This window comes from Oncorhynchus clarkii, chromosome 14 (genome assembly GCF_045791955.1).
Source record: "Oncorhynchus clarkii lewisi isolate Uvic-CL-2024 chromosome 14, UVic_Ocla_1.0, whole genome shotgun sequence".
Classification (NCBI taxonomy): Eukaryota; Metazoa; Chordata; class Actinopteri; order Salmoniformes; family Salmonidae; genus Oncorhynchus; species Oncorhynchus clarkii.
Genome location: NC_092160.1, coordinates 36,508,645 through 36,610,699, shown reverse-complemented (window position 1 = coordinate 36,610,699; position 102,055 = coordinate 36,508,645). Strand labels below are relative to the sequence as shown.

General features: G+C 42.9%; 2 protein-coding genes across 23 annotated transcripts in view; both read left to right on the top strand.

Moving 5' to 3' along the window:
* The first annotated feature begins 36,657 nt into the window (after positions 1 to 36,657).
* Positions 36,658 to 79,022, top strand: LOC139366579 (neuroblast differentiation-associated protein AHNAK-like). Of its 18 annotated transcripts, none has more exons than XM_071104242.1 (9): positions 36,658 to 36,985; positions 52,280 to 52,331; positions 59,131 to 59,190; positions 59,393 to 59,550; positions 59,773 to 60,002; positions 60,565 to 62,850; positions 63,187 to 68,439; positions 68,926 to 69,313; positions 69,968 to 79,022. In XM_071104242.1, exons 4-9 carry the CDS (start codon positions 59,394 to 59,396, stop codon positions 78,169 to 78,171), a joined length of 16,518 nt encoding a protein of 5,505 aa, XP_070960343.1. In that variant the 5' UTR covers positions 36,658 to 36,985; positions 52,280 to 52,331; positions 59,131 to 59,190; position 59,393; the 3' UTR covers positions 78,172 to 79,022. The 18 variants fall into 18 exon arrangements, with proteins under 18 accessions (XP_070960343.1, XP_070960342.1, XP_070960348.1 ...); XM_071104241.1 differs by having other exon boundaries at positions 60,565 to 64,026; positions 64,363 to 68,439; XM_071104247.1 differs by having other exon boundaries at positions 60,565 to 68,439; positions 69,968 to 71,494; positions 71,834 to 79,022.
* Positions 79,023 to 91,673: 12,651 nt separating this feature from the next.
* The window catches only part of LOC139366094 (kelch-like protein 4), a 49,087-nt gene continuing 38,705 nt past the window's right edge, over positions 91,674 to 102,055 (top strand). Inside the window, exon 1 of one of the 5 annotated variants that reach the window (XM_071103190.1) lies at positions 91,674 to 91,792. Coding sequence is in view for 3 of the 5 variants with exons in the window: in XM_071103192.1 (XP_070959293.1) it covers positions 96,879 to 97,329 (451 nt within the window). In the remaining 2 variants the exon portion in view is untranslated. Of the gene's footprint in view, positions 91,793 to 96,216; positions 97,330 to 102,055 lie in introns of those variants that run through there. The other 4 variants (XM_071103191.1, XM_071103189.1, XM_071103188.1 and 1 more) reach the window with 4 other exon arrangements.

Here is a 102,055-nt window from a genome sequence, read left to right as displayed (position 1 = left end):
ATTAGTCAAATAAAGTCTGGAGCTAGTTTCAACAGGCTACAAAATGGCAGCTTTGGTATTTAAATGAGCAATACTTTTTTGGGGGGGCGGGGTCAAAATGACGATGCAGTATTTTCGTTTGTCCGCCAGGGGGCGTAAAACCCCTTGCATTAGATGCACTACATGACTAAAAGTCATTCCAAAGTCATGGGCATTAATAAGCAGTTGGTCCACCCTTTTCCTGCTACACTATATACAAAAGTATGTGGACACCCCTTCAAATTAGTGGATTTGGCTATTTCAGCCACACCTGTTGCTGACAGTTGTATAAAATCTAGAACACAGCCATGCAATCTACATAGACAAACATTGGCAGTAGAATGGCCTTACTGAAGAGCTCTGATTTTCAACGTGGCACCGTCATAGGATGCCACCTTTCCAACAAGTCAGTTTGTAAAATTTCTGCCCAGACAGAGCTGCCCTGGTTAACTGTAAGTGCTGTTATTGTGAAGTGGAAACATCTAGGAGCAACAAGGGCCACACAAGCTCACAGCATGGGTGCTGTAGCACATAAAAATCTGTCCTCGGTTGCAACACTCACTACCGAGTTCCAAACTGCCTCTGGAAGCAACAGCACAAGAACTGTTTGTTGGGAGCTTCATGAAATGGGTTTCAATGGTCGAGCAGCCGCACACAAGCCTCGCCGCCATTGGACTCTGGAGAAGTGGAAACACGTTCTCTGGAGTGATGAATCATGCGTCACCACCTGACAGACAAATCTGGGTTTTGGTGGATGATGGGAAAACGCTACCTGCCCCAAAATATAGTGCCACCTGTTAAGTTTGGTGGAGGAGGAATAATGGTCTTAGGCTGTTTGTCATGGTTTGGGCCCCTTAGTTCCAGTGAAGGGAAATCTTAACACGACAGCATACAATGACATTCTAGATGATTCTGTGTTTCCAACTTTGTGGCAACAGTTTGAGGAAGGCCCTTTTCTGTTTCACTATAACAATGCCCTCGTGCACAAAGCGAGATCCATACAGAAATGTATTGTCGAGATCAGTGTGGAAGAACTTGACTGGCCTGCACAGAGCCCTGGCCTCAACCCCTTCGAACTCCTTTGGGATGAATTGGAACACCGACTGTGAGCAAGGTATAATCGACCAACATCAGTTACCCAATCTCACTAATGCTCTTGAGGCTGAATGGAATCAAGTCCCCCACAGCAATATTCCAACATCTAGTGGAAATCCTTCCCAGAAGAGTGAAGACTGTTATAGCAGCAAAGGGGGGGACCAACTCCATATTAATGTCCATGATTTTTGGAATGAGATGTTCGACGAGCAGGTGTCCACATACTTTTGGTTTGTCCTCAAGTGGAAGTACAAAGAAAATAAACCATCACCAAAATTGCCCTTTTCGTTTTAACAGTCAACATTCAGGTCTTACCACTCCACAGCCAGACCACTCACTGGTTAGTGAACCAGCTCCCTATAGCATGGTTATAAAGAGGAACACGGAACAGATCCTTTGCATACGTTGCATATTGTCAAGGCCTCAGGCTTCACTTACATCTCCATGCACCAAGTGGCAGTGCAGGGAGTGTTTTTCAATTCATCTCACCAGTCCAACGACATGCATGTCAGTCTTTTTTCTTTTTGACGGTTGACGAGATGAACTGCTCCTCTTCCACTTTCCATCAGACATATTACTGTAATGAATATTCCACATTTCTGCATAATCAAATAGCATTCATTTTCAGACACCTTGTCACGTACCCCACAAGACATGCCACCAGGGGTCTCTTCACAGTCCCCAAGTCCCAGTATTATTACAGGGAATGAAACTCTTTCATCTCCCACTACTCCGGAAAACAAAATCACCAAGAAAAAAAGACAACCACATCTCCTGAAATGGTGGTGACTGAGGGGACACACTGTTATGGGACACAAACGTAGACATTAATTTTTGTTGTACCATTTAAAAAATAAAAAAAATATCGTATTTTAAATTTGTGTGACTGGCAAATTGTCAGATTAATATTTTAAAATCTGCATAAAATAATATAGGCATTTTCCCATCAGAGATGTGTTTCCATCAAACTAATTTATTGCGGATAAAAGGTTGTAGGTGATGACATACAAATAACTTTTTTTTGCGGTTAAATTCCAATGTGTCGAATGAAAAAAATACAAGTTAAATGAGTTTCCTTCACATTTTCAACTCTACTGATGGTTTAGTCACAAAAACTGTTGCGTTATATAGCGAATGTACCCACCCTGGTCTTGGGACATACGCTCTAGTCAACAGCTCGCACATACAGCGCGGGTAGCCAGCCTACATTATGAGATTATTATGGATAAGAGTGATATTATTTTATATGTCAAACGGCAGCCAAGCATCGATCATCATGTCACCAGAATAAGACCCTCTATATTTATTGGAAAAGAGGATCCAGCTCATCACCTTGCTCTTTTCACCACCCCGTGAAGTTCATCATTTATTTAATCTGTAGACTAACAAACTGTATGCTTTGACGGTGAGTCGTAGCGGGAGGACCACACAACATGTCATAGCGTGACTCCCAAGTTTACTTCGATATGATGGTTATTATATCAACATTTGCCCATAAAGGCGTTTCCGATGTAATTTCTCGTATAATTAATTTTAATTCATGTCAAATATTGTCTAGGCATTTATAAAACTACCGGTATATCCTGTTTACATCAGCCTGGTTGTGACATTCAATCGTTACTTTTTTTCTTTCTCAATTTAACTCGTCAAGTCAGTTAAGAACACATTTTTATTTTCAATAACGGCCTACCGGGGAAAAGTGCCTTGTTCAGGGGCAGAACGACAGATTGTCAGCTCAGGGATTTGCTCTAACAACCTTTCAGTTACTAGTCCAACGCTCTGACCACTAGGCTACCTGCTGCTATAACCTGGCTACTAACCAGGTCTCCATCCAACCTTTTAATGGGAGTAAATCAAGTAGGCCTACATGTCGGATAAAACATGACCTGATGGAAACACAACAGTTTCCCGTAAACTTCCAAAATGTCGACAAAAACTAAATACGCTAGACAAGGTGGGATCATTTTGTGTTATTAAAATGAATTATGCGAGAAATGGCAGTGGAAACGCATTTGAGTGAAAATATTGATATAGTAACCATATCGAAGTAAACTTGGGAGTCGCGCGATGACTCGGTAATCATGCCGTTTTTTGGTCTACAGATTACTGGGTGGTGAAAGAGTACGGTGATGAGCTTGATCCTCCTTTCCAATAAATATTGAGGGTCTTATTCTAGTGAAATGATGGATGTTTAGCTGCCGTTTGACAAAATAATTTCGCTCTTTTGTCCATAATAATGTCATAATGTAGACGCACGTGCCAATAACAAAGCGGGCACACTCGCTATATAAGTAGAGTTGAAAACGCGATGGAAACTAATTTAACTTCAATATCCATGGGAAATTACCTGCAAAATGTATCTATGCGTACAACGTCATCACGCACAGCCTTTTATCTGCAAGAAATCAATTTGATGGAAATACATCTTTGGTGGGAAAAATGTGCATATTGTTTTAATGCGGATTTTAGAATATTAGCATGAAAATCTGTTGACAGTTAGATGAAAACCTAATTAGTGTACCAGTGTTTTGTTACTTGTCATGTTTTGTGTTTTTGTGGACCCCAGGAAGAGTAGCAGCTGCCTCTACAAAAGCTCATGGGAATCCTAATATACAAATATGTCATACCAGTAGGCCACAAGATCTCTGCCCTGACCTGGGTTGTATACATTAGCGCACTGTAAACGTCTTGCAACAAAAACTAGTGTTTCTTATTGGACAAGTTAATCTTAGACCCTCCCTGTTTGTCTGTTTTCTTCTGTTTGGTGCCTAATGACAATTACCCAGGTTGAATACATGAACGATAACCTGGCCCCTATACTACCGCTGCAGGCGGTACTACTACCACCCTAACCTGGCCTCTATACTACCGCTGCAGGCGGTACTACTACCACCCTAACCTGGCCCCTATACTACCGCTGCAGGCGGTACTACTACCGCCCTAACCTGGCCTCTATACTACTGCTGCAGGCGGTACTACTACCACCCTAACCTGGCCCCTATACTACCGCTGCAGGCGGTACTACTACCGCTGAAGGCGGTACTACTACCACCCTAACCTGGCCCCTATACTACCGCTGCAGGCGGTACTACTACCGCCCTAACCTGGCCCCTATACTACCGCTGCAGGCGGTACTACTACCGCCCTAACCTGGCCCCTATACTACCGCTGCAGGCGGTACTACTACCGCCCTAACCTGGCCCCTATACTACCGCTGCAGGCGGTACTACTATCGCCCTAACCTGGCCCTTATACTACCGCTGCAGGCGGTACGACTACCGCCCTAACCTGGCCCCTATACTACCGCTGCAGGCGGTACTACTACCACCCTAACCTGGCCCCTATACTACCGCTGCAGGCGGTACTACTACCACCCTAACCTGGCCCCTATACTACCGCTGCAGGCGGTACTACTACCGCCCTAACCTGGCTCCTATACTACCGCTGCAGGCGGTACTACTACCGCCCTAACCTGGCCCCTATACTACCGCTGCAGGCGGTACTACTACCGCCCTAACCTGGCCCCTATACTACCGCTGCAGGCGGTACTACTACCGCCCTAACCTGTCCCCTATACTACCACTGCAGGCGGTACTACTACCGCCCTAACCTGGCCCCTATACTACCGCTGCAGGCGGTACTACTACCGCCCTAACCTGGCCCCTATACTACCGCTGCAGGCGGTACTACTACCGCCCTATCCTGGCCCCACCACGCCTTAACCTGCTTTTGCTTTGCTTTGCCTTTGCTCCAACCTTAACTCTATTCTGTTTCACTCTGCCCTGTGTGCCAACCTCAGCCCAATGAAGTTTCCTCCCAATAAACATCTACGTCTCGATGGCACCATCAAATCAAGTTTTATTTCACACCCTTTATTAATTCACTACTTTCTCCTACACTCTTTATAGTGCGCTACTTTGACCAGAGCTTATTGATCCACTGTAGTTCTTCCTTTCATTACAACATGCTGGTGACTGTTGGAGCCGAGTTCAAACCATTTTTTTCCCCACTAACTTGTCCCGTTGACATTATTGTATTCCCAATGGACCGTGAAGAATGAACTGATCTTATATTGAGAACGGTAAATCTGTCTTGGTAACGGACAACTGGCTGACTCTTTACGCCTGGTTTCTTTTGCCGGTGTAGTGGGTCATGCCTGGTTTCTTTTGCCAGTGTAGTGGGTCATGCCTGGTTTCTTTTGCCAGTGTAATGGGTCATGCCTGGTTTATTTTGCCAGTGTAGTGGGTCATGCCTGGTTTCTTTTGCCAGTGTAATGGGTCATGCCTGGTTTCTTTTGCCGGTGTAGTGGGTCATGCCTGGTTTCTTTTGCCAGTGTAGTGGGTCATGCCTGGTTTCTTTTGCCAGTGTAATGGGTCATGCCTGGTTTCTTTTGCCAGTGTAGTGGGTCATGCCTGGTTTCTTTTGCCAGTGTAGTGGGTCATGCCTGGTTTATTTTGCCAGTGTAGTGGGTCATGCCTGGTTTCTTTTGCCAGTGTAGTGGGTCATGCCTGGTTTCATTTGCCAGTGTAGTGGGTCATGCCTGGTTTCTTTTGCCAGTGTAGTGGGTCATGCCTGGTTTCTTTTGCCAGTGTAGTGGGTCATGCCTGGTTTCTTTTGCCAGTGTAATGGGTCATGCCTGGTTTCTTTTGCCAGTGTAATGGGTCATGCCTGGTTTCTTTTGACAGTGTAGTGGGTCATGCCTGGTTTCTTTTGCCAGTGTAGTGGGTCATGCCTGGTTTATTTTGCCAGTGTAGTGGGTCATGCCTGGTTTCTTTTGCCAGTGTAGTGGGTCATGCCTGGTTTATTTTGCCAGTGTAGTGGGTCATGCCTGGTTTCTTATGCCAGTGTAGTGGGTCATGCCTGGTTTATTTTGCCAGTGTAGTGGGTCATGCCTGGTTTCTTTTGCCAGTGTAGTGGGTCATGCCTGGTTTATTTTGCCAGTGTAGTGGGTCATGCCTGGTTTCTTTTGCCAGTGTAGTGGGTCATGCCTGGTTTATTTTGCCAGTGTAGTGGGTCATGCCTGGTTTATTTTGCCAGTGTAGTGGGTCATGCCTGGTTTCTTTTGCCAGTGTAGTGGGTCATGCCTGGTTTCTTTTGCCAGTGTAATGGGTCATGCCTGGGTTCCTTTGCCGGTGTATTGGGTCATGCCTGGGTTCCTTTGCCGGTGTATTGGGTCATGCCTGGTTTCTTTTGCCGGTGTATTGGGTCATGCCTGGTTTCTTTTGCCAGTGTAGTGGGTCATGCCCGGTTCCTCTTGCCGATTTCTTGAATGCTATGCAAAGAGTGCTGTACAAATATGTTTAGATTTAAATTGATTGAACGTCTTTATTCCCTGAAGAGGATTCATAATCACACAAATGAATGTCAATAAGACAGAACTGTACTGTAGGCTATCAGTACAGCCTGGATAAAGGGATGATATGCTCATCAAATCATTTGCTATGTGCTCCTATTTTATATAAAGAGGGAACAGCCATCATAGAAGTAGAAATATAACCACTAGTATTATACTGTATATCTATGGCAGTCACATAACCACTCTAGTATTATACTGTATATCTATGCAGTCACATAACCACTCTAGTATTATACTGTATATCTATGGCAGTCACATAACCACTCTAGTATTATTACTGTATATTTATGCAGTCACATAACCACTAGTATTATTACTGTATATCTATGGCAGTCACATAACCACTCTAGTATTATACTGTATATCTATGCAGTCACATAACCACTCTAGTATTATACTGTATATCTATGCAGTCACATAACCACTCTAGTATTATACTGTATATCTATGGCACTCACATAACCACTCTAGTATTATTACTGTATATCTATGGCAGTCACATAACCACTTCTAGTATTATTACTGTATATCTATGCAGTCACATAACCACTCTAGTATTATTACTGTATATCTATGGCAGTCACATTATCATACTGCTGAACATACACTCAGTCTGTATTTGGACAGTGAAGCTAACATTTGTAAATTAGGCCCTATAGTCCAGCATTTTGGATTTGACATGAAATGTTTCATATTACACGACATTACTTAATGTCACTTTTTATTTGAGGGTATTTCCATGCATCCAGTGCCTTGCAAAAGTTTTCATCCCCCTTGGCATTTTTCCTATTTTGTTGCGTTGCAACCTGTAATTTAAATATATTTTTATTTTGGATTTCATGTAATGGACATACACAAAATAGTCCAAATTGGTGAAGTGAAATGAAAAAAAACGACTTGTTTCCAAAAATTAGAAAATAATTAAATATGTAAAAGTGGTGTGTGTATATGTATTCACCCCTTTGCTATGAAGCCCCTAAATAAGAGGTACTCTGGTCAGATTAAACTAAAATTGAGCTTTTTGGCCATCAAGGAAAACGCTATGTCTGGTGCAACACCTCTCATCCCCCCGAGAACACCATCCCCAAAATAAGAGGTACTCTGGTCAGATGAAACTAAAATTTAGCTTTTTGGCCATCAAGGAAAACGCTATGTCTGGTGCAACACCTCTCATCACCCTGAGAACACCATCCCCAAAGTGAAGCATGGTGATGGCAGCATCATGCTGTGGAGATGTTTTTCATCGGCAGGGACTGGGAAACTGGTCAGAATTGAAGGAATAATGGATGGTGCTAAATACAGGGACATTCTTGAAGGAAACCTGTTTGTCTTCCAGAGATTTGAGACTGGGACGGAGGTTCACCTTCCAGCAGGACAATGACCCTAAGCATACTGCTAATGCAACACTCGATTGGTTTAAGGGGAAACATTTAAATGTCTTGGAATGGCCTAGTCAAACCCCAGACCTGAATCCAATTGAGAATCTGTGGTATGACTTAAAGATTGTTGCACACCAGCGGAACCCATCCAACTTGAAGGAGCTGGAGCAGTTTTGCCTTGAAGAATGGGCAACAATCCCAGTGGCTAAATGTGCCAAGCTTATAGAGACATGAGACTTGCAGCTGTATTTGCTGCAAAAGGTGGCTTTGGGGGGGTGAATAGTTATTATTCAAGTTTTCTTTTTCTTTTTTATTATTATTTCTTGTTTGTTTCACAAGAAAAAATATTTTGCATCTTCAAAGTGGTAGGCATGTTGCGTAAGTCAAATGATACAACCCCCCCCCAAAATCCCTTTTAATTCCAGGTTATTAGGCAACAAAATAGGAAAAATGCCAAGGGGGGGTGAATACTTTCGCAAGCCACTGTATCTAGAAATGAAGGCACTTTATGTATCTTGTCCCTTAATTTAAAGAAGTGTATTTTTTTAACAAATTCACTTATATTGTATTGACATAGTTGAAAAGTTTAGTATTTACTTTGTGAAGTGATTTGTTGGACAATCAGATGACAACATCATGACTGGTTGTGTTCATGCCACATTAAAAGGAAATACATGGTTACCATTTGAATATGTATTTCTGTCACTTACAGTGCCACGTGAATTTGTCCAAATATTTATGACATATTCAAATGGGGGGACTAGATTCATGGATTGCTTTCAGTTCTGAAGGGTGAAACAGAAATGCATGAAAATACCCTCAAATAAAATGTGACGTTCTGTACTGTTGCATCATATGAAACCTTTGATCCCAAATTCAAAATGCTGGAGTATAGAGCCAAATTAATCGTTTCACTGTCCAAACACATACATTGCCTTGCGAAAGTATTCGGCCCCCTTGAACTTTGCGACCTTTTGCCACATTTCACGCCCAATTTTTCAGTTTTTGATTTGTTAAAAAAGTTTGAAATATCCAATAAATGTCGTTCCACTTCATGATTGTGTCCCACTTGTTGTTGATTCTTCACAAAAAAATACAGTTTTATATCTTTATGTTTGAAGCCTGAAATGTGGCAAAAGGTCGCAAAGTTCAAGGGGGCCAAATACTTTCGCAAGGCACTGTACATAGGGGAGTGTAGATGCACACTCAAGGACAATATCCCAAAGTTAAGTCTTGTCTTGTGTGCTAAGACCCACGTGATGTGTGGCTGGTGACTATCTGAGACTATATCCAGATATTTCTTATGAGTAACACTAGTTATGAGTTATACAATCTGACCGGCATTTTAGTTTGTTCTGTGGTCCCATGGAAATCACACACACACACACACACACACACACACACACACACACACACACACACACACACACACACACACACACACACACACACACACACACACACACACACACACACACACACGCACACACACACACACACACACACAAACACACACACACACACACACACACAAACACAAACACACACACACACACACAAACACACACACACACACAAACACACACACACACACACTATGGAAATGTTCCCACAACACAAGACAGTGGTGCCAGACCTGAGTCCTACAGCGGTTGAATGACTCACTCGTCCTGTGGATCACGGCTAAAGCCTACCCTAACATAATAATTTGTTTACACACACCAAATTCATTATGATAGTCACCATAGCAACAATACTTTGGGTGCTACCAACATAGACAACATCTATGGTTCCCTATTCCTTTGATCCCATTCCTACAATAAGGACTGGTATTGTTGAACTGAACTCTACGTGTGTCTAAAGCATATTGGTATGTAGAGCATAGACCTACAGGGATATATGGCGTTAATAAAAGTGTACAGGCTGTACAGCGACCAGAACCTAGTCTCTAAAGGCTGTACAAAGACCAGAACAAGTCTAGTATCTGAAAGCTGTACAGTGACCAGAACCTAGTCTCTAAAGGCTGTACAGCAACCAGAACAAGCCTAGTATCTAAAGGCTGTACAGCGACCAGAACCTAGTCTCTAAAGGCTGTACAGCGACCAGAACCTAGTCTCTAAAGGCTGTACAGCGACCAGAACAAGCCTAGTATCTGAAGGCTGTACAGCAACCAGAACAAGCCTAGTATCTAAAGGCTGTACAACGTCTAGAACAAGCCTAGTCTCTAAAGGCTGTACAGCAACCAGAACAAGCCTAGTATCTAAAGGCTGTACAACGTCTAGAACAAGCCTAGTCTCTAAAGGCTGTACAGCGACCAGAACAAGCCTAGTCTCTAAAGGCTGTACAACGACCAGAACAAGCCTAGTCTCTAAAGGCTGTACAGCGACCAGAACAAGCCTAGTCTCTAAAGGCTGTACAACGACTAGAACAAGCCTAGTCTCTAAAGGCTGTACAACGACCAGAACAAGCCTAGTCTCTAAAGGCTGTACAGCGACCAGAACAAGCCTAGTCTCTAAAGGCTGTACAGCGACTAGAACAAGCCTAGTCTCTAAAGGCTGTACAACGACCAGAACCTAGTCTCTAAAGGCTGTACAGCGACCAGAACCTAGTCTCTAAAGGCTGTACAACGACCAGAACCAGCCTAGTCTCTAAAGGCTGTACAACGACCAGAACAAGCCTAGTCTCTAAAGGCTGTACAACGACCAGAACAAGCCTAGTCTCTAAAGGCTGTACAACGACCAGAACAAGCCTAGTCTCTAAAGGCTGTACAGGGACCAGAACAAGCCTAGTCTCTAAAGGCTGTACAGCGACCGGAACAAGCCTAATCTCTAAAGGCTGTACAGCGACCAGAACAAGCCTAGTCTCTAAAGGCTGTACAACGACCAGAACAAGTCTAGTCTCTAAAGGCTTTACAGCGACCAGAACAAGCCTAGTCTCTAAAGGCTGTACAGCGACTAGAACAAGCCTAGTCTCTAAAGGCTGTACAACGACCAGAACCTAGTCTCTAAAGGCTGTACAGCGACCAGAACCTAGTCTCTAAAGGCTGTACAACGACCAGAACCAGCCTAGTCTCTAAAGGCTGTACAACGACCAGAACAAGCCTAGTCTCTAAAGGCTGTACAACGACCAGAACAAGCCTAGTCTCTAAAGGCTGTACAACGACCAGAACAAGCCTAGTCTCTAAAGGCTGTACAGGGACCAGAACAAGCCTAGTCTCTAAAGGCTGTACAACGACCAGAACAAGCCTAGTCTCTAAAGGCTGTACAGCGAGCATAACAAGCCTAGTCTCTAAAGCCTGTACAACGACCAGAACAAGCCTAGTCTCTAAAGCCTGTACAACGACCAGAACAAGCCTAGTCTCTAAAGGCTGTACAACGACCAGAACAAGCCTAGTTTCTAAAGGCTGTACAACGACCAGAACAAGCCTAGTCTCTAAAGGCTGTACAGCGACCAGAACAAGCCTAGTTTCTAAAGGCTGTACAATGACCAGAACAAGCCTAGTCTCTAAAGGCTGTACAACGACCAGAACAAGCCTAGTCTCTAAAGGCTGTACAGCGAACAGAACAAGCGTAGTCTCTAAAGGCTGTACAGTCTAGAGTTTGGCCAGTAACTTTTAAGTTACAAAGTCCAACCCAAGCAGCTACAATCCATCAGCAATGTTAGCTTATTCCACAAAGAAATCCTAAAATGGCCCCGGCAATGTTATTGGCACCTTCTAGAAGTAGCAGGTAATTCTCATTTACTTTGGAACTGAACTCACCTGTGGTGAGTTGCAGGTGCCTGCAATATAAAAATCCCTCATTCAACCAGTATTGAATAGAGAAAAGGACTCATTCTCCTGTTTTGTGTCACTGTTTGTATCGCAACGAAGAAACGGAAACGGAGAAAATAAAGAGAACCAGAGAATTATCTGAGGAGGTCAGACACAACATTGTAGCCGAGCCTGGACAATCTCAAGGCTACAAGTCCACCTCCAGAGACCTTGATGTCTCCTGTTTCCACCGTACCTAATGTTATCAACACGTTTAAGGCCCGTGCCACTGTAGCCAGCCTCCCTGGACGTGGGCGCAAGAGAGAACCTGAAGGAAGATTGTAGCGATGGATTGTTATAATGGTGGAGAAAGCACCTCGGTGAACTTGCCCCTCTCCCACCCCCACCCTCCGCTTTATTTCTTACTTTGACTTCCTCTCTCATTGCTCAACTTTACAATAATTGATCTTCTTCTGTATTTTATGGGATCTTTTTGAAAATTCGAGCAAAGCAGTTGCAAAAGAAGCGTGTTTGGCCAATTTGAAAAAAAAATAACATAAGCTATGTATTGTTCATTTACTTTCTTTCTTTCTGTTTGTTAATCCCTTGTGAATGTCTAGGCATGGTAAGCATGAGCTTGGCATCTGTTTCTGTCCACACATCTGGAGAGAGTGGGATGGTTGTAGTCAAGGTTTGGTTTGGGTCTGAAGAGAACAAACACAGCAGAAGTAGAAACCAACCTCACCCCAATCCCTACTTCCCTGTTCTCTAAATATTTCACTTCAACTCACGCACTTTATTTCACTGTCATACTTGTCCTATGGTAGAGTGACAGTTACTTTACTCTAGTTTTGGTTGTCATTGGTTGAACCGATGTGTCAGAATCTTTAGAGGAAGTGGGTTTAGACAACATTGTGTCTAAATTGGGATCTTCTCCGTCTTGACATATTCATACCAGAAATAGTGGTTTAATTGTCAATACCAGACAGTTTTAGAAATGTTAATGAATTAGACAACAGACTACAACCCAGTAACATTTTTCATATATAGCTTTGTTAACATCCGGCAAATGTTACAATTTATTATGGGAGACAGAAGATACAATTTATTATGGGAGACAGAAGATACAATTTATTATGGGAGACAGAAGATACTATTTCATATGGTATACCGTGGTAAGGATATACTAACATATTGGCATTCTTCTATAATCATTCATATTTTTCTAAAAGATGTAAGACCATATTGATCAACATTAATATTCTTATTTTGCTCTATAACAACAACAAACAAACAAAAAATTAGCAAAATTACAAACTTTTATTTTAAGTATTCCACCCGGCCCACCGTAGGATATGACTATAACGTTTAAAATTCCATTTTACAAAAGATTTATTTTTTTACAAAACAATCCTGGCTGGTTTGAGTGTGGGTGTGGTTGTCTCCCTCCCCTCTGCCCTGTTTCCTCCCCTCTGCGCTGTCTCCCTCCGCTCCCTGCCAGCCTCCAGTCAGTTGGTACACACACTTAAAGGGGTCATGAGGCTGTGTTTTGCAGTGGCACTAAAACACAACAGCAGAGTCATTTTGCATTGGAATGGAATGGTGAGGGTCAGAGGGCAAGGGTTATGACTGTGGCAAGGGTGAAATAGCTGAATGGGGCTGTGGAAGAAGAACAGTTCCCTTGTCCCAAATGGCACCCTATTCCTTATGTAGTGCACTACTTTTGACCAGGGCAATAGAGCATGTTCATTGTTCTCTGGTTAAAAGTAGAGCACTACATAGAGAATAGGGTACCATTTGGGATGCATTACACTGTCTTCCAGAAAACTGTTGAAATGTTTTAAATCCTTTAGTATCCACATATGTATGTCTTTGTTTTGCAACAAAACAAAACAAAATCAGATTAATTTACTAAATGATTGATTATTTCATAAATACGTAAATAGAAGTAGCAGGTAATTCTCGTTTACTTTGGAATTGAACTCACCTGTGGTGAGTTGAAGGTGCCTGCAATATAAAAATCCCTCATTCAACCAGTATTGAATAGAGAAAAGGACTCATTCTCCTGTTTTGTGTCACTGTTTGTACCGCAACGAAGAAACTGAGAAAATAAAGAGAACCAGAGAATTATCTGAGGAGGTCAGACACAACATTGTAGCCGAGCCTGGACAATCTCAAGGCTACAAGTCCACCTCCAGAGACCTTGATGTTTCCTGTTTCCACCGTACCTAATGTTATCAAGACGTTTAAGGCCCGTGCCACTGTAGCCAGCCTCCCTGGACGTGGGCGCAAGAGAAAACCTGAAGGAAGATTGCAGCGATGGATTGTTATAATGGTGGAGAACGCACCTCGATGAACTGCCACACAGTTTCAAGTTGACCTTCACACACAAGGTATGACAGTTTCAAGTTGACCTTCACACACAAGGTATGACAGTTTCAAGTTGACCTTCACACACAAGGTATGACAGTTTCAAGTTGACCTTCACACACAAGGTATGACAGTTTCAAGTTGACCTTCACACACAAGGTATGACAGTTTCAAGTTGACCTTCACACACAAGGTATGACAGTTTCAAGTTGACCTTCACACACAAGGTATGACAGTTTCAAGTTGACCTTCACACACAAGGTATGACAGTTTCAAGTTGACCTTCACACACAAGGTATGACAGTTTCAAGTTGACCTTCACACACAAGGTATGACAGTTTCAATTTGAACTTCACACACAAGGTATGACAGTTTCAAGTTGACCTTCACACACAAGGTATGACAGTTTCAAGTTGACCTTCACACACAAGGTATGACAGTTTCAACTCGCACCATCCGTCGCCAAACTCAATGAAAGGGGGTTATGTGGTAGGAGACCCAGAAGGACCCCACTGCTGAGAGAGAGAGAAAAAAGAAAGCCAGACTGCAATTTACCAAAACACACCTGAACATGCCCAAATCCTTTCTGGGAGAATGTCCCGTTGACAGATGAGACCAAATTAGAGCTTTTTGGTAAAGCACACCATCTCTATATTTACAGAAAACAAAATGAAGCTTTCAAAGAAAAGAACATCTTCCCTAGAGTCCAACATGGTGGAGATTCAGTGATGTTTTGGGGTTGCTACGTCTGGCACTTGGTGCCTTGAACTTGTACCTGGCGTTATGAAATCAGGAGAATACCAAGGCATTTTCTGGAGCGCAATGTCGGATCCAGTGTCAGACAGCTGGGTCTCCGTCAAAGGTAACGGGTATTCCAACAGGACAATGACCCCCAAAAACACACTTCAAAACAGCGCGAGGAATGGTTCATCACAAAAACGCTGGACGGTTCTGAAGTGGCCAGCAATGAGTTCAGATCTAAGTATAATTGAACATTTTACGGAGGGATCTGAAATCAGAAGTTGGGAGAAGGCATCCTTCAAAACGGGGAGAACTAGAGCAGTTTGCACAAGAGGAGCGGACCAAACTGCCAGTACAGAGGTGCAAGAAGCTCATTGATGGTTATAGGAAGCTCATCGATGGTTATAGGAAGCTCATCAATGGTTATTTGGAAGCTCATCGATGGTTATAGGAAGCTCATTGATGTTTATAGGAAGCTCATTGATGGTTATAGGAAGCTCATCGATGGTTATAGGAAGCTCATTCGATGGTTATAGGAAGCTCATTGATGGTTATAGGAAGCTCATTAATGTTTATAGGAAGCTCATTGATGTTTATTGGAAGCTCATTGATGGTTATAGGAAGCTCATTGATGGTTATAGGAAGCTCATTCGATGGTTATAGGAAGCTCATTGATGTTTATAGGAAGCTCTTCGATGGTTATAGGAAGCTCTTCGATGTTTATAGGAAGCTCATTGATGGTTATAGGAAGCTCATTCGATGGTTATAGGAAGCTCATTGATGTTTATAGGAAGCTCTTCGATGTTTATAGGAAGCTCTTGATTGCAGTTATTTTGACCAAAGGTCCAGGGTGTGGATAATTTTGTCAATGCCATTTCTGTTTAATTTCTGATTTAAATTGATATATTAAGTTCTGAATCCAAAACAAACATTCTTTAATATAATACTTTGGTCAATTTCAACTTATTTTTAGGGAAAATTGTGAGTTACTAGAAAAAAGGGTGACAATATTTTTGGCCACGACTGTATATCATTCCAGCTGCTCTGTAGGACTGTGTGTGTGTGTGTGAGAGAGAGAGGGGGGGGGGGAGAGAGAGAACACTATGTCATTGCTACATACCAGAGAGCGGGAGAGAAGAGATAGAGAGAGAGGGAAGAGAGAACACTATGTCATTGCTACATACCAGAGAGAGAGAGGGAGAGAAGAGAGAGAGAGAGCGAGAGAGAGAGAGAGAGAGAGAAAGAGAGAGACAGAGAGAGCGAGAGACAGAGAGAGAGACAGAGAGAGCGAGAGAGACAGAGAGAGAGAGAGACAGAGAGAGAGAGACAGAGAGAGAAAGACATACAGAGAGAGAGAGAGAGAGAGACAGAGAGAGAGAGAGAGACAGAGAGAGAGAGAGAGAACACTGTCAATGCTACATACCAAAGAGAGAAGAGGGAGAGAAGAGAGAGAGAGAAGAGGGGGACGGAGAAGGAAAACAGACAGGCAGCCCCTGCATTTTTGGATATGAGACCCCTTAGTTCCTCAGGCTCATATTTCCAAAGTTGGGAGGTGGGGCGTTGAAATTGATGTCGTCTACCAAAGCACAACTGCAATACTCACTAAAGTCACAGGCTCAGCCGAGAACTATTGATCATTGTTTTGCCAAAAAATCTACAAGATATCTCGGATTTGATATTGATCAAACAAAGAGCAAAAGTGAATGTGACGTGTGTAAATAGCACGTGCGTCTCAGTGTCTGTTTTTGAAATAGATAAATGCCATAGCTTACATTCTGCAGAGATATAGATCCATTTAAATACTTCTCAATATAGGTTTCTCGGGCGAGGCCTGCGGGATGGCGGAGGGTAGTGGTAAGTGAGCACACTATTTGGACCTAAATACACTCAAGACACTCAGGTGAAACCAGGGTATTGGTGTATTTGGGACTTGGTTTGTTTAAGGTCTAGCTACCACAGGTGGTGTCCAAAATGAGTCCTTCGGGATACGTTTGAGTCACATAGATAAAGACGGCTTAGACTGGTTTAGTTCACTCCCTCAACAGATATAATTACAACAACACCTACTTTTAACAGGACTCGTTGCCATTCGTTGCCACACTGCAGTGTTGGGTTTCTGGAACACGGCCAACTAAGAGAGGAATGCGGAGCTCACGGGATGGTATCTGTCTGAGTAAAGACCTAAAGGAGCGTTGACGAAGGCTACACCAAACTGTTGCAAAGTGTTGTTGTTTTTTTATCACCCACTGGGTCCATAGTAAAAATAAATTTAAAAAACTGACTCGAAGAACAACGGCTCGGGGAGAGGGGAGGAGGGCATCCACATTGAGAAACGGTTTATCTGTGAATAGAATGAACTACTGATGTGACGCGTCAGATAAAACTCAAACTATCATTGCCTTTAGCCTTAAAGTAGCTAAATAAAAGGGTGTAGCAACTTTTCCGCCTGGCTGTTGAAATTCTAGGTGGAGTGTTACGCACCTTGAGCAAAGTGCTGAGGCAACTGTGTTCCCTAAGTGGAGGGTGGTTGATTGTTCAGTCCTGTGGTCGGCTATAACAAGACGTAACATGCCAGCGCTGCTAGCTATGAGAGGGTAATCCCGGAAAAGCTCAAAGTACCGGGACATATTCTCAGTCCTATAGACAAACTATCTATTCACCACGCAATAATAGTATAAAGAAAAGTTTCTTTTTTTTTGACTGCACTTCATTTCTGCATAGTTTGTCACAGCACTTACAACCTCTTCTTTTGGCATCCGATATTTATATACACACACAGGGCATTGCTATGGAAACATCCCTGCCCCCCTTGCTTATTATGTTGCTATAGCAGCCAACCATCCCAGAATAGTATTTTTTTTCAGCCTCCTCTCTGTCCCTCCCTCGTGTCCGTGACTCACAACTTCGCAGTGGAAACCACAATTCAATCTGTCTCTCATTCCCTGCTTTTTTTCCCCTTCTTCATTATCTTCTCTGTAGCCTATCAGAAGACAGGATAGGGGTGGGGAGGCTCTGGGGAAGGCTTTCCTGACTTTCTGAATCATGTGAGTGTGGTGGGGGAAATCCCGAAAACATCCCATCATCAAATGACAAAGTAACTATGACAACAACATAACAATAGTGTGTTGCAAGATGGTTAGACATTGGTAGCTGTCATTGCTGGTTCGTCTGTTTTTTTTAGTTTAAACCCTACATGTTCAGTGGAGAGATTTTGGTGTATGATAACTCTGCCTTCCTGACCTTCAGTAGCTGTAGGAACTCCATTGGAGGGATGAGACACCATTCTTCCACCAGAAATTCCATAATTTGATAGTGGTGGAAAACACTGTCTCTGGCGCCGCTGTAGAATCTAAGTTCAATTGGGTTTTAGATCTGGTGACTGAGACGGCCATGGCATATGGTTTACATCGTTTTCATGCTCATCAAACCATTCAAAAACCACTCGTGCCATGTGGATGGGGGCATTGCCATCCTATGTGGGGCATAGCCATGGTAGCCAAAATAATGTCCTGCCCAGCATTTTCATACATGACCCTAAGCATGATGGGATGTTAATAGCTTAATTAAAAAAACTTTTTTTTAAAGTTTTATTTACCCATGATGCATCATCTAGAGTTGTAAGTCCTTAGATGAGCACAAGTTCATGTGTTGTCTTGTTCAGAATGAGGTTCTTATTCTCCAACAACCCCTTAACCCCACTTGGCCTTCTCAGTACTGAAGCGGCAACAACAAAAAGCTCAAATCAGGTCAAGGTAAGAGAACGATTACCTTACCAATATGGACGCATGAATGGGCTTCAGTGATATGGTCCATTGTTTGCTGACTCACAATGGCTCTATTCTATTATTTGCAGATTGAGCTTAAGGGCCTATCATTACCGAAAGACACAGTTCTCATTACAACGTCATTTTTAGGTCAGTTTCGGTAACGAGGACCTTCGTTTAGGTAATGATAATAAGCTAATCCAAATGTGTTGTCAATGGGTGTGTTGTGCTAATAACTTTTTATTTCCTGGGACCACTCTTTAAACCCAATGTATAGATTTTTTTTAGTTGTTGTTGTAGTGTTTGTCAAGATGTATGGAGTTTAAAACCATTTAGCTTACTTTTAAGCCACAATCAGCAGTTTGTGTTTCAGCAAAGAGCAACCCCACCACCCAAATGAGGATATCCCCAATTTTGACATGTGTATCTGTTTTTAAATGTACCTATACTGTTAATATCCCAAACTGAGCAATCGAGGGAGAAGGGCCTTGGTCAGGGAGGTGACCAAGAACCCGATGGTCACACTGACAGAGCTCCAGAGTTCCTCTGTGGAGATGGGAGAACCTTCCAGAAGTACAACCGTCTCTGCAGCACTCCACCAATCAGGCCTTTATGGTAGTGTGGCCAGACGGAAGCATCTCCTCAGTAAAAGGCACATGACAGCCTGCTTGGAGTTTGCCAAAGGGCCCCCAAAGGACTCAGACCATGAGAAACAAGATTCTCTGGTCTGATGAAACAAAGATTTGGCCTGAATGCCAAGCGTCATGTCTGGAGGAAACCTGGCACCATCCCTACGGTGAAGCATAGTGGTGGCAGCATCATGCTGTGGGGACGCTTTTCAGCGGCAAGGACTGGGAAACTAGTCAGGAAAGATGAAAGGAGCAAAGTACAGAGCGATCCTTGATGAAAACCTGCTCCGGAGGGCTCATGACCTCAGACTGGGGCGAAGGTTCACCTTCCAACAGGACAACAACCCTAAGTACACAGCCAAGACAACACAGGAGTGGCTTTGGGACAAGTCTCTAAATGTCTTTGAGTGGCCCAGCCAGAGCCCGGACTTGTAGCTGTCCAGCGACGCTCCCCATCCAACCTGACAGAGCTTGAGATGATCTGCAGAGAAGAATGGGAGAAGCTCCCCAAATACAGGTGTGCCAACCTTGTAGCATCATACCCAAGAAGACTCGAGGCTGTACTTGCTGCCAAATGTGCTTCAACAAAGTACTGAGTAAAGGGTCTGAATAGTTATGTAAATGCGATATTTCAATGTATTATTTGTAATAAATTTGTAACAACTAAAAAAAAAAAACATTTTTGCTTTGTCATTATGGGATTTTGAGTGTAGATTTGATGTGGGGGAAAAAAACAACTTAGTCCGTTTTTATAAAAAGGCTGTAACATAGCAACATTTTGAAAAAGGCAAGGGGTCTGAATACTTTCGGAATGCCCTGTACATCTAAAATACCTTTACAACCCCAAATATCCACATCCTAATAGCTGTCAAGACCTTGGATAATTCTTTATTTGTTTAAGTCACTTGGTTAAGTTTAAGTCCTTTCGACTTTTGAAAAATACATTCATTTAATTACAGTACTTGTACTTAAACTGAAATAAAGGGGTATTTTAGTAAATTGCAGTAAGATCAGTGATTTTAGTACTATGCAAGTAATTGGGGATTAATACGTGATACATTCGGATGATGTATTGGGTTACTGAGTCTCGGATAGAGATCAGTACAGGTTTTAAATGGTAAGTTATACAACACTCATTACCGGAAAAATTCAATCTCATCTCTGAAACCTGCTCATCATTACCGTAATGCACCAACATTTAGGAAATGTCAGGACAAATACAATGTATACTTTAGCAATTTTGGCTTAATCTGATAGTGTGACCTTTGTTCTTTATCCAAATATGTGTAAGTAAAGATTAATAACATGCATGCACAAGTGGGAAAAATTATGCCACGGTAATGAGATACATTATAAAATACATTTGAAAGAATAAAAATAAATATCAGTGTTATGTTTAACTCAGGCTAACGTAACGTAGCAGGCGTAAGAGAAGCTAGGTTTAAAGGAAATGAAAGCTAGGTTGCAAATAGCTTTATCCCTGAAAACCGGAACATCCAGTTATTGGGGACTCTGCTGAGGGCTAAACTCAGGCCTTCTGACTCAGGCTCAGACTCAGGCCTTCTGACTCTGCTGAGGGCTAAACTCAGGCCTTCTGACTCAGGCTCAGACTCAGGCCTTCTGACTCTGCTGAGGGCTAAACTCAGGCCTTCTGACTCTACTGAGGGCTAAACTCAGGCCTTCTCATTGGAGGAGCAATGTAAAACTTGAAATTGATTTGTTAATATCTGATTTTCTTAGGAAATAGATAAGTTCAGATCCTGATCTCAGTGATCCTAGAGGACATTTTGTAAAAAATTGCACTTCTGAATTTTCGTGTCAAATGTCAGTTTCATGAGAATGACCTACCTGCTTTCAACATACTTTGTATCTCTCATTTACTCAAGTATTTCCATTATTTTGGCAGTTACCTCCGATTGTACTCCAGAAAACGATCAGAATGACATTTCCAAGCTAACACAGAAGAGGTCCAGAAAACGATCAGAATGACATTTCCAAGCTAACACAGAAGAGGCAGACATTTAGAACTCCGTTTCAATGAAAGCAAGATGTCTCAAAAGTTTAAAAGAAGACTATAGTAGCTCCGATATGTACAAGTGAGTCAACACTTTTCTTTATTTGATTAACCTTAAGTTTGACATCAACATAGAGATCCAAGTCTCTTTCACAAGGGAGTCCTGGATACAAAGAAAGCTCTATATACAATATACAGAAATATACATACAATGGTCTATTAATGTCTTAAACGGACTGTAGGGCAGGGGACGACATGTACCTACTTGAAGTCTATCTTGGAGTTCATTCCATATCGGGGGGGGGGGGGGGGGGGGATAACAACACATTAAGGTTACACTGAGGACAACAACACAACATCCTATGGTTACAGACAACAACACAACATACTAAGGTTATAGACAACAACACAACATCCTAAGGTTACAGACAACAACACAACATCCTAAGGTTACACTGAGGACAACAACACAACATCCTATGGTTACAGACAACAACACAACATCCTATGGTTACAGACAACAACACAACATACTAAGGTTATAGACAACAACACAACATCCTAAGGTTATAGACAACTACACAACATACTAAGGTTACAGACAACAACATACTATGTTACAGACAACAACACAACATCCTAAGGTTACAGACAACACAACATCCTATGGTTACAGACAACAACACAACATCCTAAGGTTATAGACAACAACACAACATCCTATGGTTACAGACAACAACACAACATCCTAAGGTTACAGACAACAACACAACATCCTAAGGTTACAGACAACAACACAACATCCTAAGGTTACAGACAACACAACATCCTATGGTTACAGACAACAACACAACATCCTAAGGTTATAGACAACAACACAACATCCTAAGGTTACAGACAACAACACAACATCCTAAGGTTACAGACAACAACACAACATCCTAAGGTTACAGACAACACAACATCCTAAGGTTTCACTGAGGACAACAACACAACATCCTATGGTTACAGACAACAACACAACATCCTAAGGTTATAGACAACAACACAACATCCTAAGGTTACAGACAACAACACAACATCCTAAGGTTACAGACAACAACACAACATCCTAAGGTTACAGACAACAACACAACATCCTAAGGTTACAGACAACAACACAACATCCTAAGGTTACAGACAACAACACAACATCCTAAGGTTACACTGAGGACAACAACACAACATCCTAAGGTTACAGACAACAACACAACATCTTACGGTTACCCTGAAGACAACAACACAACATCCTAAGGTTTCACTGAGGACAACAACACAACATCCTAAGGTTACACTGAGGACAACAACACAACATCCTAAGGTTACAGACAACAACACATCCTAAGGTTACAGACAACAACACAACATCCTAAGGTTACACTGAGGACAACAACACAACATCCTAAGGTTACAGACAACAACACAACATCCTAAGGTTACAGACAACAACACAACATCCTAAGGTTACACTGAGGACAACAACACAACATCCTAAGGTTTCACTGAGGACAACAACACAACATCCTAAGGTTACAGACAACAACACAACATCCTAAGGTTACAGACAACAACACAACATCCTAAGGTTACAGACAACAACACAACATCCTATGGTTACAGACAACAACACAACATCCTAAGGTTACAGACAACAACACAACATCCTAAGGTTACAGACAACAACACAACATCCTAAGGTTACAGACAACAACACAACATCCTAAGGTTACACTGAGGACAACAACACAACATCCTAAGGTTACAGACAACAACACAACATCCTAAGGTTACAGACAACAACACAACATCCTAAGGTTACACTGAGGACAACAACACAACATCCTAAGGTTTCACTGAGGACAACAACACAACATCCTAAGGTTACAGACAACAACACAACATCCTAAGGTTACAGACAACAACACAACATCCTAAGGTTACAGACAACAACACAACATCCTATGGTTACAGACAACAACACAACATCCTAAGGTTACAGACAACAACACAACATCCTAAGGTTACAGACAACAACACAACATCCTAAGGTTATAGACAACAACACAACATCCTAAGGTTACAGACAACAACACAACATCCTAAGGTTACAGACAACAACACAACATCTTACGGTTACCCTGAAGACAACAACACAACATCCTAAGGTTACAGACAACAACACAACATCCTAAGGTTACACTGAGGAGCATGCCTGACATATCACAAATACTACCCCATGATCTATCAACTGATCTCATGAAAAAAATGAAACAGACAAGAGGCTGGCTATTCTCTACTAAACACACTGCTTGTATTGTCCAATCGGAGGATTGGAATTCCAGTTGATTATCATCATTTGGGTTTTGGTGTTTTACTATTGGCATGTGGACCTTCTCGTTTAAACGGATGGAAAACATCTGGATGAAGACGTTACAGATGTTTATCTGTTTTATCGTATTTGGCTGCTCCAGGGATGTTTGTAAATGTGTTTGTAGATCTGTCCAATGGACACGCACGCACATACACTCGCACATACACATACAGTCTTGTACAGCTAAGCTTGTGGGGACACACAATTCAGTCCCATTCAAAATCCATTTTACCCTAACCCCTAAACCTAGTACTCTTACTCTTACCCTTACCTTGACCTTAACCCAAAAACCTAACCTAACCTTGACCCTAAACCTATCTCCTATGCCTAATTGTAACCCCTAAACCCTCTAGAAATAGCATTTAACCTTGTGGGGACTAACAAAATGTCCCCAGTTAGTCAAATTTCTGTTCGTTTACTATTCTTGTGGGGACTTCTGTTTTTCTGGGACTTCCGGTCCAGAATAGTTAAACATGTCCCACACATTCATCCCTCTCTTCTAATTCCAAAATACTTTCCATCTTCTCTGCCATCAATGCTACGGTGGCTGTGTATGTATTGTAGTCATGCGGGGCTCTGCATGCTTCCCAAATGACACCTTATTCACTATACGGCGCACTACTTTTGAACAGAGCCCAATAGGATCAAAGCAGTGCACTAAATAAGGAATAGGGTGCCATTTGGGACAATCTCTCTGACTCACGGTGACTGTAGCCCCAGCTATTTGCTCTGGTTCTCATAGGCAGACACACCTACAACTACAGTACACTCATCAGGAAACACACCCGTGCTTCCTACATATCCTACCATTCAACCACTGACACATTCCTTACGTTTTTTTGTTGTTGGTGTTGCAAATAAAAAATAACAATGAGCTGTTGGAGAAAATGAAAAGTAGACGCATTATAGGAACGGCATTTAGAAACGTAGAGTGTTTAGCTGTAATTTTTTAAAATATTTTTCATTAAATACAATTTGTGGCTTTGTGAGTCACTGAGCATGACAAAGTGTTAGTCAGACACAGCAGACTGTGAGAAAAGCAACACATGCAACTGGTCTTCAAAATGGACCACGCCCAAGTGGAAGTGAAGCAACCAGGTACTCAGGCACACAGGTGCAGTTTGCAGCAGACATTTGGTCGTTTTCTAAAGTACAAACCACATATTGTATCTGCTACTGGAGTTTTCTTTGTGACTTGATTATGATGATATGATTGTGTGATTTAACTAAATGTTCAACAAAGTTTAACACAATGTTAGTTGAAAGGAGAAAGTTTATAGTCATTTCATACAAAGCATGTTTCTAAATTTGCTTAACAAACTGTGTGAGCATGACATACACAACCCCATACAGAAAAGTGCCTACTTTCAAACGTCATGTATTTTCTTAAAGTGACAGACACATCTCAAACATCTCAGAGGAGATTGCATGAATCAATTTCAATTTAAGGGCTTTGTTGTCATGTGTTTACATTTCCAAAGCAAGTGAAATAGATAATAAACAAAAGTGAAATAAACAATAAAAAAATAACACTAAACATTACACTCACAAAAGTTCCAAAAGAATAAAGACGTTTCAAATGTCATATTATGTCTATATACAGTGTTGTAATGATGTGCAAATAGTTAATTTACAAAAGGGAAAATAAATAAACATAGGTTGTGTTTACAATGGTGTCTCACTCACTCTCTCTTTCTCTTTCACTCACTCTCTCCAACCTCTCTCTCTCTCTCTTCATCTGATTGTTTGCTGTTTCACCTCAGTCAATATGGGTGTGACATGGCCTGGGATATGACAGCATCGACAAGCACACGCACCTACACGGGCACGCCCGCATACACACACCTACGTGCAAGGACCCATGCTCTGCACACACAAACACAAACACACCCACACCCACACACACACAAAGACACCTACCTGCAAGTATTCACACACACACACACACACACACACACACACACACACACACACACACACACACACACACACACACCCACACACACACAAAGACACCTACCTGCAAGTATTCACAAACACACACACACACACACACACACACACACACACACACACACACACACACACACACACACACACACACACACACACACACACACACACACACACACACACACACACACACACACAGAGATGTCTTTCTTTGGTAGAATCTATGGACCTTAGCAGAACTTTTCTGGGAGCAGTTCATCAATCAATTGATCAATTGTCTCATTTATCAGTGATCTATCACACTGCTGATTGACTTTTAAGGAAAGACTGGAAAGACATCCAGTTTATTTCAGTGCGACTTGCGGGTTCAAGGCACAAACAAGGCCAATATCTGAATAGCATAAACTCTCAGATGTTAATTCTGTTGGATTGTCATATTGTTCTAACTGAGCTATTCGCTCACAGTGGGAATAGAAAGCCACCACCCCCTTTCAAAATGTTCAGCTTTTTTTTGCCTTTCGGGCCTGAAATGAAAACACATAAAAGTGATTTATTTACACAGTAACCCAAAACACCCAAGTGAAAAAAAACACAAAAAAAAAAATGAAAATGAATTATAAGATAAACAGTAAAATACACTATTTCTATAAGTGAACCCCCCCCCCCCCCCCTTAGAATTGCAATCCCAAACATGCTGAGGTATAACCAACCACCTTCCAGATCACAAATCAAGCTACTTGACTTCCATCTGTGATCAATTGGCCATGATTTCCAAGATGGCGTAGCAGTCTGTTTTGTTTGTCTTGTCCCATCCCGTTTATATATTGTTTTTCTAGTATATATTTCGTATTTATATTTTTATATTTTTAATCTCAATTTCCATCTACGGGCTGAATATACTTTCCTGCAACCCGCCTCACCCAATGTGGTACGGATCTGCTATTTTTATACTTCAGAACTGGAAGCTAACTAGCTACAAGCTAGTAGTCACCGTTAACTCGGACATCAGCCAGCCTCAACCCAGTCAATTCCTGTCAGTCTTCACAGCGCGATATCAACCCAGAGCATATCGGACTGCTTTTTCTCTACCACATCTCCGTATTCCTACCACAAGCTCTGAACCAATCACCGACCATTTCGAATCCCACCGTACCTTCTCCACTATGCAATCTGGTTTCCGAGCTGGTCATGGGTGCACCTCAGCCACGGTCAAGGTCCTAATGAATATCGTAACCGCCATCGATAAAAGACAGTGCTGTGCAGCCGTCTTCGTCGACCTGGCCAAGGCTTTCGACTCTGTCAATCACCGCATTCTTATCGGCAGAATCAATAGCCTTGGTTTCTCAAATGACTGCCTCGCCTGGTTCACCAACAACTTCTCAGATAGAGTTCAGTGTGTCAAATCGGAGGGCCTGTTGTCCGGGCTTCTGGCAGTCTCTAAGGGGGTGCCACAGGGTTCAATTCTCAGGTCGACTCTTTTCTCTGTATATATCAATGATGTCGCTCTTGCTGCTGGTGATTCTCTGATCCACCTCTACGCAGACGACACCATTCTGTATACATCTGGTCCTTCTTTTGGACACTGTGCTAACAAACCTCCAAACGAGCTTCAACGCCATACAACACTCCTTCCGTGGCCTCCAACTGCTTTTAAATGCTAGTAAAACTAAGCACATGCTCTTCAACCGATCGCTGCCCGCACCCTGCCGCCCGACTAGCATCACTACTCTGGACGGTTCTGACCTAGAATATGTGTACAACTACAAATACCTAGGTGTCTGGGTAGACTGTAAACTCTCCTCTCCAGTATTTACGCTGCAGTAGTTTATGTGTCGGGGGGGGGGGGGGGGCTAGGGTCAGTTTGTTATATCTGCAGTACTTCTCCTGTCCTATTCGGTGTCCTGTGTGAATTTAAGTGTGCTCTCTCTAATTCTCTCTTTCTCTCTTTCTCTCTCTTGGAGGACCTGAGCCCTAGGACCATGCCTCCGGCACAGCCAGAAGAGGACTGGCCACCCCACATAGCCTGGTTCCTCTCTAGGTTTCTTCCTAGGTTTTGGCCTTTCTAGGGAGTTTTTCCTAGCCACCGTGCTTCTACACCTGCATTGCTTGCTGTTTGGGGTTTTAGGCTGGGTTTCTGTACAGCACTTTGAGATATCAGCTGATGTACGAAGGGCTATATAAATAAATTTGATTTGATCCTTCCAGCCTCACATTAAGCATCTCCAATCCAAAATTATGTCTAGAATCGGATTCCTATTTCGCAACAAAGCCTCCTTCACTCATGCTGCCAAACATACCCTCGTAAAACTGACCATCCTACCGACCCTTGACTTCGGCAATGTCATTTACAAAATAGCCTCCAACACTCTACTCAGCAAACTGGATGTAGTCTATCACAGTGCCATCCGTTTTGTCACCAAAGCCCCATATACTACCCACCACTGCGACCTGTATGCTCTCGTTGGTTTGCCCTCACTACATATTCGTCGCCAAACCCACTGGCTGCAGGTCATCTATAAGTCTTTGCTCGGTAAAGCTCCGCCTTATCACAGTTCAATGGTCACCATAGCAGCACCCACTCGTAGCACGCTCTCCAGCAGGTTTATATATATATATATATGGTCATCCCCAAAGCAAACACAACACTTGCTTTGGCCACCTTTCTTTCCAATTCTCTGCTGCCAATGACTTGAACGAATTGCAAAAATCACTGAAGCTGGAGTATATCTCCCTCTTTAACTTTAAGCGTCAGCTGTCAGAGCAGCTTACCGATCGATCACTGTACCTGTACACAGCCAATCTGTAAATAGCACTACCCAACTACCTCATCCCCATATTATTACTTACCCTCTTGCTCTTTTGCACCAGAGTATCTCCACTTGCACATCATCATCTGCACATCTATCACTCTGTATTAATGCTAAATTGTAATTATTTTCACCTCTATGGCCTATTTATTGCCTACCTCCCCACTCTTCTACATTTGCACACGCTGTACATAGATTTTTCTTTTTTTTTCCTATTGTGTTATTGACTGTACATTTGTTTATGTGTAACTCTGTGTTGTTGTTTTTGTCGCAGTGCTTTGCTTTATCTTGGCCAGGTCGCAGTTGTAAATGAGAACATGTTCTCAACTGGCCTACCTGGTGAAAAAAAACAAACAAACAAAAAAACAATTGTAATGACTTTGATTAGTTCAGAACAAAACAGCTGTTCATAGCGGACTCCACTGCTCAAGAAAAAAAACTCTCCTTTGACCTTTGCCAAAATAAGCACATTGTAGATTCTGAGGCCAAGTGGCAAAAAGTGCTGTGGTCAGATGAGACCAAAATATAACTATTTCTGGTGAAAACCCAATACATCTTTCCACCCAAAGAACACCACATCTACAGTACAGAACACCATGCCTACAGTAGAGAACACCACACCTACAGTAGAGAACACCACGCCTACAGTAGAGAACACCAAGCCTACAGTAAAGAACAGTAAAGAACACCACACCTACAGTAGAGAACACCACACCTACAGTAGAGAACACCACACCTACAGTAGAGAACACCACACCTTTTGTCAGATGAGACCAAAATATAACTCGGTATTTCTGGTGAAAACCCAATACATCTTTCCACCCAAAGAACACCACATCTACAGTAAAGAACACCACACGTACAGTACAGAACACCATGCCTACAGTAGAGAACACCAAGCCTACAGTAAAGAACAGTAAAGAACACCAAGCCTACAGTAAAAACACCACACCTACAGTAAAGAACAGTAAAGAACACCACACCTACAGTAAAGAACACCACACCTACAGTAAAGAACACCACACCTACAGTAAAGAACACCACACCTACAGTAGAGAACACCACACCTACCGTAAAGAACACCACACCTACAGTAAAGAACAGTAAAGAACACCACACCTACAGTAAAGAACACCACACCTACAGTAAAGAACACCATGTCTACAGTAAAGAACACCACACCTACAGTAAAGAACACCACACCTACAGTAAAGAACACCACACCTACAGTAAAGAACACCACACCTACAGTAAAGAACACCAGGCCTACAGTAAAGAACACCATGCTTACAGTAAAGAACACCACATCTACAGTAAAGAACACCACACCTACAGTAAAGAACACCACACCTACAGTAAAGAACACCACACCTACAGTAAAGAACACCAGGCCTACAGTAAAGAACAGTAAAGAACACCAAGCCTACAGTAAAGAACAGTAAAGAACACCAAGCCTACAGTAAAGAACACCACACCTACAGTAAAGAACACCACACCTACAGTAAAGAACACCAAGCCTACAGTAAAGAACACCACACCTACAGTAGAGAACACCACACCTACAGTAGAGAACAGTAAAGAACACCAAGCCTACAGTAAAGAACAGTAAAGAACACCAAGCCTACAGTAAAGAACACCACGCCTACAGTAAAGAACACCACGCCTACAGTAAAGAACACCACACCTACAGTAAAGAACACCAAGCCTACAGTAAAGAACACCACACCTACAGTAAAGAACAGTAGAGAACACCACACCTACAGTAAAGAACACCAAGCCTACAGTAAAGAACACCACACCTACAGTAGAGAACACCACACCTACAGTAGAGAACACCAAGCCTACAGTTAAGAACAGTAAAGAACACCACACCTACAGTAGAGAACACCACACCTACAGTAGAGAACACCACACCTACAGTAAAGAACACCACACCTACAGTAGAGAACACCACACCTACAGTAGAGAACACCACACCTACAGTAAAGAACACCATGCTTACAGTAAAGAACACCACATCTACAGTAAAGAACACCATGCTTACAGTAAAGAACACCACACCTACAGTAAAGAACACCACACCTACAGTAAAGAACACCACACCTACAGTAAAGAACACCACACCTACAGTAGAGAACACCAAGCCTACAGTAAAGAACAGTAAAGAACACCACACCTACAGTAGAGAACACCACACCTACAGTAAAGAACACCACACCTACAGTAAAGAACACCACACCTACAGTAGAGAACACCACGCCTACAGTAGAGAACACCACGCCTACAGTAAAGAACACCACACCTACAGTAGAGAACACAACGCCTACAGTAGAGAACACCACGCCTACAGTAGAGAACACCACGCCTACAGTAGAGAACACCACGCCTACAGTAAAGAACACCACGCCGACAGTAGACAACACCAACGCGACCCTGCTGACGTGAGTAACTACAGGCCCATTAGTATAATACCTGTGGTGTCAAAGGTTGTTGAAAAGTGTGTAGCAGAACAACTGATTGCCCACCTCAACAACAGCCCCTTCACATTACATTCCATGCAGTTTGGCTTCAGAGCGAAACACTCCACAGAAACGGTCAACTGCTTTCTTCTGGAAAATGCGAAGTCCAAGCTGGACAAAGGGGGCGTTGTTGGGACTGTGTCTCTGGACCTAAGGAAGGCTTTTGATACTGTTAACCAAGAGATTCTCATCACAAAATTGTCCAAGTTCAACTTTTCCTGTGATGCCTTGAGATGGATGAAATCATACCTGAAAGGCAGAACTCAGTGTGTCAGAGTGAGCAGTGAGCTGTCGCCCACTCTTAGCTATGATGTGGGCGTCACTCTTAGCTATGATGTGGGCGTGCCCCAAGGGTCAATACTGGGGCCCCTCCTGTTCAGCCTGTACATTAATGATCTGCCTTCTGTCTGTACTGGGTCTGAAGTTCAAATGTATGCAGATGATACAGTGATATATGTGCATGCAAAGAGCAAACAACAAGCTGCACAAGAACGCACTACTGTAATGGTTCAGGTTACAAAGTGACTCAGTGACTCATGTTTGCATCTCAATGTGAAAAAAACAGTTTGCATGTTCTTCACAAAGAGGGCAACAGATGCTACTGAGCCAGATGTCTTTGTGTCAGGGGAGAAGCTGCAGGTGGTATCTGATTTTAAGTACCTTGGCATCATACTTGATTCCAACCTCTCTTTTAAAAAGCATGTGAAAAAGGTAATTCAAATAACCAAATTCAACCTAGCTAATTTCCGATTTATACGAAATTGTTTGACTACAGAGGTAACAAAACTGTACTTCAAATCTATGATACTCCCCCACTTAACATACTGCTTGACTAGTTGGGCCCAAGCTTGCTGTACATTAAGACCTATTCAGTCTGTCTACAAACAGCCTCTCAAAGTGCTTGATAGGAAGCCCAATAGCCATCATCACTGTTACATCCTCAGAAAGCATGAGCTCCTGAGTTGGGAAAATCTTGTGCATTACACAGATGCATGTCTTGTATTCAAGATTCTAAATGGCCTGGCTCCCCCTCCATTCAGTATTTTTGTTAAACAGAAAACCCAAACCTATGGCAGCAGATCCACAAGGTCTGCCATGAGAGGTGACTGTATAGTTCCCTTAAAGAAAAGCACCTTTAGTAAATCTGTTTTCTCTGTGAGAGCTTCCCATGTCTGGAATACACTGCGATCAGACACACATAACTGCACCACATATCACACTTTCACAAAATGCTTGAAGACATGGCTAAAGGTCAATCAGATGTGTGAACAAGGTCCCTAGCTGTGTGTTGCCGCTTTCCATGACTGTTGTCTGTAACTTGTGAGGTGTGGAAACACTTTGTTGCTTTTATGAATTTTGTCTTGCTGCTTTTTGTTCTATGTTGCTCTGTCTGTATGCTACGTCTTGCTTGTCCTATGTTGCTCTGTCTGTATGCTACGTCTTGCTTGTCCTATGTTGCTCTGTCTGTATGCCATGTCTTGCTTGTCCTATGTTGCTCTGTCTGTATGCCATGTCTTGCTTGTCCTATGTTGCTATTGTCTATATTGTAATTGTTTTTAATAACCTGCCCAGGGACTGCTGCTGAAAATTAGCCGGCTGGCTAAAACCGGCACTTTTACTGAAACGTTGATTAATGTCCCTGTAAAAATAAAATTAACTCAAACTCAAGAATGGGCAAATATTGCATAGTCTAGGAGTGCAAAGTTAGTAGAGACGTATTCGAAGAGACTCATTGAAGCAAAAAGGGGGTTCCACCAAGTATTAGCTCAGGGGGGTGTCCACTTTTCCAAATAGGGTATTTAATTTTTACCCCTTTTTCTCCCCAATTGTTTTTAGTAGCTACTATCTTGTCTCATCGCTACAACTCCCCTACGGGCTCAGGAGAGACAAAGGTTGAAAGTCATGCATCCTCCAAAACACAACCCAACCAAGCCGCACTGCTTCTTAACACAGCGCTCATCCAACCCAGAAGCACCAATGTGTGGAGGAAACACCGTGCGACCTTGGTTAGCGTGCACTGCGCCCGGCCCACTACAGGAGTCGCTGGTGCGCGATGAGACAAGGATATCCCTACCAGCCAAACCCTCCCAAACCTGGACAATGCCAGGCCAGTTGTGCGTCGCGAACCCAGAGTCTCTGGTGGCACAGCTGGTGCTGCAGTACAGCACCCTTAACCACTGCGCCACCCGGGAGTCCTTACTGTTTTACTTTTAATTAATTTTCTGTTTTTTTTTCTCTTCTCACTTGGATATTGTGGGTTACTGTGTGTAAGTAAAGCTGGAAGAAGTCCAATTTCATGTGTTTTCATTTCCGGTTGTGTAAGGTAACATAAGACGAACATTTTGAAAGGGGACTTTCTATACTCACTGGACATATTCTGCCTCACGTGAAAAACAAAATATAACCTTTTTTGATAGAACAACCTTCTCACCGTGTCTACTTCTCCTGTGTATTCAGGTCAGGACAATAACTGCTGAAAGAGTAGCCTACCTGGAACCAAGTTAGACAACGCCCTGCATGTCTATGTCCCAAATGCCACCCTAATGCCTATGTATTTGGGCCTCTGGTCAAAAGTTGTGCACTATATAGGGAATAGGGTGCCATTTGAGAAGTTTTCCCCTATTTAACTTAATTGCTGTTAACAAAGATGACGATGTATAATGCTTTGTCTTGTTGCCGTGAGACTAGCACTGAAAATGAGCAAGCGGTGCGGGCGACCACAATGAGAGTGAAATTATACAGTGTAGCATTTGCTCTGGTATGAATAACAGTATTGGGTGACACAGCTGGAATGCAGAGTCAGGTTCGAGTGCCTTGCCCAAGGACAGATTTTTCACCTACTGTATGTCAGCTGAGGTACTCAAACCAGCGACCTACCGGTTACTGGCCCCAACACGCTAACCGCTAGGCCAACTGCAACCCTATGGTTCTAAGTGGCACCCTGTTCCCTTTATAGGGCACTGCTCTTGACCAGGACTGGTGCAGTATATGGGTCTCAATCTGGGTCACTTATGACACATAATAACAAAGACATCTTGACATCCAACTTTCTAAAACATTCAAGAGATCAATACAAAACTTGAAACAACTCCTTTGTTATATCATCAGGGTTGGATAGGCTATGTAATCCGTTACAGTTACTAGTTACCTGTCCAAAACTGTATATCAATAACGTTTTATGGCCAGCTGTGTCAACTTTAACATTGATTTGTCCTGCAATAGATGTCATTCAATTGGTAACATTGATGTTTTGTCTTGTTCCTGAGTGGTGCAGTGGTTAAAGGCTACAGTTTGTCGGTGCTTGAGGCATCATTACAGACCCTGGTTCGAATCCTGGCTGTGTGACAACCAGAACTTATTGTGAGTCCCGTAGGGCGGTGCACAGTTACCTGTGTTTTGGCTGGTGTACGATGTCATTGTAAATAAAATAAAATAGTTCTTAACTGACTTACCTGGTTAAATTATAATGCCTCTTAAGGGTAACGGGATGTAATCAGTTTGTGAAATCCGAAAGTTTTGTTATTGATTACAATTTTGGACAGGTAACTAGTAACGGTTTACATTTAGAAAGTCACCTACCCAGCCCTGATCATAACAAAGGGTTGTTTGAAGTTTTGAATGGATCTCTTGAATCTGAGAGCGCAAAGTTGGACAATCATTCAAAGCAATGCAAATGTCCCTGCTGACTTTCAACCAAAGCTCCCAACACAAAATGAGAACGTTTCAACTGTATGTGTTGTTAATAAATAGGTTAGGACTATATTGTTTGACTTTAGTGGGGAGGCAGGTAGCCTAGTGGTTAGAGTGTTGGACTAGTAACCGGAAAGTTGCAAGATGAGATCCCCTGAGCTGACAAGGTAAAAATCTGTCATTCCACCCCTGAACAAGGCAGTTAAACCACTGTTCCTAGGCCGTCATTGAAAATATGAATGTATACTTAACTGACTTGCCAAGTTAAATAAAGTTTTTTTTTTTAAATGCAATTTTCCTATTGCTTCAAACAAAAACTACTTAAAAAGTTTATACAGAAACAAGAGAGATTGTTTCTCCGAAAGAAAAAGAGACAAGAGTTATGATAAAAAGTTATATTTGAATGATAAAAAGTTATATTTGAATGATAAAAAGTTATATTTGAAACACATGAGTTTATCTGCTCTCTAGAACTCTGTTACAAATGTATTATGTTGGAGAACTGGACCATGAAGGACTGCCCCTTTAACCACATATTCTGGTTGTAGAAAAGTTTTCTATTTCGTGTCATTGGAGCAGTGTATGACTGTTGCATTGGGCAACCTGGTCTCATAGACTAGACGTAACATAATACACCAAAATCCGGCGATTCAAATTAGTAGGATATGTTACATTTTGTATGGTTACATAAGACAGAAGGTTACTTATGGGTGGGCGTAAAACGTGAATGTCTAACAACTGAAATGTTGCGTAATCAAATCTCATCAAAACAACTTCAGCGTTTTCGCTAACTAGCAACTTTGCAACAACCTACTAGTTTTTAGATACTGTTCTACTTCTTAGCGTGTTAGCTAACCCTTCCCCTAAACTTAACCCTTTAATCTAACTCATAACCCCAACCTTAACTCTAACTTTAACCCTAACCTTAACCCTGACTTTAACCCTAACCTTAACCCTAACTTTAACCCTAATATTAACCCCTAACCCTTAACCCCTAACCCTAACCTAGCTAACATTAGCAACAAAACATTTGAATTTGTAACACATCATAGGTATTCAAAATTTGTAACATATTGTACGAATTGCAATTCGTAACATATTATACAAATTGTATTTCATAACATCTCATACAAAATGGATGATGGACAGCCACAAATGAAATACATACCATACCAAAGTAACATTACATACTATACTGGACAAAAATATAAATAAAACATGTAAAGTGTTGGTCCCATGTTTCACGAGCTGAAATAAAATATCCCAAGAATGTTCCATATGAGCAAAAAGCTTATTTTTCTAAAATGTTGATCAACAAATTTGTTTCCATCCTTGTTAGTGAGCCTTTCTCCTTTGCCAAGATAATCCATCCACCTGACAGGTGTGGCATATCAAGAAGCTGATTAAACAGCATTATCATTACACAGGTGCACCTTGTGCTTGGACAATAAAAGGCCACTCTAAAATCTGCAGTTTTGTCACACACCACAATGCAACAGATATCAAACGTGTTGAGGGAGTGTGCAGTTGGCATGCTGACTGCAGGACTGTCCACCAAAGCTGTTGCCAGATCATTTATTGTTAATTTCTCTACCATAAGCCACCTCCAACATAGTTTTAGAGAATTTGGCAGTACGTACAACTGGCCTCAAAACCGTAGACCAAGTGTAACCATGCCAGCCCAGGACCTCCACATCCAGCTTCTTCACCTGCAGGATCGTCTGAGACCAGTCACCAGGACAGCTGAGGAAACTGAGGAATATTAATGTCTGTAATAAAGCCCTTTTGTGGGGAAAAACAAATTCTTATTGGCTGGGCCTTGCTCCCCAGTAGGTGAGCCTGGCTCCCAAGTGGGTGGGCCTATGTTCTCCCAGGCCCACCCATGGCTACACCCCTGCCCAGTTCTGAAATCCATAGAATAGGGCCTAATTAATTAATGTAAATGTACTTATTTCCTTAAATTAACTGTAACTCAGTAAGGTATTTGAAATTGTTGCATGTTGCCTTTATATTTTTGTTCAGCATAATTAGTCTCCCGGAATGTATTTACTATATTATGTCTACCCCTGATTCCAGGTTGCATTGGATGGGCAGAGCCAGAAAAGGAGACTACGGCCACTCCCTTCTACACCTCCCTCCCTATATCCCTCCTTCCCGCCCTCTATCCACGACCAGTAGCCCTACCCGTTCGCATGTCCAACCATTCTGCATCGCCCGGAGTAACAGCCACGCAGACTAGAAAAAAGGTAAAACGCACTTTCTAAGGGGAGAGAGTGAGAAGGGAGGGGAGAGAGAAAAACGCCCTGGACACGGAGGGAGACTCGGGTTGATAAAGCAAGAAAAGTTTTTTTTTATGAGAGAAATAAGGTTTGATTGGGAAGAAGAATACGTGCTTTTATCGACTGCTGGGACCGTAGGAGGAGAAGAGAACACTGCCGAAGATGCTCAAGCTGCTGTGTTAAAGTTGTTGCAACTCAGACTGCTCATAGGTAAAACAACCATTTCTGTCATCACAATTCTTATTTGGGTTATTTTAAAAGTGTATTATGGGGATGGTATCCTATCTGGTAAACTCACAAAGTTTGTAAGGCATTTGTTAAATGACGTGGCAATCGTGTTGTTTGAGGTTCGTTTTACATTACGGTTTTTGAAAATAAGAATAACGGTCTTTCACCCACTAAGTGAGAGGAAGGGTGGTGGTCCGCGGTGTTACTTTGTTTTCTCGTTTAAAGTTCTGTAATGTAGAACACGAGACGAAGTGGGTGTGTGTCACCACCCACATTAACGGAGACTTTGGTCGTACTTCTTATTTCACTCTCTTTTACTGCGCACAAAATAAAGGCTGACTGGGGTATATGGAGCGACGCCAGTCACATAAAGGAGGGGTTATGTTCCTTTGTGCTTAATGCTTATCTATCCAATTTTAAAGTACCCCCCCCCCCCCCCCCCCAATGATGATGTGTAGCCTCGTCCAGTTGTAACTTCATATCAGCAACGTGGATATTGATCATTCTAACATCGCCCTGCACGCAAAGAAAACTCCCAAGTAAAAAAATGTTGATGAAAAAACTGTCAAGCTAAGTAATGTTATTTTTTTCCTCCCCTATTTGATTCTAATCTACCAAGTCGAGTGTTTGTGTTTGTGTGAGTATGAGTAAGAGTAATTGTTTGTTAAGAAATGGCTATCAGTACAGCCAGTTCACAAAAAAAGCCTTTTAAGATAGGCTACAGGCTTTGGGTGTGGGTTCTACTTTGTTACTATTACCCTCTTACTCCCTCACTCCCTCCCTCTCTTACTCCCTGTTTCAGGGAGGCACACCCACGGGAGAGAGAAAATAATGACACACACTCTGCAATCTTAGAACACCATCTTCTAACCCATCTTCACCAAAAAAACAACGCTTTTCAGAGTATAATATAGTAACGGTTTTAATATAGTGTATAAGTATACAGTGTGTGTGATAAATCAAACTGTACTTTCCAATTTAGCTAAAACTTTTAAAAAAAAAACCTGTTTTCATCTGTTTTACGTGTGTGTTTTAACGTGTTCACATGAATGGAGTTTTAGCGACTTTCTCCTCACTTGCAGTTTTAACTCGATTCGTTTTATCCTGAGATTCTAGCCAGGGTGGAGAGAGAGAGAGAGAGGGAGAGAGGGAGAGAGAGAGGGAGAGAGAGAGAGAGAGAGAGAGAGAGAGAGAGAGAGAGAGAGAGAGGGAGAGAGAGAGGGAGAGGGAGAGGGAGAGAGAGAGAGAGAGAGAGAGAGAGAGAGAGGGAGAGAGGGGGGTGGGGTATGGTAATGGGATGTAGTGGTTTGGAAATACTTACTAATTGAAACCAGGCTTGAGGAAATGAGGGGAACAATAATCAAGACTCTTGCATCTCAGAGTGAAATAGGTGTTTTATTCGAGCTCAGAACATTAAGTAACAAAGATAAAGAATGTATTTGAATACCAGAAACAGCTACGTTGTTATAACTTCAGGCGTGTATTTAACCTTGAAGATTTACAATAAAACCAAACAGCAAACCTTTTGTGTGTTTCTCCATCCCAATAGACATAGATAGAGTTATAGACGGAGAGACTTAGATCCCTCAGACATTATGCGTTGTATAGTTGGGTGGAAAATTCAAATGTTTTAATCGCTCCCTTCCCCATTTCTGCCACACCCTGGCCCGACGTTCTTCAGTAGACTAGCAGGGAAAGGAAAGTCTCTCTCCCAGAGAACACTAGCCACAGGCTGACACCAGAGCCAGCGAGCTCACAGAAAATGTCTTAAAACTGTAAAAGTGTAATGGTTCTACCCAGTCGTTCCTGTCGGAAGTGATGGATAATGACAGCGGCTATGAGCAAAAGGGTTGTACGGCCAGTCGAGTCGTGCTTAAAGGTCCAATACAGACTCTTAGAAATGTTCATCTCAATATCAAATCATTTCTGGGTAAATATTAAGTACCTTACAGTGATTGTTTCAAATTAAAATGATCAAAAATAAACAAAAATAGCTTCTTAGCAGAGAGCAATTTCTCAAGCAAGAATTTTAGCTAGGACTGTCTGGGAGTGGTCTGAGTGGGGAGGGGAAAACTTAAAACTAGTTGTTATTGGCTGAGAGGTTTGTAACTCTCATTCTTATTGGTCTATAAACTAATTCACCACCCGGTGATGTCACCAGACAGACAGGGAAAACTCCATCCCACCAAAACAGGCTGAAATTTCAGGCTATATTTTCAAACATTTCTTACACATCTCTTACACTAAAAGGGCATTATCATAACTTTCACAATTTCCCAGTATTATTCCAACCTCAGTGTGACACTATATAAAACACAGGAAATCACATTTTTTGACTGTACTGGACCTTTAAATGTTCACTTTTTTAAAAATTGTGATGTTATGTAAAAGTATAGCCTATGTCTGCATGCTCAGTGTTTTGAACAGTTCATTTGACATGGTAGTACTTGTTGAAAACAGAGAATATAGTAAGTGTCAAATTTTAACTGGAACAAAGTAAACGATAAGTTACTACACAGCCAACTTCAGATTCAGAACCGTTCTTGACAACCCCCTGACAAACCCAGACCTGGTTTTGTTATTGATGAACTTAATCTGTCAATTCAGTGGACATGGAATTCATTGAACACTCATCTTTGTACTCCACCAAACCTGCCGCCATACCGTTCCCCCTGCTAACTGTTGATAGCAGAGGAGAGGAGTGGCATTCTCACTGTGCCAGTGTGAAACGGAAAGAGCCCAGACTCTCGCACACTTCCTTTTGTAATTTCCTCCTCACGGTCCCATTCAGGGGCGTTTAGGACCTTCCCCTTTAGAGAGAGGGAGAGCGTACGGGAGAGAGTACGGGAGAGAGAGGGAGAGAGAGAGATTTCATAACTGGTGCACTAAAGCAGCAACAGTTGTCCATCCGTCAGAAGTAGGACAATAGTACGTTATCGATCCCGACTTGTGAAATTGTTGGCTGGAGCTCCACTAGTGTGGTGGGTTCTCCTCCCCCTCTGTGTAACTGTAAGCAAATCTCAACAAATATCTCTTGACTCATGGACTTATTTTGCCATAATGAAATGTAGCAATTTTCATGATAATAATTATTGCAAAATACCTCTTTCAGAGAGAGCCACTCCCTACACCCTCCTTCCTACTATTCTGTCTATGCATTTAGAGACACACTTTCCCTGCCTGTAAAAAAAAATAAATAAATCTGGCAGTGTTTTTTTAGAGCACAATTCATACAGGCCTATTTTTGTATTTTTCTTAAATTCTTGCCGCGATATTTATATCTCTCGTGGACACGGCGGCACGTTTATGAGTGGAAGTACATGTGTAGAGTAGATGTGGGTGGACGTCTATTTAAAAAAAAAACATCTATTGAATATACACCATCACTAAGAAATGCATTGCTCATTTGTTTTAGGAAACATTAAAATACTAACATAATGTATTTTCAGAATAGTAGAATGGGAAAATGTTTGAGTTGTATTATGTTACTGGTCTGTGCAGTCTATACGCTACAGTACATGGCCATGCACATGAAATCAATAGTTATTATGTTACTGGTCTGTGCAGTCTATACGCTACAGTACATGGCCATGCACATGAAATCAATAGTTATTATGTTACTGGTCTGTGCATTCTATACGCTACAGTACATGGCCATGCACATGAAATCAATAGTTATTATGTTACTGGTCTGTGCAGTCTATACGCTACAGTACATGGCCATGCACATGAAATCAATAGTTATTATGTTACTGGTCTGTGCATTCTATACGCTACAGTACATGGCCATGCACATGAAATCAATAGTTATTATGTTACTGGTCTGTGCATTCTATACGCTACAGTACATGGCCATGCACATGAAATCAATAGTTATTATGTTACTGGTCTGTGCAGTCTATACGCTACAGTACATGGCCATGCACATTAAATCAATAGTTATTATGTTCATTAAACAGACACGACACACTTAGGCCTCCCTAATCACAGTCAACACACTTATATTTTATAGCAGGCTATGAATATAATGAAATATAACAGAATAAAATATAAAAAATAATATTTTTTCCCCCCCAACACTACTTGCGTCGTCACGGCAACGTGTGGAACCGCTGTCATAGTGGGGGAAAAAAGGTGATATTTTGAAACAGAGCCCAGGACAAGCCCATGCTTTTTTCTTCATCCATGTTTTCATCTCTTTCCTACCCTCACTCCACTTTGTTAGGGAGCAGACATATGGTTTTACATTGACAGTATCTTCATCATGATACTGATAGAAAATAATAGCAATCTATATTTACAAGAGTCTCGTGTTCATATTTCAGTTCCTCAGCGGGCTTTTTTTGAGTTGTATTTACGTGATCAAGCAAAATAATAGATCTACATTTGGTTTAGGCTACATTATAAACTGGGTGGTTCGAGCCCTGAATGCTGATTGGCTGACAGCCATGGTATATCAGACCGTATACCACTTGTATGTCAAAACAGTTATTTTTGCTGCTCTAATTACGTTGGTAACCAGTTTTTTAATAGCAATAAGGCAATGCTGGGGTTCCTGATATATGGCCAATATACCACGGCTAAGGGCTGTGTCCAGGCACTCTGTGTTTGCTTGTGCCTAAGAACAGCCCTCAGCTGTGGTATATTGGCCACATACCACACCCCCTCGTGGCTTATTGCTTAATTATAACATGCTAAATGTTTCTGATTAGTGATAGATGAGAAAATGAATTGATGAGCTAAACCACCTCCACTTATTAGCCCAGTCAGAGAATTAACCAACTATACAGATGGAGATTCAGTGAAACAAAATCACATTGATTGATTAAAACAAGTCACAGTCTTTTGGTCGGGAGACGGGCCTAGGCTACTAAGTGGCTGCGAGTGAAGAGTAAACTAATCCACTTGTTAAAGCTACACAACATTGCTGGCAAAATGTTCTGATCAGTGATAATGAACGAGCCAACTAGACAAGAGGATCTTGAGCAGCACTCACCTCAACTAAGCTAACGTTTCTAATTCTAGCATAAACACTATCCAAACAAAGATTTAGTTTAAAAAATGCAATGCAGCTGAAAAAGTAGAACATACTAACAATTTGATGCCTTCAATTTCATTAGCATACTTTATTCCAATATGTTCATCGTTCAGTGATTTTTATTTCCACAGCAGTTCTTTATGGATCCATCCAGTTATAATTAAGATTATATATATACATTTTTTCATGGGTGAAGTGACATGCGTTGCAAAGTTTAGAACTGCCAGGATGATAGTAGTAACGGGCGCTGCCTAGCAACCATCAAGAACTTAAGAGCGTAGTGAGTGCCAAAGCCACCTCAGCATTATGGCTACATTTAATACTAAGGCAAAACTCTGCCCATAACTTTTGGACTATAGGATTCCCAGATGGCGTGTATTATTGAGTCATTGTTAGTTTTACACTTAAGGCATGACTCTGCCATTGTGCTGTAGAATTTGTGAATTTTTGTCTCTTGTGTAATAAATTATATACATGAGTTTATAATGAATTATGTGTACATTTTTGTTAACTCTTAGTTATGTTCCAACATTCCCTCTATCTTGTGCCAATATCAGTTATTTTTAAGTCTTGTTTTCAATAGTTGTTTATATTTTTTCAAAGAGATTGTCAGTTGGATAGGCTCTCTGCAAGGTTTTGTATAGCTTATCTATCATATGAACATCCTTTTTCAGATTCAAATATGTTTCCTCAAGATCGAAATGTCTTGATATGAAACTTTCAAGTTGCATGTATTTGAAGATATCTACATTGGTCCAAAATTGCTTTTTAATTCTGTCATGGAAATAATTTCCTATTACCAAGTCATTTATGATTTCTATGCCTTTACATTTTTATTTTTATTTTACCAGGTAAGTTGACTGAGAACACATTTTCATTTACAGCAACGACCTGGGGAATAGTTACAGGGGAGAGGAGGGGGGAGGAGTGGGGGGGGATGAATGAGCCACTTGGAAGGCTTTAGTTTACCATGTGGAATAGTTTATGGATGATCAGTTGATGTTCAGATGTGTCTGTTACTTGAACACTGTGAAGCATTTATTTGGGCTGCAATCTGAGGTGCAGGTAACGCTAATGAACTTACCCTCTGGGTCTTCTTTTCCTGTGGAGGGCCTCATGAGTGCCAGTTTCATCATAGCGCTTGATGGTTTTTGCGACTGCACTTGAATAAACTTGAAAAGTTCTTGACATTTTCCGCATTGACTGACCTTCATGTCTTAAAGTAATGATGGACTGTTGTTTCTCTTTGCTTATTTGAGCTGTTCTTGCCATAATATGGACTTGGTCTTTTATCAAATAGGGCTATATTCTCTATACCACCCCTACCCTGTCAGAACACAACTGATTGCCTCAAATGCATTAAGAAGGAAAGAAATTCCACAAATTAACTTTTCATAAGGCACACCTGTTAATTGAAATGCATTCCTTGTGACTACCGCATGAAGCTGGTTGAGAGAATGCCAAGAGTGTACAAAGATGTCATCAAGACAAAGGCTACTTTGCTTCTACTTTGAAGAATCTGAAATATAAAATATATTTGATTTGTTTACTTTGAAGAATCTGAAATATAAAATATATTTTGATTTGTGTAACACTTTTTTTGGTTACTACATGATTCCATATGTGTTATTTCATAGTTTTGATGTCTTCACTATTATTCTACAACGTAGAAAATAGTGAATATAAAGAAAAATCCTTGAATGAGTAGGAGTGTCCACATATTTTGACTGGTACTGTATGTCAATTAAGGTTACTTTAAATTACATACCCAAATCTAACTGCCTGTAGCTCTCAGGCCCTGAAGCAAGGATAAGCATATTCTTGGTAACATTTGAAAGGAAAAACGTTGACTGGTACTGGAAATGTTGTAAGTAAAAGCCCTGGGTGGGAAGTTGATACAAATCCAAATCAGGAAGGTTAAAATCACCCCCTGACTTAAGAAGATAAAAGCTTTCCTCTTTATTCTGTAAGTTTTATTTGACAACTTAAAGTCTGTTATGACCGAGTATAGTTATTTAAAGAATGTCTTCGGTAGGTTAATTGGTATTACCGAGAATAAATCTAAAAACTTTGGGAGCCATGACGACGCCATTCTGAAGATTCTACCTGTAAGATATATGGGAGGTTTGTTCCATTTCGTCAGATCTGCTTTCATATTGTTGAATAATGGGATAAAGTTATCCTTATATATTTGTTGTTTGTTGTCACTTATTAACCGTCTAAGTATTTCATATTTTTTCTGGTCCACTTAAAGGATTGCTGTAGATCATGTGTTATTCCTAATTTTTTTTTCTGATAATAGTTTTTAGCAAGGGAGGCATTGAGTTTTCATTATTGGTCTGGTATATCAGGATATCATGAGCAAATAAGTTTAGTTTATATTCATGTTTAACAATACTGATGCCTGTTACGTTTGGGTCTTGTCTAATTCCTTCTGCAAGCGGTTTAATTGCAAGTGCAAACAGGAGGGGGGAGAGGGGACATCCCTGGCATGTGCCCCTTTCTAAAGCAATTGAATCAGATAATGTTTTATTTGTGTATATCTTTGATTTAGGACATTTTATATATATTTTTTTATTAAATGTATTATTTCAGCTGCAAAGTTGGTTTGAAAGGTGTGTAATTGTCACTCAGTACAAATGGTGCCTTAATTTAGTATGTGTTAACGGACACCTATCCTAGGTGATAGTGGTTTCACTATCACAAAGATAACAACTAAGAAACACAGAAAAACTTGACAGTATTCACGCTGTAACCTTACACAACCTTGCATATGTACATATGTGCAACCCCCCCACCTTTCAACTCCCTTTATACAGCTCTGACTAGAGTTGACATGTGGTGAACAGATATAGGATCTTGATTTGATCACCCTTAATTTGATCACCCTGTTGATCACCCTACAAACTGGTAGTGTATTCAAGGTTTAAAAATTATTATAAAGTTTGTAATTTCCACAAAGTCAGACTTGATTTGCCCTAACTAAACAAAACATTTATCAACCCCTACAAAAATGTCAATTTAATTATAATCCACACAATCATTCACATTTCCCGTTGCTGCAGGATTATTTTCCTGCTGTGCGTAACTGGTCAAATTAAGATCCTACATCTGTACGTACATGTTGTTTGGAATGGAATGCCTAAATATCATTGTGGCAGTGCGAGGAATGTTAATTTAGACTAGACTAATTTAATTTAGACTTTGTTGAGGTTGTTATCTTGCTGGCAACAGATTCTGGCTCACATATGTTTTTTAAACTGTAATTTGTTTACCTCCTTCTTAGCACTTGTTTCCAATCACAGTTGTTCTTGTACTCTGAAATAAAACCGCTAGCCCGTAGAACGTGCAGAAAGTTGCAAAAGTCAAAAGGTTACAGTTAAACACTATGTATCAATATGTCATGTCACTGGAAGACGTTATAATGATTAATGTCAACAATAACTATAGAATGTAATAGAATTTCAGGTATTAAATGGAGATTTGCAAAGCTCCATCACTTTAAGATTAAAAATGGAGGTGTGCTATAAGCCTGTAAATACCATTAGTCACTGGTGACATTCACACAAGCAATAAACAGTGTTCCTGCCACTTTGGGTCAGACAACAACAGCCTACAATATAAATAACAATACTTATTTTTTTCTTTTGAAACAATACTTGTATACCATCCTTAGTTGTTGGTGCATTTTGATGCGTGTTGGAAACAAAATGTAAATTATTTCTATAAAAGGATATATTCCACTTGCAAATCAGTGTAATAAATAATTTCAAGTTCAGTTATTGAACAATGTTATGTTGTTTGATTTTGAGGTTTTACGTACCATGTACTGAAGAATAATCACATTTTCCTCTGCCAAATTAAAAATGTTTCACTTTGCTTATGTAAAACCTCTCTCTCTCTCTCCATTTCTCTCTCTGGTCTGTAAACTAGTCAGGCCAGTTAGTAGTAACAAATGTTGCTTTGTCAGCTGATCAGTCCACCCCTTCGATTGCAACTACTCCCCACAATAAAGGAAGGAGGAAAACATTGAGACAATTCTGTTTGATAACATTGGAATAATTCCGCGACTAAGGATGCATCCCAAATGGCACCCTATTCCCTTCATAGTGCACTACTTTTAACCAGGGCCCATAGATCCTTAACCAAATATTGCCACTCACTCACCAGGGTTTCACACTTCATTGTTTTATTAGTGTTCTTATCACAGTCACCATTCAATCTATTTTTTATTGTTGTCTTGACTGACAGATCCTTTGCTCTCTGGTTTCATTCACTTTCACTGCCTCTTTCAGAGACAAGACTAACTCACTAGGTATTTACTAAACTGGAGTGTCTCTATGGCTCCTTGGCACAATCATGTACAGAGATCCATTCAGTGATGATGATTGTAGTTGCACAACCCAACAGAATAAAGAAAGAAAGAAAGAAAGAAAGAAAGAAAGAAAGAACGAAAGAAAAAAGTGATTCTGTTTTGTGGCTGAACCCTGTGCTGACATGCTCTGGGTGGCAGACAGCACACGAAGAGGCTGGGTAGAGTGAGTGGAGGACATTTCTTTGGAGTTAGTCACTGCGAGAGAGAGAGAGAGAGAGAGAGAGACAGGAGAGGAGAGACTAGGCTCTGTTCCAGCTGGCCTGACAACTCTATCAAGGAATGTGGTAGAGGCAGGGTGGGGCCTGCTCAGCCCCGTAGAGCACAGCACAACACCCATCCCAGGGCCTGGCCTGCTCAGCCCGTTAGAGCACAGAACAACACCCAGCCCTGTTGCCTAGCACGTTGGTTGCTCTCTTAGCAATCTAGCTAGAACTGAGAGGCTATGGTGGATCTCAGCCCCGTAGCCTGTTGCTTCAATCTCTTAGCAAGCTAACTGCTAGGGCTAGGGCAGGGCTGGAGGCTAGGGTGGGGCCCAGCCTCGTAGCCTATTGCTCCAATCTCTTAGCAAGCTAACCGCTAGGGTTGAGACAGGGCTGGAGGCTAGGGTGGGGCCCAGCCTTGTAGCCTATCGCTCCAATCTCTTAGCAAGCTAACTGCTAGCGCTGAGACAGGGCTGGAGGCTAGGGTGGGGCCCAGCCTCGTAGTACAGCACAGCACCTAGCCCTTTACCCTGTTGCTCTTTTAGCAAGCAAGCGCTGCCTGAGGTAGCCTAGCCCGTTGCTCCAATCCAATAGCAAACAAGCTAGCGGCTGACATGGTGAAAAGAACTTAGGCACATATAAATAAATATATTTGTTTGACTGACTAGAACGGGGAAAAGCCCATTAGATCACAGACATTTTGACAGTACACTCATGGTACAATCAATATTGCTAGGCAGTCAAATTCCCAAGCCAGCCCTACACAGCTCTTATTTAACTAGGCAAGTCAGTTAAGAACAAATACTTATTTTCAACGACGGCCTAGGAACAGTGGGTCAACTGCCTTGTTCAGGGGCAGATAAACAGAGTTCGACCTTGTCACCTCAGGGATTTGATCTTGCGATGTTCTTGGTTACTAGTCCAATGCTCTAACCACTAGGCTACCCTGCCGCTAGCAAGTTAGCTAGCGCTGATCACTCCTCTGTGTGTACTGCTGAGCTGGTGATGGTCAGCAGTAGTCTGGGGGACCACACTGTTTCCTTTCTGGATTCAACCTACCTGAGATTTGTTCAGCTTAGTTTTGCAGTGACCTTGAACTAGTTTCCCAAAACAGTACTATGATAGGTGAAGGTGTTTCCCCACAATTCTCAGAACATTTCTGTAACTGTTATTCCAGTCGCCTTGCTTTAACTAATTGTGTTCGCTTTACCACATAGGTGTGACCAATAGTAAATAGTGTTTTGGAAGTGTGATGCCCAAGTCAATGCAACAAGTCAATGCAACAAGTCAATGCAACAAGTAAATGCAAGTCAAGGTTGACATTTTCCTATGTTAATAGCACAATTGACAATATCCATTTATCTAGTCAGAAAATGTTTCCAAACAGACATTAAAACAACCAATGCAAATCAGATCAACCTTACCTGAATATGCTTCCTTGAATGGAATACAGAGCCCACAAAGTCGTCTGTTCTTTTAACCAATCGATTGGCCAACATTTTTCAACGTCTATTTTTCTATGTGTTTTAATAAAATCAACTCTGTGCATTGAGCTTGTCTGATGCTTTAAGCTTACGGATTTATTAAATAAGACAAATGCCTCAAGAGGGCGCCAGAGATCTAGATAACCAGAATTTAAAAAACAACTTTAACCTGACCATCCTCCTCCTGCTGCTCATACTGGCTTTAAAAGATTCTGCCGTTCCTCTCCTGAAGTTGCCGGTAATAGGCTACACCAGGAGTCGGTAACATTTCTCATGTGGAATGCCAATTTATCTTACCATTTCAACCAATCTGTGTGCAAGTTATGGTTTTCATATGCAATTTTTTTGTGAAACAGTTTAAGTTAATTCATAATAACTTTTCTCAAAATCGTTGTTCAAGTGGTTCATCAAAATTCCATCCAAATCTAAATGAAATTGATGCAAACCTAAAATGTAACTTCTATTGCTTTTGGCAACTATGTAAAAAAATTGCCTATATAAATCCAACAAATAAAAACATTGCAGCCTGCAGGTAGAAAATATCCTGATAAAAATAAATATCTGTTAAACCATATTCAGCCTGTCTGCAACAAACTTGGAACATTTTATCAACTATTAGCTTGTGTTGGCTGAAGCTTGCAACATTTTATAAAATATTCTGGCCCCTTAGAGTTTCCCACGCCAGTGAGCTTGGGACAGACACAGCTGTAGGCTATTTGCGCAAGCGATAAGAAGCAGTGCTTGACTTGGGCAGGAGCTCACTGGAGCCGAGTACCAGCACCTAAAATGTTCTTCTGCTCTATTCCTCTGATAGAATTAGCTAAAAGTTATTGTGGAACTCCTGCACCTAAATGTATACAGTACCAGCACCCAAAATGAGTGACCGGAACCTAATTCAGTCCACGTCAAGCACTGATAAGAAGTAATCAGGTAGGCCTATTTTATGACGTTTCCATTGGATCAGAGCATGACATTTTTTCCCTATCACGCTGTGATAGGTTGAGTGGTAATTGAAAGGGAAAGAGCTGGAAATATTTTTCAAATACATGGAGGAACTATTATCATTCTCAAGGGATGTAAAAACAGACTTTTCTTGCTGTTTGAGGTGAAGAAAACATTACTTTGAGAAGCTCCACAGCTCATTAGTGGTGGTGTGTTAAGCCAATCAGAAATACTATCAGATGCTCAAATGGGCACATTTATATGCCTACATTTGCACGCAGGCCAGGTAGCCTATAGACCTACTTCTATGCGTGCACGTCCTTACTCAATATTGACAGGAGCTCTAGACTAAATTGACAAAACTCGTAAATGGAATGAAATATACCAAAACTTGTTTCTCACAAGTGTAGCATAGGTTGTGTACTCTGTGAGGCGCATGGCGGTCGGGCTAACACCCTAACGACCGAACAATCGGACCAGTCGACTGATTGGGGTCAGCCCTACTACATATGTTGTTGATCTCCCCTTCGTGACAGGAGACAAATGAATACAACGCCTCTGGTGTCTGCTAGTTTAGACAGCTGCCGTACCCTGAGTCTCTCTATGCAAACACAGTGACAATCCGACCTCGTATCGCTTGGTGTTTATCATCACTGACCTATCTATTTCAGTACCGGGCAGAAATAACCAACCAGCTAGCTGCGCCAACAATAAAGCAGTAAGGATAGGAAGACGTTTTAGCTTGGTGGTGTTGTGATGAAAGACTTTAATGAGGGTTTGAAATGACTGGCGGCCGTGGGAGGGGGGTCAGTTAAGGGAGAAACACTTGTTGGATCCGTTGCCAGACCCTATCGCTATAGACAACGACATGTAGCTATGACGTGCTTGGTTTCTGCTCTTCTGCAACTTCAACAGGAAGCACAAACGGAGTGATACATAACTATAAATCAAGCTTAGATCCAATTTGTTAACACTGCGACTGTGTTATGCATCAAAGGTTTGCGTTTGATCCTCAAACTAGTTCAGCCTGTCAAGTAACCAATCAAAATCCTGGAAAGCTTTTCGTATTTTTACCCTTTACTATAACTATAACTTTGCCTTTGAGTTCTGTTTTTCAACTGAAAGTGTATCTAATAAACAAATAAAACAACAACCTGTTTGCTGGTGGTGAGGAAAGACAATCCAATAAAGTCTCTTAGGATTGTAAACACAGTTATTTGTTGTATTTTTCTTGGAGGTATTGAACAGTTCACCTTTATACAACAACAGGGGAGGAGGCAGCAGACAGTTACAAAAAACAACAACTTGTCTTTAAAGAATTTTGAAAATGGGGCAGGTTGTCACTGGTCCGTGCCTGTCTGTGAGGAATCCAGTCCACCATTTGCTGTTACTGCTCCAGAGGAAAGACTCTTCTTTGTTTCACAGTACCCTCGTCCAGTCAAAGCAGTAATCTTCAAACGTGGACAGGAATTGTGACCTAAGCCGAAATGAAAGCATTTTTAATATAACTTACCAAGTTCAGCTTTTACTGTCTAGACAAATGGCAAAGTTTTATTTGAAAATAAATATATATCAATACCAAAGCAGTTGGCTAGCATATGCTTATACAATTATAACTTTGAAAATATAGTCGTCTCAAAGCTTAAAGGCTGTGCTGAAAATGACCATAATCATTCAGGAAATCAGAATTCTCCAGATACTTTATAGTATGAGTCATGAATCTTAAATCAGATAAGTATGAGTTATGAATCTTAAATCAGATAAGTATGAGTTATGAATCTTAAATCAGATAAGTATGAGTCATGAATCTTAAATCAGATAAGAATGAGTCATGAATCTTCAGACATGTGCTAGTACAGTGAGCTCCAAAAGTATTGGGACACTGGTTTCCATCCGACCTTTTTCTGTGAGTAAAGCTCATGTCGAATAAAAAACAAATATATATATAAGGACAGGCCTGATGGAAACGGAAATTTTTCAGTTAAACTTTCCAAATATCCACAAAAAACTAAATACGCTAGACAAGGTGGGATCTTTTTGTGTCTGTAAAATGATTTAAGCGAGAAATGTTGGTGTTGTCCTCCCCACTACTACAAAAAAATGTGGAAAAAGTCATGGGTGTGGGAATACGTTCGGGAGGCGCTATAACCTCAAGCGAGACGCTATCTGTTATGTTGGCCTAAGGCTAGTCGCTAGTTGTTTCTAAGATGTTAATAGACCTTAACTGAAAGTGAATCTTGGCTAAACGTATTAGCAGCCACATGCAGACATCAGAACCAGGCCTACGGGAGATAGCAGCTGGGTATGTGAGGTCTGTGTACAAGCCAAGGTGTTGACTCCCCAGGAGAACATTATAAGTAAAGGGCCAATACCTCGTGACTGTTTTTGTATGGGACTGATTTGGCAACGTTTGATAGTCCAGCAATGTGTGTTCAGACATACTAGTCTTTGCGTTGAGTTGGGAAACTGAAATGACCTGCCTGCAGTGTATCTTTTGTGTTGAGTGATCTATGGTGCATATTTAAAATGGCTGCCTGCTATGGTCTGCCACATAATTCACATTACCCACTGGGCACAGACGTCAGTTTAAACGTCTAGTTTTGATTTACATTTGGTTGAGTTGTCCACTAACGTCAATTTAATGTGAGATCTTCTAAACATTTAAACCACGTCGTTGGATTTAGGTAAAAATTTGGGTGAAAAAAAAATACCTTACGTTGATACGTTTTTGCAAATCCAATCAGTTGTTCAACGTCATCACATAGATTTTTTGCGATGCAGCATGGTCTAAGCAGTAAGCTGCATACACATCATTTAAGGGAGTGTTTGACATAATTGGTACTCTTTGCCATCAAGACTTCATTCTCGCCCAGGCAGGTTCATTGTTAATGTTTCGGAGTGCCCCTCCAGCTGATTAAAGGAATTCTCTCTGAGGTGAAAGTTTGTTGCATTGTTAGGAAGACACAATCACAACACACTGAAGACGTGTCTACGTAGTCATGTAGACTAGATATCCCTGGAGCAATAGCGTAGATGTACGGGCGTAGTTTATGCATTTGTTTCTATGTCTTTCCGAAAGCCATCAATGAAAAAGTGTCTTGAAGTTGGTTGCTCTCTTGTGTGAGTAACATATGCAAGAGAGGTGTGTGTGGACGTGAGAATGAACCTAACTAGTCGTTCAAGCAATGTGATTAACTCCTATTCCTCTTCTCTCTCCGTGTGTCCCTCTGTTAACAGACAAACAGGAAGCAAAGAGACAGAGCCCTTGGCCTTGCTTGAGCAATCCAAAGTACGTAAGTGTCCTTCATTCAAAGATATAGTCCTCCAAGATGTTGACGACACAGACTAAACACAACACAAAACATATCAGTTACTGTAAACTGAATATCTCCACAAATATAATAGAGTTCATCTTGTTGCTGTCATTTTGTTTCGTTCAACAGCATTCTATTGTCTTTGTTGATTTAGACCTTGGTGATTCTAAAGTCAGACTCTAGAACCTCCTTTGGAATGTTTGTCACAGAACCTTCTTTGAACCTGGAAGGTCATGTCTCCATTCAGCTGTGAAAGGCCTGCCTTGGAGAAATCTGACACCCTGTGTATGCCTCCTCTTTGCCCCCCATGCCATTGCTCGACCACCTGTTTAGTCCAGCCCCCCACCTTTAATCTGCCAGATCACACGGTTTAACTGTTGGTAGTAGCAGCTGCAGCAAGATACATTTTTAGTGTCCAAAGTCTAAGGAATACCAAACCGCCAAACAGTATGTAGACAATATAGCCAATAAGGGAGAAAGGAAACAGGCGTATACAGAATTGTTCTGTGGTCAGAAAGAGGCGGGTTAGCTAACTGGTTAGGAGCTGCCATTGTCAGAAACCAGAAGCTTTCTGGTCGGGTGGTCTGTCCTCGTGTTCCCTGCAGGCTTTCTCTCATAGCACAGTTACACAGCAAACCACAATGATGATGTATGATGCTCATCCCCTTCCCATTCCTTCCCTCCCATTCCTTCCCTCCCATACCTTCCCTCCCATTCCTTCCCTCCCATACCTTCCCTCCCATTCCTTCCCTCCCATTCCTTCCTTCCCATTCCTTCCCTCCCATTCATTCCTTCCCTCCCATTCCTTCCTTCCCTCCCATTCCTTCCTTCCTTCCCTCCCATTCCTTCCTTCCCTCCCATTTCCCATTCCTTCCTTCCGTCCCATTCCTTCCCTCCCATTTCCCATTCCTTCCCTCCCATTCCTTCCCTCCCATTCCTTCCTTCCCTCCCATTCCTTCCTTCCCTCCCATTCCTTCCCTCCCATTCCTTCCTTCCCTCCCATTCCTTCCCTCCCATTCCTTCCCTCCCATTCCCTCCCTCCCATTCCTTCCCCAAATTTTTCTTCTTTGACTTTTTTTGTGCCCAAATATTGACTTTCATGTCTCCCTTGAGCACATTTCGATGAGCTCAATGATTTGATTCGAGTGTGGTGTGTCCTTCGACAAGTAGATATTTTTTTTTTGCACTCAAGGTACAGAGAGATAGAAATGGAAGGAAGATAAGTTGTTTGACTGTTGTTTTTTCTGCTTTCTATGACTGCTTGTCTGTCGTATGATTCCATGAACACAAGTCTTGTTCACTGTTTGTTTACCCCTCAGCCAGCTGGTCATGTGACTTTACATTACAGCAATACAGTGTTGTTTACCCCTCAGCCAGCTGGTCATGTGACTTTACATTACAGCAATTATACAAACCATAGTTTCCCTCCTGATCTGTGTGTCTCTTTGATGTTAAGAGTTGGATTACGGTACTTAACAGTTGTTTCCTCTTCCTGCTCATATTTCATTCCTTTCCTATATTGTTCTTCCCTGTCTCCTTTCCTATAGAGTCCTTCCTTGTCTTCTTTCCTATAGTGTTCTTCCCTGTCTCCTTTCCTATAGTGTCCTTCCCTGTCTCCTTTCCTATAGTGTTCTTCCCTGTCTCCTTTTCTATATTGTCCTTCCCTGTCTCATTTCCAGTCTTTACAAGCATTTTGCTACACCCACAATAACATCTGCTAAACATGTGTATGTAACCAATACAATTTGATTTGATCTCTAGTGTGAGGAGATTGTCTAAGTGAAAGCAAGTTGGGAGAAACATAACATTGTGTAGTTAATGGACAGAAAGACGGGAAATATTAAATGAAATTCACTAACAAATAACTGGAACATTTAAACAGTTCTCCTCTCTCTGTTTTCTACAGAGGTTGTAAAGCAGCTGTCTGTGGTTTTAAGGTCCCTGGCATGATGACAAGTTTACTTCTAGGCTGACATTCCACAGGAACTGGCCCTGGAACAGTTAGGCCCTCCTCCCATGTTCTCCCTCTCTCTCATCCCCCTGCTCTCACCCCTCCCATCCATTTGTTCTCTCCACTCTCTCACCCTCTCCTCCCTCCTTCCCTCCCTGTGTTCTTTCCTCTCTCTCACCCCTCCCTCCCTCCCCGTCTCCTCCCTCTCTCTCTCTCTCTCTCTCTCTCTCTCCCTCTCTCTCTCTCTCTCCCTCTCTCCCTCTCTCTCTCTCTCTCCCCCTCTCTCTCTCTCTCTCTCTCTCTCTCTCTCTCTCTCTCTCTCTTCCTCTTCATGTTTCTCTCTCCCCCACCCATCCCTCCCTCACATTCTCTCTCTGCCCCTCCCAGTACACCTTGCCAGGAATATGTCAAAACTGTGAGAACAAGGACTGCCCAAATACTTCTCTAGATCATGAAGCCATGTTCCAAAAGAGGGAGGGAAGCGGGAACAGGAAAATACACAACAGTAACGAGGCTATATACAGGAGGTACCAGTACAGAGTCAATGTGCAGGGGGCACCGGTTAGTCGAGGTAACTGAGGTAATATGTACATGTAGGTAGAGGTAAAGGGACTATAGATAGATAATAAACAGAGGTCCTGGATGGCAGGAAGCGTGGCCCCAGTGATGTACTGGGCTGTACGCACTACCCTTTGTAGTGCCTTGTGGTCGGAGGCCGAGCAGTTGCCATACAAGGCGGTGATGCAACCAGTCAGGATGCTCTCGATGGTGCAGCTGTAGAACCTTTTTGATGATAAGAGGACCCATGACAAATCGTTTCAGTCTCCTGGGTCTCTCAAATCCTTGAATGTCTCTATTGCAGACGCAGATAAGCTCTGAAATGGGGAAACAGTCAGATGACCAACAGATCCCAGTGTAGTAGAGAAAAATCATGAAATGGGACGTTATGTTTTTTTTTGTGTGGCTCTTTTGATGATTTCTAATTCCTCCGATGAATGCAATTTTGGAGGGCTCAGAGGTGTGTCACGTGTGGTGTGTGCGCGTTCGATCTCTAACATGGCGTGTTGACTTTGATAAAAACATGCGCGCACACACACACACACACACTCTCTCTCTCACTGTTTTTGATTTACTTAGAATACATTTTGGTCATGGTAATACGGATTCGTTTTAGATTGTATTACTAGCTAGCAGTGTCAGTGTATTACTAGCTAGCAGTGTCAGTGTATTACTAGCTAGCAGTGTCAGTGTATTACTAGCTAGCAGTGTCAGTGTATTACTAGCTAGCAGTGTCAGTGTATTACTAGCTAGCAGTGTCAGTGTATTACTAGCTAGCAGTGTCAGTGTATTACTAGCTAGCAGTGTCAGTGTATTACTAGCTAGCAGTGTCAGTGTATTACTAGCTAGCAGTGTCAGTGTATTACTAGCTAGCAGTGTCAGTGTATTACTAGCTAGCAGTGTCAGTGTATTACTAGCTAGCAGTGTCAGTGTATTACTAGCTAGCAGTGTCAGTGTATTACTAGCTAGCAGTGTCAGTGTATTACTAGCTAGCAGTGTCAGTGTATTACTAGCTAGCAGTGTCAGTGTATTACTAGCTAGCAGTGTCAGTGTATTACTAGCTAGCAGTGTCAGTTGACCTGAGTGGAATTTGATCTTCATGAGTTAATTAGATCAAGCCGTCTTTGATTAATAACACCCTATTCCCTATGTTGTGCACTACTTTTGATGGGCCATGGTCAAAAGTATTGCACTATGTAGGGAAAAAGGTGTCATTTGGGATGCATCCTTTGACATTGCAGATTCAGTAGGTCTGCGTAGTTGCCTTGTTAAAGTCACTCCCTTTAGCTGGACTGGCTGTGCTTGTTGTTGGGTTTGAATGTACCAGCAGTATATGAATAGAATCTCATAGCTATGATCTGATTCATATCTAGAATTACTTACATTACGGTATATGTCATTTCGAAAGCATGTGCATTCTAGAGAGAGAGAGAGAGAGAGAGAGAGAGAGAGAGAGAGAGAGAGAGAGAGAGAGAGAGAGAGAGAGAGAGAGAGAGAGAGAGAGAGAGAGAGAGAGAGAGAGAGAGAGAGAGAGAGAGAGACAAGAGACATCATCTTCTTTGGTGTAAATATTGTTCATACTGTATCTACTGTCTTGTCTGTTTCCATGTTTCTATAAAATCACATGTTATTTGTCACATGCTTCGCAAACGTAGACGAACAGTGAAATGCTCACTTAGAGGATGGTATATATATATATTTATACATGGTACAGAACAATCAGTCAGCAAACTTTTGAAGAAATATGTTTTTCTGTACAGTATTCATCTGAACGTTCTTTCCATAAAGGTCAGGAATGAACATTGAACACTGGATCATTTATCTTCACAGTCAAATGGCACCCTGGGTCTTTGTCAAAAATAGTGCACTATGTAGGGAACATTTGGGATGCACCCTACACAGTCTTCTTGATGAATTAGGGTCCCTTTGAAAACGGACGTAATTGTCAGTCAGAATCTAAAGCATGGTGTAACATAGGCTTCCGCTGTCTGCGTAGGTGGAGGTTGATACAGCATAGACATGGCTTATGTAATTACAGGGGTGGGATGTTGGAGGAGTTGACATTAACGAAACAATGGGTTATCTGTCCCCAATGTGTGTGTTGGACGGGACAGGCACTCACCCTGGCAAGTATATGATGTAAACAAACCACTTTCTTGCTGTGTTGTATTTTCCGGCGCACTTTTGATCGTTCCTCCCTGTCAAAGTGCTTTATATCTCAGAGCATTTCCTATTATTCCGTACGGAAATCCAAGAGACTCCATTTTGTATGATATGTTACGTTTCGTATGGTATGTATTCATTTGTGGATGTCCATTATCCATTTCTTATGATATGTTACGAATTGTAATTTGTATGAAATGTTATGAATTGCATTTGTACAATATGTTACTAATTGCAATTTGTGCAATATGTTACAAATTTGCTAAAAGTACAACATTTGACAAATTTGCGAAACGTATGATATGTTACGAATTCCAATTTGTTGTGGTCAATGTTAGCTAGCTGGCTAACGTTAGCACTAGGGGTTAGGTCTAAAGGGTTAAGGTTAGGGTTAGCTAACATACTAAGTAGTTGCAAAGTCACTAAAATGTAGTGAGTAGTTAAAAAGTTTCTAATAAGCAAAAATTGTCTGTGATGAGATTCGAGGACGCAACCTTTGGGTTGCTAGACGTTTGCCTACTCATCCACTCAAACCAACCATCCTCTTTTCACATTTGCCTTCAGTAACCATCTGTCTTATGTCACCATACCAAATATCATGCTAATTTGAGTGTCCCGGATTTACGTTTTCTATGTTACGTGTAGGCTATGAGACCAGGTTGGATATGCAGCATAATTTTGTCTGTTGCATCACAGGGTTTAGCCATCACAGTTCATTTACAAAAAAATGGGCCTTCCCTAAACCTGTGAAATCAAAGGGTGGAACCCACTAATCCCTATCTGTAAGTTATACATCCAGTATTATTTATGTGCTTTCACAACCTTGAACACACCCTGAATATGCCCAGCGAATTGACGATAGTTACAAATGTGGAGGTCTATTTCACAACAAATAGTTGACAGAAAATAGTCTTGTCAGCAGTCACACCAGGGCGCTACAACAAACATGGGAAATTACAGTTTGTTCTTAACCTTGACTGAGCTATTTCTATACAGCCTGATGTGTACAAAACAAGTTCAATAAAATAAAAATAAAAAGTATGTATATTTATTTGTGTGTGCATATGTGCATGTCTAAAGAATGGCAGCTACAGCTACATTGTTCTCAGTATTGACATTGGAGGTGTAGACTGCAGGATCAGGCAGCTTTCCTCAGGGCAGGGTGTGGTCTCAGTCCAACTCCAACCAAATTTCCACACCGCACAGGAGAAAGGGAGGGGACCTGAGAGTTGGCTGGTTTTATAGGACAAGACAATACTACTCACCTATCAAGGGTTTTTTAGCACCATCTATTGGACATTGCATTTATCTTGGCCATTGCATTTTTTAAAAACCTTTTTGAACCTACACATTTAACTAAGAACTAATTCTTATTTCAATGACGGCCTAGGAACAGTGGGTTAACTGGTCTAGGAACAGTGGGTTAACTGGTCTAGGAACAGTGGGTTAACTGGTCTAGGAACAGTGGGGTTAACTGGTCTAGGAACAGTGGGTTAACTGCCTTGTTCAGGGGCAGAACAACAGATTTGTACCTTGTCAGCTCGGGGATTTGAACTTGCAACCTGTATATATCTTGGAAGTTGCATGTATCTTGGACATTGCATGTATCTTGGACATTGCATATATCTAGGACATTGCATATATCTTGGTAGTTGCATGTATCTTGGACATTGCATGTATCTTGGACATTGCATATATCTAGGACATTGCATATATCTTGGAAGTTGCATGTATCTTGGACATTGCATATATCTAGGACATTGCATATATCTAGGACATTGCATATATCTTGGACATTGCATATATATATCTTGGTCGTTTGCATGTATCTTGGACATTGCATATATCTTGGAAGTTGCATGTATCTTGGAAGTTGCATGTATCTTGGACATAACAACAGCTTGTTGTAACTATGCAATGAGTGACAGGTAGAACATGGTTTTCGTAAAAACAAATACACATGCAAATACGTCAGGTGCCTTAAGTTTGGTACACATTTTTACAGGGTTTTCATTTTACAGATGTGAATGGTTTGCTGATGATATGAGAAAGCATGTTCACGAGTCAACAGTACTCATGTTATGTCATGTTTTGTTTTTCAGGAAAACCAAGGCAGAAACAAACGACACCAGAGCATAGACAGAGGACAAGAAAAAACAAAGGTATTTCACCTACTTAGAAATCACCTTAAGAAATACTATAGTCTTTGTTTGCATTTTATAATTCTTGTGGTTTCTCCTCTCTCTCTCTCTATGTAAAGATCCACCCTTGAACTAACTTAATGTTGTTGGTCTTGAAAGTGTCTGAGATTCTTCTTGTATTGAAAAGCTCTATGTAAATTAAATCTATTATTCATTTTTAAAGGATGGCTGAGGAGGAGGAAACCAGGGAGGTGCTCTTCTCTGACTGGTCGGGTCCAGAAAAACAGGGAATGACCCTTGAGCAGTCAGGCGAAGGAGAGATCTATGTCAAAGAGGTGAAAATGGAGTCGCCTGCTGGACGCACTGGAAGAGTACACGAGGGTATGTAACGGTGTTAGAATTGCCCTTATGTACAGTATTCATTTTCTATAATACATTGACTTAATTGTTTTCTACTGTTATTGAATCTCCCGATATCTTATAATTTGTGTAAGTTGATATACAGTAAGGTTTGATTGATCTACCTTTCTTTTTTCAAAGTAGATTTTTGACCGACGGATTTTAACATGGTATCAATGTTCTCTTGTGTCCTTCCCCTTAAAGGTGATCAAATTGTGGGTGCCACCATCTATTTTGACAACATGAGTTCCAAGGAGACGACGGAGCTCCTCAAGACCCTAAACAAACACAAGGTTGGACTGAAACTACAGAACAAGGACAAGTCACCATGCCGCTCCCCCATGGGCACTCTGTCACCCTGCCGATCCCCAATGGGCACTCTGACGTATGAAGGGAGAGGAAGGGTTGGAGGCTCCAGCCAAGACATTATCCTGGTATGTAGCTATGTTTACTGTGCAAGCAATGTTAAGTGTATTTACTTGTGTGATGGTGCGGCAAAGATTGGGATTTTACAGGATTTTAATAAACTTTTCAATGGCTTTTACGTGAACACTAGGGTTGGGGTCAATTCTATTTAACTTCCAGTCAATTCAGGAAGTACACTGGAATTTCAATTCTCTTCAATGGTTTTAAAATAAGGAACATTTAGATTTGTAATTAGAATTAGGTTAACTTTCTGAATTCACCGGAATTTAAATGGAATTGACCTCATCCTTGGTAAACACAGACTTCTTGAATTCAAAGAAGTCTGTGTTTACCAAGGATGAGGTCAATTCCATTTCAATTCCGGTGAATTCAGAAAGTTAACCTAATTCTAATTACAAATCTAAATGTTCCTTATTTTAAAACCATTGAAGAGAATGGTCTCAATGATCAATACGTCTTCTCAAATGGACTAAATTACATATAGAAGGTTCATAACGTACAGCAACGTATTATTACCTAAATATAACAAATTCATGAATTACTGATTTCACCTTCTTTTGATGAGAACAGAGTGGGGATGATGAAGAATACAAGAGAATATATTCCAAGAAGATTAAGCCCCGGCTGAAGTCTGAGGATCTGGCGGAGGGCGTGGACGTCCGTACGGAGCGCCACAGCAGCACCAGCACCGACGGCAGCACGATCACTACCATCACCCGTCGCATCACTACCTACACTGTGGACATGCCAGAGGGCGTGGACGAGCAGCTTGATCTAACCAGCCCAGAGTTTAAAGGGCAACGGTACGAGCAGTCAGGAGGGGGCAGCTCGTCTCAAATCCGAGTTTTACACGGAAGCGGAAGCTCTTCAGGTGTAGGAGGTGGATTGGAGGGGGGTGATTTTGAACTAGGAGGGGATGGTGTTTCCTTCACTGGGCCGGATGTAACTAGCTCTTCTGAGAAGCACTGGAGCACTGGAGGGGTGAAGACCACCACTGTTACAAGGCAGATAGAGGGGGGAGATGGTGGAGCAGCAGGGATCAGATTCAAAGGATCTAGCTTTGGGATGCCTGGGGCGAAGGGTCAGCGGGAGTTTGGCCTCTACAGAGGGGGTGAGCAGGGGGAGCAGGGGGGCTTTCAGGTTTCAGGTGACTCAGCTGACTACCAGGCAGGATCAGTCAATGTCACGGCACCTGGAAAAACAACAAATATTTCATCCAGCACCATATCAATGGGTAAAGGGGAGGTGAGAGGAGTAGACGTTCATTTGCCTGGTAGAGGCAGTGCAGACTGGCAGGGTAGGGTCGGAGGTTCAGTACCTGGAATAACTATTAGTGATCAACAGGTGAGAGGGTCTGGGAGCGTAGGTCTCTCCAGAGGCAACCAGGGTGGGGTTTCCTTACCCAACATGCCAGGCATTGATACAGGCTTGAATGGGGGCAAGATATCAACAGACATAAGAGTGCCAACACTTGACATCAATACAGGCATGAAGGAGTCTGGCTCAGTGAAAATGTCTGTAAAAGAAACAACAATGGAAAGCAAACTCAAAGGTGGCATCAAAATGCCATCATTTGGACTGAACACTGGAGGTGCAGACAGCGATGGAGATGTTAAACTACCGAAGGTCAAGGGTAGTGTAGATGTTTCGGTACCTGGGGTAGATGTAGATTTATCAGGCGCATCTATGAATATGAAAGGAGGAAAGACGATAGGTTCACGTGTTGATATAGAAGGTCCAGAAGGCGGATTCAAGATACCCAAAGAAAAGATACCATCATTTGGAGTCAGAGGAGCCGGACTTGAGGGTCCTGGTATCGATGTCAACCTACCAAAAACTGACATTGACATCAGAGCTCCCAAAGTAGATATTGAAGTGCCAGATGTTGACATTGAAGGTTCAGGAGGATTTAAGTTGCCGAAGATGAAAATACCCTCATTTGGAATCAAAGGACCCAAAGTTGAGGGAGATGTTGATGTCAAACTACCTAAAGGTGACATTGACATCAAGGGACCTAATGTTAACATCAAAGGTCCAGAACTTGACTTCGAAGGCCCTGATGGGAAAAGCAAGGGTCCAAAATTCACGATGCCATCAATGTCAGGCCCAAAGGTCTCAATGCCTGATATGGACATCAATCTGAAAGGTCCAAAGGTGAAGGGAGATTTGGGTATGTCAGGAGACTTCAAAGCACCCAAAGTAGACGTTGAAGGTCCAGATGTTGACATTGAAGGATCAGGAGGATTTAAGATGCCAAAGATGAAGATGCCCTCATTTGGAATCAAAGGATCTAAATTGGAGGGTCCAGATATTGACGTCAACCTACCAAAAGCTGACATTGACATCAAGGCTCCCAAAGTTGATGTTAAAGGTCCATCAATATCAGGACCAAAGATCTCAATGCCCGATGTGGACTTCAATCTGAAAGGTCCAAAGGTGAAGGGTGATGTAGATGTGTCAGTGCCAAAGCTAGAAGGAGACATCAAGGCTCCCAAAGTTGACATTAAAGGGCCATCAATATCAGGACCAAAGATCTCAATGCCCGATGTGGACTTCAATCTGAAAGGCCCAAAGGTGAAGGGAGATTTGGGTATGTCAGGAGACTTGAAAGCACCCAAAGTAGACATTGAAGGTCCAGATGTTGACATTGAAGGTTCAGGAGGATTTAAGATGCCAAAGATGAAGATGCCCTCATTTGGAATCAAAGGATCTAAATTGGAGGGTCCAGATATTGATGTCAACCTACCAAAAGCTGACATTGACATCAAAGCTCCCAAAGTTGACATTAAAGGTCCATCAATATCAGGACCAAAGATCTCAATGCCCGATGTGGACTTCAATCTGAAAGGCCCAAAGGTGAAGGGAGATTTGGGTATGTCAGGAGACCTCAAAGCACCCAAAGTAGACATTGAAGGTCCAGATGTTGACATTGAAGGTTCAGGAGGATTTAAGATGCCAAAGATGAAGATGCCCTCATTTGGATTCAAAGGACCCAAAGTTGAGGGAGATGTTGATGTCAAACTACCTAAAGGTGACATTGACATCAAGGGACCTAATGTTAACATCAAAGGTCCAGAACTTGACTTCGAAGGCCCTGATGGGAAAATCAAGGGTCCAAAATTCACGATGCCATCAATGTCAGGTCCAAAGGTCTCAATGCCTGATATGGACATCAATCTGAAAGGTCCAAAGGTGAAGGGAGATGTAGATGTGTCAGTGCCAAAGCTAGAAGGAGACATCAAGGCTCCCAAAGTTGACATTAAAGGGCCATCAATATCAGGACCAAAGATCTCAATGCCCGATGTGGACTTCAATCTGAAAGGCCCAAAGGTGAAGGGAGATTTGGGTATGTCAGGAGACTTGAAAGCACCCAAAGTAGACATTGAAGGTCCAGATGTTGACATTGAAGGTTCAGGAGGATTTAAGATGCCAAAGATGAAGATGCCCTCATTTGGAATCAAAGGATCTAAATTGGAGGGTCCAGATATTGATGTCAACCTACCAAAAGCTGACATTGACATCAAAGCTCCCAAAGTTGACATTAAAGGTCCATCAATATCAGGACCAAAGATCTCAATGCCCGATGTGGACTTCAATCTGAAAGGTCCAAAGGTGAAGGGAGATGTAGATGTGTCAGTGCCAAAGCTAGAAGGAGACATCAAGGCTCCCAAAGTTGACATTAAAGGGCCATCAATATCAGGACCAAAGATCTCAATGCCTGATGTGGACTTCAATCTGAAAGGCCCAAAGGTGAAGGGAGATTTGGGTATGTCAGGAGACTTGAAAGCACCCAAAGTAGACATTGATGGTCCAGATGTTAACATTGAAGGTTCAGGAGGATTTAAGATGCCAAAGATGAAGATGCCCTCATTTGGAATCAAAGGATCTAAATTGGAGGGTCCAGATATTGATGTCAACCTACCAAAAGCTGACATTGACATCAAAGCTCCCAAAGTTGACATTAAAGGTCCATCAATATCAGGACCAAAGATCTCAATGCCCGATGTGGACTTCAATCTGAAAGGCCCAAAGGTGAAGGGGGATTTGGGTATGTCAGGAGACCTCAAAGCACCCAATGTAGGCATAGAAGGTCCAGATGTTGACATTGAAGGTTCAGGAGGATTTAAGATGCCAAAGGTGAAGATGCCCTCATTTGGGATCAAAGGACCCAAAGTTGAGGGAGATGTTGATGTCAAACTACCTAAAGGTGACATTGACATCAAGGGACCTAATGTTAACATCAAAGGTCCAGAACTTGACTTCGAAGGCCCTGATGGGAAAATCAAGGGTCCAAAATTCACGATGCCATCAATGTCAGGCCCAAAGGTCTCAATGCCTGATATGGACATCAATCTAAAAGGTCCAAAGGTGAAGGGAGATGTAGATGTGTCAGTGCCAAAGCTAGAAGGAGACATCAAGGCTCCCAAAGTTGACATTAAAGGGCCATCAATATCAGGACCAAAGATCTCAATGCCCGATGTGGACTTCAATCTGAAAGGCCCAAAGGTGAAGGGAGATTTGGGTATGTCAGGAGACTTGAAAGCACCCAAAGTAGACATTGAAGGTCCAGATGTTGACATTGAAGGTTCAGGAGGATTTAAGATGCCAAAGATGAAGATGCCCTCATTTGGAATCAAAGGATCTAAATTGGAGGGTCCAGATATTGATGTCAACCTACCAAAAGCTGACATTGACATCAAAGCTCCCAAAGTTGACATTAAAGGTCCATCAATATCAGGACCAAAGATCTCAATTCCCGATGTGGACTTCAATCTGAAAGGTCCAAAGGTGAAGGGAGATGTAGATGTGTCAGTGCCAAAGCTAGAAGGAGACATCAAGGCTCCCAAAGTTGACATTAAAGGGCCATCAATATCAGGACCAAAGATCTCAATGCCCGATGTGGACTTCAATCTGAAAGGCCCAAGGGTGAAGGGAGATTTGGGTATGTCAGGAGACTTGAAAGCACCCAAAGTAGACATTGAAGGTCCAGATGTTGACATTGAAGGTTCAGGAGGATTTAAGATGCCAAAGATGAAGATGCCCTCATTTGGAATCAAAGGATCTAAATTGGAGGGTCCAGATATTGATGTCAACCTACCAAAAGCTGACATTGACATCAAAGCTCCCAAAGTTGACATTAAAGGTCCATCAATATCAGGACCAAAGATCTCAATTCCCGATGTGGACTTCAATCTGAAAGGTCCAAAGGTGAAGGGAGATGTAGATGTGTCAGTGCCAAAGCTAGAAGGAGACATCAAGGCTCCCAAAGTTGACATTAAAGGTCCATCAATATCAGGACCAAAGATCTCAATGCCCGATGTGGACTTCAATCTGAAAGGCCCAAATGTGAAGGGGGATTTGGGTATGTCAGGAGACTTCAAAGCACCCAAATTAGACATTGAAGGTCCAGATGTTGACGTTGGAGGTTCAGGAGGATTTAAAATGCCAAAGATGAAGATGCCCTCATTTGGAATCAAAGGATCTAAATTGGAGGGTCCAGATATTGATGTCAACCTACCAAAAGCTGACATTGACATCAAGGCTCCCAAAGTTGACATTAAAAGTCCATCAATATCAGGACCAAAGATCTCAATGCCCGATGTGGACTTCAACCTGAAAGGCCCAAAGGTGAAGGGGGATTTGGGTATGTCAGGAGACCTCAAAGCACCCAAAGTAGACATTGATTGTCCAGATGTTGACATTGAAGGATCAGGAGGATTTAAAATTCCAAAGGTGAAGATGCCCTCATTTGGAATCAAAGGACCCAAAGTTGAGGGAGATGTTGATGTCAAACTACCTAAAGGTGACATTGACATCAAGGGACCTAATGTTAACATCAAAGGTCCAGAACTTGACTTCGAAGGCCCTGATGGGAAAATCAAGGGTCCAAAATTCACGATGCCATCAATGTCAGGCCCAAAGGTCTCAATGCCTGATATGGACATCAATCTGAAAGGTCCAAAGGTGAAGGGAGATGTAGATGTGTCAGTGCCAAAGCTAGAAGGAGAGATCAAGGCTCCCAAAGTTGACATTAAAGGGCCATCAATATCAGGACCAAAGATCTCAATGCCCGATGTGGACTTCAATCTGAAAGGCCCAAAGGTGAAGGGGGATTTGGGTATGTCAGGAGACTTGAAAGCACCCAAAGTAGACATTGAAGGTCCAGATGTTGACATTGAAGGTTCAGGAGGATTTAAGATGCCAAAGATGAAGATGCCCTCATTTGGAATCAAAGGATCTAAATTGGAGGGTCCAGATATTGATGTCAACCTACCAAAAGCTGACATTGACATCAAAGCTCCCAAAGTTGACATTAAAGGTCCATCAATATCAGGACCAAAGATCTCAATGCCCGATGTGGACTTCAATCTGAAAGGCCCAAATGTGAAGGGGGATTTGGGTATGTCAGGAGACTTCAAAGCACCCAAATTAGACATTGAAGGTCCAGATGTTGACGTTGGAGGTTCAGGAGGATTTAAGATGCCAAAGATGAAGATGCCCTCATTTGGAATCAAAGGATCTAAATTGGAGGGTCCAGATATTGATGTCAACCTACCAAAAGCTGACATTGACATCAAGGCTCCCAAAGTTGACATTAAAAGTCCATCAATATCAGGACCAAAGATCTCAATGCCCGATGTGGACTTCAACCTGAAAGGCCCAAAGGTGAAGGGGGATTTGGGTATGTCAGGAGACCTCAAAGCACCCAAAGTAGACATTGATTGTCCAGATGTTGACATTGAAGGATCAGGAGGATTTAAAATGCCAAAGGTGAAGATGCCCTCATTTGGAATCAAAGGACCCAAAGTTGAGGGAGATGTTGATGTCAAACTACCTAAAGGTGACATTGACATCAAGGGACCTAATGTTAACATCAAAGGTCCAGAACTTGACTTCGAAGGCCCTGATGGGAAAATCAAGGGTCCAAAATTCACGATGCCATCAATGTCAGGCCCAAAGGTCTCAATGCCCGATGTGGACTTCAATCTGAAAGGTCCCAAGCTGAAGGGAGATGTGGATGTGTCAGTGCCAAAGATCAAAGGAGACATCAAATCACCGAAAGTAGACATTGAAGGTCCTGATGTTGACTTTGAAGGATCAGGAGGATTTAAGATGCCAAAGATGAAAATTCCCTCATTTGGAATCAAAGGATCTAAATTGGAGGGTCCAGATATTGATGTCAACCTACCAAAAGCTGACATTGACATCAATGCTCCCAAAGTTGACATTAAAGGTCCATCAATATCAGTACCAAAGATCTCAATGCCCGATGTGGACTTCAACCTGAAAGGTCCAAAGATGAAAGGAGATTTTGATTTGTCAGGAGACCTCAAAGCACCTAAAGTGGACATCGCAGGACCAGATGTTGACATTGAAGGTTCAGGAGGATTTAAGATGCCAAAGATGAAGATTCCGTCATTTGGAATCAAAGGATCTAATTTGGAGGGTCCAGATATTGATGTCAACCTACCAAAAGCTGACATTGACATCAAGGCTCCCAAAGTTGACATTAAAGGTCCATCAATATCAGGACCAAAGATCTCAATGCCCGATGTAGACTTCAACCTAAAAGGGCCGAAGGTGAAGGGAGAGGTGGATGTGTCTTTGCCAAAGATGAAAGGCGACCTCAAAGCACCCAAAGCAGACATGGAAGGACCCGATGTTGACATTGAAGGTTCAGGAGGAATTAAAATGCCAAAGATGAAGATGCCGTCTATGTCTGGCCCCAAAATGTCAATGCCTGATGTTGATTTCAGTCTTAAAGGGCCAAAGTTCAAAGGGGGAGTCGAGGGAGAAATGATTTCACCCAAAGCTGAATTTGATGGATTGGATATCTCAGTAGAGAGTCCAGACATTGCACCAAAGAAGTCTAAGTTCAAAATGCCAAAGTTTGGATTCAAAGGGCCCAAAGTCAAGTCTCCTGAGGTTGATGTAAAGCTAGCAAAAGCAGATATCAATATCAAAACACCGAAAGGTAGTCTTCCAGACCTTGACCTTGATATTGGGGCTACCAGCCCTAAAGTCAAAGGATCCAAATTCAAAATGCCTAAATTTGGATTCAAAAGTCCGAAGGTAGAGATGCCAGATGTAGATGTTAATCTTCCTAAAGCTGACATTGACTTCAAAGGACCCAATGTCGATATTAAAGGTCCTCATATTGACATTGAAAGTCCTGATGTCAAAATCAAGGGACCAAAAAACAAGATGCCATCAATATCAGGACCAAAGGTCTCCATGCCTGATGTGGACTTCAACTTAAAAGGTCCAAAAATGAAAGGAGATATCAATATACCAGTTCCCAAGATCGAAGGAGACATCAAAGGTCCAAACGTAGACATTGAAGGTCCAGATGGTAAAATCAAAGGGCCAAAATTCAAGATGCCATCCATATCAGGACCAAACATCTCAATGCCTGACATGGACTTCAACCTGAAAGGTCCAAAGGTAAAGGGAGATTATGATGTGTCAGGAGACCTCAAAGCACCCAAAGTAGACATTGAGGGTCCAGATGTTGACATTGAAGGTTCGGGATTTAAGATGCCAAAGATGAAGATGCCCTCATTTGGAATCAAAGGACCCAAAGTTGAGGGAGATTTTGATGTCAATCTACCTAAAGGCGACATTGACATTGAAGGTCCAGAAATTGACATTGAAGGTCCAGATGGTAAAATCAAAGGGCAGAAATTCAAGATGCCATCAATATCTGGACCAAAGATCTCTATGCCTGATGTGGACTTCAACCTGAAAGGTCCAAAGGTGAAAGGAGATGTGAATGTTTCAGTCCCCAAGATCGAAGGAGAAATCAAAGGTTCAAACCTAGACATTGAAGGTCCAGATGGTAAAATCAAAGGGCCGAAATTCAAGATGCCATCAATATCAGGACCAAACATCTCAATGCCTGACATGGACTTCAACTTGAAAGGTCCAAAGATGAAGGGAGATCTGGATATGTCAGGAAACCTCAAAGCACCCAAAGTAGACATTGAAGGTCCAGATGTTGACATTGAAGGTTCAGGAGGATTTCAGATGCCAAAGATGAAGATGCCCTCATTTGGAATCAAAGGACCCAAAGTTGAGGGAGATTTTGATGTCAATCTACCTAAAGGCGACATTGACATTGAAGGTCCAGAAATTGACATTGAAGGTCCAGATGGTAAAATCAAAGGGTCGAAATTCAAGATGCCATCAATATCTGGACCAAAGATCTCTATGCCTGATGTGGACTTCAACCTGAAAGGTCCAAAGGTGAAAGGAGATGTGAATGTTTCAGTCCCCAAGATCGAAGGAGACATCAAAGGTCCAAACCTAGACATTGAAGGTCCAGATGGGAAAATCAAAGGGTCGAAATTCAAGATGCCATCAATATCTGGACCAAACATCTCAATGCCTGACATGGACTTCAACCTGAAAGGTCCAAAGATGAAGGGAGATCTGGATATGTCAGGAAACCTCAAAGCACCCAAAGTAGACATTGAAGGTCCAGATGTTGACATTGAAGGTTCAGGAGGATTCAAGATGCCAAAGATGAAGATGCCTTCGTTTGGATTCAAAGGTCCCAAACTTGAGGGTCCAGATATTGATGTCAACCTACCTAAAGCTGACATTGACATCAAGGCTCCCAAAATTGATATTAAAGGTCCAGAACTTGACATTGAAGGTCCAGATGGTAAAGTCAAAGGGCCGAAATTCAAGATGCCATCAATATCAGGACCAAACATCTCAATGCCTGACATGGACTTCAACCTGAAAGGTCCAAAGATGAAGGGAGATCTGGATATGTCAGGAAACCTCAAAGCACCCAAAGTAGACATTGAAGGTCCAGATGTTGACATTGAAGGTTCAGGAGGATTTAAGATGCCAAAGATGAAGATGCCTTCGTTTGGATTCAAAGGACCCAAAGTTGAGGGAGATTTCGATGTCAATCTACCTAAAGGCGACATTGACATTGAAGGTCCAGAAATTGACATTGCAGGTCCAGATGGTAAAATCAAAGGGCCGAAATTCAAGATGCCATCAATATCAGGACCAAACATCTCAATGCCTGACATGGACTTCAACCTGAAAGGTCCAAAGATGAAGGGAGATCTGGATATGTCAGGAAACCTCAAAGCACCCAAAGTAGACGTTGAAGGTCCAGATGTTGACATTGAAGGTTCAGGAGGATTTAAGATGCCAAAGATGAAGATGCCCTCATTTGGATTCAAAGGACCCAAAGTTGAGGGAGATTTTGATGTCAATCTACCTAAAGGCGACATTGACATTGAAGGTCCAGAAATTGACATTGCAGGTCCAGATGGTAAAATCAAAGGGACGAAATTCAAGATGCCATCAATCTCTGGACCAAAGATCTCTATGCCTGATGTGGACTTCAACCTGAAAGGTCCAAAGATGAAAGGAGATGTGAATGTTTCAGTCCCCAAGATCGAAGGAGAGATCAAAGGTCCAAACCTAGACATTGAAGGTCCAGATGGGAAAATCAAAGGTTCGAAATTCAAGATGCCATCAATATCTGGACCAAACATCTCAATGCCTGACATGGACTTCAACCTGAAAGGTCCAAAGATGAAGGGAGATCTGGATATGTCAGGAAACCTCAAAGCACCCAAAGTAGACATTGAAGGTCCAGATGTTGACATTGAAGGTTCAGGAGGATTTAAGATGCCAAAGATGAAGATGCCTTCGTTTGGATTCAAAGGACCCAAAGTTGAGGGAGATTTTGATGTCAATCTACCTAAAGGCGACATTGACATTGAAGGTCCAGAAATTGACATTGCAGGTCCAGATGGTAAAATCAAAGGGCCAAAATTCAAGATGCCATCAATATCAGGACCAAACATCTCAATGCCTGACATGGACTTCAACCTGAAAGGTCCAAAGATGAAGGGAGATCTGGATATGTCAGGAAACCTCAAAGCACCCAAAGTAGACATTGAAGGTCCAGATGTTGACATTGAAGGTTCAGGAGGATTTAAGATGCCAAAGATGAAGATGCCCTCATTTGGATTCAAAGGACCCAAAGTTGAGGGAGATTTTGATGTCAATCTACCTAAAGGCGACATTGACATTGAAGGTCCAGAAATTGACATTGCAGGTCCAGATGGTAAAATCAAAGGGTCGAAATTCAAGATGCCATCAATATCTGGACCAAAGATCTCTATGCCTGATGTGGACTTCAACCTGAAAGGTCCAAAGGTGAAAGGAGATGTGAATGTTTCAGTCCCCAAGATCGAAGGAGACATCAAAGGTCCAAACCTAGACATTGAAGGTCCAGATGGTAAAATCAAAGGGTCGAAATTCAAGATGCCATCAATATCTGGACCAAACATCTCAATGCCTGACATGGACTTCAACCTGAAAGGTCCAAAGATGAAGGGAGATCTGGATATGTCAGGAAACCTCAAAGCACCCAAAGTAGACATTGAAGGTCCAGATGTTGACATTGAAGGTTCAGGAGGATTTAAGATGCCAAAGATGAAGATGCCTTCGTTTGGATTCAAAGGTCCCAAACTTGAGGGTCCAGATATTGATGTCAACCTACCTAAAGCTGACATTGACATCAAGGCTCCCAAAATTGACATTAAAGGTCCAGAACTTGACATTGAAGGTCCAGATGGTAAAATCAAAGGGCCGAAATTCAAGATGCCATCAATATCAGGACCAAACATCTCAATGCCTGACATGGACTTCAACCTGAAAGGTCCAAAGATGAAGGGAGATCTGGATATGTCAGGAAACCTCAAAGCACCCAAAGTAGACATTGAAGGTCCAGATGTTGACATTGAAGGTTCAGGAGGATTTAAGATGCCAAAGATGAAGATGCCCTCATTTGGATTCAAAGGACCCAAAGTTGAGGGAGATTTTGATGTCAATCTACCTAAAGGCGACATTGACATTGAAGGTCCAGAAATTGACATTGCAGGTCCAGATGGTAAAATCAAAGGGTCGAAATTCAAGATGCCATCAATATCTGGACCAAAGATCTCTATGCCTGATGTGGACTTCAACCTGAAAGGTCCAAAGGTGAAAGGAGATGTGAATGTTTCAGTCCCCAAGATCGAAGGAGACATCAAAGGTCCAAACCTAGACATTGAAGGTCCAGATGGTAAAATCAAAGGGTCGAAATTCAAGATGCCATCAATATCTGGACCAAACATCTCAATGCCTGACATGGACTTCAACCTGAAAGGTCCAAAGATGAAGGGAGATCTGGATATGTCAGGAAACCTCAAAGCACCCAAAGTAGACATTGAAGGTCCAGATGTTGACATTGAAGGTTCAGGAGGATTTAAGATGCCAAAGATGAAGATGCCTTCGTTTGGATTCAAAGGTCCCAAACTTGAGGGTCCAGATATTGATGTCAACCTACCTAAAGCTGACATTGACATCAAGGCTCCCAAAATTGACATTAAAGGTCCAGAACTTGACATTGAAGGTCCAGATGGTAAAATCAAAGGGCCGAAATTCAAGATGCCATCAATATCAGGACCAAACATCTCAATGCCTGACATGGACTTCAACCTGAAAGGTCCAAAGATGAAGGGAGATCTGGATATGTCAGGAAACCTCAAAGCACCCAAAGTAGACATTGAAGGTCCAGATGTTGACATTGAAGGTTCAGGAGGATTTAAGATGCCAAAGATGAAGATGCCTTCATTTGGATTCAAAGGACCCAAAGTTGAGGGAGATTTTGATGTCAATCTACCTAAAGGCGACATTGACATTGAAGGTCCAGAAATTGACATTGCAGGTCCAGATGGTAAAATCAAAGGGTCAAAATTCAAGATGCCATCAATATCTGGACCAAAGATCTCTATGCCTGATGTGGACTTCAACCTGAAAGGTCCAAAGGTGAAAGGAGATGTGAATGTTTCAGTCCCCAAGATCGAAGGAGACATCAAAGGTCCAAACCTAGACATTGAAGGTCCAGATGGTAAAATCAAAGGGTCGAAATTCAAGATGCCATCAATATCTGGACCAAATATCTCAATGCCTGACATGGACTTCAACCTGAAAGGTCCAAAGATGAAGGGAGATCTGGATATGTCAGGAAACCTCAAAGCACCCAAAGTAGACATTGAAGGTCCAGATGTTGACATTGAAGGTTCAGGAGGATTTAAGATGCCAAAGATGAAGATGCCTTCGTTTGGATTCAAAGGTCCCAAACTTGAGGGTCCAGATATTGATGTCAACCTACCTAAAGCTGACATTGACATCAAGGCTCCCAAAATTGACATTAAAGGTCCAGAACTTGACATTGAAGGTCCAGATGGTAAAATCAAAGGGCCGAAATTCAAGATGCCATCAATATCTGGACCAAATATCTCAATGCCTGACATGGACTTCAACCTGAAAGGTCCAAAGATGAAGGGAGATCTGGATATGTCAGGAAACCTCAAAGCACCCAAAGTAGACATTGAAGGTCCAGATGTTGACATTGAAGGTTCAGGAGGATTTAAGATGCCAAAGATGAAGATGCCCTCATTTGGATTCAAAGGACCCAAAGTTGAGGGAGATTTTGATGTCAATCTACCTAAAGGCGACATTGACATTGAAGGTCCAGAAATTGACATTGCAGGTCCAGATGGTAAAATCAAAGGGTCGAAATTCAAGATGCCATCAATATCTGGACCAAAGATCTCTATGCCTGATGTGGACTTCAACCTGAAAGGTCCAAAGGTGAAAGGAGATGTGAATGTTTCAGTCCCCAAGATCGAAGGAGACATCAAAGGTCCAAACCTAGACATTGAAGGTCCAGATGGTAAAATCAAAGGGTCGAAATTCAAGATGCCATCAATATCTGGACCAAACATCTCAATGCCTGACATGGACTTCAACCTGAAAAGTCCAAAGATGAAGGGAGATCTGGATATGTCAGGAAACCTCAAAGCACCCAAAGTAGACATTGAAGGTCCAGATGTTGACATTGAAGGTTCAGGAGGATTTAAGATGCCAAAGATGAAGATGCCCTCATTTGGATTCAAAGGACCCAAAGTTGAGGGAGATTTTGATGTCAATCTACCTAAAGGCGACATTGACATTGAAGGTCCAGAAATTGACATTGCAGGTCCAGATGGTAAAATCAAAGGGTCAAAATTCAAGATGCCATCAATATCTGGACCAAAGATCTCTATGCCTGATGTGGACTTCAACCTGAAAGGTCCAAAGGTGAAAGGAGATGTGAATGTTTCAGTCCCCAAGATCGAAGGAGACATCAAAGGTCCAAACCTAGACATTGAAGGTCCAGATGGTAAAATCAAAGGGTCGAAATTCAAGATGCCATCAATATCTGGACCAAATATCTCAATGCCTGACATGGACTTCAACCTGAAAGGTCCAAAGATGAAGGGAGATCTGGATATGTCAGGAAACCTCAAAGCACCCAAAGTAGACATTGAAGGTCCAGATGTTGACATTGAAGGTTCAGGAGGATTTAAGATGCCAAAGATGAAGATGCCTTCGTTTGGATTCAAAGGTCCCAAACTTGAGGGTCCAGATATTGATGTCAACCTACCTAAAGCTGACATTGACATCAAGGCTCCCAAAATTGACATTAAAGGTCCAGAACTTGACATTGAAGGTCCAGATGGTAAAATCAAAGGGCCGAAATTCAAGATGCCATCAATATCTGGACCAAATATCTCAATGCCTGACATGGACTTCAACCTGAAAGGTCCAAAGATGAAGGGAGATCTGGATATGTCAGGAAACCTCAAAGCACCCAAAGTAGACATTGAAGGTCCAGATGTTGACATTGAAGGTTCAGGAGGATTTAAGATGCCAAAGATGAAGATGCCCTCATTTGGATTCAAAGGACCCAAAGTTGAGGGAGATTTTGATGTCAATCTACCTAAAGGCGACATTGACATTGAAGGTCCAGAAATTGACATTGCAGGTCCAGATGGTAAAATCAAAGGGTCGAAATTCAAGATGCCATCAATATCTGGACCAAAGATCTCTATGCCTGATGTGGACTTCAACCTGAAAGGTCCAAAGGTGAAAGGAGATGTGAATGTTTCAGTCCCCAAGATCGAAGGAGACATCAAAGGTCCAAACCTAGACATTGAAGGTCCAGATGGTAAAATCAAAGGGTCGAAATTCAAGATGCCATCAATATCTGGACCAAACATCTCAATGCCTGACATGGACTTCAACCTGAAAGGTCCAAAGATGAAGGGAGATCTGGATATGTCAGGAAACCTCAAAGCACCCAAAGTAGACATTGAAGGTCCAGATGTTGACATTGAAGGTTCAGGAGGATTTAAGATGCCAAAGATGAAGATGCCTTCGTTTGGATTCAAAGGTCCCAAACTTGAGGGTCCAGATATTGATGTCAACCTACCTAAAGCTGACATTGACATCAAGGCTCCCAAAATTGACATTAAAGGTCCAGAACTTGACATTGAAGGTCCAGATGGTAAAATCAAAGGGCCGAAATTCAAGATGCCATCAATATCAGGACCAAACATCTCAATGCCTGACATGGACTTCAACCTGAAAGGTCCAAAGATGAAGGGAGATCTGGATATGTCAGGAAACCTCAAAGCACCCAAAGTAGACATTGAAGGTCCAGATGTTGACATTGAAGGTTCAGGAGGATTTAAGATGCCAAAGATGAAGATGCCCTCATTTGGATTCAAAGGACCCAAAGTTGAGGGAGATTTTGATGTCAATCTACCTAAAGGCGACATTGACATTGAAGGTCCAGAAATTGACATTGCAGGTCCAGATGGTAAAATCAAAGGGTCGAAATTCAAGATGCCATCAATATCTGGACCAAAGATCTCTATGCCTGATGTGGACTTCAACCTGAAAGGTCCAAAGGTGAAAGGAGATGTGAATGTTTCAGTCCCCAAGATCGAAGGAGACATCAAAGGTCCAAACCTAGACATTGAAGGTCCAGATGGTAAAATCAAAGGGCCGAAATTCAAGATGCCATCAATATCTGGACCAAACATCTCAATGCCTGACATGGACTTCAACCTGAAAGGTCCAAAGATGAAGGGAGATCTGGATATGTCAGGAAACCTCAAAGCACCCAAAGTAGACATTGAAGGTCCAGATGTTGACATTGAAGGTTCAGGAGGATTTAAGATGCCAAAGATGAAGATGCCTTCGTTTGGATTCAAAGGTCCCAAACTTGAGGGTCCAGATATTGATGTCAACCTACCTAAAGCTGACATTGACATCAAGGCTCCCAAAATTGACATTAAAGGTCCAGAACTTGACATTGAAGGTCCAGATGGTAAAATCAAAGGGCCGAAATTCAAGATGCCATCAATATCAGGACCAAACATCTCAATGCCTGACATGGACTTCAACCTGAAAGGTCCAAAGATGAAGGGAGATCTGGATATGTCAGGAAACCTCAAAGCACCCAAAGTAGACATTGAAGGTCCAGATGTTGACATTGAAGGTTCAGGAGGATTTAAGATGCCAAAGATGAAGATGCCCTCATTTGGATTCAAAGGCCCTAAACTTGAGGGTCCAGATATTGATTGCAACCTACCTAAAGCTGATATTGACCTCAAGGGACCGAATATTGACATTTCACGTCCAGATCTCAACCTCAAAGGCCCTGATGCTAAGTTGTCCGGTGGATCCCTTGATATGGGAAGTCCCAGTTTCAGTTTTGACAAACCAGATGTTAAGTTTCCTAAGTTCAAAGGTCCCACATTTGGTATTAGGTCACCTGAAGTTGAAGGGCCTGAACTGAATATTTCTCACGGAAAGATGGATGTGAAGGCACCTGAGGTTGACCTTAACATAGGGGATGCAAATATCAAAGGACCTAAATTCAAAGCACCAAAGATCCATATGGGAGGCAAGAGCCCCAAATTAGATGTTAATTTGCCAGAGGTCGACAGTAGTGTAGAAGCCCCTGATGTTGACATTCATGTCAAAGGAAAGAAAGGTAAATTCAAACTACCCAAAATCAAAGGGAAAGCAAAGAAACCTGATGTAGATATTGACCTTGAAACATCAGGTGTAGATTTACATGTTGACTCTCCTGAGCTTCACCTGAAAGGAGCAAAAGTAAAGAAACCTTTCTTTGGAAAACTTCATTTCCCTGATGTGGAATTTGATGTAAAATCTCCCAAAGTTAAAGGTGATGGCTCTCTGTCTGGTGGCTTGTCATCTGGGAGTCTACAAGCCAATATTGAGGCACCAGATCTAAACGTGCAAGTCCCAGATGTAAAAACTAAGTCTAACATAAAATTTCCAGGGATGAAAATCAAAGGGCCCCAAATAAATGTACCTGATGTTGATGTAAATGTGAACAGGAAAAATCTGAAAGGAGAGGCAAGCCTTTCAGGAGATTTAAAAGGTCCTAAGATAGATATTGGAGGAGGGGGAGGAAGAGTAGATGTTGACTCAAATGTTTCAGGATACAGTGGACTACATTTCCCAGAGGGACACGTATCATTCCCCAAAATCAATGTTCCAAAGTACCATGGGCCAGAGATGGGAGAAGATGTTGATGCAGGATCAAGAGCAGGGGCAGGGGCAACAGTGCGGGGTGGAAAGATTGATGTGCAGGCTCCTTCGGTTAGTGGTAGTTCTCCGAGCCTGGAGCTGCACAGTGGTGAGAAAGTAAAGGTCAAGATGCCAAGGTTCGGTTTTGGCAAGTCAAAAGCAAAGGGAGGTAGTGCAGTGGATCTTAGCTTTCAGGGGCCGGACGCAGAACTGGGAGCCGGTGGCGGCGTTAAGGGCTCCAAAGAGTTGAGTTTAAGTCATGGGGAGTTAGTAAGTGGCAAGTTGTCTGTAGAGGGAGGATCTGGGCATAGTGTGTCCCCTAAGAGCAAGTCAGCCTCACTGGATCTTTTTAAGAAATCAAGGCATCGGTCTTCCTCTGTGGCGAGTGACGAGGGAGATCTGGCTGTGTCTTCCCCTTCAAGTCACTTAAGTGCTGAGGGTGGTGACATCTCTGTAGATGTTGGGAGAGCCAAGGTGAAAGGAAAGAAGTTAAAGTTTGGCACCTTTGGTGGTTTTGGCTCAAAGTCAAAGGGCTCATATGAAGTGCGACTGGGTGAAGATAGTGAAGAGAGAGTTGAGGCAAGTGGTGTATCTCTCCCCTCCAAAAAGTCTAGAATCTCTTCATCCTCTAGCAGCGACAGTGGGTCTAGAGGTGGTTTCCGTTTCCCAAAACTCGAGTTGTCTGTGTCACCAAAGAAATGATGAATTGTGAGGATAATTATAAACTACAACCCAATTGTCTGTTCCATGTACACAACACCCCTATCTGCTCAAGTTTTTAAACTTGACAGATGAGTTCACATCTCATCTCAATGTAACATTACGTGTGTGTTATTCCCTTCGGGCTTTCTCCACACATTTTACTTATTACATATGGGGTAGATGACATTGTTCAGACTACAATTTAACTGTAAATAAGATGAATCTGTATTGTATTATTAAGTATTGTCTTTTGTACATAGTCAAAATTTATTGAACTTATTACCATCTCACCAAATTCATACCAATAGTGCCTCACATGTTTAGTCCAAGTGTTGCATTGAATTCTTTTAAAAATGCATTTAGTTAAGATTAGCTGTGGTATTTTTGTATCCAGACGGGGTCTATTGCACAAACATAGTTTAGATTCAATTGTTATTTTGAAGAAAAGTATGTTTATATACACAGACAACAACTACTTTTCGTTTTTTATGTATGAAATGATTTACATTTGTTTTGAAGCTTTGGATATATAATCGTTGCAGAAGCATATTTACTCAACATAGAGCAGGGCCCTGTATAACATTCTATCAAGAGTGACAATGCTATTAGAGACCATAATTGACAATAAAAGCAATGTGTATGTACTCTATAAACTCTATTAACAGCTGTTGTTAATCTTTGAGAGAGAGAATGTCCTTTTTAATTTAATTTGTATTTTTTTAAATTTAATTTGATCACTACTATTTGTCCATGTTCCCTTCAACACCTTAAATTAGAATTCTACTCAAATGACAAAGTGGTGAAAAATGGTAAAAATAGTACAGCTGATGCCGAAGAATCCATTTGTATTTTTTAAAATGTTTTATTCTTGTACAATCAAGAGATGTAATGTAAAGAAACAGAATAACAGAAGCAAATTGTGTTTTTAACGAAGACATTGTATTACATTCAGATGGATCTCTCTCTCTCTCTCTCTCTCTCTCTCTCTCTCTCTCTCTCTCTCTCTCTCTCTCTCTCTCTCTCTCTCTCTCTCTCTCTCTCTCTCTCTCTCTCTCTCTCTCTCTCTCTCTCTCTCTCTCTCTCTCTCTCTCTCTCTCTCTCTCTCTCTCTCTCTCTCTCTCTCTCTCTCTCTCTCTCTCAAAATGTCTCTCTATTTCTCTCCCTCACTGTCTCACTTAATGTACGTCTCTGGTGTTTTGGTTATACTAAAGAAAATATATGACTATCATGAATAAAGAGTCACGCTGTATTCTTTTTGTTGTTGTTGTTGCACCTTTTATAGGTAAACAAATATCTGCAATGTTAATAACAGAGAACGAAAGCTGAAAATGTCCTCTTTTATTTGATGGAGATGGGAGTTTTGATCAATACTATTTCGATCAATTGTGTTTCATTCTGCAAAAATAAATCTAATAAACGGTTAAGATACCAATTGTCCCTGATTTATTTCATAACACCGTCTTCCTCGTCCTCACCCCATAGTTACCAATGATATTACACAACCTAATGTGTTGAGACATACAGCAAATATACAACATGGAAAATCCCATACGAAGGAAAAGTCTGTGAGGAAATCACACCGAGGGCCTTCAGGGTACGGGCGGGGGCCATTCAGCCACACCTCGTGAGGCTTGGTCAAAAGTGCTACACTTTATAGGGAATAGGGATCCTATTGAGGCCTATTGAGAGGGTCTGTATGGAAAGAGCATGATCCATGGCGATAACTTAACATTGAACATTTTAACACCATTATTAATAGGTGGCAAAGAGGAGTATGCAGAGTTGCGGTTAACTTATTAAGAAATAACCATAAGGCCTGCATCCCCTATTCCCTATTATTCCCTACATAGTGCACTGCTTTTGACCAGAGCCCTAAGGGCCCGGATCAAAAGTAGTGCACTATATACAAATCAACTACATTTTACATGCGCCAAATACAACAGGTGTAGGTAGACCTTACAGTGAAATGCTGAATACAACAGGTGTAGGTAGACCTTACAGTGAAATGCTGAATACAACAGGTGTAGTAGACCTTACAGTGAAATGCTGAATACAACAGGTGTAGGTAGACCTTACAGTGAAATGCTGTATACAACAGGTGTAGTAGACCTTACAGTGAAATGCCAAATACAACAGGTGTAGGTAGACCTTACAGCAGGGGTGTCAAACTCAAATACCCAGTGGGCCAAAATGTAAAACCTGAACAAAGTCACGGGCCAACATTGAACAAATTAACCTTTTAATATGGACCCAAACAAGTTTTGCTTTAACATTGAATATGGAACAAGCATCGCTTATTACCATACAATATATAATTTAATAGTGGAGACATGCAAAATCGAATTTCAAATGAAAAAACACATCAATGGCATTCATTTATTAAATAAATAAAATTTAAATAAAAATTGTATGCCTCTTTTCTATTTGCAGCCTTCTGATTTAAATACCAAAATAAACTTTTTCCACTGGCTAATAATTTTACAAATAAAATGATAATAAATCAATCAACCATTCAAGCCCATGCCTTGTAGCAAGAAAAAGTGCATAAAGAAAACGTTAATTATTGCACACTGGTCTAATCTGATGTGCCCAAGCCAGATACCTGGCATCTCTTCTTGGATGCTAGTTCATCAATGTCTGGGCTCAAGCTCTGAGCTGAAGAAATCCTCAGTATCGAGCGAAGATGTTCATCAGTCAGACGTCTCCTGTGAGTTGTTTTGGTCATCTTCATCGAGGAGAAAAGTTGCTCGCATAGATAAGTGCTGCCGAACATGGAGAGCATCTGAGCAGCTTGGGTGCGGAGCTGAGGCATTGTGTCAGGGATGAACCGTGGAAACTGTGCGGCGCCCACAGCATCATACTTTGACTTCAGCGTGTCGTTGCACTGGAGTTCAATCAGCTCCATTTGGATGTTGGTTGGTGCATTTTCCACATCAACTGCGAAGGGATTACTAAGCAGTTCAAACTTGCATTTCTGGGCATCGAAGTCGGCAAATCGGCGGCTAAACTCAGCGGCGAGAACACTGAGTTTTTCAGCAAACTGTGCGCATGGGAACACGGCGGTAGAGATCTGCGCTTTTATGGATTGGCAGCAGGGAAAATGGCAAGGGTTTCCTTGCAGCATCTGATTCTCCCACAGGCACAGTTTAGTTTTGAAGGCCCTCACTGCAGCGTACATGTCTGTGATGATGCGCCCCCGCCCCTGAAGCTGCAGGTTCAGCGCATCGAGATGGCTCGAGATGTCACAGAGAAAGGCCAGCTCACACAGGAACTTTTGCTCCTGGAGCTCTGCTGTATCCTTCCCTTTGGTTTCCAGGAATTGACATATTTCCTCACGCAGCTCGAAACATCTGTTCAGTACTTTTCCTCTGCTTAGCCATCTCACCTCTGTGTGATACGGCACGTCTGCGTATTCCGAACCACACTCCTCCAGAAAAGATTTAAACTGGCGGTGATTTAGACCTTTGGCTCCTATAAAGTTAACTACCTGTGTTACTGTGGTCATAACATGTTCCATCTTTAGGGCTTTGGCACACAGTGCTTCCTGATGTATGATGCAGTGGTAAACAGTTAGCTCACCTGCACAGTTCTCTTCCCGCATCTTCTCCGGAACCATGCCCACCAGTCCACTCTTTTTACCGCACATCGCTGGCGCACCATCTGTCGTTAATCCAACGAGTTTATCCCACGGCAGCTTTATTTCAGTTACACATTTGGAAACCTCCTCAAAGATTTCCTTTCCTGTGGTTGTGCCATGCATTGATTTGAATCCTAATAGCTCCTCCGTAACACACAGATTTGAGTCCACTCCACGGATGAAGACTGACAGCTGAGCAGTATCAGATGCGTCGCAGCTCTCATCCACAGCGAGGGAGAACGCAACAAAATCTTTTCCCTTTTCCATCAGCTGGTCATACAGATTGGTGGCAAGATCACATGTGCGATCAGCTACTGTGTTCCTGCTCAGGCTCACGTTTGAAAATGCTTGTTTTTTCTCTGGGCATACGAGGTCACAAACCTTCATCATGCACTTTTTCATGAACTCTCCCTCATTAAAGGGCCGGGCTGATTTTGCGATCTCTGCTGCCACTATATAACTAGCCTTTACAGCAGCCTCGCTTTGTGATGTGGCTTTTTTAAACATATTCTGTTGTGAAACCAAACTTATTTTCATCTCCTCTACTTTCTGGCTCCTTTGAGTCATGTCCAGGTCCTTGTATTTGTCATGGTATTTCGTTTCATAGTGTCGTCTAATGTTGTACTCCTTACTTACAGCCACGTTGACTCCACAAACAAGACAAACAGGTTTGTCTTTTACATATGTAAACAGATATTCTGCCTCCCACTTGTCCAGAAAGCTCCTGTTTTCTGCCTTTCTTTTCGCCATTTTTGGGAAGGGTTAGCTCGCTGACAGTTGTAGCGTCTATGTTGCTATGACTACTGTCACAGAGGAGAGAGCATTTCTGGGTCCTGTCCTGATTGGCGCGCGAAAACAGCAGAGCATTATGGGATTCGTAGTATTAGTGGTGAATGCGCTGTATAATACCGGCGGGCCAGCTCTAGTAGTAATTTGGTATTGTCTCGCGGGCCAAATATAATTACCCCGCGGGCCAAATTTGGCCCACGGGCCAGAGTTTGACACCCATGCCTTACAGTGAAATGCTGAATACAACAGGTGTAGGTAGACCTTACAGTGAAATGCTGAATACAACAGGTGTAGTAGACCTTACAGTGAAATGCTGAATACAACAGGTGTAGTAGACCTTACAGTGAAATGCTGAATACAACAGGTGTAGGTAGACCTTACAGTGAAATGCTGAATACAACAGGTGTAGGTAGACCTTACAGTGAAATGCCTAGTACAACAGGTGTAGTAGACCTTACAGTGAAATGCTGAATACAACAGGTGTAGTAGACCTTACAGTGAAATGCGGAATACAACAGGTGTAGTAGATCTTACAATGCAGTTATAAGAAAAATAAGTGTTAAGAAAGTATTTACTAAATAAACTGAAATAATATAAAATAAATCATAGAAAAAAATATTAAAATATAAAAAATATATAAAAATGTAACAACTGTATAACAATGTGGAGGCTATATACAGGGTGTTACGGTACAGAGTCAATGTGGAGGCTATATACAGGGTGTTACGGTACAGAGTCAATGTGGAGGCTATATACAGGGTGTTACGGTACAGAGTCAATGTGGTGGCTATATACAGGGTGTTACGGTACAGAGTCAATGTGGAGGCTATATACAGGGGGTACCGGTACAGAGTCAATGTGGAGGCTATATACAGGGGGTACCGGTACAGAGTCAATGTGGAGGCTATATACAGGGTGTTACGGTACAGAGTCAATGTGGAGGCTATATACAGGGTGTTACGGTACAGAGTCAATGTGGAGGCTATATACAGGGTGTTACGGTACAGAGTCAATGTGGAGGCTATATACAGGGTGTTACGGTACAGAGTCAATGTGGAGGCTATATACAGGGTGTTACGGTACAGAGTCAATGAGGAGGCTATATACAGGGGGTACCGGTACAGAGTCAATGTGGAGGCTATATACAGGGTGTTACGGTACAGAGTCAATGTGGAGACTATATACAGGGTGTTACGGTACAGAGTGAATGTGGAGGCTATATACAGGGTATTACGGTACAGAGTCAATGTGGAGGCTATATACAGGGTGTTACGGTACAGAGTCAATGTGGAGGCTATATACAGGGTGTTACGGTACAGAGTCAATGAGGAGGCTATATACAGGGGGTACCGGTACAGAGTCAATGTGGAGGCTATATACAGGGTGTTACGGTACAGAGTCAATGAGGAGGCTATATACAGGGTGTTACGGTACAGAGTCAATGTGGAGGCTATATACAGGGTGTTACGGTACAGAGTCAATGTGGTGGCTATATACAGGGTGTTACGGTACAGAGTCAATGTGGAGGCTATATACAGGGGGTACCGGTACAGAGTCAATGTGGAGGCTATATACAGGGTGTTACGGTACAGAGTCAATGTGGAGGCTATATACAGGGTGTTACGGTACAGAGTCAATGTGGAGGCTATATACAGGGTGTTACGGTACAGAGTCAATGTGGAGGCTATATACAGGGTGTTACGGTACAGAGTCAATGTGGAGGCTATATACAGGGTGTTACGGTACAGAGTCAATGTGGAGGCTATATACAGGGTGTTACGGTACAGAGTCAATGTGGAGGCTATATACAGGGTGTTACGGTACAGAGTCAATGTGGAGGCTATATACAGGGTGTTACGGTACAGAGTCAATGTGGAGGTTATATACAGGGTGTTACGGTACAGAGTCAATGTGGAGGCTATATACAGGGTGTTACGGTACAGAGTCAATGTGGAGGCTATATATAGGGTGTTACGGTACAGAGTGAATGTGGAGGCTATATACAGGGTGTTACGGTTTAGAGTGAATGTGGAGGCTATATACAGGGTGTTACGGTACAGAGTGAATGTGGAGGCTATATACAGGGTGTTACGGTACAGAGTCAATGTGGAGGCTATATACAGGGTGTTACGGTACAGAGTGAATGTGGAGGCTATATACAGGGTGTTACGGTACAGAGTCAATGTGGAGGCTATATACAGGGTGTTACGGTACAGAGTGAATGTGGAGGCTATATACAGGGTGTTACGGTACAGAGTCAATGTGGAGGCTATATACAGGGTGTTACGGTACAGAGTGAATGTGGAGGCTATATACAGGGTATTACGGTACAGAGTCAATGTGGAGGCTATATACAGGGTGTTACGGTACAGAGTGAATGTGGAGGCTATATACAGGGTATTACGGTACAGAGTCAATGTGGAGGCTATATACAGGGTGTTACGGTACAGAGTCAATGTGGAGGCTATATACAGGTTATTACGGTACAGAGTCAATGTGGAGGCTATATACAGGGGGTACCGGTACAGAGTCAATGTGGAGGCTATATACAGGGTGTATCGGTACAGAGTCAATGTGGAGGCTATATACAGGGAGTACCAGTACAGAGTCAATGTGGAGGCTATATACAGGGAGTACCAGTACAGAGTCAAGGTGGAGGCTATATACAGGGGGTATCGGTACAGAGTCAATGTGGAGGCTATATACAGGTGGTACCGGTACAGAGTCAATGTGGAGACTATATACAGGGGTACAGGTACAGAGTCAATGTGGAGGCTATATACAGGGGTACAGGTACAGAGTCAATGTGGAGGCTATATACAGGGGGTACCGGTACAGAGTCAATGTGGAGGCTATATACAGGGAGTACCAGTACAGAGTCAAGGTGGAGGCTATATACAGGGGGTATCGGTACAGAGTCAATGTGGAGGCTATATACAGGGGGTACCGGTACAGAGTCAACGTGGATGCTATATACAGGGGTACAGGTACAGAGTCAATGTGGAGGCTATATACAGGGGTACAGGTACAGAGTCAATGTGGAGGCTATATACAGGGGGTACCGGTACAGAGTCAATGTGGAGGCTATATACAGGGGTACAGGTACAGAGTCAATGTGGAGGCTATATACAAGGTTACCGGTACAGAGTCAATGTGGAGGCTATATACAGGGGTACCGGTACAGAGTGAATGTGGAGGTTATATACAGGGGGTTCCGGTACAGAGTCAATGTGTAGGCTATATACAGGGTGTTACGGTACAGAGTCAATGTGGAGGCTATATACAGGGGGGTACCGGTACAGAGTCAATGTGGAGACTATATACAGGGGGTACCGGAACAGAGTCAATGTGTAGGCTATATACAGGGTGTTACGGTACAGAGTCAATGTGGAGGCTATATACAGGGGGGTACCGGTACAGAGTCAATGTGGAGACTATATACAGGGGGTACCGGTACAGAGTCAATGTGGAGGCTATATACAGGGTGTTACGGTACAGAGTCAATGTGGAGGCTATATACAGGGTGTTACGGTACAGAGTCAATGTGGAGGCTATATACAGGGGGTACCGGTACAGAGTCAATGTGGAGGCTATATACAGGGTGTTACGGTACAGAGTCAATGTGGAGACTATATACAGGGTGTTACGGTACAGAGTGAATGTGGAGGCTATATACAGGGTATTACGGTACAGAGTCAATGTGGAGGCTATATACAGGGTGTTACGGTACAGAGTCAATGTGGAGGCTATATACAGGGTGTTACGGTACAGAGTCAATGAGGAGGCTATATACAGGGGGTACCGGTACAGAGTCAATGTGGAGGCTATATACAGGGTGTTACGGTACAGAGTCAATGAGGAGGCTATATACAGGGTGTTACGGTACAGAGTCAATGTGGAGGCTATATACAGGGTGTTACGGTACAGAGTCAATGTGGTGGCTATATACAGGGTGTTACGGTACAGAGTCAATGTGGAGGCTATATACAGGGGGCACCGGTACAGAGTCAATGTGGAGGCTATATACAGGGTGTTACGGTACAGAGTCAATGTGGAGGCTATATACAGGGTGTTACGGTACAGAGTCAATGTGGAGGCTATATACAGGGTGTTACGGTACAGAGTCAATGTGGAGGCTATATACAGGGTGTTACGGTACAGAGTCAATGTGGAGGCTATATACAGGGTGTTACGGTACAGAGTCAATGTGGAGGCTATATACAGGGTGTTACGGTACAGAGTCAATGTGGAGGCTATATACAGGGTGTTACGGTACAGAGTCAATGTGGAGGCTATATACAGGGTGTTACGGTACAGAGTCAATGTGGAGGTTATATACAGGGTGTTACGGTACAGAGTCAATGTGGAGGCTATATACAGGGTGTTACGGTACAGAGTCAATGTGGAGGCTATATATAGGGTGTTACGGTACAGAGTGAATGTGGAGGCTATATACAGGGTGTTACGGTACAGAGTGAATGTGGAGGCTATATACAGGGTGTTACGGTACAGAGTGAATGTGGAGGCTATATACAGGGTGTTACGGTACAGAGTGAATGTGGAGGCTATATACAGGGTGTTACGGTACAGAGTCAATGTGGAGGCTATATACAGGGTGTTACGGTACAGAGTGAATGTGGAGGCTATATACAGGGTGTTACGGTACAGAGTCAATGTGGAGGCTATATACAGGGTGTTACGTTACAGAGTGAATGTGGAGGCTATATACAGGGTATTACGGTACAGAGTCAATGTGGAGGCTATATACAGGGTGTTACGGTAGAGAGTGAATGTGGAGGCTATATACAGGGTATTACGGTACAGAGTCAATGTGGAGGCTATATACAGGGTGTTACGGTACAGAGTGAATGTGGAGGCTATATACAGGGTATTACGGTACAGAGTGAATGTGGAGGCTATATACAGGGTATTACGGTACAGAGTGAATGTGGAGGCTATATACAGGGTATTACGGTACAGAGTCAATGTGGAGGCTATATACAGGGTGTTACGGTACAGAGTCAATGTGGAGGCTATATACAGGTTATTACGGTACAGAGTCAATGTGGAGGCTATATACAGGGGGTACCGGTACAGAGTCAATGTGGAGGCTATATACAGGGTGTATCGGTACAGAGTCAATGTGGAGGCTATATACAGGGAGTACCAGTACAGAGTCAATGTGGAGGCTATATACAGGGAGTACCAGTACAGAGTCAAGGTGGAGGCTATATACAGGGGGTATCGGTACAGAGTCAATGTGGAGGCTATATACAGGTGGTACCGGTACAGAGTCAATGTGGAGACTATATACAGGGGTACAGGTACAGAGTCAATGTGGAGGCTATATACAGGGGTACAGGTACAGAGTCAATGTGGAGGCTATATACAGGGGGTACCGGTACAGAGTCAATGTGGAGGCTATATACAGGGAGTACCAGTACAGAGTCAAGGTGGAGGCTATATACAGGGGGTATCGGTACAGAGTCAATGTGGAGGCTATATACAGGGGGTACCGGTACAGAGTCAACGTGGATGCTATATACAGGGGTACAGGTACAGAGTCAATGTGGAGGCTATATACAGGGGTACAGGTACAGAGTCAATGTGGAGGCTATATACAGGGGGTACCGGTACAGAGTCAATGTGGAGGCTATATACAGGGGTACAGGTACAGAGTCAATGTGGAGGCTATATACAAGGTTACCGGTACAGAGTCAATGTGGAGGCTATATACAGGGGTACCGGTACAGAGTCAATGTGGAGGTTATATACAGGGGGTTCCGGTACAGAGTCAATGTGTAGGCTATATACAGGGTGTTACGGTACAGAGTCAATGTGGAGGCTATATACAGGGGGGTACCGGTACAGAGTCAATGTGGAGACTATATACAGGGGGTACCGGAACAGAGCCAATGTGGAGGCTATATACAGGGGTACAGGTACAGAGTCAATGTGGAGGCTATATACATGGGGTACCGGTACAGAGTCAATGTGGAGGCTATATACATGGGGTACCGGTACAGAGTCAATGTGGAGGCTATATACAGGGGGTACCGGTACCGAGTCAATGTGGAGGACCAAGCAAAAAGGCAGTAAGTGCTCATTTGTTAGTTATTTTTTTTGCTACAATCAATACATGCTTAATCACGTGGACAAGTATCCCGCCCCTATTGTGTTCAGGAGAAAATGGAGGTCATGTTTAGCAGTAACTACATAAAGTTACTGTGAGAACCAAGGTAAATAAAAGCTATTTTTCTCAGTTCCACGCTATGAGTAGTTACTGCCTTCTTGCTTGGTAGGGCAGAATAGATCATTAACACAGAGTAGCAGCAGCATAAACATTTTATGGAAGCTAGCCTGTTGACAGGTGACAGGGGAAGCTAGCCTGTTGACAGGTGACAGGGGAACTAGCCTGTTGACAGGTGACAGAGGAAGCTAGCCTGCTGACTGGTGACAGAGGAAGCTAGCCTGTTGACAGGTGACAGAGGAAGCTAGCCTGCTGACAGGTGACAGGGGAAGCTAGCCTGCTGACAGGTGACAGGGGAAGCTAGCCTGCTGACAGGTGACAGGGGAAGCTAGCCTGCTGACAAGTGACAGGGGAAGCTAGCCTGCTGACTGGTGACAGGGGAAGCTAGCCTGCTGACAGGTGACAGAGGAAGCTAGCCTGTTGACAGGTGACAGAGGAAGCTAGCCTGCTGACAGGTGACAGGGGAAGCTAGCCTGCTGACAGGTGACAGGGGAAGCTAGCCTGTTGACAGGTGACAGGGGAAGCTAGCCTGTTGACAGGTGACAGGGGAAGCTAGCCTGTTGACAGGTGACAGAGGAAGCTAGCCTGCTGACAGGTGACAGGGGAAGCTAGCCTGCTGACAGGTGACAGAGGAAGCTAGCCTGTTGACAGCTGACAGGGGAAGCTAGCCTGCTGACAGGTGACAGAGGAAGCTAGCCTGTTGACAGGTGCCAGGGGAAGCTAGCCTGCTGACAGGTGACAGAGGAAGCTAGCCTGCTGACAGGTGACAGGGGAAGCTAGCCTGCTGACAGGTGACAGAGGAAGCTAGCCTGCTGACTGGTGACAGAGGAAGCTAGCCTGCTGACAGGTGACAGAGGAAGCTAGCCTGCTGACAGGTGACAGAGGAAGCTAGCCTGCTGACAGGTGACAGAGGAAGCTAGCCTGCTGACAGGTGACAGGGGAAGCTAGCCTGCTGACTGGTGACAGGGGAAGCTAGCCTGCTGACTGGTGACAGGGGAAGCTAGCCTGCTGACAGGTGACAGGGGAAGCTAGCCTGCTGACTGGTGACAGGGGAAGCTAGCCTGCTGACTGGTGACAGGGGAAGCTAGCCTGCTGACTGGTGACAGGGGAAGCTAGCCTGCTGACAGGTGACAGAGGAAGCTAGCCTGCTGACAGGTGACAGAGGAAGCTAGCCTGTTGACAGGTGACAGAGGAAGCTAGCCTGCTGACAGGTGACAGAGGAAGCTAGCCTGCTGACAGGTGACAGGGGAAGCTAGCCTGCTGACTGGTAACAGGGGAAGCTAGCCTGCTGACTGGTGACAGGGGAAGCTAGCCTGCTGACAGGTGACAGGGGAAGCTAGCCTGCTGACTGGTGACAGGGGAAGCTAGCCTGCTGACAGGTGACAGGGGAAGCTAGCCTGCTGACAGGTGACAGGGGAAGCTAGCCTGCTGACTGGTGACAGGGGAAGCTAGCCTGCTGACTGGTGACAGGGGAAGCTAGCCTGCTGACTGGTGACAGGGGAAGCTAGCCTGCTGACAGGTGACAGGGGAAGCTAGCCTGTTGACAGGTGACAGAGGAAGCTAGCCTGCTGACAGGTGACAGAGGAAGCTAGCCTGTTGACAGGTGACAGAGGAAGCTAGCCTGCTGACAGGTGACAGAGGAAGCTAGCCTGCTGACAGGTGACAGGGGAAGCTAGCCTGCTGACTGGTGACAGGGGAAGCTAGCCTGCTGACTGGTGACAGGGGAAGCTAGCCTGCTGACAGGTGACAGGGGAAGCTAGCCTGCTGACTGGTGACAGGGGAAGCTAGCCTGCTGACAGGTGACAGGGGAAGCTAGCCTGCTGACTGGTGACAGGGGAAGCTAGCCTGCTGACTGGTGACAGGGGAAGCTAGCCTGCTGACTGGTGACAGGGGAAGCTAGCCTGCTGACTGGTGACAGGGGAAGCATTTTATTAGCTATTCAGGAGTATTTTTGCTTGGGGGGGGGGGGGGGGGGTAGAAGCTGTTCAAGGGCACCCGTGTTGAGGATCAGTGTGACATATGTGTTGTTTACTACCCTCACCACCTGGGAGCCGGTCTGTCAGGAAGTCCAGGATCCAGTTGCAGAGGGAGGTGTTAAGTCCCAGAGTCCTTAGCTTAGGGATGAGCTTTGAGGGTACTGTGGTGTTGAACACTGAGCTGTAATCAATGAATAGCATTCTCACATAAGAGTTCCTTTTGTCCAGGTGGGAAAGGGCAGTGTGGATTGCAATAGAGATTGCATCATCTGTGGATCTGTTGGGATGGTATGCAAATTGGAGTGGGTCTATGGTTTCTGGGATAATGGTGTTGATGTGAGCCATGACCAACTTTTCAAAGCACTTCGTGGCTACAGACATGAGTGCTATGGGTCGGTAGTCATTTAGGCAGGTTACTTTGGCGTTCTTGGGCACAGGGACTCTGGTGGTCTGCTTAAAACATGTTGGTGTTACAGACTGGGAGAGGTTGACAATGTCAGTGAAGACACTTGCCAGTTGGTCAGCACATGCTCGGAGTACACGTCCTGGTAATCCGTCTGGCCCTGCGGCCTTGTGAATGTTGACCTGTTTAAAGGTCTTACTCACATCGGCTACAGTAGGTGACAGGGTGTTATTTGGGACACAGTAGTATGTAGTGTAGCCTACCATTGTGTTTTGGAAGTTTTCAGGAAGTCTTCCCTGTTCCTGGTTGTTTGAATGTAATTGTTGCTGAGGCAGCACAGAGGAAGGAACTCTTCAAGAAATTCCTTTAAAAAAAAGGAAAGTGCTCTTTTCCTTTGTGAATGTGCAATATTTGTCAGCTAAAGAGGAGGACATGGGGGAATAAAACACAATGGGACATTTCATTGGAGACTTGGAGTAGTTTGTAGTAGTGCTGATTTAGAAGACTTAGAGGCTTCCAGATATAAGACTGCATGGATGCAATAACCAGCAGGATTCCTTTAACAGGTAATAACTATTTTTATTTGATTTAACTAGGCAAGTCAGTTAAGAACAAATTCTTATATTCAACGACGGCCTAGGGACAGTGTCTTCCCCTGTCACCAGTCAGCAGGCTAGCTTCCCCTGTCACCTGACAGCAGGCTAGCTTCCCCTGTCACCTGTCAGCAGGCTAGCTTCCTCTGTCACCTGTCAACTGCCTTGTTCAGGGGCAGAACGACAGATTTGTTTGTACCTTGTCAGCTCGGGGATTTGAACTTGCAACCTTCTGGTTACTAGTCCAACGCTCCAACCACTAGGCTACCCTGTCGCCCCAAAGGAAGAACTATGTTCTGTGATGTGATGCTTGAGTTGCCGTAATAGACTCTCTAACATTTAATCTAGGAACATTTTTCACTCATAACAGTTAAATCATTACCGTGCCTGACAGGAGCTCAAACACACCCCCATTGCCCTATGTCCTTGCCTTGGCTTGGTCGTCCACAAATATCACTAAATGTCCTCCTATTGTTTCAAGGAAAAACCTCAGCTGCAGGCTCAGAAAGAAACGGAACATTAAATGTAATCTTCTCATAAATGTAGACCTGTCTCTCATGACCTTCCAAATGGAACCCTATTCCCTATATACTGCACTACTTTAGACCAGAGACCTATTCCCTATATAGTGCACTGCTTTAGACCAGAGACTTATTCCCTATATAGTGCACTGCTTTAGACCAGAGCCCTATTCCCTATATAGTGCACTACTTTAGACCAGAGCCCTATTCCCTATATAGTGCACTACTTTAGACCAGAGACCTATTCCCTATATAGTGCACTACTTTAGACCAGAGCCCTATTCCCTATATAGTGCACTACTTTAGACCAGAAACCTTTTCTCTATATAGTGCACTACTTTAGACAAGAGCCCTATTCCCTATATAGTGCACTACTTTAGGCCAGAGCCTATTCCCTATACAGTGCACTACTTTAGACCAGAGCCCTATTCCCTATATAGTGCACTACTTTAGACCAGAGCCCTATTCCCTATATAGTGCACTACTTTAGACCAGAGCCCTATTCCCATTATAGTGCACTACTTTAGACCAGAGCCCTATTCCCTATATAGTGCACTACTTTAGACCAGAGCCCTATTCCCTATATAGTGCACTACTTTAGACCAGAGCCCTATTCCCTATATAGTGCACTACTTTAGACCAGAGCCCTATTCCCTACATTGTGCACTACTTTAGACCAGAGCCCTATTCCCTACATAGTGCACTACTTTAGACCAAAGCCCTATTCCCTATATAGTGCACTACTTTAGACCAGAGACCTATTCCCTATATAGTGCACTACTTTAGACCAAAGCCCTATTCCCTATATAGTGCACTACTTTAGACCAAAGCCCTATTCCCTATATAGTGCACTACTTTAGACCAGAGCCCTATTCCCTATATAGTGCACTACTTTAGACCAGAGACCTATTCCCTATATAGTGCACTACTTTAGACCAGAGCCCTATTCCCTATATAGTGCACTACTTTAGACCAGAGCCCTATTCCCTATATAGTGCACTACTTTAGACCAGGACCCTATTCCCTATATAGTACACTACTTTAGCCCAGAGCCCTATTCCCTATATAGTGCACTACAGAGAGTATAATGACTCATTCGTGGAGAGGAAGCCTATTTTATAAACACACCTTTTTTTTCTTTGAGACCCGATGTCAGGAGTTGTTTCAAATAAATTATAAAAGAGAGAGGTAGATAGAGGGAGAGAGAGAAGAGAAGAGAAGAGAGCGAGAGAGAGAGAGAGAGAGAGAGAGAGAGAGAGAGAGAGAGAGAGAGAGAGCGAGAGAGAGAGAGAGAGAGAGGGAGAGAGAGAAGAGAAGAAAAGAGAGAGAGGAGAAGAGAAGGGAAGAGAGCGAGAGAGAGAGAGAGAGAGAGAGAGACAGAGAGAGAGAGAGATGCTCATCTTAACGGCTAGCTGACGGTTTAATATTTCCTTGTCTCATCAGTGTAACGGTCAACTGACGGCTCATAGCATATGAATAAGCCATTGAAGGGTGGTGGGTACAGGAGCTGCAAATTCCTCCTTTTTGGTTGCCTTTTTGGTTCACTACTTTAGACGAGGGCCCATAGGGCTCTCGTCAAAAGTAGTGCACTATATAGGGAATAGGGTGCTGTCAGCAGCCTCCCCTGTCACCTGTCAGCAGGCTAGCTTCCCCTGTCACCTGTCAGCAGGCTAGCTTCCCCTGTCACCTGTCAGCAGGCTAGCTTTCCCTGTCACCTGTCAGCAGCTTCCCCTGTCACCTGTCAGCAGGCTAGCTTCCCCTGTCACCAGTCAGCAGGCTAGCTTCCCCTGTCACCTGACAGCAGGCTAGCTTCCCCTGTCACCTGTCAGCAGGCTAGCTTCCTCTGTCACCTGTCAACAGGCTAACTTCCCCTGTCACCAGTCAGCAGGCTAGCTTCCCCTGTCACCTGTCAGCAGGCTAGCTTCCCCTGACACCAGTCAGCAGGCTAGCTTCCCCTGTCACCAGTCAGCAGGCTAGCTTCCCCTGTCACCAGTCAGCAGGCTAGCTTCCCCTGTCACCAGTCAGCAGGCTAGCTTCCCCTGTCAGCAGCTTCCCCTGTCAGCAGCCTCCCCTGTCAGCAGCTTCCCCTGTCAGCAGCCTCCCCTGTCAGCAGCCTCCCCTGTCAGCAGCTTCCCCTGTCAGCAGCCTCCCCTGTCAGCAGCCTCCCCTGTCAGCAGCCTCCCCTGTCAGCAGCCTCCCCTGTCACCTGTCAGCAGCTTCCCCTGTCACCAGCCTCACCTGTCAGCAGTCAGCAGCTTCCCCTGTCAGCAGTCAGCAGCTTCCCCTGTCAGCAGCTTCCCCTGTCAGCAGCTTCCCCTGTCAGCAGCTTCCCCTGTCAGCAGCTTCCCCTGTCAGCAGTCAGCAGCTTCCCCTGTCAGCAGTCAGCAGCTTCCCCTGTCAGCACTCAGCAGCTGCCCCTGTCAGCAGCTTCCCCTGTCAGCAGCTTCCCCTGTCAGCAGCTTCCCCTGTCAGCAGCTTCCCCTGTCAGCAGCTAGTATGAGAAAGAAGTCATTGTACTTTGCTGCTGTACGGTATAAAAATCATACCTATTTGATCACACAGGATCCATACTGACAAAATAAATTGCATACTGGAAATACCGTATACTTTAAGTAACACTTTACAATAAGGTTTTAAAAATAACTGTATTTTTTTTTTTTTAAAAGTACGTTATTTTAAGTGGAATACACCTTTAATAGTATACAGTTGAAGTCGGAAGTTTAAATTTCTTGTTAACAAACTATAGTTTTGGTTGGTTAGGACCTCTCGTTTAAATACTGGACACATCTGCTTGTACGTGTTCACATAAAATAAAAACCTTTGAAAACTGATCAGCAGCGGCAGCTTATCGACCTTGACGATTTATCATTAATGCTGAGTTTCTACTAGTACGAGGAGGATGGAGAGGAGAGAGTCATTATTCTGTATGGTTGACTGCCCGCATGGAGAGATCTTTCCCTATGAGACGCTGTGAGATGGGGGGGGGGGGGGGGGGGGGCAGTGCTGTGTCTGCAGATGTGATATGTGTGTGTGTGTGCATCATGTATGATAGCATAGCGTGAGGATTGCTGTGAGGGACCCTGCTACTTGAGACGGAGGGTACAGTGAGGGTTGCTGTGAGGGACCCTGCTACTTGAGACGGAGGGTACAGTGAGGGTTGCTGTGAGGGACCCTGCTACTAAAGTGGGAGGAGATAGTGAGGGTTGATGTGAGGGACCCTGCTACTTGAGACGGAGGAGATAGTGAGGGTTGAGGTGAGGGACCCTGCTACTTGGGACGGAGGAGATAGTGAGGGTTAAGGTGAGGGACCCAGCTACTAAAGACAGAGGAGACAGTGAGGGTTGAGGTGAGGGACCCTGCTACTAAAGACAGAGGAGATAGTGAGGGTTGAGGTGAGGGACCCTGCTACTTGGGACGGAGGAGATAGTGAGGGTTGAGGTGAGGGACCCTGCTACTTGGGACGGAGGAGATAGTGAGGGTTGAGGTGAGGGACCCTGCTACTTGGGACGGAGGAGATAGTGAGGGTTGAGGTGAGGGACCCAGCTACTAAAGACAGAGGAGATAGTGAGGGTTGAGTGAGGGACCCTGCTACTAAAGACAGAGGAGACAGTGATTGTTGTGTTGAGGGACCCTGCTATTTGAGACAGAGGAGATAGTGAGGGTTGAGGTGAGGGACCCTGCTACTTGAGACAGAGGATATAGTGCTGTCATTTTTTTCTTCCCTTCCCGATTTACTTGGTTAAGCTGTGACCTTATCATGCTGTATGTATGATACCCCACCCACTTCTCCCTCTCTCCCTCTCTCACTCCCTTTGGTGAGGGGTTGGGGCTGCCTACTCCAACATTAAACATTTCACATTTCTGTTTCGGTTCCTGTGTGTTGCGTGAGCAGTGAGGACACGAAGCGAGCGAGACCCGAGAAGAGGAGAGAGAGAGAGAGTGAGAGAGAGTGAGTGAGAGAGAGAAGATAGAGAGAAGAGAGAGAGAGAGAGAGAGAGAAGAGAGAGAGAGAGCGTGTATCATCGTGCATGTGCATTAACTTAGCTTAACAGGCAGCAGCAGGAGCAGCAACAGCTGAGAGATATATAGAGAGAAAGACAGAGACAGAGAGAGAGAGAGAGAGAGAGAGAGAGAGAGAGAGAGAGAGCGCGAGAGGATGGAAGGAGGAGGAAAATAAGACCAGGCACAAGGAAACAAAAGCTGCAGAGACAGAGAGAGAGAGAGAGAGACTGTTCCCATCTTGCCCTCCACTAAAAGAACAACAGAGGAGGAGGAGGAGGAGGAGGAAGAAGACAAAAGGAGGAAGAGGGTGGCGTACAGTACTGAACATACTGGAACTGAATTCATAGGCTCTTTTTCTTTACCCTCCTCCATGTTTTAGGGGGGATTCTACACTAGTGCATTTGACTGCTGCTTACTTCTTCATCTTTGAAAAGAAAGAAATAGAGAAAGAAATAGAGAAAGAAAGGGAGAAAGAAAGGAATAAAGAGAGAAAGAGAGAGAAAGAAAGAAAGAGAGAAAGAAAGAAAGAGAGGAGGATGTCGGGAAAGAAGGATTTTGATATGAAACAGATCCTCAGGCTGCGTTGGCGCTGGTTTAGTCATTCATCCCAGAGTTCTGCCGGTGGAGGAGGAGGAGGAGGAGGAGGATACCTCCAGGAGAGCTTTGATCACAGAGGGACCCCAGTCCAGGGCAGGCTGAAGAATCACTCCCGGGACAGAGGTGGCAGTGGAGGGGGACTCCGGAAGCAGAACAGCAACAGTCCGGACCATAGTATCCTGGCCCCCACGCCAGTCTATGTCAGAGCCAGTAATCAATCATGGCAACAGCAGAATATTATTCAGCACCTGCAGCAGCAGGGTGGCCACGAGCTGCCTAAGAACAGCAGCTCACCTAACAACACCAGGAAGGAGGGCTGCTCCAAGAGCAGCCAGGAGAATGTGAAGAGTGTTGAAGAGTCCTTAGAGGCGGATGCAAGAGAAAGGTATGGCAAAGCTAGAGACAGGTATGTCCAAGCTAGAGACAGGTATGTCAAAGCTAGACACAGGTATGTCAAAGCTAGACACAGGTATGTCAAAGCTAGACACAGGTATGTCAAAGCTAGACACAGGTATGTCAAAGCTAGACACAGGTATGTCAAAGCTAGACACAGGTATGTCAAAGCTAGACACAGGTATGTCAAAGCTAGACACAGGTATGTCAAAGCTAGACACAGGTATGTCAAAGCTAGAGACAGGTATGTCAAAGCTAGACACAGGTATGTCAAAGCTAGACACAGGTATGTCAAAGCTAGACACAGGTATGTCAAAGCAAGACACAGGCATGTCAAAGCAAGAGACAGGTATGGCAAAGCTAGACACAGGTATGTCAAAGCTAGACACAGGTATGTCAAAGCTAGACACAGGTATGTCAAAGCAAGACACAGGTATGTCAAAGCAAGAGACAGGTATGGCAAAGCTAGACACAGGTATGTCAAATCTAGACACAGGTATGGCAAAGCAAGAGACAGGTATGTCAAAGCAAGAGACAGGTATGTCAAAGCTAGACACAGGTATGGCAAAGCAAGAGACAGGTATGTCAAAGCAAGAGACAGGTATGTCAAAGCTAGACACAGGTATGGCAAAGCTAGACACAGGTATGGCAAAGCAAGAGACAGGTATGGCAAAGCTAGACACAGGTATGGCAAAGCAAGAGACAAGTATGTCAAAGCAAGAGACAGGTATGTCAAAGCAAGAGACAGGTATGTCAAAGCAAGAGACAGGTATGTCAATGCAAGAGACAGGTATGGATGGAACTGAGATAAAATATAAGTGCTTTAGCGCCTTGTTTCTGTTCACAGTACGTTACAGGAGAAGTTCACCACATAAGTCTGAATTTACAAATATCAACAAGTTAACCAGTTATTACTCCAAATAGGTGAAGGCCTAAATTGAGATGTGTTATTTTATGTGTCCATGTATATGTATAGGTATATATTTTGCGAAACCTGGGAGGTAGTTCACTGGCACAGCTGTCTTTATAACTCACCTGGAGGGTAGTTCACTGGTACAGCTGTCTTTATAACTCACCTGGGAGGTAGTTCACTGGTACAGCTGTCTTTATAACTCACCTGGGAGGTAGTTCACTGGCACAGCTGTCTTTATAACTCACCTGGAGGGTAGTTCACTGGTACAGCTGTCTTTATAACTCACCTGGGAGGTAGTTCACTGGTACAGCTGTCTTTATAACTCACCTGGGAGGTAGTTCACTGGTACAGCTGTCTTTATAACTCACCTGGGAGGTAGTTCACTGGTACAGCTGTCTTTATAACTCACCTGGGAGGTAGTTCACTGGTACAGCTGTCTTTATAACTCACCTGGGGGGAGTAGTTCACTGGTACAGCTGTCTTTATAACTCTCCTGGGAGGTGGTTCACTGGTACAGCTGTCTTTATAACTCACCTGGGAGGTGGTTCACTGGTACAGCTGTCTTTATAACTCACCTGGGGAGTAGTTCACTGGTACAGCTGTCTTTATAACTCACCTGGGAGGTAGTTCACTGGTACAGCTGTCTTTATAACTCACCTGGGAGGTGGTTCACTGGTACAGCTGTCTTTATAACTCACCTGGGAGGTGGTTCACTGGTACAGCTGTCTTTATAACTCACCTGGGAGGTAGTTCACTGGTACAGCTGTCTTTATAACTCACCTGGGAGGTAGTTCACTGGTACAGCTGTCTTTATAACTCACCTGGGAGGTAGTTCACTGGTACAGCTGTCTTTATAACTCACCTGGGAGGTAGTTCACTGGTACAGCTGTCTTTATAACTCACCTGGGGGGGTAGTTCACTGGTACAGCTGTCTTTATAACTCACCTGGGAGGTAGTTCACAGGTACAGCTGTCTTTATAACTCACCTGGGGGGGTAGTTCACTGGTACAGCTGTCTTTATAACTCACCTGGGAGGTAGTTCACTGGTACAGCTGTCTTTATAACTCACCTGGGAGGTAGTTCACTGGTACAGCTGTCTTTATAACTCACCTGGGGAGTAGTTCACTGGTACAGCTGTCTTTATAACTCTCCTGGGAGGTAGTTCACTGGTACAGCTGTCTTTATAACTCTCCTGGGAGGTAGTTCACTGGTAAAGCTGTCTTTATAACTCTCCTGGGAGGTAGTTCACTGGTAAAGCTTCCTAAGCCTTTGCTTTATTGCTGTGAGAATAAGGAAGTATATATTGAGCTGGTACCCGACAGCAGCAGCAACAGAGATTGTATTATTCATGTATTCATCCTGGGAGTTAAAGTGGCTACAGGAAGAACACACATTACATCAGAGAGAGAGAGAGAGAGAGAACGCAGTCACCTGCAGACAGACAGGCCCTATAAAACAGAGAGAGAGAGAGAGAGAGAGAGAGAGAGAGAGAACGCAGTCACCTGCAGACAGACAGGCCCTATAAAACAGAGAGAGAGAGAGAGAGAGAGAGAGAGAGAGAGAGAGAGAGAGAGAGAGAGAGAGAGAGAGAGAGAGGGAGAGAGAGAGAGAGAGAGGGAGAGAGAGATGGAACGCAGTCACCTGCAGACAGACAGGCCCTATAAAACAGAGAGAGAGAGAGAGAGAGAGAGAGAGAGAGAGAGAGAGAGAGAGAGAGAGAGAGAGAGAGAGAGATGGAACGCAGGCACAGGCAGACGGACAGGCCCTATAAAACAGAAAGAGAGACACAGAGCGAGAGAGAGAGAAAGAGAGCGAGAGAGAACACAGGCACAGGAAAACAGACAGGCCCTATTAAACAGACCAACCAAGGAGGGCCTACAGCAGCACCTAGATCTTCTGCACAGATTCTGTCAGACCTGGGCCCTGACAGTAAATCTCAGTAAGACAAAAATAATGGTGTTCCAAAAAAGATCCAGGACCACAAATACAAATTCCATCTAGTCACCGTTGCCGTAGAGCACACAAAAAAACTATACCTACTTCGGCCTAAACATCAGCGCAACAGGTAACTTCCACAAAGCTGTGAACGATCTGAGAGATAAGGCAAGAAGGGCATTCTATGCCTTCAAAAGGAACATATAATTTTGACATACCAATTAGGATCTCTCTACAAAAACTTGAACCAGTTATATAACCCATTGCCCTTTATGGTTGTGAGGCCTGGAGTCCGCTCACAATTCATGATGGGACAAACACCAAATTGAGACTCCGGTTGCAGAATTCTGCTTAAATATCCCCAGTGTACAACGTAAAACACAAAATATCAAAAAGTAACACATTAAAATAATATAACATGTTCTTATGAAAGAGAAGACTTTCAATTGTTCTCCAGAAACACATCTCAGATTCTGATACTAAACTCCCGCCGACATACTGTCACGCCCTGACCTTAGAGTGCCTTTTTATTTCTCTGTTTGGTTGGTCAGGATGGGTGGGCATTCTAGTTGGTCAATTACTTTGTTGGCAGGGTATGGTTCCCAATCAGAGGCAGCTGTCTATCATTGTCTCTGATTGGGGATCATACTTAGGCAGCCTTTTTTCCCACCTTAGTTTGTGGGATCTTGAATTTGTATTGTTGCTGTGTAGCCTGCATTCATATTATGTTGTTTTTTGGTGTTCATCAAATAAAGTAAGATGTACGCTTACCACGCTGCACCTTGGTCTGATTCTTCCCATCAACGAATGTGACACATACGATCTTTACCTGTTTTGCTGTTCATTTGCTAGTTCATCTCTGGCATATTATCTTATCGGAAAGCAACCTCTAAAAGGATTACGTTCAAATACATCCTTGGGAGTTTGGGCTGTGTGATCTTCTGTTGTTGTGTACATCTTATAGACAGTATATTTTCCAGGGGATTTCTGGGGTGATATCTTGTTCTGCTTGTGTTGTTGCAGGAAAGTAAACAAGTGTTGATGTTGAAAGGTGAGCACTAAAAGACAATCAGAGATGAAGAGGATCTGTCTCCCTTTATCCCCTCTGTGGCAAACTCAGGTGATAAGCCCTTCACAGACACTGATACCAAAACAAGGCTTTCTATACCTGTAGATCAGTGGTATTCAAACTTATTCAGCGGGGACCCCATTTCTTTACCGAGAACGTCTGGGGACCCCATGTCTTTACCGAGAACGTCTGGGGACCCCATTTCTTTACCGAGAACGTCTGGGGACCCCATGTCTTTACAGAGAACGTCTGGGGACCCCATGTCTTTACCAAGAACGTCTGGGGACCCCATGTCTTTACCAAGAACGTCTGGGGACCCCATTTCTTTACCAAGAACGTCTGGGGACCCCACTTCTTTACCAAGAACATCTGGTGACCCCATTTCTTTGCCGAGAACATCTGGGGACCCCATCTCTTTACAGAGAACTTCTGGGGACCCCATTTCTTTACCGAGAACGTCTGGGGACCCGATTTCTTTACCGAGAACGTCTGGGGACACCATCTCTTTACCGAGGACTTCTGGGAACCCCATTTCTTTACTGAGAACCACAATATTTATAGAATGTTACCAATATTTATAGACTGTTACCAATATTAATAGAATGTTACCAATATTAATAGAATGTTACCAATATTGATAGTGTTACCAATAGTAATAGAATGTAACCAATATTGATAGAATGTTAATAATATTAATGGTGTTACCAATATTAATAGAATGTAACCAATATTGATAGAATGTTAATAATATTAATGGTGTTACCAATATTTATAGAATGTTACCAATATTAATAGAATGTTACCAA

Bases quoted from the DNA above. Each gene is read 5' to 3' on its own strand.
- LOC139366579 (XM_071104233.1), top strand. From the start codon at position 59,394: ATGGCTGAGGAGGAGGAAACCAGGGAGGTGCTCTTCTCTGACTGGTCG. The intron at 68,440-68,925 runs GTAAAGGGAGAT...AAAGGTCCAAAG, and splicing joins TCAACCTGAAAGGTCCAAAG to ATGAAGGGAGATCTGGATAT. The intron at 69,314-69,967 runs GTCCAGATGGGA...TTGACATTGCAG, and splicing joins TCCAAACCTAGACATTGAAG to GTCCAGATGGTAAAATCAAA.